We start from the raw sequence: 144,179 nt of genomic DNA on the forward strand, positions 1-144,179 counted from the left end.
AACCCTTTTAGCACCTTGTATAAATCTGTACCACTGTACCTGTTTAATCAATGAATGAATGAATCAATCAATCAATCAATCAATCAATGTCATTATAGTTTGTGTTTAGCAATATGTTACACATCGTCTCTGTCGAGTGGACCTCATATGTCCAAAACTGTTACTATTCAGGATTCAAATGAACAGATAGCAAAAGTAGCTGATCTATACAAGCTCAAAACGTGTCACTTTGCATCACGTTTCAAGCTTGTAGAGCTCATATATGGAGATAAGAGGTTTTTGCTCGACAGCAAGGAAATGCGAACTAACTGACAAAGTTTCATTATTATCCCCAAACAACCTGTGCTGAGAGAAAGTTTTACACGAACAAGCTAATGTCATTCCCCTTGGGGGATTGATGTGAAGTACTTTGCCAAGGAGACACACTGAAAGCAGATTTTGTTTTCAATGAGACAGAAATACACACGTGTGCAGGCACACCTTCTTGCGTTGAACAGCTTGTCTTAGTGTCTAACACGAGTCTTCACGGACCATTAACTTACTCCAATTAAAACATGAAGCAATGTGGTGTTTTCCTACCAGAAGGAGGAAGTCCTCACGTGCCTCTTCATCAGCCCTCTGGGACAACACCTCAAGACTTCTTCCATCCCCGTCCCTCTGGTTGTTCACATATGGCCAATTGAGATGTCCCATATACAATATGTTCAGGGAACGCTGGTTTTACTTGAAGTGTAAAATGTGCTCGTGGGACTTTGTGTATGATTTGTGTGGCAACTGTGGGAGGCATACTGTAGAAAATACAGCCCGCCAATCCTTTCCAGTTTCCAGGCCTTATTTTGTCATGCATTATACGTACATTAAAATGAAGCTGTATAATGGGTCATTATACTATACACAACATGAGATACAGTACAATGGTACATTAAAATGAAGCTGTATAATGGGTCATTATACTATACACAACATGAGATACAGTACAATGGTACATTAAAATGAAGCTGTATAATGGGTCACTAGAAAATAGGAAGAGGATTCTGCAGGCTACACTCATGCTAATGTTGTATTTCTAACCTCCCTTTGCATGATCTGACCAGGCTCTATCTACTGGAATCTCAAGTCAAGAATGGGTTATGTTGGAGGTACAGGTACAGGTACAGGTACAGGTACAGGTACAGGTACAGGTACGGGTACGGGTACAGGTACAGGTACAGTTTAAATGGGTTATGTTGGAGGTACAGGTACAGGTACAGGTACAGGTACAGGTACAGGTACAGGTACAGGTACAGTTTAAATGGGTTATGTTGGAGGTACAGGTACAGGTACGGGTACGGGTACGGGTACGGGTACGGGTACAGGTACAGGTACAGGTACGGGTACAGGTACAGGTACGGGTACAGGTACAGGTACAGGTACAGGTACAGGACAGTTTGAATGGGTTATGTTGGAGGTACAGGTACAGGTACAGGTACAGGTACAGGTACAGGTACAGGTACAGGACAGTTTGAATGGGTTATGTTGGAGGTACAGGTACAGGTACAGGTACAGGTACAGGTACAGGTACAGGTACAGGTACAGGTACAGGACAGTGGACAGTTTGAAGCTGGGTAGATTTGTCCCCCTTCATGCTTTAAAGGTTTGATGCTGGAAGAAGCCAAATTCACCTGCCTGGTGTAAACATTTTCATGTTTTCACTTTATTAAATACATTTATTTATTTATTGTTTGTAGCCTATCGTATATTGATGTAAATGTTCTTTTAACATGGAACCCTGAAATAAAGGTTTTAATCCATTTGTAACTAGCAAATTCACAAATTTAAAAAAAATTGATTGTAAAGCTCAGCTCAGTGTCAAGTGTCCCTTGCATTGTGACTAATCTACTCCCATTCCCTAGCCTCCCTAGGCATTCAAATGTGGTTATATTTCTTCAAATATGCAACATGCTTCATCATTCCAAGCGTAAGGATGACGTTTTGAAATGGTCTTTATAAATTAGATGAAAAATGCTTAGCACTTTTTAAAGTGCATAGCAGACGATAACAACCGGTAGATGACATGCTCATCTATGTTACTAATCTAGCGAACAGAAATTGACTGTTGAGTCAGTGGTTGTATATAGAGAAACTACTGTAGATTATTGCCTGGTTTTATGTTTTGTTTATGTCTTCCAATGTAGCTGACCAGAAAGAATATCTGTAATATTTGTAATCATACAGCAATTAGCTCACTCACTGTAGAGCACTCAGCAGACTCCCACATACTAGTCTGAAGACAAAAATCATATCTACAGTATCTATTCAACCATACAGGATTAATGCAGATATTAAGTCAAATGTAAATTGCTTTATCAAACTTTATGGAGGAGTCTTGGAGATTAAAATAATTTGAGACAGAGAACAGTATGGGGTCCAAAGCCAAGGGAAGATGCAGTGTTTATACTGTATGCCTTTCTGCGCGTGCGTGCGGTATAATCTATTTCAAAGAGACTAGCCTAGGGATTTACTCCACTCTGAGTTTGCTCCACAGGGGGTGTGTGGGGAATGCAGACAAACACCCCAGCAGCAGCAGCACTGTCGGCCATGATGGAAGACACAATCTCATTTGGCCATTTAGCTGACTAGTGAGGACTGGGCAGATATTCATCCATTTAGCTGACTAGTGAGGACTGGGCAGATATTCATCCATTTAGCTGACTAGTGAGGACTGGGCAGATATTAGTGCAAATATGGCTCAACAGTGGATGAGAGAATAAAATACAAAGAGAGAGAGAGAGAGAGAGAGAGAGAGAGAGAGAGGTGTGTGCTATGAGGAAAAAGCAAGCAAAGCGAGATGTTCAAAGATAAAGTAATGAAATGTATCATGATAAAATACAATTGTATCCTGATCATTGATTATGCTAATCATTTTATAAAATACTAATTGATCTATTTTCTTTTCCCTTCACACTTTTTCTTCTATCCTGCTTCTTTCCTCCCTTCACCCTTTTGTTTCTTTCTTGTCTCATTCCTTCCCTTAAAGACTCTCTTTTTCCACCTCCTCATACAAGGTAAACTTTAAAAATAAATCTCCAAATACATATTTCACACCCACCCCCTTTATCACGCTCAGCTTGTGTCAACACAATATGCACATTCAATGATGCAGCGTTGAATTGACAAAGGGCCCAATTTTGGGGCAGAAGGGTGATGAGTTTTTCCTCACCTGCATTTGCTTGGTGTTTTGAGGGTGATTTGGAAGGAAATATGTGTCATTTGCAAATCAGCTGTGCCTGTGCTCTGCAATTATGGTATCAACCAGGACCACGATTTGAACTGATAATTCCACCAGGATATAGAAACCTTGTCTGTGGTTGCTATTTTTGTCACTTTAATTAGCAGAGGTGCACCCTGATACTTATCCTCTTCGTCCCGGTTGGGGCATATAAGGCCGCAATCATACACTGCCACTGAATCCTGTCTCGTGTTTTGGCCTGCGCTTCGTCCCAGGTAAGACCCATCTCCTTCAGCTCCATCATCACTGTCCTTCGCCAGGTGTTCTTTGGTCTGCCTCTCTTTCTTTTTCCAATTGGGGTCCATCTCAAGGCAACCTTGGGTAACCTTTCGTTGGGCATCCTCAATACATGACATCTTAATCTGCGTCTCTTTATCTCAAGGGACATATGTAAGCTGCCCTTCTTCTTATAAAGTTTGTCATTTGAGATTTGATTTGTCCAGAAGACCCTGATAGACGTATTCAAAATCACACAAATGCATATGCTTAGTCTGGTCACTTTACCTAAAGCTGGAACAAATATTTTTTTCTATTACATTCTACACTGCTAACATGAGGCAATGGTTAAATGTTTTATCCAAAAATACTGTTTTTCATCATGACACAGAGAATATTGAAGGCATATTATCCAGTTATGGGTTCCTCTCTCATAAATACTCACTGACTGGTTAACTACAGTAGATCAATTTATTTCTGTTTGAATCAGCGCCAGACTGAGAAAATCTACTCACTGGACCAGTGCCAGATGTATTAAAACTGCATGTGTTACTTCCTCCAAAGATCATTTTACATCATCTGCTGTCTGTTTGAGGTGCTTTGAGGTGATTTTGTTTGTTGATGACTCTGCACCTCCCACACAAGGACACCAGTTTGCTGAAAATACAGTTCCAGAGGTGACTCCCAAGCCAGTTGAGCTTAAAATGCACCCCCGCACTGCTGTGATTGGCTGGGACGTGCTGAGCTCTCTGCTCACCATAACTATTACAGTAGCTGCATGTTGTATTGTTGTAATAATAAAAAACTAATATAAAATAACTGCAAGCAGTAGTGGACTGTGGGCTGTTTTGAAATTGCCAAATGTGCTGAGACAATTGCATTTAGCCACTTCGCTGTGCTCTGAGACATTGCTGTGACTCTGAGAAATCAATGTGTGATGGAGACATTGATGTGGCTTGGAGACATCATTGTGGTAGGAGACACCAATATGGCTCGGAGACATTGATGCGCTTGGAGACATTAACGTGCTATAGGAGACATATCGATGTGGTTTGGAGACATTAACGTGCTATAGGAGACATATCGATGTGGTTTGGAGACATTAACGTGCTATAGGAGACATTGCTGTGCTCGGAGACAGCCAGGTGGCGTGGGACGTTGATGTGCTCTGAGATGTCGATGTGCTTTCACTTTTACTTTCACCTTTGTGTTACAACAATGATTTGACCGTGAAATTCTAAATCGTCTTTGTGGGAATCGATCACGTTGATAGGTTGCCATGTAGATGTTGAACTTCATCCCCATGGTAACCCATTTAAAAAAAAACATTTTATGGAATATGTGTGGCTTCTACTTCTACTACTGCAGGCAGCACAAAGGGCTAGAATTAGAACAGACACCTGGTCAAGGTGCCAAAGGGCCACATCCCTGGTTAGATCATTAAGTTCCAAGTGCCAAAGAACACCTGGCAGGGGGTTGGTAAGGCCAGGTCCCAGATCAGTTATTATTATTGCCAGTGCTGTGATACAGCTGGCACGTGTAGGAAAGGGCAGATCCCACATCAGACCATTAGGGCCTCACACAGAGCTGATGAACAGCAAGAAAGACAAAAAAAGACAGACAAATGTAGAGAGAAAGCAAGTCAGTGAAAGACAGACAGGCCAGCAGAGTGGCAGAGAGATGCAGTACAGTAAAATCCTTAGTGTTCATTTAACTCAGAGAGGACAGACTTTTCTTCTGTGTAGAGAGATGCTTCTTCTTAAGAAATGAACTCTCCACTCCATCTGGGAATTGGCTGTTGTCCAGCACTATGCAGAGGACTACTGACCTAGGCCACATTTACTCATTTGGCACTAGAGTGTGGACATAAGGTTAGGGTTGACCTATTTGGCTAGGTTCCTACCAATACAACCAACCAGAGTTCGGGACAAAGACAAGAATACGAAAGTATTACAAAAAGCCAAAGGAGGCCTTGCACAGAATGTTTGTATAGCTTGAAGGTAAAGGACTGGAAGAACATGAACTTACTGTTGTGACCTGTTTATTTATGTTGATATATCTACTATATCAACAAATATAGCAATTGTTTTGCTCATGCTGTAGCAATCGTTTCTGGAATCTCTTATAATAATAATTATGGTATATTTTTTGTCATATCAATACAGGCTTCTGTATAATTCCGGAATGTACAATTATGGACGCCAATATTATGTTACATAATGCTGAAAATAATTGGGTTTTTATTTAAAGCCAAGTAATGTAAAAGTATATCTAATAATAGCTATATGGCCTTGCCATTTGGGTAATCCACAGAAATGCATTATTTACTTTGAATTAAAATCCAATTAAATTGGGAATCAAAATGAGATAATGTGTGATCTACAGTATAACAATTTGTTAAGAAACCTTCCCAAACTGGCTCTCTATCAATATCAGCTGACAATAATTTTCACAATGGCCTTGTTTTCACTTCATCTTTATACATTGATTTGATCATCAACATAGCCCAACACTTTCCATTTAAAATCGAATTAATACCGGCCTGGGCCGTGGCTCAGCGGTCCAGGCACCTTGGCTGGTAGTCCAAGTCTGGCAGTGTGCCGCAGGTTCGACTCCCGATCCTGACGGCCTTTACTGCATGTCACTCCCCCACTCTCTCCCCCATTTCCTGTCAGCCTACTGTCTGTCCCTCTATAAAACAAATATAAAATAAAGTCGAAAGCCGCAAAAAAAACATTACCAAAAAAAATCAAATTAATACCATTAGCAGCACAGTCCGTGTGCCTGCCCTCACTGCATGGAATACATCATCAGTATGAAGCGTTTTATTTTTATATATATAATTGTTTTATCGTAGAAAGAGTAGTTAGTGCTAGGAACACTCCGTTTATAGACAGAATATCAGAATGTTTGAAAACAAAAGCGTAGAGCAGTATTTCTGGGTAGAAAGCCTATATGGATACCTACACAATACAAAATAAAATGTCCAGAACATATGTCTAGTTTGTCAACCTGTTAATATTTAGAAAAAGAAAATGTATTTCTAATAGTCAATAATAATTTAAGTGTCCTGTTCGGCAACAATGGAGCACTAATACTGCTCCGATGCAACGCTGCTTGTATTATCTACAAGTAGAAAAATACCTTTAAACTTTATAATGTTCCCTTACCTGTATTTAAAAACTCATGTGTCTTGTCTATAGCGATATGTATGCTATTTAATATGCAGGCCTATGTACAGTATGGTAACAGTATTACATGTATTCTATAATACACACTGCTTTCAGAAAACATTAGACCTCTTATTGAAGCTATTCACAGTGGTCAATTAGGCCTATGTGTGGGTGTGCGTGTGCGTGCGTGCGTGCGTGCGTGCGTGCGTGCGTGCGCATGTGTGTTTTTGGGGGGTGGGGGTGAGAAAGAAAAGCGGGGAGAAAAAAAAAAGTGGGCAGAGAAAGAGATTGAGAGAGAGAGAGAGAGAGAGAGAGAGAGAGAGAGAATCAATCTTCCATGCGCCCCCTGTGGTCTGGGGTACCTGTCCTGTTCCTGACATCACACAGCCAAGCCTTCTGGGTAGTAATCAATCAGTCATATGCTGACAAGCTGGTGGAACTGAGTGGTGTGCGTGCGTGTGTGCGTGTGTGCGTGCGTGCGTGCGTGCGTGCGTGTGTGTTTTCATCTGTATGAAAGTGTAAGTGTATAGGTGTATGTGTTAGAGAGGGTATATTAGCTTGGGGAACCAAGAGTAGAAAGGCAGAATAATGGAGTGAAAAGGGTAGAAGAGAAATGGAGGGGAGAGGTGACAAAGGAATGTGAAGATTATAGCCTATACTGTTTGAATAGGAGAGATATAAATTATATACTGTAGATCAAAAACGTTATTCAAATGAAGCATTGAGAGGCAGGAGTGAAGAACCCTCATGTGAGCAGAAAGTGAGAGAAGTATCAGTATAAATGTAGATTTTTCCAAATTGAGAATGAACTATAGGTGTCTATAAGAGGTTTGGTCTGCTGTGTATGTGTGTCTGTCTTTGGCTGAGTGTCCGACCCGAGCTACAGTACTGTATCATTTCCTGTACACTGCAGTGTGCGAATGTAGCACATCCACTAACTCGTTTTGGAATATTTACCCTTAATTTCATAAAGTAATTATTATATTATTAGTCAATACACCTCTAGAATGGACCAAACAGCCAGTTGTAATTTCAAACTAATTCTACCAACATATCTTCTAATTTTTCTCTCAGTATTATTGTATTCACCTTTAGTCTACAATAGTATATACTGTATGAATGTTTTCTTTATTGCTTTCTGAACCATGCACAGTACTGTATTATTTCCACCCCCTTACATCCTCATCATTATTTGACCAACTCTCTCTCTCTCTCTCTCTCTCTCTCTCTCTCTCTCTCTCTCTCTCTCTCTCTCTCTCTCTCTCTCTCGCTCTCTCGCTCTCTCTCTCTCTCAATTCTCAATTCATTTCATAAACTCACAACCGACTGTTCATCATAAATTGTAAGGCCAACATATCAACGTAATAATAATGTACAATGCTATATCCTGTGTCAGTGAAGTTTACATTTGCGTTTTAAAGGTGTTCCTGACACTCACGTGACCAAAAGCAATACCACAGGTTACAATTGGATTGAAAGGTCGTTATAACCAATTATAACAAATAAATTAAATATTTTGAAATGTTGAGTAACTTCAATGTAATTTCAATGTACAGATTATATATTTTGGGGATATTCTTCATTTGATTATTACCTTGCGTTGTCCTTGCTTACTGTAGTACTGCTTACTAGCTAAAAATAAGGGTTTCAAAACTTTGTTTGTGCCAACTGCTGTCGACATTTTAAATAAGAAAATGTTTAAATAGTTCACCTAACACCCACTGTTCATGATCACTGTTGCTGTGTTTATGTGAATGCATTTTATATAGTATTTTAATGCATCTGTGTATTTTATGTAATGTTTTATTGTTGTAACTGACTGCCAGTGTGCCAAAGACAAATTTCCATTTTATGTAAATTGAATGGACAATAAAGTTTTCCTTATTCTTAAAACATTCTGGATTAAGAGTGATTGCTAAATGCCTAAATTGCAAATTGTGCATTAGTTTAGTGACATTATAATGCATCCTGTGACAATAAAAAGGGATCATGACTGGACTTCTCAATAAAAGACTCACAACACCCATTGTTGCATAATTATTAATTAAATAAGTGGTGGATTAATTTGTATAATATATGATTTAATGAGTGTCCTCCTCCCGGCCATAACTTATGCTTGACTTACTGTAGTTAAAATAGAGGTCTTTAAGTTCACAACACAATGCAGTAAGACACGTTGTGAGCATATAAATTGCCTAATTTTGGCGCACACGACAGCGTGCAACTAAGTATAAATCAGGTGTAACAGTGCCGAGCGGATCTGTACTGTAGCTTAGTTGGCAGCAGATGTAGAACAGTGTGGTGTTATTAATGCAAAGGGCATCCAGTGGAGATTGAGAGGAGTGCAGCATGTATCAGTCAAAGATCTGGTTGAGCAGAACACATTGACTGGGGCAGAGGTTGCAAGGTATATGCATGCACAGGGTCACTCAGAGTAATATACAGTTTGCCGTATTGGTTTGCTGAGTTATTGTCTCCACCAGGCCGAAGGCATGGGGAGAGAGTATGTTTTGCACTCCGTCCGTCCGTCCGTGTGTGTGTGTGTGTGTCCGTCCGTCTGTGAACAGCTAATCTCCGGCACCGTTAACCCGGTCGATGTCAAATTTTGCACACACACTCCCTGGATAGCAACGATGAACCTCTGCCCCAGAATTTCCAGAACGGCCTGTTATAGCGCCACCAGGAGGCCGCTTTGTACAAAACAAGTTTTTGGACAGTACACCTACAGATTTTGTCCAAACATCACGCAAATTGGTACACAGTCTCTCTAGAGCCATTCAACGAAAAGTGTCTTTCAGATTTCTCAAACTCCATCCTGATTGGCTAAGATTGGCTTCTAAAGTTAGCAGGAGTGCTCAGTTTCGAACAAAATGCTGCAAATCATGGACACATCGTGTGATTTCCGTGAAATTGTGCACGCACATTCCCACTAGGCCGAGGAAGAAATGCCACATGAACATTTTCAACTCAGCCTCATGGTGGCGCTATAACTTGCCGAAAAGTGTTTTACCTCTAACTGCACAGATCTGTGGATAACTTTGTATGCCAACTCCCTAGAGGCCAAGGAAAAACCTTTGCCTGGAATTTTTCACATCTGCTCTTTATAGCGCCACCAGGAGGCCGACATATGTAAAACACATTTTCTAATATTACTCCTTCAGATTTTATCCAAATTTCACGCAAATCGGTACACATGCTCTCCATAGTCATGTGATCAAGACACGTTTGTTTGATTTCTCATAATCCACCTTCATTGCCTACGATTGGCTTCTAAACCTTTCAGGAGTAGCCCGCTTTGTACCCGTTTTGTACAAATTGCCACATCCTCCTGAGACCTGTGCCCAGAAGGGCACTTTTTCTAGTTTTATTTATATTGCTAGTAATGTGATAGAAGGCAAGCTGAGTTTGTTTGGTAATTGATTTGTGGTATATTTAGGAGGAGGCTGGCTTGCTGTTGTAGTACTAAGTTGGTGGCATTGATGTATTGTTTAAGGGACTGCTGCTATAAACGGCCCAATTCTTAGAGCTGGGAATAATATTATCAAGGTAGCTAACAATCAAGATGCAAAGGAGTAGACAGCTGAGCAGGGCAGGGCATCCATTCCATGCAGTGTCTATCAAACCAACAAGGTCAGGTGCACACCTAGCCTATTATGGGCTAAATTTTGGATGATAAAGTATCGCTAGCTTTATAGCACCATTGAATCTGTGAGAGCAGGTATATAGGTAGGTGGTCCTGGGATATTGGAACATATAGCCTTCTCACAGTCATGGGCCCACACATCAGTTGGACGTCTTATTAAAACTGTGGGGCAGCCCCCCCTCCCTCCTCCAGTGGGACTTGGGAAGGAATTGTACGTGGGCATAAAGACCCACCTCACACATTTATAAGAGTTACCTTTCATTTAGAAGAATTCATAGTAGCCCGGAGACCGGTGTTTGAAACTGTTTGACACTTAACATATACAATTTGAGACGGGATGCACACGCAGATTAGACACACCAACGGACAGATTAGACACACCAACGGACATACAATTTGAGACGGGATGCACACGCAGATTAGACACACCAACGGACAGATTAGACACACCAACGGACAGATTAGACACACCAACGGACAGATTAGACACACCAACTGACAGATTAGACACACCAACGGACAGATTAGACACACCAACGGACAGATTAGACACACCAACGGACAGACATGCGGAAACAACGGTCGAACATGCGCTGCTCCTGTGCTTGCGGTTAGTGTTAGGTTAGGTTGTCGGACCAATAGGTTGTCGGACCAATAGGTTGTCGGACCAATAGGTTGTCGGACCAATAGCATGTCTAAACTAAAGCCTGTACTCTTTGAGACATGGAACAAGCCTATATATTCTTTCACTATAAACAGGAAGTGATGTTCTGCTGAATCCCACTGTTTAAAATACAATTCTGAAGCAAGTCTTATACAAATACATATACATATGAGTCATGATAAATGCACAATGTTGCCAGTGTGCAGTTCCGGCACTTTAAAAGTGTTGACCTCTTCCCAAGCGCGCTATATGAGTTAATCCGCAAGAGCGAAATTACATTGATACATGAGTGCAGAAAGGCAGGGTTCCTGGAGTACCCAGCTGCTTGGAACATACAGGTGGAAAAAGGGAATATCCGCAGTTCCGCACTCTCTTGTATAAAGTTTATGAGTTTCTTTATTTCATGAAATCACAGCAGCAGTCCGCCTAGAGAAACGAACGCGTTTCGGCACGCAGGCCTTGTTATATGTTATGTTATGTGTTATTATATACACAATTGTATGCCACATTCACAATTTGCCATGTCAAAATAAATCGTCAAATTTAATTAACACTCAAGGTTTTGTAGTGAAGAACACTCTTTGAATTAGGTCCATTCAAAAAGCCAAAATGGACTGTGTTGAATGGCCAAGTCATGTCCAGTTAGGCCTAATGTCTGTCAGGATGGATATTTCCTGAAGCCTCATTATTATGGCCCCAAGGCCGTATCCCATTGGGACCTCTTACCTCCCAACCCCACACAACAATAAACTGGCCCTCGTAAATCACCAGGGATCTCTATTGAATTAGCCCTGCAGCTAGATCAAATCTAACATAATTGGTTAAATGCATTATGTTGATTAATCGGTTGCACTAGCCATAATAAAGTGGCGAGCAGCAAAGGGACAGCAGATCTTTATTTTTTTCCTCTTGTTCTGTCTTTCTCATTTAGAAATCCTTATAACATGACAAATAGAAGGCAGCCTGCTGCTCCCTCTCTATCTCTGTCTAATTCTTCTGCTTCTCCTTCCCCCTGCTCTATCTCATTATCTTCCTCTTCATCTTCTGATGCAAAGGCTTTTAGTAGTGAAAAATGTAACATGGCAACAGAAAATGCCCATTCTAATGAGCAAAATCACATTCTCTATCTCCCTAATCACAGCCTCTCCATCAGCATATGCCATTCGCAAAGTATTTACAGCCCTGCCATTATGCACCAGATAATATCATAATTACCAAGCACTTTTGAGAGAAAGCGCAACTGAAATTTTTTATTTGAGTTGTACAGAGGGGGAAGTATTCATGTTTTCCGAGCACTTCTCATCTAAAAATAAACTTGCAGTAACTTGGCAAAGACATGGTATTGTGTGTATTGTTTGAGTGCCTGAGTGTGCTAGATTGCTTCTTTGTCATCAGGAAAATGTTGATTGATTCAAATGAACTCAGTGATATACTACAGTAGCATTGTACTTTTTCAACAGTGGTACATCTTTCTATAGGCTAGTATTAGTAATTGTTGTAAAGGTGGTAACAACAGAGCATCTGTGGGTGTACACTGAATAATTCTGTTCCAAACGCTTTCCAACCATGTCTGTAGAGGCTGGGCGGAGAATGATGGTTTGGTACGGTACAGTGTGGGAGAGTGACCTGATCCAATGGACACAGCTTGAAGGTGAAGGTTGACTCTGGATAATATCAGAAGAATTATAATAGATATATAATGTACTATAAGTGGCATTCACAATCAAATACACATTCTTCAATATCCATTGGCCTTCAAACCTCACTTTATAATAGTTGTCACTGCAGAAAGTACAAGTACAGTGGACTCATAGCTCAAAGCAAAGGCATTTCATGGAATATGCGAGTGGCAGTTTTGTCAAATTGATTCTGTATTGGGGTACTTGTAAAACACAAGGACAGAAAATAAGGCAGAGGCAGCAATTCAGATTTCAAAGTAGCCTATGAGATATCTAGTACTCGAATTTGGAGCCAGACTTTATTACATGTACAATTTAATGTAAATGGAACGTCTGACACAACGCATGTCATGTCTGACTACAGATTACTGTATATCCTGTAGCTACTGAGCTACACTCAATTCTTGACATCAAAGCTTCCTCACGTGTTCATAAAAGCTAACACAACTCGTTTAGCACCCATCTGTTATTGACAACAACACATGGTCACAAGCTTAAGCACACATAAAGTAAGAGTTCTCTAGATGAAATATAGGCTACGGTCGGTAACTAACTAAGCATTCAGCCTAGCCTAGCCTTTTTAAGAAGGTGGACCTGCCACTGTCCAGCAGTCAGTGAAGGGTTGTATTGGAAGAAAGACTAAGAGGGCCAACCTAGCCTGTTGTAAATAGTGTTGATGTAATTTCGTTGGGAAACCATTTTGCCACTTCTGGACACTTTGAGAGGTGAATAAATAAAACACTTGGATTTTGCTTAAGGACTCCGACTTGCTATTTTGAGTATTATTCAGTATTTTTCCTGTTTTTGGCTGTTTTGCAACCTGTTCCTTCCGGCCTAGCACTATCCACACTAGGCAGAGTGTGACAAATATCCAAAATACACAACTTATACATGCACATTGATTAATTGATTGAAGTATTTATTAACAGATTGGAGAATTAGCTACAGTACATTTCAAGCACAACCTTTGCCTATTTCCATGTCAGCATCACCATCATTGTTCTTTGAAAGCCATATGCACACAGAGGGAGACTGATATGTCAGGAGATATATTCTATTAAACCAATCTGTATGGCTGTATACTGTATGATACAAGCAGATGATAGTACAGTAAATGGCTTCCTCTTTGATAGAATAATTATTACATTATTGACTGAGTTTCATAATCAGAGTTTTATATTTCTCTGCTGACGTGAACTTGCTTATACTGTATTCTGTATGAGTTCCATGTCCTAATTGGATAAATTGGTGCTTATTAAATAACTGAAAGAGTCTGCCCCTGACAAAATGCAAAATAGTAATAAATACAGTTTATATAAAATTCGCAATTCTGGTAAATTGCAAGTGTGATTGCTGAGTACAGAATGATGATGATGTCTGATGGCTGACGTATTGACCCACATGACATCATAAGGGGCAGAGTAATACAACTAAAACTTTGGGGTTGCTCTATAAACAAAGTCTGGCAATTACAGTATTATATAGTCTGGTTGCCCTGTTAGGCAACCACACTAACAATGTGATGTTTTAAAAATGTTTGGATGCTAGGCCTAGCATTCCTTTTTCAACATTCCTTCTTCTGTAATGACAACGGGGTTTCGCTAAAACAGACTAATGTAATAAACACAGCATGTCTTTAACAAAAAGCCATATCACTTGATGCGTCCTTAAGCATAAAACATACCACTTGTCCTTGAGCATAAATGGCTGGCTGACTAGAATTCTTGCTGTTGGAAAAAGACAGATTTCTGCCAAGTCCAACACCTGGCTGTGAGAGCTGGTTCCCTCCTCACGCAGGCAGGTGAACTGCCAAACAACATCATGCTTTGGAGGAAACATCCAAAGTAACCCTGAAAGTCTTATACAAGTTTATAGGCCTAATCATTCATTGGATGAGAGATTTCTAGATGGTTACTGTTGATGAGGTGAAAAGGAAATACAAATCTTGGATGAGACCCCAATCATCACAGGAAATTAATTACAGGCTTGTTTACGATTGCTTGCACACTGCAATTAAAAATTGAAGTGACACTCAAGAAGCAAAGAGAAAAACCTCTGCCCAGATCTGCACAACAATGAGCACATTCTCTACACACGTTTTGAGAAATAAATTAGACAGAAATCTAAGGTAACATGTCACTTTATTAAAACTCCTTTCGCGCCATTGAGTGTGTTAGCATGCATGCTCACATTGCCGAAATCTCTCTTCTCTTCTCTTCTCCCATTCTACGGAGCTTGTTTCCCTTCCGGGTTAAACAGGAAGGTGGGGGCCTCCGGGAGGAGAACAACACCACTCGCATTAGCTCACAGCCTTTAGCTAGCAGTACAACCAGCTACATTTTCTCAGCAATGCGGTACAAACTCACAAATGATTTACGATCATCGGGTGCGCGGTGGCGCACCATGGACAGCTCTCAAACCTTTGGAGACCCTTTTGGCGCTTTGAAAATCCTGTTATAACAGAGCTGGATTTAAAAATCGCATCACTGGTAGGGAAGGAGGAGCTCCATACTATGCTAAAAGGTAAACAGACGGACGGCGCGTTCATATATGGAGTAAACGGTTGTCTACGAATATACGCGTAGAAGGCACCAGTAGGTACCATTAGCCTAGCTACATTTATAAGCATAGATGGCACTTAAAGAATTAAGTGGTTAATGTATGTCTTGTAATAATAATCAAAATCTAAAGTAACTATAAAGTTTTCAAATAATTAGTGCAGTAAAAGTATAATTAGCCTAATAGCCTCTGAGATGTAGTGGAGTAGATTGGAAATACTCAGATGAAGTTTTTTTTTTAAATACCGCAAAAATGTACTTAAGTGCAGTACTTGAGTACATGTACTTAGTTACTTTCCACCACTGGTACAGATACTGTACTTAATTGTAAACTCACCATTCTGGCATAAGCACTACAAATATACATTGCAGTAAGAGTGAGAGAAGAGTGAGGAAGAGAGAGGGAGCCCAGGGAAGATGAGGGGGAAGAGTTACAAAATATACCTGGAGAACGTGGACAAAAAGGTCTCAGATGAGATTCGAGCAACATTGGTTACCTCAGCAGATAATAATGTTGCAACAGTAAGTCTGACATTTTGACAAGAGCACCGGTTAAAAACAACTTTTCTCTGTGTACAGTAAAATGAGAACCAAGTGGACAAATACATACATATGTTTGCCATGCCATGCATGTGTGTGTACATTCACACAATGGTGTTTTTGTTTTTTTGTATATTTTTGTTTTATTTTGCTAAAGATCCAAGGTGTTTTGTGAATTATGTGTGGTGTTTTGACCAAAATGAACGTTTTCAAAATCATACTTAGTGCTTAGGCAGTCTTAAAACAAAGTTAGGCATTACAAAGATTACGTGCAACAACAACCACTGCCTAGGCTCTATAATAGTCACTTCATTGTTGGTTTCTTCATCACCATGAAGGCGACAATCAAGCATTGGCCAATCCTGATACTTGTACGGTGATGTCGCACACTAAAAATGGCAGATCTACAAGCTCGCAATGTGTCACATATCTGCGATGCGTTCTGCTATTTTCTAACTGCTATATTTTCGCGGCACAACACCATATACGACAGAGCATAGATTACACATTGCTGAAGAGACAGGCTGTTGGGCAAAGATAAGACTTTAAAAGTTTGTGTGTGTGTGTGTGTGTGTGTGTGTGTGTGTGTGTGTGTGTGTGTGTGTGTGTGTGTGTGTGTGTGTGTGGTGGTGGTGAATTAATATATTTACGTAGTGTGTGTGACTGTGTGTGTGTGTGTGTGTGTGTGTGTGTGTGTGTGTGTGTGTGTGTGTGTGTGTGTGTGTGTGTGTGTGTGTGTGTGTCGTGCGTGCGTGCGTGCGTGCGTGCGTGCGTGCGTGCGTGCGTGTGTGTGTGTGTTTGCTGACATTAGAAAGTTATTCTCCATATTATGGAAGGAAATGCAGCACCAGATGGGACTGCATTCTGGAAAACATCTAGAGGCAGCTCTCATTACATACACATGGATGAACACACACACACACTCCATGAATATAATGGTGCACACTGACTATTTCTCACTTTACTTACACAGACACACGTACGCATGCACGCACGTATATGCACGCACGCACGCACGCACGCACGCACGCACGCACGGACGCACGCACACACACACACACACACACACACACACACACACACACACACACACACACACACACAGCAAATGTATTCATACAGAAACCCTCTGACTTTGATACAAATACAGATATGTCGTGAGGGGGGCTAGTAGGATTGTGGGGGTACAATTCAGCTGTCTGAGTCATATATATGATAAGCCGGTGCTTAAGAAGGTGGGATCTATTATGAAGGATAGCTCCTATCCCCTGAACAATGAATACAGGCTCATGTCCTCCAGCCAATGGTTAAATGCTCCCGCAGCTAACAACAACAGGTACACATCTAACTAGAAAAAGTGCCCCTCGGGGCACAGGTCTCCACCAGGGCAGGTCAGGTTGTGGCCTCCTGGTGGCGCTATAATAAGCCAATGTGAAAAGGGTGCCATTACTTCTTACGCCTTTGATGGCAATTGGACGATTTGAGGCATTTTGTTCCAAAAATGTGTATAGCAAAAATTCACCTGTTGGTGGCGCTATAACAGGCCAATGTGAAAAGGGTGGGATATATCCCTCAGCCTAGTAGGAAGGTCTGTGAAAGATGGAATATGAAATATCAGACAGATGTGTGTTGAGCACATGACTATAGAGATAGTGTGTAACGATTTGCAGGATATTTGGACAAAACATGAAGGAGTAATATCAAAAAATGTGTTTTACAAAAGTCGGCCTCCTGGTGGCACCATAACAGGCCGTTCTGGAAAATTTGGGGCAATTTTGGGCAAAGGTTCATCATTGGCATCTAGGGTGTGTGTGTGAAAAGTTTGGCATCGACCAGGTTAACGGTGCTGGAGATTAGCTGTACACAGACGGACGGATGGACACACACACACACACACACACACACACACACACACACACACACACACACACACACACACACACACACACACACACACACACACACACACACACACACACACACACACACACACACACAGTGCAAAACTCTCTCCCCATGCCTTCGGCCTGGAGGAGACAACTACAGTACAAATGCACCAAGTCTCTGTGTGTGTGTGTGTGTATGTATGTCTGTACGTCTGTAATGCATGTAACTCGAGAACCGTTCGCCCCACTGACTTCAACACACGTATACACACCCCCACAGGGAGTGCAGTGCCTGTTGTCGAGTCGGTCGGACCAACGGTTGTCCAGAACCGCCACAAAAGGCCTCTGCCCGGGGCTCTGGAGAGGGCCCCTGCCCAGTGTCCATTTATGGAGCTGGCCTGTGGTCTGACATCATTCTGACGTCTGCATAGACTGCATATTTGGGCATGCCTGACAAAGATAATAATAATAATAATAATACTTGCCATCAATGATGGAAACAGGAGGAGGTGGCTGTTTCAGGGGCAGTTGACCGGCACGTCACCATCTTGGGTAGATGGTTAAGATGAGCTGATTGTGGTTCTTCTTTTATTTTTTTAATTTTGCGGTGCAATATGGTGGTCTGCTGTCTACAACTTGGGGCGGGGTACTAGTCTGTTACTGTTGTTTTGTTGCTGTGGACACGTTTGTGATCTTGATCTAATGGCTGTTTAATGCATTTGTTCTATGTTAATGTTTTTTAGTTCTTAATCTGTTGCAACAAATTTGTTGGATCGTAACACCATAACAGTAACACATACGCGTGCGGGCGCCGGGCGGATGGACGCACGTGCGTACGCACGCACGCACGCACGTGCGTACGCACGCACGCACGTGCGTACGCACGCACGCACGCACGCACGCACGCACGCACGCACGCACGCACGCACGCACACACACATTGCATCTGGGAGCCAACATCAATGTAATTAGGTGGTTGGACACTTTTTTATCTACGCCTAGTCTACAGGATGAAATATGAGCTGTCAATACAAAATCAATACTCACTGTTGCTTCTTCAATAAATGGTCCACTAGTTAAATGTCAGCTGACTCACGCTTTAAAAAAAGTGGGAGTGAATTTAGAGAAAGAAGTTTTAGCAGGTTCCTAATAAAAGTTTCATCACCATTTCACTGTCATCATTCAAGCTACACTGCCTTTCTATTTGCCCCGGAAGACACATCCCATTATAGCACATGCCAAAAGTTAACAGGCATCTGGTGTTTGTTTGTATTTTTCTTTTTCTGTATTCAATATGTATCCTTTATTTAATTTAGTTTAACATCTGTCATTCTGTTGAGAATGATCACAGCATACAAAACAAAACGAACACCAACTCTGCTTTCAAGATGCTGTTGTCTTTTGTCCATGGTGTTTTCTTATTCACTTAAACCTGATACTTAGTTGACCGCATTCCCAAGGGTCCTATAGCCTGTTACATTAAATGTCTTTGGCAAAAATAGCTAATCTACAAGCTCACATCACACCTCATTGCAATGTGTTGTGAGCTTGTAGATCGGCTATTTTTGAATAGGGATGCGTGGCTTCAAGTGGTTTGGCCTGGTTCCTTGGCACTGCTAATGTATTGTGATGTCCAGACTAAAACCTTTTAGTTTAGTTTAGTTTTAGTTTACCCTTGGGCAATTTCTGAACATGGAGATGGGCACATATAATATAACACAACTGTACAACCAAATATACTGTTACTTTGCTGTTATTTTTGTGGGGGTTGTCACCGTCCTCACAAAATATGTTTTAAAGAGTTTATTCAGCTAGTAGTCAGCTAATTAATATGATTGGCAAATTAATACTTTGCCCATAAACAGACAGGGATGACAGGGATGATACTCTGTATGCTAAGTGTCTGTCAAATGAATTGGAATAAATGTGTAGTGTGATTAACTAACGATTAGGTGTCTTGCCAAGATAGTATTGCACCTTATCATCATTATATTGCTTGTTGTTGATTAATGAAACGTTATTTTAATCAATTTGTATGATAAAGTATGTCATACAATATAAGTAGCTGCATCTGCAGTGGTGGGAGGTAGTCTCCCTACTCTTCTATTGATTTTTGTGTTGTCCTTCAAGCATAACTTTTGTCTGTACTACAGTACATGTACCATTAACATTCTTGTTAATTAATAATTCAATCAATCAATCAATCAATCAATTTGAGCTTAAAAGGTTCTGGACAACCGTGGGTCCGACTGACTCGACACCGGGCACTGCACTCCCTGTGGGGGTGTAGAACGTGTGTGTCGGATTTGAAGTCGGTGGGGTGAACGGTTCTCGAGTTACTGTACGTGGATTACAGACGTACAAGCATATATATGGAGGCGGCTCCATAAGTGGCTCAGGGGTACAGTGGCTGGATGGCAACCGCAAGGTTGCCAGTTCGAACCCGGGCTCCCCCAGAGTTAGCGTTCAGTGTCCTCGAGAAAGACTCTGAACCCCTAATTGCTCCTGATGTGCTGGTTGGTGCCTTGCATGGTTTCCGCCGCCATCGGTGTATGAATGTGTGCGTGAATGGTTGAATGTAATGCACAATCTATATAAAGTGCCTTGGATAAAGGTGCTATATAAATGCACCATTTATGGAGTGTTGTGATGTCAGAACAGGCCAGCTCCATATATGGAGATATAAGGGTGATCAGGTCCAGAGCCCGGGCTGAGGCCTCCTTGGGGAGGCCCTGGACAACCGTGGGTCCGACCGACTCGACACTGGGCACTGCACTCCACTCCCTGTGGTAGTGTGGAACGCCTGTGCCGATTTTGAGTACAGTACACACACAGACTTGGTGCATTAATAGTTAAATGGCATTTAATGTTTGTGTTCGGACAATGACGTAAAACTGGCCATTCATTATCAATGGCATTTAATGTTTGTGTTAGGACAATGTTTGTGTTTACACGCACCCTCACAGCTGGAGATAGGAGGGGCTAGCGCCCCTCAAAAATCATGGACTTGGCAAATTGCATAAAATGTGTCACATAACAATTAAGCACTGAGTAACAGCTGATCTTACATTTCCGTGAAGTACGTTCTAGCTCTGTTGGATGCAAGACTCGTTACATACAGTATCAATAGGATGATCAGTCAGGATGCAGAGCACAAAAAAGCCAGCGCTTGTGGAACACCCTGGACATTTAGTATTTGGTCTTAATAAACATTAGCCAAAAGCACAGTCCTGAAATATTACAGGCCTTATGTTGTACTGTGACAGACAAATTAATTGGCTCCACCTCTTCAGGCACATACGTAGTGCCTTTTGTTAATTGAAAGTCCAAACACATCTCTTTCGCTGTGCACAGGCATGTATCACACTTTGACTCTTTCTCATTGAATCCGTATAAATCTATTTCTATGGCATCTATTTCTGATTCCATTGTCTGATTCCATTGTGAGTCTATGATAGCTAATTTAACTGAAGGTGACAAATGTGCACCCAGTGGTCGGGTCGCTTGTGTTTGTAGGAATATAGGAAGCCATGTAATGGGACTAACTGTAGCCACCTCTTGATCCAGAACTGCAACACCGTCCGGCCATACAGTATAGTGAAATAATCCAGTGCCACCACTACAAAGAGTGCAGGGAAAGCTCCTACAACAGTATGTCAACAGCCACTCAGTCCTTTGGCGCTGCTGCAAATAATTCAAATGCTGTTGTAGCGGTGGCCCGTGGGGACCTTGCGAGCAACGCAGGGACCACATCTTTGCCTGTGATCACAGCCCTTCAAGGATGGACGGTGGACCAGCTGCAACAATCTCTGACCATTGAGGTTGCTCTATTCTCAATGCTGGGCAGTGGGTACTCCTGCTGCTCTTTGGCCCAGTCTGTAGTGCCATCCAGCCGCAGGGCCATACGCCATATGCATCACTGTTTGTTCCCCCACCGCCTCGGGGTCCTTGGCCTTAGTTGCAGTGTTCACAATCTGGCCCACATGGTCACCTGCATGTGTGTCTGTCTGTGTACCACAAAACTTAGATCCATCCTTCCTCTTCGATGTCTCCCTTTTGACTGATACATTACCTGTCCATTTAAACTCTAGACAGCCTGCCCCAAAGTTATTAGTGTAGTTCTCAATAGGCCCAAAAATTAAAGCCCGTGCCGCCCGGCCCTACAAACCCTCCCGCGCACTCAGATCAGCCAAAGCAGGGAAGCTGGAAGTACCTTCACTAAAAACGCCGGGACAACGCTCCACACGTCCCAAACTCTTCTCCCTTCTGGCTCCAGAACTATGGAATGCACTCCCCATCACAATCAGAACTGCAGCTTCACTCCCAATCTTCCGCCGTAGTCTGAAAACCCACCTCTTCAGACTCCACCATGGCCCGTAGCACTAGCCCCTTAGATAGCACTTTATGTAGACTTAGATAGTATTTTAAACAGACTTATAGCATGTTACGTAGACAGCACTAGAATTGCATTTTATGTAGTCATAGCACTTTATAGTACACATGTATAATATATAATATAGTATAGTTTATAGTATGTATAGTTTACATAGATACTCCACTGTTACGTTCTTATGCATGTTTCATGATAACTACTTTTTATATTATTATATATTATTTATATTATTATTATTATATTTATTATATTATGTGATGTATGCCATGCTTTTTGTTATTGCTTAATGTAAGTCGCTCTGGATTAAGAGCGTCTGCTAAATGCCTAAATTGTAATTGTAAATTGTACCTGGGCCCTCATCAAACCCTGTACACTCAATATACTGCACCCACTGCACACTGCACCCATTATTATAGAATGAGAATACAAGTGTGCATATGATATTTTATCTTGGCGTTCGGCTCTGTTGCATTTTCTCCCTGCTCGGCACGATTAAACACCATCATTAAACATTAAGAGCAGGGAGATAGATATACAATAAACCCCCCCCCCATGGGAAACAGAAATAACAGAGCCCACCTGTGGTGCTGGGGTGGTGGTGGGAGCAAACATCACAGAGTAAAAGCGTCTGGTTGGCTACCCGCGTAATTGCCACCCTGCCCTCCATACAATCCATCAAGATGAATTTGAGTTTGTCTTCATTAAAAGCTTGATGGCACGCTTCTTGCCCTCAGGCGTCTTACTGGTTGATTACAACTCAAGGCATAGGCTACATAACTGCTGACCATTTCACAAGGCATATTGTGGTTTGCTTAGGCTTTGAAGAAGCCAATGTTTAATATACAATAATGAAAATCAACGTGCAGAGATGTGAAACTTACTAGCAAAGATTTTTGCACAGTCAAAGTTGTTTGAGAGTGAACAGTTTTTTAAAGTCTACCTAAAATAGACAATGAGAAACAATTCATTTACAAATTAAATTCAAATGACTTATTTATTCATTATTAAGTTAACATTTGGATGCCGGTATACAAACATATGACAACCACAACCTTTGCAATTAACAGCAAAATGCTCAATGTTTATGTATGATATGATGGCTTTTTGTATAGTGACATGCTTAGACCAGTATGGTGGCTTACAGTACACATGTTGTGTTCCTATTACTTAGTCGTGTGCACTACATACTTTGGATATACATTTTCATAGTGACCTCGCTCCAAAACAAAACGTTACAATTTCCCACCAGCTCAATTGTTTCAAAAGGCATTTGTTCATCTTCATCTACAGCTTGACTCCAGATGACCTATCTTGGCAGATTATTTGATGTTTTATATTTGCTTTCTCTTTCTCTGCCTCTTCTTTCTTACATTTCTCGGCCCACAAATGTATCCATCCCGTGTTTCTCTCTGAAATCTCTTCACCTTTTGATCTTTAATCAAACCTCAGTATACCCACACACTGGCTCGGTGAGGAGAGCAGGCTGACACACACTAACCTCTCCACTATTATATCACTAATTAATTTCGTTTGTTTTTCAACCCGTTTTCATCATTTCCATTATTCAAGCTCTCTCCATGGTGTTCCTTTGAGAAAGACACTGTGTAATAACATGGTTGTTTTGACTCTTGTTGTGAACTAAAATGAACTTAGTGCTCTTTCTTTATTTGGAGTCTCTCTCTCTTCTGCTCTCAACTTTAAAAGGGCAACAAGTTTTTGTTTTCTTTTCTTTTTTGCACTCTCCACCCCCATGCTTTGTAATGAACTTGTACTTTCCGTTTCAAAACTGTTGTTTTGACAAAAGGGGAGTTGTGACTTTTACAAGCCCTTTTAAAATATCAACAACTTGTTTGTGTCACTGAGCGGTGCTGTGAGATCTGCTTTAACTTGTTTCTGTGAGGGATTAATTAAAAAGACACATGGGATGTTCAAGGCAGATGCTATTCAGGGTGTTGTTTTGTTGTTTTTGTTGCTGATTACACTCGCTGCACTTGATTTGAGAAGAAACCTTCATAATGACATTGAAATAATTTGGTAAAATGTGCAAATGAAATAAGACTTCTATTCTTGAACTACGGTCTCCTGTGGCAAGAAAGACGAAGATGGGGCTCATAATGGGAGAGAAGATAGGGGTTATAATGAACAGCAAGAATAGCAAAATGCACAGTTCAGCTTGCAGCATACTGTAGCTTAGCCAAAGTAAATAAATAAATAAATACAAATGTAAAGCTGCAATCCGTAAGCTTGTTGTCCTAACCAGGATTTGAACCCTATAGAGTTTAACTAAACACACACAAATGACATGGGGTAGAAGCAGCCTAGGTCTCCAGATAAATCGTTGTCACTGTACATTTTGCAAACAAAAAGAAAAAAATTGTGTGTCCACCTGCCAGGTGCGGACCATGTTGACTAGATGTTTACATTCAAAGTACAAAGTGATGCTATCCCTAAATGTCACCCTACACCTAACCATAATCATGAACCTAGTTCTGAACCGAACCCATATAGCCAACAGTCACCCTACACCTAACCATAATCATGAACCTAGTTCTGAACCGAACCCTATAGCCAACAGTCACCCAAGCGTTGAATGTGTTACCATTGACATCCAACATGTCATTGGTTATTATGCACAATGGTATAGGTTTCTTCTTATTGGTTTGGAAGAAGAATGGAGAACAGTGTAAAATGTTTTGACTGAACTATATTTGGGATGCAACTAAAGTTCAGAGGAATAGCTGGGACATTTTGGACTGATTGATAAAAAAATATATATGGATATTTCTGCGTTTAGATCAGAATTTTGCTGGTCTTTTGGTATTTAGACAGGCGTAAAAACAGACAACTGTGACGTTCGGAAGATAGTTCCTGCTAGTGCTGCTTTGTGCTGGGGGGAAGATAGGGCCCTGAGGATTTGACTATTTAACTTGTGTTACATTTTAAAGTAACATCCCACAGGTCAGACATGGAAATTGTGTGAAAGAGAGGATCCACTTGAACAAAACAACATGCAAATTAGCTTGTGTGTACTTACATCAGTCTTCATCCTAACCCCTCGCCCACAAAGAGAGCAGCAGCCCGCTTATGATTCCAACAGTGTGGCACGATGCCACCCACCTACTCTGTTCTAGAAGAAGCCTTGATAATGACATCAAGATAAACGCAGCAGAATGTGTAAACATCATCGGACCTCTGTTCTTGAACTATACATTACACAGTGACATATTCAGTGTTCATTTAAGTGTGTGTGAGTGTGCGTGCGTGCGTGCGTGCATGCGTGCGTCACGGTGCGTGCGTGCGTGTGTGCATGCGTGCGTCACGGTGCGTGCGTGTGTGCATGCGTGCGTGTGTGTGTCGGGGGTAAGTGACAAAGAGACTGAGAGCTGAGAGAGAAGGTAAGGGGACAGGAGAATGTGATTGAAAGTGCAGTACAGCCAATGCAAAGAGCAATAGAAAATAATCCCAAGTGTAAAGAAGAAACGACATAAAGAAATACAATATAAAATGGTAGGATGGTGAGAAAGAGAAAAGCAAGACAGAAATGGGTGGCGGTGCTTTGTGGGAAATCAGAAGCTTTCTAATGTGCTCTGATTACATCTCCTTTTAAATGTCAAGTACATTTCCATTTAAAGTGCCTCGCTCGCTGCTTAAACAGGCGTGGAGCAAGCGAGAGGCACGGACAGACATGCTCGAACACACACACACACACACACACACACACACACACACACACACACACACACACACACACACACACACACACACACACACACACACACACACACACACACACACACAGACACACGAATGGAGGCATAAGTGTGCGCACATAGAGTACACACACACATGTTGTGTGCATGTGTGTGCTCATGTGTGTGTGTGTGTGTGTGTGTGTGTGCTCATGTGTGTGCTCATGTGTGTGTGTGTGTGTGTGTGTGTGTGTGTGTGTGTGTGTGTGTGTGTGTGTGTGTGTGTGTGTGTGTGTGTGTGTGTGTGTGTGTGTGTGTGTGTGTGTGTGTGTGTGTGTGTGTGTGAAATAGGGCTAATGATAATGATAATTCATTTATTTATATAGCACATTTCTAGACATGCCCACAAAGTGCTTTACAGAGCAGGGTAAAATAAAGCCTATACAACAAAAGATCAATGAATAAAATACCAGACAAAAAAGTTGTCAGGACCAACTGTGCGTGCATGCATCCCTTTTTGTATGTCTATGAATCATAAATAAGTGAATCAATTGCTCTGACTCTACCTTTAGTCTCATCAATAAAAACACATGGACTTCCTCAGTCCAAACCACTCTTATAAATCTGCCCTGAACCAATGAGGCGTGACCTCCTACCGGGCCCCTGTAATGACTGCCAATCAGGATCACTGTAGCTGTGCCCAATGGCGAATCACAGCAGGTCAGGAAGATAGATGAGTGGCCCTGAGGCCTTGTCGCACTGGAGCGAACAGAGCTTAGGGGGACGGATTCAATATGGTACAATAACAGACCCCCCCCCCCACCACCACACACACACACACACACACATACGCACGCACGCACGCACGCACGCACGCACGCACGCACGCACGCACGCACGCACGCACGCACGCACGCACGCACGGACGGACAGCGCTATAGACACACACGCCAAAAGCTACACTCAGCCTAACACGGATACATAAAACATCTTATTCTCTTTCTCTGTCTCCCTCACTTTCTCCTAAACTCAGATAATGTTATACACAAAATACAGACACACATACACTGGAATGTGCACATACTGTAGTTGAAAACATAACAGAACATACAGCAACATGGCACAATACAAAAAACCACTTAGGTTGGACATATCACTGTCTAGCAGCAACCACACAGAATGTATTCATTTATTTATTTCATGGTTTATTATATCCAATCGTTTACAATACAAACATTTGATGTATGCAATGAGGTGAGATTACGCTCACACCACACAAGAAAATGACCCCCAAAAAAACTGAACGCACAATGACAGTACAATGATCAGTATCTGGTGTAAGCTTTCAAAACGTGTGATTCAAAATAGAGAGTCCCTTTGCCCACCTACTTACAAGGAGAGGTGCAAGAACAGTCAATGTGAAAATAGTCCTGTGTCTTCACTTACAAGCAAATTTATTTAATACAGAATGACGTTTCGGTCGAACTGACCATCATGTTTCTGAATCAAATACATACCACAGTAGACAGATCTAATGTATGTATATATGCTCCACTGGGAGCGAAGGGCCTAAGTAAGTAAGTGGTTTGGCAATTTCCCCACACTTTTTTTTTCTTTTACAAATTAAACCCTGGTTGTTGTAATAAATGGTGGTCCTGACCATGGTCTGTCACTTGTACTTTTGCTTGCACTGAATTAACTTATCAGCCAACACGTGTGCATCTGGGCAAGCTATAATCACTGTTAGAGTAATGTAATGGTTAAAGATTTTACCACATGAACGCTAGTGTCCGCTTCACGTCACAATGTGACACATTTGTGAGCTTGGAGATCAGGATTTTTTCTATTTGACATACAAATAAAGGGTTAATAAACGCTGAATGTGTAGATGTTAAGAATCTATGTTCCCTTTGTTCTGTGTCAAAAGCTCATTATCACTGATCATTTTGTTAGAGAGGAGAATCCAGAATATAGTCCTGGAACAACAGACTAAGCAGAAAAATGATTAGCATCACAATTTGTAACAACATATTTCTCATTCAATGCCCTTTACTTTGCATGTGACTTTCAAGGAGACCTAGACTCTCCCCATTCTTAATAACAGTCACAACTTTATCCATTCAAGTCCTCCGCCTTCTTAGTCAGTTGAGAGAATTTACAGAACATGCGTTTTAAATTTTAAAAGGAGGAAGCCAGTTTGTATCTGCCAAAAACTAAATAATTCAGCAGCAACTTATACAGCCACAGTGCACGGTAGAAGAATGAGTGTGAGTATGAGATAGAGACAGAGAGAGAGAGAGAGAGAGAGAGAGAGAGAAAGAGAGAGGGGTAGAGAGAGAGAGCTAGAGAGAGAGAATGAGGTAATGAGAAATGGAAAGGGACTAATGAAATTACTAAGAGATAAAGCACACAATGTGTCTTTTGGAGAGAAACAGTAAGATATAACCACCAGTATAATGTTAAACTGATACTCATTTTCACATACTTAATTACTTACAGTACTTACTCCTACTGTGTTGTACGACAGACTAGTGCTCCAAAAAGAACAGATCCAGAGCATTGCGATGTGTTATTGTGAGTTTGTAGATTGGCTATTTTCAGTGAGCGACACCATATAAATCAGGCTTTAACCACTTTGACCCCAGCATCTCTATTCCAGAGGGAATTTTAGGCAAAAAAGTACACTCTCAGGTCCATTTTGCTAGGAATAGAGAGTTTAAGGTTAAAGTGTCAAGAGGTGAAGTGGAGCACCCAGTAAAGGTATAGCTCTCCACAGCACCGAGGTCGTTGAATGGGTGGTGCACCGAGGTCGTTGAATGGGTGGTGCACTGACGTGGTTGAATGGGTGGTGCACCGAGGTCGTTGAATGGGTGGTGCACCGAGGTCGTTGAATGGGTGGTGCACCGACGTGGTTGAATGGGTGGTGCACCGACGTGGTTGAATGGGTGGTGCACTGACGTGGTTGAATGGGTGGTGCACCGACGTGGTTGAATGGGTGGTGCACTGACGTGGTTGAATGGGTGGTGCACCGACGTGGTTGAATGGGTGGTGCACTGACGTGGTTGAATGGGTGGTGCACCGACGTGGTTGAATGGGTGGTGTACTGAATGGGTGGTGCATCGACGTGGTTGAATGGGTGGTGCACCGACGTGGTTGAATGGGTGGTGCACCGACGTGGTTGAATCGGTGGTGCACCGAGGTGGTTGAATGGGCGGTGTACTGAATGGGTGGTGTACTGAATGGGTGGTGCATCGACGTGGTTGAATGGGTGGTGCACCGACGTGGTTGAATGGGTGGTGCACCGAGGTCGTTGAATGGGTGGTGCACCGACGTGGTTGAATGGGTGGTGCACCGACGTGGTTGAATGGGTGGTGCACCGACGTGGTTGAATGGGTGGTGTACCGACGTGGTTGAATGGGTGGTGTACTGAATGGGTGGTGCACTGATGTGGTTGAATGGGTGGTGCACTGACGTGGTTGAATGGGTGGTGCACCGACGTGGTTGAATGGGTGGTGCACCGACGTGGTTGAATGGGTGGTGCACCGACGTGGTTGAATGGGTGGTGTACTGAATGGGTGGTGCACTGACGTGGTTGAATGGGTGGTGCACTGACGTGGTTGAATGGGTGGTGCACCGACGTGGTTGAATGGGTGGTGCACTGACGTGGTTGAATGGGTGGTGCACCGACGTGGTTGAATGGGTGGTGCACTGACGTGGTTGAATGGGTGGTGCACTGACGTGGTTGAATGGGTGGTGCACCGACGTGGTTGAATGGGTGGTGCACTGACGTGGTTGAATGGGTGGTGCACTGACGTGGTTGAATGGGTGGTGCACTGACGTGGTTGAATGGGTGGTGCACTGACGTGGTTGAATGGGTGGTGCACCGAGGTGGTTGAATGGGTGGTGCACCGACGTGGTTGAATGGGTGGTGCACTGACGTGGTTGAATGGGTGGTGCACCGACGTGGTTGAATGGGTGGTGCACCGAGGTGGTTGAATGGGTGGTGCACCGACGTGGTTGAATGGGTGGTGCACTGACGTGGTTGAATGGGTGGTGCACTGACGTGGTTGAATGGGTGGTGCACTGACGTGGTTGAATGGGTGGTGCACTGACGTGGTTGAATGGGTGGTGCACTGAATGGGTGGTGCACCGACGTGGTTGAATGGGTGGTGCACCGACGTGGTTGAATGGGTGGTGCACTGAATGGGTGGTGCACCGACGTGGTTGAATGGGTGGTGCACCGACGTGGTTGAATGGGTGGTGCACTGACGTGGTTGAATGGGTGGTGCACTGACGTGGTTGAATGGGTGGTGCACTGACGTGGTTGAATGGGTGGTGCACCGAGGTGGTTGAATGGGTGGTGCACCGATGTGGTTGAATGGGTGGTGCACCGACGTGGTTGAATGGGTGGTGCACTGACGTGGTTGAATGGGTGGTGCACTGACGTGGTTGAATGGGTGGTGCACTGACGTGGTTGAATGGGTGGTGCACTGACGTGGTTGAATGGGTGGTGCACTGAATGGGTGGTGCACCGACGTGGTTGAATGGGTGGTGCACTGACGTGGTTGAATGGGTGGTGCACTGAATGGGTGGTGCACCGACGTGGTTGAATGGGTGGTGCATCGACGTGGTTGAATGGGTGGTGCATCGACGTGATTGAATGGGTGGTGCATCGACGTGGTTGAATGGGTGGTGCATCGACGTGATTGAATGGGTGGTGCATCGACGTGGTTGAATGGGTGGTGCATCGACGTGGTTGAATGGGTGGTGCACTGACGTGGTTGAATGGGTGGTGCACTGACGTGGTTGAATGGGTGGTGCACTGACGTGGTTGAATGGGTGGTGCACTGAATGGGTGGTGCACCGACGTGGTTGAATGGGTGGTGCACTGACGTGGTTGAATGGGTGGTGCACTGAATGGGTGGTGCACCGACGTGGTTGAATGGGTGGTGCACCGACGTGGTTGAATGGGTGGTGCACTGACGTGGTTGAATGGGTGGTGCACTGACGTGGTTGAATGGGTGGTGCACTGACGTGGTTGAATGGGTGGTGCACCGAGGTGGTTGAATGGGTGGTGCACCGATGTGGTTGAATGGGTGGTGCACTGACGTGGTTGAATGGGTGGTGCACCGACGTGGTTGAATGGGTGGTGCACCGACGTGGTTGAATGGGTGGTGCACTGACGTGGTTGAATGGGTGGTGCACTGACGTGGTTGAATGGGTGGTGCACTGACGTGGTTGAATGGGTGGTGCACTGACGTGGTTGAATGGGTGGTGCACTGAATGGGTGGTGCACCGACGTGGTTGAATGGGTGGTGCACTGACGTGGTTGAATGGGTGGTGCACTGAATGGGTGGTGCACCGACGTGGTTGAATGGGTGGTGCATCGACGTGGTTGAATGGGTGGTGCATCGACGTGATTGAATGGGTGGTGCATCGACGTGGTTGAATGGGTGGTGCATCGACGTGGTTGAATGGGTGGTGCACCGACGTGGTTGAATGGGTGGTGCACTGACGTGGTTGAATGGGTGGTGCACCGACGTGGTTGAATGGGTGGTGCACCGACGTGGTTGAATGGGTGGTGCACTGACGTGGTTGAATGGGTGGTGCACCGACGTGGTTGAATGGGTGGTGCACCGACGTGGTTGAATGGGTGGTGCACTGACGTGGTTGAATGGGTGGTGCACTGACGTGGTTGAATGGGTGGTGCACTGACGTGGTTGAATGGGTGGTGCACTGACGTGGTTGAATGGGTGGTGCACTGAATGGGTGGTGCACCGACGTGGTTGAATGGGTGGTGCACTGACGTGGTTGAATGGGTGGTGCACTGAATGGGTGGTGCACCGACGTGGTTGAATGGGTGGTGCATCGACGTGGTTGAATGGGTGGTGCATCGACGTGATTGAATGGGTGGTGCATCGACGTGGTTGAATGGGTGGTGCATCGACGTGATTGAATGGGTGGTGCATCGACGTGGTTGAATGGGTGGTGGGTATCACTACCGCATCAGATAGCAGCGGGCTTGTTGTTGAAAACAACGTCAAGATAGGCCACCACATCTGTCGGTGTCGACTCTCAGGTGCATTCAGCAACTTTTTTTCACACCTTCCTGATCTCACAACTTTGTTTGACTGCCAGTCTGTGGTAATCTGTAGCAGCCTGGTGGTGGAGAGATACCTTAAGTATATATGGATGCGTGTGTGCGTGGTAAATGGTACAGTATGGTAAGTACAGTACCTTTCCATCAAATTAGAATATCATGGAAAAGTTGGTTTATTTCAATAATTCCATTCAAAAACTTTCATAGATCATAGATTCAGTGCACACAGCGTAAATTATTTCAATTATTTATCTGTTTATCTTTACACAATTTTGGCTTCCAGCTCCACTAAAACTGAATTTCAAACAAATTGAATACTGTGAAGAAATCACCATTTACTCAGTTTGTGCAGAGCATGAACGTTTTAATCTGAATGCCACATTAAGAAATTAAGATCACATCAAATCAATATGGTACTTTCAAAACAGAAATGTCAATCTTCAATACATGGTTGGGAGTGTTGCCATGTCTGTAAGCGGCTTCTTTTTCTGTAAAGTTGCTTGTAAATATTGGTAGTTGTGGTTACTTTTCTTGTTTCTAAAGTGCTTATTTGGGCTTTTCTCCTAATGTTGTTTAAACCAGTGATCCTCACACAGCGACATTCCCATGTCAAGGACCCCCAGATGAATGCATTTTCCCAACTAAGCCAGTGACCCCCATGACAGATTTGTGTTTTTAAATGTTTCAATAACATTTTTCAAAAATATTCCACAATTGTCACTTTTTTCAAAGATTACTTTTGAAAATAGCAGATCTACCAGCTCACAATGCATCACATTCATTCATTAAAACTATGAACTCTGACTGCAGGGGGATATATATTTATAATGATCATTATAAATATAACAAGAAAATAATTGGGCACATTAGGGCACATTTGGGCAAGTGTCTATGACCGTTTTTAGCCCAAGGAGTGTTTTTCGTGCAAAACTAATGCTTGGAATGGATTCAGAATGATGAAAACCACCTAGTTTGACACGTCACATGCTATTTAAAGCATAATTAAATTTAGAACATTTTGCCATATATTGGCTGTTGATGGTTCCCCAACTTTCAGCAGCTGTCAAAAATTCCCCTAGGGTGGTTGAATATAAACCAATGTGGGATATGTTAGTATACACCTTTACAAACACATTGGTGAAGAAAATTCTTGGTAAGAAATGTATTCCCAGATTTTATCATTTATACTGATAATATTCCCTGACTAATTGACATTTCTGTTTTGATTGATTTGATGTGATCCTAATTTCTGAATGTGGTATTCATATTAAAACATTTATGCTCTGCAGTAAATGGTGATTTCTTCACAGAATTCTAATTTTCTGTTTTGGGTTTTATGAGCTGGAAGCCAGCATTGTGTAAAGATAAACAAATAAATACTTGAGATCATTTATGTTGTGTGCACTGAACCTATAATCTATGAAAGTTAAACTTTTTGAATGGAACTGTGGAAATAAACCAACTTTTCCATGATATTCAAATTTTTTGGAAAGGTGCTGTAGATCTGTGCAGTTTTCCTGAATGGAATGGTTAATAATCTAAAGTCACAAGTGTGTGTTTTGTTTTGATTGTTTTGATTACTGCAATGAGAGGTCCCAAGGTACTGGTACCCGGCCCGCCATATATAAAAGTGTGACATATTAAGTATGTCATACGTAAGTGGGCATACGCCTGTAAGGTCGCTGAGACCGTAGCACTTGTCGTATGCAAAGGCTAAACTTATGAAACTTCAGCATTTTATATAGACATAGCACTATAATGTAGAGCATCTGCCAAATGCCTGAATTGTAAAAACTTGTATTACACACAGTATTGCTGTTTTAATGTATGACATCTAAGATGGAATATTGTACTGTCACTGCTGCAGTACAGGTGAGGAATGCAAGATAGAAGTAATGGATGTATTCCACAATGAATACCACTGCAGAGTCACTTGCTTAAATTGTAACCATTTGTCTTGTCTCTTAACTGTATATAATATATACAGGCTTCACTTAGATATATACTATATATCTAAGTGAAGCCTGGCTGACTGTTCTGCCCTTGTCAGCAGCTGTTAACCTCCTCATCGATTCCTCTGCACTACTGTACTTTTAATTAAAGACAGCCACTAATCTCGCTTTGCTACTGTACTCCTTCCTGTGTGTGTGTGTGTGTGTGTGTGTGTGTGTGTGTGTGTGTGTGTGTGTGTGTGTGTGTGTGTGTGTGTGTGTGTGTGTGTGTGTCATCACTAGGTGATTATATCTAAGGAGAGGCGTTACCACATGATTTGCATTTATCGACAGTTGAATTTGCAAAGGAACAGTAAACTAAGTTTGACCTCTGGTGAGTTTTGTCATTGACTTTATATGAGCTTCCCCCTTGTAGCCTACCAAAGAAAGCTAATCAGTTGCAAAGCAAATCAAATCACAACATGGTCCCATGGTCCAAGTCCACTTCCATTTGCCTTACCACTGCTTCCATTAAAACAGGCAAAAATACCGTGGTGATCCTCATGTGAAAATGGAGGTTTCAGCAAATTGTTAGCTTGAGCATAGCTACTGTCTACGGCGGTGTCAGTTTGTATCGAAAATCTGTCCCTCGTAATGAAGCAATGGCGTAATGAAGTGAAACTAAATGAAAATGCAGGCTGTGTCAGGCTAGATGCCAGCCACATTCTGTATACCTGTTCTCCATTTGTGAAAAAAACTGGCTACTTTTATTATTTATTTACCAATAAAAAAAACACCAATCAAAACTACCCCTTTTCCCTCTTTCAATTATCAAACATCCTTTGGGACACCTTCAAGGCTTGCCAAAACTAATTAGCTTTAATTACGACACAGTCCAGGCCAGACTACAGAGTGCTCAAACACGTGAGGAGATTAAAATAGAAACCACATCTTAATGCCTGCCCACAGACAATGACAACGGCCATTAGGAGAGGACAACACGAGGACAATACAATATGTTCGTGGCCCATCTCTCAGTCAAGGTGCTTGGTGTTTAGGAGCACAAAAAGGAGGCCATTTGACCATCAATCACGTTTATACCACTCTTCTGTTTGCATATTTCAGGCCTATAAACAACATGAATGATGTACCATGTAATGCACCATAATCGAGATTTATTCAATACGAGCCTGGTGGGGCTGTATAGGTGTGTGCGTGTGTGTGTGTGTGTGTGTGTGTGTGTGTGTGTGTGTGTGTGTGTGTGTGTGTGTGTGTGTGTGTGTGTGTGTGTGTGTGTGTGTGTGTGTGTGTGCGTGCGCGTGCGTGCGTGTGTGTGTGTGTGTGTGTGTGTGTGTGATTTATTTGATTTAATTAGATCACTGATGTAAAACAGCTCACAGGGAAGAAAAGGTAAAGACGAGTGCCAAGGGAGATATAAATAACATCAAACCCACCCCCACCCCCATCCCCTGCGCCACCCCATCTCTCTCCCTCTCTCACACCCTCTCCCTCTCTCATCTCCTCTCCCGCTCACATATTGTTGGTATTTCTCTTTACTTGTAGATTTCTCACCCTCCCTTCACACTCCTCACTTCTTTTTGTTCCTCTCCTCTCTCCCTGCATTCGTCTGGCTCTATTTATCTTTTACTATCTACTTACTTTCTACTTTCTATCTATCTATCTATCTATCTATCTATCTATCTATCTATCTATGGATCGATGGATCGATCAATCGATGGATCGATCGATGGATCGATCAATGGATGGATTGCTGGATGGATCGATCGTTAAATACTGTATATCTACATCTCTTTCTCTCTCTCTCTACCTAGACACCCACGCTCTGCTATTGTGTATATCCACTCCCCTGTCTTGTCGATGGAATGATCATTAAATACTGTATATCTATCTACCGGTACATCTCTTTCTCTCTCTACCTAGACACCCACGCTCTGCTATTGTGTATATCCACTCCTCTGTCTTGTCTCAGAACCCCCCCACCTCTATTCTCCTCTTCCCAGTTGAATAATGATAGGGGGTAAACACCTCATTAGGCTAAAAGGCCTGCAGGAACAATCAGAGCCATTCTGGACCTGTTACTGTGGAGCGCTTTTAACACAGCGAGGTACAGTATGACTGTGAAGCGAGTGTACAGACAGTGCTCGGCTTATTTTGCTCTTTGTCTCCCTCCTCACCTTGTTTTTAAGGACTTCTAAGGACATACACGTGCACTGTACCCTTCACACAGGCAAGCGTCAAAGCAGTGGTTGAGTTATAGCACACCGTGGCTTTTGGGGGAACCCAACGTTTTGGGCGTAGGGTGTGGGATGGTACTGTATACTGTAGTAGCACGAATGTGCACGCCTGAACGCATTTTTTCTTTTCCTTTTTTACTATCAATACATTTCAATTAATTCAGTGAATATTTAGCCTGGGACAGGAAAACAACAACAAAACAGAAACAAAACAGAAAATTGCAAAACATTTTGGTTTCAAATGTGTATGCATTATTATTGCATTAGCACCATCTTTAAGTCATCTCGTTCAGAATCAGATTCAGACGACTTTATGTATCCTTAAGGACATTTTGCAGCATACCCAGTACACACACAGACAGAAAATACAGAAGGCTCTCAAATTGTTTTCCACAGGGCTTTGTGTCTACTTGTTTCTCCCCCTTCTTACACTCTCAGTTAAAGTAACACTCTGGATTTTACTGTGCTCTCTCTCTCTCTCTCTCTCTCTCTCTCTCTTTATATCTCTCTTTCCCCTCCTACATCTGTTGCAGGGCAGCAGAGCATTGTACAGTTAATATTTCATGCTGTAGTCAGACAGAACCCAGTCTGTAAAAATTGTTTATAACTTGCGATGCCTTCCATGCTCTGTTAGAGCCAGGTCTTACAGGCTAAATGACGCCCTACACATTGGGCATCGCACCTGGAATGAGACCAATTGCGTGTGTGCGTGCATGCGTGTGTTGTTTTAAACAGAGGGGGGAGCAAGTTTGATTAATGAGCAAAGCATATTAGCGTGAAACAGTCCGGGTACATAAGTTATGAGTCTTCTCTGTGACTTTCACTCCTGTTCGGCTGCTATTCGGCGCAAACATCCATAATGAATGGCTTTATGATTCATGCATGCTAATGTGTCCCCATGAATCTTTAGGAGCTCTAACATCACTTTATCGACCCATTCAATTCAAACTTTATTACGGACTCTGGTTACAGATAAAAGAGAGGGCATAACATACAGTAACAACACAAGGACACACTATAAAAAGACTACAATACATACCATTTGTTCCAAAGTTAAAATGAATAAGCAGAATACTTCGTTTAGGCTCAGTTATCCAACGTACTGTATACATGAAATTCTTCAACTCAGCATGAAATAGCTTTTTAGGTAAAAGCTATATTCAGATGGTAATCCTTCCTATGAATCCTTGCTATGAATTGTACTCTAATGTACCGGTATACAAGACAGGCAAGAACAATAAAGACCATTTGTAGCCTTGTGACCTTGTAGCAGGCTTTTAAAAGAGCCCAGGATTCTAACCCTGGTCTCCTGTGTGGAAAGGGAGCCTAAGGCCAACAATTCTATCCACTAGCCTGAAGGGGAACCCCCCTTGGCTAGGGGAGATATTAGGCTTTTGGTCTTCAGGCAGAGGCTCTGAGCTTCTCTGAGCATATACATGACAAGTGTAAAGTTCTCAAGATGGACAGGAAATGAAAAAAACAGAACCAGTGTTCCAATGGATCCAAAGCAGTTATTATTTAGTCACAAACTCTTTCAAATAACGTAAAGTTTAAAGAATGAAAATACAACTCCATGCCTCCTGCTTGTATACCATTTTGCGGTTTTGCAAGAAGAAATTTCTCTTCAAATTGCTGCCCTGCAATCACATGAGCCAGTGTCAGAATGCAACTCAAGGGATTTGAATTTCATAATTTTGTCCCTGGATGTTTTCTAAGATATTATATTAAGGCAATATTAGTGAGACAAATTGTGGCCCATGGTCCCCCATTTTATCCTCTCACATGAACTTATGTGCAGCTTGTTATTAATTTGCCAATTTAATTGAAAAACCCTTTGCATAGACATAAATGTACAGGTGAATACATTGCTAAATGTCATGACAGTTCATTGAAATTTCATATTTAGAAAAAATGTTTCAGTGGAATTTCCCGGTGCTCTGCTTGGTTAATTCTAAAGGCTAACAAGCTGACCACGGGTCAACTCAGTCAGTTAATAAGCTACACAGCTTCCAGCACAATTCAATAATATTCAATAATTGAAAATAGGGCCACTCTCTATCAATTATACATTCAACGGAAATGGATATAACCATAAATATTGATGAACACAAAGCTGCACCGTCTAAGAAATGAATTGGAAATGGAATGACTGTTAGTTTGCCCTTCAAACCTATTCACCTCTCACATCTGAACGCTGACCCCTGGGGGGTGGCTAGGAAGTGCCGACCGTGGTGAAGGGGTTGTGGGGGACACTGCTGCCTCCGGTGGTGACCTTGGGGTCTGGTGTGTGACCATGGGGGACAGAGGAGGAACAGCGGGAAACCAGAGGGTTGTTTAGAGTAACGTTGAAGGTGCCCTTCAGCACGGTATCCATGACGCCTGGACTCAGCTGGAGAAAGACAAACAGCCAGGATAAAAAATGACTAATTTGATGTCATGTACTGTATATATGTGAAGTGCACGCACGCACGCACGCACACACGCACACGCGCACACGCACACACGCACACACAACTTACTGGGAGAATATCTATAAATATGAAAGCACATGCATGCACATTGCGCACACACTCTAAAAGGCACTTACAGTACATATGTGCATAATGTGAACAAAAGGACACACAAGTGCACGTGCATTAACATAAACCCACACATGCATTCAACGCAATTCCTTCATTGGCCGCCCTAAAATATTGTCTATATACATACATTCATGAATCAACTTGCTGACCGGCTGTCGGTATTGAGCAATGTTTTTATAGGGGTTTATATATAACCCTACCATTAACATCCTACCGTATGTAAGGCAAAGATGTCAAAAATGGAAAACTTTCCTTATGCTTTAAGTAGCATGTGACATGTCAAACTAGGGGGTTTTCATGATTCTGAATCCATTCCAAGCATTAGTTTTGCACATAAAACACTCATTGGGCTATAAACAGCCATAGCCACTTGCCCAAGAAATGTGCCCAAAATGTGATGACCTCATCACATTTGTGATGACGGATATGGACGTTTTAGCCCAAGGAGTGTTTTTTGTGCAAAACTAATTAAAGCTTGGAATGGATTCAGAATCATGAAAACCCCCTAATTTTACATGTCACATGCTACTTAAAGCATAAGGAAAGTTCAAACGTAGTAGCATGCGTTATTTGTCGGGAAGCGACGCTGCCAAAATAAGTTGTTTTTGTTATGTTTGATCCGATCTAGGGGAACGGCATTAGCTTCGGATGGCTATGTTGTTAGCTTAGACACTGAACTGCGCCATCTTGATTGTGCACGCACGTATGTGCACGTGCACGCACGCTTTCAGTCGCTTTAGTCCCCCTCCCAGGCGGCATTTCTGGTGAAAACAATGCTTATTGGAGGGAGCCTAGTGGTCGCTGTAATGGCGCCGGCCGGTACTTCTCCTCGGCTTGTGAAACAATAACAATCAATCCGACAACACACACCATTAAGGGACACTTCACCCTTTTTGCAAAAAAATATATGTTAATGACGTTTAGAAGATTTAGAACACTTTCCTGGGGGTCTTTATTTGTGTAATATGTGGTTTCTGATGTCATGGACACTGGGCTCAAATACTTCCTAGACTACAATTCCCATAATGCTTTGGTGCACTGCTTCCCTTGTGGATAGGGGGAGAGCTGTCTTACTGAGACAACATGTAGTCCAGGAAGTAAGTGGGCCCAGTGTCCATGACATCAGAGACACTTCTCCATTACAAATCTTTTAATTGGATTATTTATCCAATTAACACCCTTAAATTGTTATGTTGCATCTTGTGTACAGTGAGATTGCAGGAGGATCTATTCACCGAGAAATGGACTGAGTATAGAAATCAACAGGACGACACAGATGATAATAATAATGGACATTCATGAATGGACTGGAATAGGTTGCTTGTTAAAGATGAATATGAACCCTTGCATTGTGACTGCAATTTTATGTTTATCTGCAAATAAATATTAAGTTAAAAAATAAATGTTTTTTCTCTGTAGGATTGATTTACTAATTGGGGAAGGGAGGTGCTGATGGTTTTAAATACTTGTACTGTTGACTAACAATGAAACCTTACACGAACTGTGTATTCACCACCATGTTCCATTTCAATATTCGTGAAAATTTGAAATTTCGGGGGAGGGGATTTCATCAACTAAAAATGATGAGAAGACATGCAACTACTTGGATTGTATTTGTTAGGTCAGCTGGAAATGACACAGAGAGAGAGAGAGAGAGAGAGAGAGAGAGAGAGAGAGAGAGATGGGAATTAAGTATAACCTGGGTGCTTATCAAAGAGCAGCACACGTACAGCATAAGAGATGGCATAAGGAAAGGTGATGTACAAATTCCTTTCATATGTCATTCTATTTTTCTTCTTTCACGAACGCACGCACGCACGCACGCACGCACGCACGCACGCACGCGCGGTACGCACACTATCTCACACATTTAATAAACAGGACAGTTGCTATACCAGAAACACACTCTGCTCTGTATTCAAGAGAAAGAAGGCACGGGTTAAGTGCAGTTGAGTCTACACGCACGCACGCACGCACGCACGCACGCACGCACGCACGCACGCACGCACTCTCTCTCACTGCATGTCCTAGGTCTTGAGAGGGGCAGCAAAATGCCAACAGCACAAAAATGAGGAAATCCTGCATGAGCTTCAAAGTCTGACCGCAAAATCACCTCCCTCACACAAACCCGCACTAGCACGTGTACACACACACACACACACACACACACACACACACACACACACACACACACACACACACACACACACACACACACACACACACACACACACACACACAAAGCAGTGACAGACGAACCCAGACACATTCAGCACACACACACACACACACACACACACACACACACACACACACACACACACACACACACACACACACACACACACACACACACACACACACACACACACACACACACACACACACACACACACAGTCACTGCCTGAGTAATCCTCACGTCGCAGCAAGGCAGAAACCTTGTATGTCCAAAACAGTTACTTTTCAGGAAATGGAAAAATTAACCAATTTAGTTATTATTTAGTCTGCACTAAAAAAGCTCTTGTTATTACTTTTCATTGGTAGTATTCATCAAACTAAAAGACAGACTAAAACAATTTAAATTTCTTGTTTTTCAACATTTAAAAAAGTGAAAATATCAAATCTACAAGCTCATAATGCAACATGTTTATGAACTTGTAGCTACCTTTCCATGACACTGTCACACGGTAAAAAATAGGGCATTCATTTATTTTAAAAAAAAAGGTAAAAAGATAAAATATGGAGATAGAAGGATTCTGACCAACAGCCATGATATGTTATCAACCCATCTCTCCGTGCCCCCCACCCCCCCACCCCCTCCATCGGTATGCAGAAGACGGCAGATCTAGGATTTAGACACACTGGCTAGGCGGCTCAGATCTCAGTATTGATCCTGCTGGGAAAGAGGTTGCAGGTTCATCTCCAGGTCGTCCTTGGGGTTGCCCAAGGGGCAGGGTAGATGGGGAGTCCCCATGGAAATAATGATGCCATCTGCATGGCGATGATGAAGGAGATTATGGGATGTTTCATAAGGTCAACGGGTTAAGACTGAGGAGTCAGGGCAAGCAGGGGGTCACCAGGTGTGCAACTGTGCATGTAAAATGCATGTGTGTGTAGGCCTACTATAGGGTGTGTAGGATGGGTGACAAATTCCAAATGTACTTTGTCAATGAATTTAGCTTTCTCTCCATTCTGTCATAAACTATAGTAAAACCAAACCAAAACAGGGCGGCGGTGGCTCAGGGGGTAGAGTGGCTGGATGGTAACTGCAAGGTTGCCAGTTCGAACCCGGACTCCCCCAGAGTTGGTGTCGAAGTGTCCTTGCACTATATATTTCTAAAACTATGAAACATTTCAAAGATTCCATTTCAGGCAAACATGTCCACCGTACGATGAATCTAAATAGGTTTGAATGGGGTTTCTATAGGTGTAATTATGTAGGACTAGTAGCATGCCAAAGTTTGTGCTATTGCCATTGAGAATGCATTGTGCGTTTAAGTTAAATAACTCAGAAACTACAAATCATTTCAAAGTAAAAAGTTCCAGCATGTGTCTCCACAGTAAGCTGAATTATAAAATGTGTGAATAGTTTCTAGGTGAAAGTAATGTTTTGACATGCCATAGAGCTGCCATTGAGCCCCATTATACATTTCTCAAATTTGAAAGCACTATATTTCTAAAACTATGAAACATTTCAAAGATTTATTTTCAGGCAAACATGTCCACCGTAAGATGAACCTAAATAGGTTTGAATGGGGTTTGTAGGTGTAAGTATGTAGGACTAGTAGCATGCCAAAGTTTGTGCTATTGCCATTGAGAATGCATTGGGCGTTTAAGTTAAATACGGGGGGGACATATTTTGACAGCAAAAACTGCCTGTCATAATTTCTCCCCCCTCCCTATTTCTTTTCAGTGGGTAGATCTTGTTCAGCTGGTCTTTTTGAAAGTAGATCTCACGTCATAAATGTGTGGGCACCCCTGGCCTACACTATATGCATGTGTGTGTGGCCGCACACAAAGCATGCAAACAATTCACGGCAATACACCTTCACATTACATACACAGGACAGCGATCTCCATTCAATATGTGGGTGCTCACAACTCATGCATGAGCGCATGCCCACACATACAAAGGAAAATGGTAAAGGCTGATTCAGGGGCCATGCCCACAGGAAGCATTGTCTGAGCTGCCAAGTGCCTTTTCGGTTATGCATTTCTAATGGTAACGGTGCTGGAAGGCTCTTCTTCCTAGTGCTGCAGAGCATCTCGTTTCAGCCTTCAGCATTTTTCGGCGGAATGCTGTGGGCACCTCAAGCTGAAAATAGTCTTATTTTTGGACAATCACTGAGCAGAGGCCTCTCACTCAGTGCATGTGCAGCACTCTGGAGCTCCGTCGCACAGAAAAGGCATCCACGCGTCATTTTTTGGCCCATAAAAACAAATGTTTAGAAAAACTCCGGCCACAGTGTAGATTTTTAAAAACTCTATGTCTATGTCTCTAGTCTATGTGTCCCTGTGTGGACTTTTTTGCTCGCTACGCCACTTTAGCTACGTTGTCATGTCGACGGAGAGATGTTTGTAAACGGGGGCGTGTAGACGCAGATATTTTCAAAAACTAAAACTAAAAAGCTCAGTTTATAAAAAATGTCTGTGCCCGTGTGGACGAAGCCTGACACTGTGGGAGCCAAGCCAGGGCACGGCCAGGAGGGGGAAATAAGAGAACTACCTACAATGTGGCATGACAGCGGAGCTAACAACATTTCAAGACTATGATGCTAGACAGGAGCGTATGGAGGGCAGCGATTCAGGAGTCCCGAGTTGATGTTGGCTAGTCCGCACTGTCGCATCACGCAGTGGGGGAACGTCCCAGTGCCCTGCATTGTTGAGGTGATAAAAGGGGGCAGGGACAGTATTTTTTATCTGCCAGCTTGAGATCATGCTGTAGCCTCTGTCATCAAGAAAATGGTTGTAAATGGTCTTGGTTTATCAGTAAATGTCACTGTAACTTTAAAGCCATCTAAACCTGGCTCGTCATTCTGCACCCAAACCTGCTATATTTTTATCTGTATTGAATGTTCATTAACGTGCACTGTCCTGTAAATAAACAAGTAACGTATGTAGTGAGCTCACGTGGGAGTCATTAAATGTCATAGGACAAAGAGGTCTGCGGTGTCCATCATTTTTGTTGTCACCTTTGAGTGACCCCCCTCCCCACATTTAACTGTTGGTCACCCATGCCCCCCTACCCCCTCCCCTCATGCACACCTAAATCTCCATTCAAGCGTTGCATTGGGTGTGCTACAGCATCTCTTCCCTTTGAGGACCGTTTCTCTGTTTCGTTTTATGTTCTCATTTCTCTGCCTCTGTGTTAAATTAAGCTCAACTAGTGAGAACAGGCTCTTGCATAAGATGGCTAATTTAGCTTCATTTGAGGCCTATCCAGAAGCAGGTAGCCGCTTTGTCATTCTCATAATGTAAATGGTAAATGAACCTCACTATGGCCTAATGCCATAGTGACGCACGCACGCACGCACGCACGCACGCACGCACGCACGCACGCACGCACGCACACGCACACGCACACACACACACACACACACACACACACACAAGAGCAGCAGAATGAAAAGGGATTGCCATGGCTCTCCACACTCTCGCACATGGATGACAAGAAACTGAGGGACAAATATGTACCAGCAAAGCTTGATTCAAAGCTCTGAGGCCTATCGAGCTACACCCACACACAAATAAAAAGATAGGGCTGGCCCCCTGATGCTCACCACTGGAGCACTCCAGGGATAGAACCCTCTCCTCTACTCCTTGTACATGCATGACTGCACAGCCACACATGACTCCAACACCGTCATCAAGTATGCGGACAACACGACAGCGATAGGCCGGATTGTCACCAATGACGAGTCTGCCTACAGAGATGAGATCAACTCACTGGCACAGAGAAACATCACCCTCAACGTTGACAAGACCAGGGAGCAAACAGAGTGTATCTGGGAGAGGAGCTTCCTACGCACTAGGAACTGTACAAGAAGGGTATAGTCAAAGCCAATATTACTAAAACCTTTAAGAAATGTAACCGTCCCAAGAAATACTTAACTCACACAACGCACAAGGACTTAATAATCGTGTTTTAAATTTCCACACGTTCTTTTGAATTTTTTATTTCAATTTTGGTTTGAAATGTAAATTTAGAGTTTACATAGGCCTATGTACATGCATACACTTTAGGCTAATGCCATAAATCCTAACGATTATATTTGGTTTCAGTATTTATTTATGATGTATTTTCTTTTTCTTTATTATTAAGGGTATTGTAGCCATCAATTTGTCAAGATATTATCTCGTCCAGACAAGATATTATCTCGTCCGTACAAGATATTATCTCGTCCAGACAAGATATTATCTCGTCCGGACAAGATATTATCTCGTCCGGACAAGATAATTATTATCTCGTCCGGACAAGATTATTATCTCGTCCGGACAAGATAATTATTATCTCGTTATTATCTCCCGAATGCATGGCCATTCAGGGGCTCCGTACTTTTAGCAATGGTATATAGAAGAATAATTCCCACAGCTACTTTCTCTTCATAACAGAGAGAAATGGAGCAGAGAGAGGGGAAAATGGTGTGAAACAGAGAAGAGAGAGATGAAAGAACATCCAGTAGCATGTATCCATGCAGATGAGGAGAAGGTTGTAAAATGTCCATTAAAAAAAGGAATGTGCAGAACTTTGCCTTTGCTGCAAGTGCACAAAGCCATATACAAAACACTGTTTATATACAGTAGATACTGAAACTCCAGTGGATACAATGTCAGACAGCAGACACACAGACAACAAAGAGAGAGAGAGAGAGAGAGAGAGAGAGAGAGAGAGAGAGAGACATGCCGACCACGTCACTTCGACACAAACATAGCTATAAACAAATGTCCGATGTCCCGTTACGATACCTGGACTGAAATGTGTCTGATACTTATTTGGTCATATTGGAATCGGCAATTATACCCGTCTGGTATGCACCGATCCGATAAAAGGGGTTGACACTAATGGTTGCACCGTGTGAGGGGCGAGTAGCGCCCCAACGTAGGTGTGAGGGGCGAGTAGCGCCCCAACGTAGGTGTGAGGGCCGTGTAGCGCCCCAACGTAGGTGTGAGGGCCGTGTAGCGCCCCAACGTAGGTGTGAGGGGCGAGTAGCGCCCCAACGTAGGTGTGAGGGCCGTGTAGCACCCCAACGTAGGTGTGAGGGCCGTGTAGCGCCCCAACGTAGGTGTGAGGGCCGTGTAGCGCCCCAACGTAGGTGTGAGGGCCGTGTAGCGCCCCAACATAGATGTGAGGGCCGTGTAGCGCCCCAACATAGATGTGAGGGCCGTGTAGCGCCCCAACGTAGGTGTGAGGGCCGTGTAGCGCCCCAACGTAGGTGTGAGGGCCGTGTAGCGCCCCAACGTAGGTGTGAGGGCCGTGTAGCGCCCCAACGTAGGTGTGAGGGCCGTGTAGCGCCCCAACGTAGGTGTGAGGGCCGTGTAGCGCCCCAACGTAGGTGTGAGGGCCGTGTAGCGCCCCAACGTAGGTGTGAGGGCCGTGTAGCGCCCCAACGTAGGTGTGAGGGCCGTGTAGCGCCCCAACGTAGGTGTGAGGGCCGTGTAGCGCCCCAACGTAGGTGTGAGGGCCGTGTAGCGCCCCAACGTAGGTGTGAGGGCCGTGTAGCGCCCCAACGTAGGTGTGAGGGCCGTGTAGCGCCCCAACATAGATGTGAGGGCCGTGTAGCGCCCCAACGTAGGTGTGAGGGCCGTGTAGCGCCCCAACGTAGGTGTGAGGGCCGTGTAGCGCCCCAACGTAGGTGTGAGGGCCGTGTAGCGCCCCAACGTAGGTGTGAGGGCCGTGTAGCGCCCCAACGTAGGTGTGAGGGCCGTGTAGCGCCCCAACATAGATGTGAGGGCCGTGTAGCGCCCCAACGTAGGTGTGAGGGCCGTGTAGCGCCCCAACGTAGGTGTGAGGGCCGAGTAGCGCCCCAACGTAGGTGTGAGGGCCGTGTAGCGCCCCAACGTAGGTGTGAGGGCCGAGTAGCGCCCCAACGTAGGTGTGAGGGCCGAGTAGCGCCCCAACGTAGGTGTGAGGGCCGTGTAGCGCCCCAAACTGTAGATGTGAGGGCCGAGTAGCGCCCCAACCTCTATAAGTATAATACACTGTATCAACCCCCGGCTCGTCTCGGGTTGGCCCCACATTTACCTACATGTAGACAAGGTTGTAAATCACGGTTTGGATTTTGTGGGTTAGCTATACAGTAGCTTCAGCTAAGTCACCAGAGATTGGAAGGAATAGATGTCCCTATCATTTCTCACATACATTTACCAGCGGCTGCAAAGCTCTAAATCCATATCCCACATATAAATTTAACTGAGAGAGAGAGAGAGAAAGAGACAGAGAGAGAGAGAGAGAGAGAGAGAGAGAGAGAGAGAGAGAGAGATACTTTACTTGCAAGGGAAATTAAGTTCAAACCTTGGAGTAAGGTCAAATTATACAGTACTGTATATGAAAAGGTATACTGCATTTACCAACGTGTTATTTGCAGCTTGCTATAAGGGCTATTTTTTTGTCTATGAAAAGAACCTTATATAGACAACAAAGTGCACTCTTCTGCTTGCTTATTTAATGCCAGGCCAAACGCCAGGCCGAGACTATGTTGTTTTCGCACCCGTCCGTCTGTGAGCAGCTAATCTCCGGCAGCGTTGGGCCGATCGGCCTGTGAGCGACCGATGAAACTGTGCATGCAACACTCCCCGGAGGCCAAAGACAAACCTCTGCTCCTCTGAAGGTTTTCACATCGGCCTGTTATAGTGCCACAAGGAGGCCGATGTTTGCAACATCACGCCAATCAGTACACACTATCTCTATAGTCATACGATCAAGACGGATCTGTCCGATTTTTCACATTGCATCCTGATGCTAATATTGACTTCTAAAGTTTGCAGGAGGGGCCCTCAAATCATGAACGCATGCAGCATCACATTGCTGGCCCACAATAAGCTACCCTGCCCTGGCGGAGACCGGTGCTCCAATGAGCATGCTTTTTTTGTACAGCCCAAGGTCAGTAAAGGACAAGGTACAGTAAAATACATTCATACATATAACTATATATACTGTATAGCTGTGCACTCAAACCACGCGCACGCACTCACGCACGCGCACACGCACACACACACACACACACACACACACACACACACACACACACACACACACACACACACACACACACACACACACACACACACACACACACGCCTCTGTCAAAGGCATGTATGTTAAGTTGATGGTCTGTACCTGATAAGCTCCAGGTCCAGGGGTGTTGTTCTTGGGGGCTTTGAATCTGTCTTCCTTGAATGAGATCAGAGCCATCTGAGAAGAGGGCTTCACGCTGGGGCTGTACTGGCCTGGGCCTAACAAACACATGCACATACAGTACACAACTACACACACATTGAAACATACGTACATACGTACGTGCGTGCGTGCGTGCGTGCGTGCGTGGGTTCTTTCATTGATTCAATTGATATGATCAGTCAAGCAGGGACACATTGACATGCTTAAGCATAAACACAAACAGAATCGCCCATCCATTCCATACAGATTACACACACACACTTCAAAAGGGTGAATGGTTAAATATATTTTCCATTAACAGGACATCACAAATGTGATCGCAGGTGAAGGAACACAATTAACACAATTTACCTACTGTATCTATGAATCTATCTTTGTGTGTGTAAGCAAGTGTGAGTGCAAGCTTGCACTTGCAGATGCACACCTCTGTGTGTGTGTGTCGGTATGTGCACATGATTACCTGCCTGTTCTTGTGTATAGTCGCGTGCGTGCGTGCGTGCGTGCGTGCGTGCGTGTGTGCGTGCATGCGTGTGCATGTGTGTGCGTGCATGCATGTGTTCACACTTGCCTGCCAGTACAAGAGTGTGTGTGTTGGTCGGACGGAAAGAAACACTTTTGCAAACAGTCCAAATCTATTTATATGCAAATTGGTTTTTGGTTAAATGGGTTGGGGAGCCTTGCGGGTTGAGTCCCTCGGTGAAACAGGGCTGCTCATAAATTATCCAAATAAGTCATGAATCTATCAATTTTGAAACAACATTTTTCAATGGGAGTGTAATTGAGGTAAATATCGGGTTAGGGACCCACAGAGATGACACTAATTGGAGTGGATCATGCTGAATGGGTGGGGTTGAATGGTTCAGTGCATGTTCAGTATTGTTGAGACATTCAGGGACAGACGTTATTAGGATTAAGAAACGTATGTTGACTCACTTTTTTGGTTTTGTTTGGATTTTTGTTGGTTTTGTTTTGCACATCGTCGCTTTCGGATCTTGTATCTCCACATTCCATATTTCTTAATATTTATTTCCTCATGCTTTATTTTACACGTCGCTATATGACAGCGGCGCACAAGAACAGCGAAAATATCTTAAAAGGCTAGTTTAGCTATTTTTTTTTTAATGTTTCACAAATATTTGCCTTTAATAATATGCCGTGGGTATTAAAAAGTCTGTCTGTGGGTATTATAAATAAATATTATCCCAGATGATTGCTCGACATTTAACCATTACCTAAATACAGCTTTGTTAACATTCTTCATGGGAATTACCATATTTCTTACTAGACCTGTGCCCGTCGGCCACCAGCCTACTTGGGAACGTTGCAAGTTGGGAACCTGGTATGCATTGCAATACCTGTTATCATATCCATTTTCACCACCTGTCTGTGTCCCTTTTGTGCCCATACTGTATATGGAGATCTCTGCATCTGTCTGTCTGCCTCATGTGTCTGGAGAGTGAAACTGACTGTGAAAAGTGGACTGGTTAAGTAATCAAATGGCAGGTGTGGGGTTGCCATGGGAATCAATTTGCTGAGACAGAGGCTGGGAATTCTACAGGTGAGGGGAATTAGGCTCATTAGGTCCACTGGCAGAGCCTGACCAGAGCCTTTTGTGGCGGTTCTGGACAACCATGTATGACTCAAGGCCGGGCACTGCACTCCTTGTGGTGGTGTGGAATGCCTGTGTCAAATTTGAGGTCGGTGGGGTTCTCGAGTTACATAGATTTCAGACGTACACACATACGTACACATGTACAGAGACGTGGTGCATTTATTGTAAGATGCAAAGTTCCACCCACTTCCCAAAATGATGGTATTAGTCTCTCTCTCTCTCTCTCTCTCTCTCTCTCTCTCTCTCTCTCTCTCTCTCTCTCTCTCTCTCTCTCTCTCTCTCTCTCTCTCTCTCTCTCTCTCTCTCTCTCTCTCTCTCTCTCTCTCTCTCTCTCTCTCTCTCTCTCTCTGTCTCGGCTGTCATACCTGGTACATTGGGGTCGTGTTGTAGGAAGGAAACCTCACGTGGGGCAGCAGAAAGGAAGCAGCTACGTCGTTTCTTGGCTCCCTCACTCCGAGGTTCTGAGAAGGATGCTCGTCCGTAAGCTTTCTCAAATGCCTCACTCACATTGTAGCTGCTTGGAGCTGGGGTAGCCTGCAGAGAGAGAAGAGAAGAGAAGAGAAGAGAAGAGAAGAGAAGAGAAGAGAAGAGAAGAGAAGAGAAGAGAAGAGAAGAGAAGAGTGTGATAGGCTTAGCTTACTTGTTTATGAATGGACACATTCTTTCCCCATTTTGTGTTCTTGGCATGGGACAATGTTTGTGTGTTAGTGGGAGGCTTAACGTTAGCTTAGAATGCTGACAGTTAAACATAAATGTCACCACAACTGCACACACATTGCACCTATTACTGTTTTGTTTCACCTCGTGAGGCATGTTCTTAATCTCATACACACAATATCTCCACATACTTTAATCACAAACACACACACACACACACACACACACACCAGCGGTGCAGGCGCTTATCCAACATACCAAAAATCTGACAGTCATTAGTCTGAGTGCACCATGTCGGGAGTGCACCGTCACTCCCGACATGCGTTGCCGGTTACAAATCACCCGTGGCCGGTTACAAATCACCCCTGGCTCCCGACATGCGTTGCCGGGTACAAATCACCCGTGCTGCGGGTTACAAATCACCCGTGCTGCGGGTTACAAATCACCCGTGCTGCGGGTTACAAATCACCCGTGGCGTCCGCATACAGTTAGGGTTAGATAGTGTTTGGGTATAGGGTGTGACTGGCGGACTCTTGGTATGTCAGAACACATGCCTGCACCCGTGGAGCTCAACCATGCTGGTACCCATGTGAGTGAACGGGTGAAGGTAACGTATTGTAACATATTGTAAAGGCAAGTGCTTTAAAGGTGCCATTAATGCAGAATATTTACTGTAATAAATGACCCTTTCCCCTGGCTATCACCAGCCACGTAGACCTGCTGTGTCGGGTGATACATATATATGTATTTAAGGGATATGGGAAGGCCAATTAGTCGCATATAAAATGCAGAAGGGACAATTAATGACTCACCAATGATAAAAAGGACTGTATATCTGAATTATTGAGCTGCACAGAGCTAAAACTATAAAAATACTTTTAAGAAAGTACTCAAAAGTACTGATAAATACTCCGCACCACAACACTAGGCAGAGAGCCTCTGACAATGGTAGATGGTTACCAAATCTTTTAGATGACCAAGTTAACAATTAGCTTTAACAGGATTACTTTAAGCAGAAAGATCAACATCCCAATGTTGATCTGAGCAGGAAATACTCTTTTAGGAAAAATACCTTAAGTACCCAATAAAAAGATGACACCACCAGGAAGAAGGATTGTCCAGTCAGCAGAATATGATTAATGTCGATTCATTTTCAGATCAGAGAGACAGAACAGATCCACATACAGCCAAATTACAAAATCTCTCACCCTGTGCAACAAAAGCACAGGGTTCTCTCTCTACCGGACACAACATGTGCCAGGCATTAATACTGTAGAATACGTCAATTGTTGATACACATTCATTGGCTGAATAGACAGTTAATTTCCACTATGCCACGCTGGCACTGGTTGTCCAGCGCTCATTGGACCAGCACATGGATGATGAGACTGGTATTGTGACAGCTCCCTTGGTTCCGTCATTGAGGGCCATAGACCGGGAAAGCACTGAGGCTGGCGTTGCTATGGCAACCTGAAGATAACATTCTTTCCCTGTTAGCTGTAAACTCGTAACAGAGAAAAGCCTGGCTATCTACTTTCTCACTAGGCATCAAGGTCAAACACATGCAGTCCCACATCAAAACAGACCTCTCAGTATGCGAGTTAACTTGACTGGGGACAGACAGTATGGAGACTGACTAAGATATTAAATCTGAAGGTGGCGTCAGGAAATCCATAATATATATATGATAAAATAATATAAAGGATAATATAGGTCTGAGATGATTAGGCCTGTGGATGGTGACATGACATAAATAGGATAAGGAGAACACGGTCTGGGCCAAAGGGAACATTGACACAAGTCCACACAAATACCAAACTAACAGATCTACCATAACTCAAAATGATCTATCATCGGGGGTCGAGTATGATATAGCCCCCACCCTGAGTATGATGCAAGAGCAAAATGGCCAACATATTAATATAGTAACTTGGGAAAAAGTCAAATACTTTGAAGATTTGGTTCCAAGTGGAACCAAATGGCTCCATTTGATATTTTGGTTCCATTTATACAATCTCAGAGGTCGGGGGTAGAGAATGACAATCACATCCCCCCAGTGGGGCACATTGGGCACCATTGCCAGAAATGACTCCACGAGAATTGGAGTTACTGGGGGATTTGTCTTGTCCCCGACTCTTTGAATAATTGATGGCCAAGGCTGAATATAGCTGCGAGATCCATTTATCCTGCAGATAGTAGAGCTGTCATTTACCGCCAACTGTCATTTCCCTGCTGCTGTCCACACCTCTCCTCTCAGGCACCTGAACAACTTGAATCATTGCTAACCCCGGCTTTTCATTATAGACACGATGGGAGGGGGGGAAAGTGCAAAAAAGAAAAGATGCATGCACACATGCACACGGACACGAATGTGCACTGTGCACCCCTAAATGCACACTCAAACATACAGTATTTGCGCACGGGCACTGCACACACACAAGCACATACATGCAGAATATGCATAATATTCACAGCAAGCGAGCAATTATGAATTATTAAAGGAACGATGGTGAGGAAGTTTGTCAGCCCGTATTGGTTTCTGAGGTTAGTCTGATGTGAATAGTATATTCTACACATGTACATATACATGCAGAGACATACTAACTGTTACTGTACATGAAAATATACAGAGCATAGCAGTTGCGGCCATGTTGTGGTTCGACGGATAGAATTCATTTCTCCCAAACACATTTCTGAAAATATTTATAGTAATTATTTTAAGCCTGCATGGAACTACCCCCAGGCTCCTGGTGAATGATCTCATGACCATAAAACATTTGATTCTGTGTCAAACAATATTTACAGATTTTACTGTGATATAAACGATATTGAGAATGAGTTCCATGTTGTTTTCTATTGCCCATTGAGCTACGTCAAAAGCTATTTAACAGGTGTAAAACATCGATCTGATGTGGTTAAAGTCCTAGTCTAATCATTATAAAGTATAATGATTATTTATCAGCGCTTAATTATACATGCATGTTTATGAGATGATTATAATATCTTATAAGTGTGTTCATAATGCGTTATAAACGTGGGATGCATAGCAAGTGTTACCGATTTCTTTACATTCACTCGTGTGAATGTAAAATGTTGAAAATGAGTGGCATTCCCCTTTAAGTGATGTAGAGTGACTTGCATGGATTTTTGAACATAAGATATCAGCACTTGCAGAATATTTAGAGAAAGCATGGGACAAAGAAAGCATATATGTGATTATTTCTGATTTGTTTTTGTTTTAACCAAATATTTTGTGTAGTTTCTGTGTGGGAAGTGAATGTGATATTGTGTGTGATATGTGTTTATTTAGGGACGGGTCTTTACGACAAGACCCGGAAAAAAAGATTAATTTGCGCGCACACGCACATGGCACATGCACACGCACACGCACACGCACACACACACACACACACACACACACACACACACACCTGTCATGAAGCCCTATGGCCGATAATTATAGCTGAATATGGAGCTAACAGCTCTCAGTAGCAGCCATCACCTAATGACAGCACTCAGGTTGGCTTTAATTATACAGCACAGTCTCATCCGCATCTTCACACAGATGTCTCACCCTACCCAAGTACATACAGGAATGTACATGCAGCAAGTGCCACACACACACACACACACACACACACACACACACACACACGCACACGCGCACACGCACACGCACACGCACACGCACACACACACACACACACACACACACACACACACACACACAGCCGACAGTGAGGAGTTTCAGCGGGAGGACAAAACACATGCAGAGGAACACGCAATTCTTCCCGGTTCCGCACCCTGCTTAACAGGTGCCCCAACCAGCCCATAGAGGTAGTGCAGCGACAGAGATAACCCTCCCCGACTGGCTTCCAAAATCCCACCCACAAACATGGCCAATTGTGTTTCTTGGAACGCCCGGCCAAGCCAGATGCTCTGTGAAGGATTCAAACCCCTATTCACTGGATCTTTACCCTGCACCACCTGGATGTGCTGTTTCCTCCTCACAGGTCTCGGGCTTGCATTCCCCATCAAAAACACAATGGAGCGAAAATGTACAATAATTTCCACAAGAAAGTAGTCCCCGACTGGCTGCACAAACAAGGCAAACAAGGATTAGATTTTAGAAGTTCGACTGACGAACCCTTGTGCAGCTCTGTCCGTCATCCTTTGCCGACACTGGCATATAATTCACACAAAATGTATACACCGGTCTATGATGCTGTTTAAAACTACATATTTTTTCTGACACCAGTCATCAAAACCACTCCTCCATAGTTACATTTTGTTGTTAACAAAAATTACATTTTGTTGTGGATTTCACCTTGATCTACAAAGTGCACATCAATGGTCATGTGATATGCATTTTAAAATGAAAAATCACACCCGTGTGAACTGAGTGGTGTAACTCTTGACTCCCAGGAATCTAGACTCCCAGGAACGCGCCAAGGGGGCCGGGCCGGTTCCGGCGAGCCCCCCCGCGTCCGAAACAGTCGAGAAATAACAGAGTTACCGGGTGGAGGTCCCCATGGGTCCCTCTACTGTACTGTACTGTACTGTACTGTACTGTACTGTACTGTACTGTACTGTCACTGTACTGTCACACCCGAAATCACTGCTAAAAGCTCAGCTTCCCATCATGCAGCTGTGCACAATGTGAAGCTCAACAGCGCCACTGGGACACACATTGCTGTTCCTTGGAGTGGCTGCACCACTCAAAAAGTATTAGTGTGGAGATGGCTGGATTGTGTGTGTGTGTGTGTGTGTGTGTGTGTGTGTGTGTGCGTGCGCGTGCGTGCGTGCGTGCATGCGTGCGATAGCTGTGTGCTTCCTTATCTTCAGCCATAATGCTTAGATGCTCCCACAAACCATCTCTCCTGTTTGAGCATCTGGCGTGCGCCCTGTGCTCTCCCAGAGAGCAGCTCTGAATTACCTAATGGTTCACATTGAATGCTCTGCATTACCGAGTACTCTGATGCCCTTGGAATGAATTTGTGAACGTGCATCTATACTCTCTTCAGTTTTTCACAACGGGGGTCAAGTGTATAACAGACTGACAAATGCACTGTAGAAGTGCCAACGGACTTGGTCAGCACTGTTAAATGGCCTGCTGCATTTCTACAGAGCCTTTATACAAGACGCTGTAATGTGCATTCTATTCGTGGCAGCGGTGGCCGAACGGATAGCGGCGCGGTCTTGATACCGGAAGGTTCCTAGTTCGAATCAGCCGCCCGACACGTTAAAAATTACCACCGCTGAAGTGCCCTTGAACAAGGCATTGAACCACTACGATGAAATGTGTTCTATGAGCAGGGCCTGGCTGGAAACAAGTTCTTGAGCTTAGCCCAGATACCCTGGGTAAATATAGATTTCATTTCATTTCATTTCATTTCATTCATCCAATCACACGGATGGCAGCTAATTTATCCTTCGGTGTATGGCGGTGTTCCGTGGCAAACACAGCTAATCGCATTTGCAAGCAACACCATAATAGATGCATACTTCATGCATCTCTTCATGCATCTCTCTGCAAGGCATGACGTATAAACTGCTGCACAGTATAAACCCAGACTTTTCTGCCCTCTGCCTGTGTCCCCTTTATGACTCCATATATGGAGTACCATGATGTCATCAATATGACGTCATAGTACTGACAACATACATATACTGGCCTGGGTATGGCTGACTTAGACCTCCATTGGCATAAAAGGGACACAGACAGACAGAGACTGGTGATCTCAGTCCTACACAAACATTAGATTCCCATTGACAATGAATGGACAATTTTACATCATAGTGTCTGAGCAAATATAGACATAGTGTCTATTCTACGTTATGATGATGTATAGATGATAAGAGCGCCCCTCACTTCACACGGGTGTAATTCTTATCTTCACTTTTTAAGCCCTCAGCCGATCAAATCATCGCTAGCGCCCCTCAAAAGGGTTTCACATCATCCAGGTTTGTTGTTATTAGGCCATGATTATGATTACTCACTATGTCTAACACCGGGGCTCCACCGGGCGCGTCAGCGTCGCGTCACCGTCACCGTCAGGGAATGTTCCCTTTTTAATCAATGAAGGGTGGCTCCACTGCCCGCGTTGTGTGACATTAACGCGTGCATTAAAATTGAACCGGTGCGTTTTTTGACGCACGCGACGGAGACGCAACGCGTCCGGTGGAGCCCTGGCGTTAGAGAGTAATAGGTTGTTACGTTACCACTGTTGAGTCATAATACTAAGTCTGGTATGATGGACTCTATATTTGGGTACGCCCCTAGAACCCCATATTTGGGCATGGTTGACTCATCGTGACGTCATTCTGATGACAGTATATAAGCAAATTAAGTATATAACAATATGTTTCAGTGTGACATTCACATTCATCAGATATCTGCAGACTACTATCCACTTTGAGACTCTCCAAGACTCTTCCCTTAAAGACCTCCTACTTCCACCATTTAGTGAGCTTTCAACCATAGGTTTTTCCACACAACCTGTCAACACGATACAGGAGTCAGGCTCACTACATACCCTGTTGACACAGTCAACACGATACAGGAGTCAGACTCATTACATACCCTGTTGACACAGTCAACACGATACAGGAGTCAGGCTCACTACATACCCTGTTGACACAGTCAACACGATACAGGAGTCAGACTCATTACATACCCTGTTGACACAGTCAACACGATACAGGAGTCAGACTCATTACATACCCTGTTGACACAGTCAACTCCAAGGAACCTTGGATCAACAGAGAAGAGAAGAGAGAAAATGGGAGATGAGACTCATACGGAGGACACATCTTCCTATCCAAGCAGAACTCCGTCCCCATCACGGAGAATTTATAGCAGCAACATTGCCGGCGAATCAACCGCCGCTCCTGGAACGAGTGCGTCTCAATCTTCTCCGTCCCCATCACGGAAAATGCATAGCAGCAACATTGCCGATGAATCAACTGCCGCTCCTGGAACGAGTGCGTCTCAATCTTCTCAGTCTGTGGTCTTCTCCTGTCCTGAGTGTCCAAACGCCTACTCATCTCAGGTCTTCCTCTATGAACATTTGAAGAGGAGCCACAACAAAGTCTACTGCCAAATGAAGAGTAATGGACAGATAACCTCAGTAGCACCCGGTCAGCAAATCACCAGCCAGAAACAAGGAGACGCAGAACCAAGATCATCTCACAATCATCAAAACGTTACCAAGACTTTACCTGAACCAGGAGAGGTACAGACACATCAGCTGACGTACACAGAAAAGAAAACCCACGTATGTAAACAGTGTGGTGATAGTTTCAATCATTCACGTCAGTTAAAGAAACACCAGCATATCCACACTGGAGAAAAACCTTTCCTCTGTGAACAGTGTAAAAAGAGTTTTTATCGGCTATACAGTCTGAAGCAACACCAGCACCGCATCCACACCGGAGAGACACCCTTCCACTGCAAACAGTGTGACAAGAGCTTCAGTTGGACAGGTGACCTGACCAGACACCAGCGTATCCACGGTCAAGATTCAAAACCTTTCCGCTGTGAAACGTGTGACAGGAGTTTCATTTTGTTATGCTACCTGAAGATACACAAGCGTATCCACACTGGTGAAAAGCCCTACCGCTGTAAAAAGTGTGATAAGGCTTTCAGTCAGCTAGGCAACCTCAAGAGACACCAGCGTCTGGCTCTCCATTCAAAGGAGGAGGGTGCCTAAAGCTAAGTCCGGTCTCGAGTCCACATTTTCATTTACTCTGTCTCGTCTCGGTCTCGCCCACAATTTGACTCGAGCTTGACTCAGTCTCGGACCAAAAAGGGAGTCACAAGTCACTACAAAGCAATGAAATCATTTTATTATACCAATATTATGAGGAGCCCATTCACATTAATATTATAAGAGAGCTTAACTCATAAATCACCAAAGTGGAAAAAGCGGCACTCCAAAATAAAAGATGCAAGACTGGCTCAGATGCAATTTCTCATATTTTATTGAGAACGTTGACGCGTTTCGGCAACAGCCTTCAGATTATAAGAGTGCTGTCTGGCGCTTATAGACAGCTATTTTGTTAATGTTAAGTAACAGAGTGCTGTCTGGCGCTTATAGACAGCTATTTTGTTAACGTTAAGTAACAGAGTGCAGCTGTCTGCCAGCTCTCGCAGTGTTTTGTGTAAAACAAACGGTCTTGACTCTGTCTTGTCTCCCACCGATCTTGGTCTCGACTCGGACTCGATCCCCTTCCATACTCAGCCTCGACTCAGACTCGGCCCCCTCAGACTTGGTTTTGACTTGGACTCGCTTTATAGGTGGACTCGACTACAACACTACGTCTACGTAAAGCATCAATATGGTGTGAAACACACTCCTGGACAGGCCAGATGAAAGACAAAATGGGCCAAGAGGCTCAACTATGGACAATAAGGCAACCTCTATAGGTATAGAGGTTGCCTTATTATCTCCACCAGGCCAGAACAACCGCGGTATTTCGCTCCCATGAGTCTTGAGCACTACTATAGACGGATCAGTGTGAAACCTTTGCACACACTCCCAGTAGGCCAACCCATGTTTTTAAAATCGGCTCATGGTTGCACTATAACAAGCCGCTTCACATCTTGCCCTATAGACCCCTTATCAGACGACGCCAGACTAATAAGAACCCGTATGCTCGAGCAGGCCGGCACCACATGAACCACACCGCTCATAAGATGCAATGGGAAAATGCACTTGTGTGTAAAATGCACAACATCAAACTTCCAGATGCTGTTTGTCTCCCAGTATATGGAGGAAGAAGGCGAAGAGGAAGTTGAATGAATTGAAACCAACACTCCCCAAAACAACGGGTTTGGGGATCTGTTGGGAATTTGTTACATGAAACAGTCACCTGTGCGTCCAGTCTGAATGTTTGTAAACAAATAATTGGTCTATAACTCCCTATATAAAAATATAATGTAAACAAAACCCTGGCTCCCTTGGAAAATTATGCAAATTTCCATATGTAGGCCCAGGCTATTATACAGTCGAACACAATTTCACTTACACCCATAGGGGGTGCCACAAATTCTACTGATGTTCCTTTTTTGTTGCAGAAACATGTTTTTTTTTTCATCTTCACCAAATTAGGCACAGACTTCCGTATGAGTCATGCAACAATAACCATCAAACAGAGGGTTTTGAATACCAAATTTATGGACAGGACCAATTTTTCACAATGTCACAAACACAACATGAATTGCATGCTGCTGTGTGGCCTCTATAGAGTGCACCTCCAAAAGCGCTTTCACGTCTGGCTATGGGCACACGGTCAATCTCTCCATGTTGTGATTGTTATCTGTATAACGGTATAATTGGAACCTTTTTGAAAGGCCAAAAGCAGCAAGGGAGGAAAGTATAAAAAATACATTTTATATCAACATGCAAAGGAGAAAAAACATACACAAAACAACGTATAGTGCTCATTAATGTGATCAGAATAAAAAGGCTGTTGCAGGAAAATAAGAGTTTAATGTGCTGGGAAAACAAAGAAAGTTACTGACTCTTATCTTGTCATAGCCACATGATTCTAGCCATGTTCTCACTAATGACCTGCTAAGTATGCACATCTGACAGTTCCCATGCTATGAACAAATGAACGCTGCATTTCCATGTAGGGACAGTTTTGACTAATGAACATGCATAAGACATGAACTGTGTGTGCGTGCGTGCGTGCGTGCGTGTGCGTATACATTGCCTGGAATTCCAAATCTGCTAATTTCTCTTGAATGTTCTCCCAGTCCCATTCACTACCACAGAATGCTATGTTCCAACTTATCTTCACTTTACACGCACACACAAAGCTGGGCATAGAAAAACAAAACAGCGGTTTGGGAGCAGGCTGTACCACTGTGAAGATCTGTGTAACACTATAGATGGCATTTTAAGCTGCCTAGACTACATTGGAACACAGAATTATTTGAAATGTGTTTACACCTGACAAGTGGTCTTCAAGGTCTTGTCTGCACAGGCCACTTGATATGCCACCCCCATCCCTGCCATCACCATGGTAGCTGGTGTATTAACAAAGAAATAAATAATTAGATAATATTTGTTTTTTATCTGCAGCATCTGAGTGTGCAAGTAAAATGCAACAGTACACAGTATAAAAGTACACAGTATACAGCACCATGCACACACCATTATATTTATTTTTATCTTGTTACTTTATTTTTAATTTGTCTAGCTACAACATCAAGGAGCCGTAAACAAATAATTTTACTCTTGTGTGCCTGTATGCGAAACACATAAAATCGTATATGTTGAAATGTCACCGGTGGGCTGCTACAGACAGTACTCCGTAAAGCTGTCATCTGCAGGATTTTGTCTGCAACAAATTGTTATAATCAGGAGGACAATCCTAGATCCCGGGAGATGATGATGACATTTGTTTGGTTTAGTTACTTGTGAGGATAAGATTAAAATCACCGCCGACCAATTTTTCAGCCATCTGTGATGTTAAGATCATATCAAAAAAAATGTTGGGTCTGGACTGGCTGAGTAAACAAACAGGGACTCGGACCCCATCATGTATTTCCAGGATAACAGAGATAACACTCGACACTCGCAGAAAGGTTGTTATTTTGAGAACAAAATGCCCCACAATATGAATACATTTCTATACTGTATATTCTATTTGGATGGTAACTGTTGTATTAGCAATATTACATTAATTGCCCAGTCAAACTTTGAAGAGAGGGGGCGAAAAAACAAGAAAAACAAGAAAAGATAGCCTACTTTGGCAGCCCTTGTACATGCAAGCCACCTATGTTTTTAAATGCCGTTCTCACCTATCGGCCGGAGATGCAATTATTGATAATGGACCCATCCGTGGACCTTTCTGGGGGTCCCATGGACGCACTACTGTACTCAGCACTGTACTGTAATTTAGTGCTATTTAATTTGTTTGCATATACTTTGCACGGTTGTTTGCATAACTCTTTGCAATTGTCAGATTTAGAATTTCTTTCAGATACAATTTATGCATGTATATAACCATTTTATAACCACTAGATGAAATGGGAGTGAGCTGCAAATACTGCAAAATATGACTCCTAACGTCATTGAAGCGGGACTCATAAAATGTCCATGGGACCCATCTAAAAGACCACCCCTGGGTCCCGGGACCCATTACATTGAAAAACTATTTACATCACTGCTCCATCCCTGCTAAGGGCGACATTGGACGAGATAAAAATATGCTCGTAGACCGCCTAGGACGACATTAGACGATATAAGGGTTTGTAATGTTTTTACCGGCTCTTGGCGTCATCGTCACCAGGCAACGCTTCGCTTCTGCATTGGCTATTGGATTATTTTCCATCATCGGGTCCCAAGCTAGCTGGGATCCAAAATACTTTTTGTATTGGAATGGAGTTCAGATTGAGGTGATCATACAAAACATCCATGTTTTTGGAGATCAATAAAAAATCATTGCGACCTCGCAACCTCGCTCTTGTCCGTTTCAGCGCTTATGATGAGAACGAAAGTATTTGCCGTGTGCCCCGGAAATGATTCTGTGTTCCCGGAAGTACATCAATTCCGGTGGTGTCGCTTCAAATAGGGGCCATGCGGCCTGAAAACCGTGGTGCTCTGAGCCAACAGCACCATCTAATGGCCGACGGGGGAAGTGTTAAGATGTTAAAGGTTTCATGACATTCATTTTCTTTCTTCTTTTTTTTTGGTTTTATTACCTCAATTACCTGAACTTTGAACATTCAGTAGATTTTCTGTGGTCTGGAGTTTTCTCTGGGGTTTGGAACAGGCAAAACAGTGAAAACAGTGACATCTGCTGGCAAATCCCATTGATATATACAGTATGGGATTTGCAAGCTGTGACATCACAAACAGCAGGAACAGCAGAGCACTTGTTTGAGCCATAAAACCCCAGACCCCGTAGATGTAGGTCAATCGAAGCCTATTTTTTGATACTGCGCTTACCACCATTGCCGTTGATTAATGGCAATTGCGCTTTTATAGTGCATTCGATCGATCAAGCCATAATGCTACTTACGTTAGCCGGTTAGCTAGCTATGTTATTGTCACAGCACTGGATCGTCCATCTTAGATCGTTGTCGCCATAATAATCCATACTATCTGTTTCTTTCAATCGCCTGTATCTCCTATTCCTTGTCCCAGATGGCATTTTTGGTCAAAACAACGTTTCTTTGACGGCACAGAGCCGACGATGTGGAGCTCTCCAGTGCCCCGGTTTGGATTCATATTGTAAACAAGGCCTGTCCAGGCTCCGTTCAGCTTCCTAGGATAATACTTCTGTCGTGTATTTTGGACACGAAACACCACGAATTACTTAACCAAAACGGGAGAGCATTGAGATAATTGTGAGACGGCAGCAGACAGAGTAAGATGTTCCTTGATGTTTATTTCGAAGTACACAGCATAGCATAGCATAGGCCTGGCTGGCCTTGACCAGCCACCAGGTAGTGACTGGCCAACTGACTGAACTGGTTACATTCAATTGCATGACATTAAGTACAGTTTACAAGAGGTGAGAATAGAGGCGTGTTCACTGTTCCCCTGAAGTCAACCCCAGCTTACGCATTGATCAGCCATTTGTTGAGTGGCCACTTTGAACCCATGTTTAGCATTTGGTGGCCCTAGGTGTGAACCAGGATCTCAGGACTCAAACAAAAGGCACAGTAAAAACAACCCCTGTCCCCAGGTGGTCCTTGAATATCAAAGACAGACCCCAATTAAGCCAGCCAGCTAGTCTGACCAACTAAACAGATCACCATATGCTATGAGCACAGTAGCACACATTATGGATAGAATTATGATTTCCAGATTCCACATAACCCCCCTTATGACATATATGTCATATAAAAAAATATGGAACCATAATTCTTACCAGTTACCACCCCCCTTGATCCTCAGCTTAACAATATATTCAAGACATCAGAATAACGGCATTACAGTACAGAATTTCCCCCAACATGGTTTTCAAACACAGACATTTAAGATTACACAACTCGTCATAAATGATTTCCATCACAGTGTTACAAATACCAGATCACATGAAACTCACCTAAACACTGTATTCGGCTGCCAATTTAATCACTATCCTGACAAGTAATCTTAAACAATGAATAATGGAAAATGATTAGTAAGTTACAATTAGCTGACGTTTAAACAAGACATTGCCGCTTTCAGGAAATTTAGGACGTGCCATAACATATCTATACGTTTATAATGCTTTAAATAAAACTCTGCTCCACTAAGGTATATAGAACATACACACCAAATCACATGAAACTCTCTCTTTGGAGTTTCACAGGACCAAAATCAAAATAAGTCTCCAGACCTATCCTGACCATAAACAAATACATTAACAGGCCAGAGTTTAAGCAATATTTAACTAATTAATACTCTCTTCACGTCTCTAGGAAAACACCTATTTGATTCACAATTAGGCTACTTATGAACCAACTTACCTAATTATACGACAAAACATACCAACATGAGGCCTATTTTTTCATGTTGAAACAAACATGACGCACAATTTTGTAATCAGAAAGAAGGAATGTCCGTCTCCCCTCCGTATGAACAAAGGAAAATCTTCTGTATTCTGCATTCCGTTACCTCAAAGTTCGCTCAGCTGCATGGACCAAGTTGAGAAAATGTTCACCGCTGTTTTCGCTGAAAGCTCTCGAAGCAAACTCTCATCATCTCATCATCTCTCCCCCCCTCCCAGCTCTGAAACAACAGAGATGGGAAAACGAGAAAGAAAAGGCAACATCTTCATCACAGACCCCTGCTCAGGTCCGCGAAGGCCCTCAGCTTGTGTCGTCAGTCGGCCATGGAAAGCCAAGCCACCGCCGCCACGGAGATGTGTCCTTCTTCGGCACGTGTCGTGCGTGCAATGTGTGATCAGTACACCGCATACTACACGGCCGCTGTTTGACACTGTCCTCCTGTCCATTCCGAAACGAATTCCCGAAAGTGGAAACCGCCGCGCCAAGCGTCGAGTGGTCGCCTCACCCCGTCGTGGACCTCCGCTGGCGTCCCCGTGCCGTGCCGCATCGCTCCCCTGCTCGCCGTCCCCCGCGTAGAGTTGACGATCGAAGGCCCCCGTGTGGCTGTTGCTTCCCCGTCGACTGCTCCTCTGTCCACCCCGTGCACTGGCTGGATAGTGACGCACGCCGCCGCTGCGCAACACTCCTCATCGCGGTGGTCCGTCGACATCCTCGTCCTCGTTCCGCTGGAACCCGCCGTCGTCGTTCACAAAAACCCGCTGATTAGACTGAATAAAAAAGCCAACTGGTTCTTCTCCTAACTGGCGTAAACACCATGAAGGTCGGGATCGCGCACCATCTGTCGTGTATTTTGGACACGAAACACCACGAATTACTTAACCAAAACGGGAGAGCATTGAGATAATTGTGAGACGGCAGCAGACAGAGTAAGATGTTCCTTGATGTTTATTTCGAAGTACACAGCATAGCATAGCATAGGCCTGGCTGGCCTTGACCAGCCACCAGGTAGTGACTGGCCAACTGACTGAACTGGTTACATTCAATTGCATGACATTAAGTACAGTTTACAAGAGGTGAGAATAGAGGCGTGTTCACTGTTCCCCTGAAGTCAACCCCAGCTTACGCATTGATCAGCCATTTGTTGAGTGGCCACTTTGAACCCATGTTTAGCATTTGGTGGCCCTAGGTGTGAACCAGGATCTCAGGACTCAAACAAAAGGCACAGTAAAAACAACCCCTGTCCCCAGGTGGTCCTTGAATATCAAAGACAGACCCCAATTAAGCCAGCCAGCTAGTCTGACCAACTAAACAGATCACCATATGCTATGAGCACAGTAGCACACATTATGGATAGAATTATGATTTCCAGATTCCACACTACTTCCGGTAGACTGGAAATGTGGCTTTTCGAAATAAGAGCTCAAATGGGAAAAATGCTGGCGTGAATTAGATCCTAATTTTTCAATAAATGCTAACGGACTAAGTGTTAAGATTTATGTATTCATCTTGTTTTTTCCGGTAGTCTGAGCCCAGCCTAAGTGAATGAGTCACTCCATTTTTAACTTTGACTTCTTCTATAACCAAACCATGAAATGTACCCTCACCCACAAAACGTCATCCTGGTGACATCTATTGATTATTGATGCACACATTGCAGATTAAGTGGGCAGGAAAACCTCTTTTGGGTAAATCAGAAGAACAAAATGTTTGAGCTCCAACGTGTAGATCCCCCCCACCCCACCCCCCTGTGGGCCATGACATCATATGTGTCATCTAAGTCAATGGCAAAATATACTTTATTCCGTATACTATAAACCGTTTAGGCCCCTATGACGTCATGTGGTTCAATACAGTATCATCAGACATGATCATCACGAGTGTGATTTTTCAGGGCTGATGAGATTATCCGCTTCAGCACCCCTGTTTTAATTAAGTAATTTTTCCTAAAAATTGAATCGTGACATAGAAACTAGAAACGGTAGGTCGTGCAGCACTTGATGACTCATTTTAGCAGGGTTTAATACAGTAAGAGAGGACGACTGTATGCTTGGTGTATCTTTTTAACGTTATCTGTACTCTGTCTCTGTCTCAGTCAGGGATCAATACAGATCTGTCTTAAGTAGAATTCATTTTCTGTTCTATTTCCTTCATTCCATGTACTGAAACAGATGACTAGCCTTTATTTTATATGAATTTGAGAGTTGGTTTTGTGTCACCGTCAAGCCTGGTGTCTTGTGAGTCGTGAAGGAGCTTACTGATGGAGAGTCTGTTTTTAGTCGGGAAGGTATGGCGAGAGTGTAATGAGGTTTTAGAGAGATTGTTAAAGTGGATGGAATGATAGCGACAAACCAGATGGCGTTTCATTCACACATTATAGGTAACGGTTAGTCCAAAACTTTTGCTGACAAGGAACCCTTTCTGCTTCTCAGATATTTATTTGTTTTTGATTATCTTTTTTCTTTCTTATTTTTTACGGTATTTACTTACCATTTTATTTTATTTATTTTTTCATCCCTTCTCATTCTCTCTCTCACTCCGTCTGCATCGCTCATGTGTGACAGTGAGTTTGTAGCCAGATCTTTTCTGCCTGTGTAACTCAAACCTGTGTCTCATCTGTCTTCCTGTGTATGCAGCGCTAAGTGAGCCGTCTGTGGAGTTTGGCATTGCCGGGCTTTCTGTATAAACACTGACACCCACAGCTGGGGCTCTGCTAAACCACCAGTGTTATTGTGGGAGTTGTGGGGGGGGGGGGGGGGGGGGGGTGATGGCTGTGCAAACGTCCAAGCTCCAGCACACCTTGCTGGGCATGTCTCTCCCTGGCATCCCCTGGCTGTCTGCCTGGCTGGTTGGATGTCTGGCTTCTGAGATCCTCACCTGCTACCTAACAGCTGTCCACATCTAAACACACACACACACAACGCACATCTGCTGCAATCAGACGATATGAGCAGCATATGTACGGTATATGCGCGCGCACACACCCATGTGTATACACACACGTCGCACACACGCACGCACGCACGCACGCACGCACGCACGCACGCACGCACGCACGCACGCACACACAGCTGTTGTCCAGCACAGACACAGCTGCAAGCCACATGGGGACATTAGGGAGTGGAGAAAAAGAGGGGGGTTCACCAAGATGGAAGAGATATACAGCAGATATACTGTACAAGGTACAACCAGACCAGAGAGGAAGGAAGAGAATGACATTAAAATTGACAGGAGAAAGGAAGACTCAACCTTGATACCCGAGTCACCCGACACACGCAACCTCAAAGTGAATGACCTGGCTTTGGTCATTTCCGACATCTCACTTTCCCTAACCCAATCTGAAACCGGAGCAGAACTTTTTAATCCGTTTAAAAACTGATCCAGATTCCGGCCAGTGTCACAGGTCCGCCTCTATCTGCTGACTGTTCCGTTATTCTGAGACAAATACATACAAATGGGATGCAGCCTCTCGCAGACAGACTCAACTTTTTCAAAAGTGGGTCGATACAAATTGAATTTGACGGATAGGTCGTGCGGCGGAAGATGCATGAATGTGACACCAGATGGAAAAAAGGTGTACCTGAAAGGCTTCATTTATCTAAACTATAATGTGATATTACTTCATGTATCAAAGGCAAAGCGCATTCCTGACTATATTTCTTCATTTGAAGACACTTGGAAGAGTCTTAAAAAACTCCATATTCATCAAGATGACAGCAGAATTTATATGGGAAGGCTGTGACAGAGACAGAGACAGTTATGGAGACATTTATAGACAGAAGTAAGAGATGGAAAACTATAGCGCCAGTGGAAGACAGCAAAAGAGGTTTACAGCAGTTCACAACAGTTCTGTGTAGGAAGGAGTGACAGGTGACAGTACAATGCTTTGCTTCTCACTCGATGGTACAGCTCCCATCTGTTGCCATCTTGTAGCTGCCATTCTGGGATCTTTCTAAGTAAAAGTTATGTACAACAACCCACTCAGCAGCTCAGTGTTTAGTTATATAAGCAAGTATTGTTTTACTCTCAGTCTTTACTGTCTGTATTGTATACGTAAATCTTTGCTGCTGCCATGTTCGCTGCACCCCCATATTGGAAATGTCTTGTTTTCATCTTCTCACCAACAACCAGATAAAAGTGTAGTGATTATTTTATTTGCTTCAGTTTTTTAGCTGGGCAACATTAGCTCAGCTTGTGAACATGGCACTTAATTAGCACTTAGAAGAGAAACTTACTGTACAAAGAACAAGATCAGAGTAAATTCTAATCAGCAAAATAGTCAGCAATTACCGTAATAATTTTCGCACGTAGAATGCAAAGAAAACTATAAAGGTAAGGTCCTCAGAGCGCAGGTCTCTGCCAGGCCGGGTGGCCGACCCAGGCTTACCCTGTGTCAGTGATCAGTGCAGCCGTCAAGACACAAGGAATCCTTAATGTCTTCATGAGTAACCTTGTTTGTCATTCAGCTGAGTATATTGAGCACAAGCTTCAGTGGCATAATGGTGTGTTCAGCTGTGTTGCGCGAACGGACCTCATTTGCAGTTAAACTCAACCAACTTCATGCAAATTTCAGAAAAAGCATCTAATCGAAACCTTGGCAATGGCATATCTCCATCATGCACCGGCCGGCACAAGCTCTCCACATCTATCCATATGAAATTAATTGGATCCATTGATTTGCCATCCGACACATTTGGCATGACTGTAGGCCTATCAGCAATCTAAGGGGTGTCGAGGATGCGCCTGCAGAGGCCCAAGCAGATGATATGCTATCCACTCTTGACGTCAAAAAATCTCCAGTCTCCAATCAGTGAACGACACAAGCCCGGAACATGGACCCTGATTGGGTCCAACCTAATTTAGAAGAGTATGACGCACTGCATTCATTGTTTCTATAGCTCATTGCGCATATACCCTGACCCCATCTTATCGCTGTGCGTGCGTGCGTGCGTGCGTGCGTGCGTGCGTGCGTGCGTGCGTGCGTGCGTGCGTGCCACTGCGGGTGCGTGTGTAACATCTTTCTCGTTATTACCCACCCTGACACATTAAAAAGCCGTTCCCACTGAACGGTGACTTTCAGGGGCCGTTTTTGGCTTGTGTTGCACTTGAGTTGTTTTATAACAGCAAGACAGCAGGGAAGAAACAATAACCATGGCTTCACAGAGAGAGAGAGAGAGAGAGAGAGAGAGAGAGAGAGAGACTTTAACAGAGCGTATGTGAGCTTTTTCTCCAAGCGATAACTTAGAGAGCATCCACACATCATAAAATCTGAAAGTGCTACACAGACAAGTTACCCATCTGTGGTCCAACACATTGAAGTCTCCTTCCCCTCTCTTCCCGACTCTTGTCTTCACCTCACTAGTGTGTCATCACTTTCATCTCAGTCTGACTCCATGCTTTTCATTTATGTATTGTTCCTTTTTTTTGCTTATACTACTACTACTACTGCTAGATTATTTTGCTATATTACTATATACAGTATATATAGGCATGCAAGAGGGGCAGTATACTGTCTGTTACTTCTGTTAGTTATTAATAACCATACATGTATATGCACAAAAAACTAACAAAACAAAAAAGATCTGTGTTGTGACATAGAAGTGTAGCCACATTTCCTTCTTTAACCTTTATTTATTCAGGGAAGTCAGTTGAGAGCATGCTCTCATTTTCAATAACGCCCTGATTACAGTACACAACATACAATATAAACACAAAAACATTACAGGATAAGAAACAATTCAGAGTACAGCTAGATCTCAAATGGATCCTTACAAGTCTTTTAAAACATTGGTTGTAGACAGTTCCACTATGAGGTGCATAGTAATGAACGGCTGTTTTACTCAATTCGGAATTCACAATGGGGACTTCTAACATAAGGTAGTTTTGGGAGCGGGTGTGATGTTGGCTTTGTAGATAAAAACAGTGGCCAACCAACCTTTTCATACAACCTACAGTGATGGGTGAGGAACCCATCTAGTTATAAACCGGAGGGCTAAGTGGTAGATTGTGTCGAGTGGTGTTAGTGACGGAGCTGCATGCATATAGATAATATCACCATAGTCGATAACTGATAAAATTGTACTTTAAATCAGCTGCTTCCTATTGTTTAAATTAAAGCAAGCTTTGTTTCGATAGAGGAATGCTAGTTTTGGTTTCAGTTTAGTGATGAGTTGTGAAATGTGGGTTTTAAATGATAGTTTGTTGTCTATCCAAATGCCCAGATATTTATAGTTCGAGACTCTTTCAATAGGAGTCCCTTCTCTAGTTGTTATGTTAAAAATTGTTTGCGTGGCATTTGGTTTTCTAGAGAAGACAATGAATTTTGTTTTTCCAGGGTTTAAAAGCAGTTTGAGATTAGTGAGGGCCTGTTGAATTTTGTGAAGATCTGTTTGTAGGTTTTGAAAAGCTAAATCAACTGAGGGGGCGACTGAATAGATGACGGTGTCGTCCGCGTAAAGATGTACTGCACTATTTGTAACTCCACTGCTAAAATCATTTATAAAAAGTGTGAATAGAATCGGGGCTAGGATCGATCCTTGAGGGTCCCCCTTGCTGATATTTAAAAACTCAGATGTGTAGCCGTCAGCTATAAAACCCATGCTCACTTGGCTACTGTCTCTCTCTCTCTCTCTCTCTCTCTCTCTCTCTCTCTCTCTACATCTGAATAATAGATAGGAAAGTGTTGAGGGCAGGGATTCAGGAGTCCAGAGTTAGTGTAGACCACACTCTCGCATCACATCACAATTATCGGTACTTGTGAGTGAAGGGTTTATAGTATAGTTCACCAGGCCAGTTTCAGCCAGTGGTCCGTTTCCTTCTGTTACTTTGGTGCCTGTTGATCTCTGTAATGTTGAGTTGGACAGTGATTACATCAGGCACTACTGTAAAGAACACCCCATTATGGCATTTGTACAGCAGCTACAAATGTACTGTATGCACAGACTTTTATTGAAAGTATATATATATATATATATATATAAACTCAACTGCAACTGGTTACCCCAAGAGTTGCCATAGCAACAACTTTCATGGCAATTTAATAGTGCAGTTCATACACGATATGGCCAAAAGTCAGTGGACCCATTTATAATTAGTGTTTCTAATTAGAGCTCTTTGTTCCAGTGAATGGAAATCTTGCATACATACATACATACATACATACATACATACATACATACATACATACATACATACACGCACATACATACATACATACATACATACACATACATACATACATACAGTACATACATACAGTACATACATACATACATACATACATACATACATACATACATACATACATACATACATACACGCACATACATACATACATACATACATACAGTACATACATACATACATACATACATACATACATACATACATACATACATACATACATACATACATACATACATACATACATACATACATACATACATGTAATACTACATACAGTATACAGTATTTGTTTTGTGCTCCAGGGCTCCCTAATAAAATCATATTAACTATATTGACGCAGTTAGGGTGTCACTTTATCGCATCAAATAAGAATTGTGTTCTAAGATTAAACAAATGACCCCTGCAGTTTGACTTACTGTTTGACTACCGCTGCCGTAATAGTGTCATTTTCGCCAGAAACAAATATGAGTGACGATACAGAGCCATCTCCCCGACAATATCGCTGAGACAGTTTGTTTATTTTTGGAGCACAATGCTTGAGACTATTTTAACACATTCTCTGCCGAACCTGAGTTTCCTGAGTTTTGGCCAATTGGCCTAAATGTTTTCTTTGCCGAACCCGAGTAACCAGAGTTTTTTTTACTTCTATTAATCCAGAATAGCTGCGCTTCGATCCACCGAGTATAGCTTCCCCATCGCTATAGATAATGCTTGCTTCCACGGTGTGACGTCATTGAAATGTTTCCGCTCCATAGACTTCTGTGATAAGTGCGATCGTTGGAATTGAGGCTCAGATTGAGGTGATAATACAGAACTTCGATGTTAGTAGCTCAATTTGGAATTACGAGGAATGTATCCTTCTACCCTAATGGAAAGGGGGTACACAAGCACATGGCCGTTTATCCGTTCTCCTTCTCCTACCAAACCACTCTGTTAGCACACATCTCTCCATGCACAAAAAATCCTGCACGCCACACGAATATGGCATAGTTCAGTATGATACAGTACGGTACAGTATGCTACAATACGGTACAGTACGGTACATTATGGTACCGTACCGTACCATACAGTATGGAACAGTAAGTACAGCACAGTACAGTACAGAGGAGTACAGTACAGCAGAGGAGTACAGTACAGTACAGTACAGTGGAGAACAGTACAGTACAGTAAAAAACAGAGGTTACTTCAGTAATCCCAGTTAACACTCCGATTGCCTGGGGTTATTTAATCCATTAAATCATAGCGCCCAGCGATTTATAGCAGCGGAGCACTTTTACCGACATACCGGATGTTATCCCAGATGTGGCTGTAGCAGCCGATCGACAACAACGGAAGATATGATTAAATCTAACGCGACTAGCGACGGGACCGCGGTGGGCCGTCTAAGACATGATCTTTTCTTAGAATTGGACGGGATGATTTAGATTGCGAGTTATTAACGATTTTCGGTCTCGTCGGCTAAACAGGAGGGGAACATTTTCGATGACGTCCCACTGTTACGCAACATCGAGTATTGCGCAACAGGCGCTCCTAGGCTGTGGAGCGATACGATCGGCTTTGATATCAATAATCTTCGTCTTTTGGATAAAACTTCGTCCTGGGTGATCGGGGTGTTAAGTGAACCGAGCAAAGTGATTCGGAGAGCGCCATCCTCTGGTGTTCACGCCAGAGGATGGGACTCTCCCATAAGGCGAATCACTTCGCCTTAAATAACTGTGAGAACACACATTCAAGAATAATTTGTGGTTAAGACATGTGTGGATGAGGTTAACAAAAAAATATCTATCATCTCTGGCATGCTCCAGGGCCCCTGTTCAGCTATGTTCTGCTCCCTGTGTCTCACCACAGATTTGAACAAAATGACCAATGTGTCAATGCTTGCCTTGAATGAAAATAACTTTTCGTTCAAGCATTCAACAGTATGTGGTGAAATCCATAGTATATGTGTAGGAGTATTGGTCAATATTAGTTGATGGGTTCAGATTCAGATGAGTTAGCCTTATTATTTAACTGGCTAACATGGGCCACAGTTTGTATGCAATTCACCAAGAAAACAAACTTTTCCACCCAGAAAAGTATGAGGTATTAGTTTTAAAGGTTTTTATGAATGCAATGACAAATGCTGTTAAAGGAGATAACATACATGCTACTGTACATAAACCGGATACATAGCTGTCTCCTTTGAAATCTTATCTTGTGTATGTGATGTGTATACCAACTGTATCCACAGATCTGCTAAGACTGTATGAGTACATCAACAGCACGTTTGGATTGACCACAATTACTGAAATTTCCTTTTTTTAAGTTGCCATTTCCTTGAGTTTTAAAGTTAATGGAACAGGCAGGGGCCAGAGAGGCAACAAGGAAGACAGGTGATCAGACAGATGAACCTAATACATGCTATAAACTCACTCTCAAAGTAAACAAAATGGTCCGATGCGATTGATGGCAGGGAGACAGAATACCTCGGCCTCGCTGCAAGCAGTCATATTATTATTATTATTATTATTATTATTATTATTTCTTAAAGATTAAAAAGATTAAAAAGATTAAAAAAAAATAAAAAAAAAGTCAGAAGGAGAGATCGAGGGACAGACCACCTATCAGAATACATAGTCAATACAGCCGCTGGACATGGCCGTCACTCCCACTAAACTTCTTTATGAATATTCTCTCTCTCTCTCTCTCTCTCTCTCTCTCAGCACACAAACTCTCTCTCCCTCTTGTGTTCTACCCATGGTTCTTCTGAGTGTGCTGGATAGAATATTGAGTAGAGCATGATGTCTTTGGTGTCCGTGTTGAAATGTCACTAAGCATGGTCCTCACGGGGTTGTGCGTTTGTGTGTCTGTGTGCGTGTGTTTGCGTGCACCTGCATTCTTGCCTTCCTGGGTGTCTGGGTGCATTTCTCCATGCACATGCGTGTCAGTGTGTGTGTGTGTGTGTGTGTGTGTGTGTGTGTGTGTGTGTGTGTGTGTGTGTGTGTCCTTGTGTGAATGTGTGCTCGTATGGTGGACACACAAGTTTGCATGCGCATGCACTTGTGTTCTCACAGGGCCTGCATATCATCATCATTGCTGACAGTAAAATCCATATCCAAATCTATAACCCTATTTTCCCTGTTTTTGTTGTTCCCATGCCTTCATCATCCAGTTGCCTCTTGTCTCTCTGATGAACAGAAGGGGTGGGTTGATATGTCATAAGCTTTCCATGAATGGATCAAAACCGCGCAATGAAACACACAGGCAAGGAAATGTCAAGATGTGACAAAACCCTTGGATGGAATGTCTTTTGTGCACACACGTACCCGTGTGCGTGCGTACCCATGTGCGTGCGTGTGTACAAGCATGTATAGTATCTGTCTATCTATCCATCAGCCGTTGCCTCTCCGTCATTGGCCTGTATCTGTTCCTCTGTGTTTATCTGCTGCGCGGTTGATTCCGCCTCTCTGCAGCGCTTCAGTTCGATAAATGTATGTTTAGCAAACAACACTCTAATTAGCCCAACGAGAGCTAATCGTACAGATAATTGCACATTATACAAGTACATCATCCACCCACTTTGTCTTTTTCTTTCTTGCCTGTCCTGCTCTCTCTACCGGCCTCCACTTTTCTTTCAGTGTTTACTCCTGTGCCTTCTCTTTCCCGTCTCCCTGAGGAATGTGGCATTTTTCCAATCTCCTGTCATTGACAGTAATGAGGTTTTTACCCGGGCAGTGTCACTGCTTGTTAGTGGCAGCTACCTGTAGCCGTGTCTTAGGACTCTAGGCAGGCAGAGGCTGTTGTGCGAGACATCTGTGTAATGCACTGGTTATTACCGTGTTGTCCGGGGACCCCCAGGGGTCCTTGAGGGCATTCCAGGGGATTCCCAGCTAAATGATTTATAGTTAAGAACCAAATGGACACTTATGGGTCTGTAACGAGTCTACAAGTGGAATCAAATGTACCCACATGGTTCCATTTGTACACAGTCAGAGTTAAAGTGATACTGAGGATTTCACAGTGTAGGGGGGGGGGGGGGGGGGGTCCGTGACCTAATGTATACTACTGGGTGTCCTTGAAATGACAAATGTTGATAATCACTGGTGTAATGGTTAGGCTTGGCAAAGATGTGTTTAACACCCATTACATATTACTGCAGTAATTACCTACAGTGAATGTCTCTGAGAATATAACCACTGATCACAATTGGAGGATCATTTATGAGCAAGGAAGCACAATACAAGCTTTTAACTAAACCCTACAACAAAGAATCCTGGCATGACCCCGAAAACAAACTGATAACCTCCCTATTAACAGCCTCATCACTCTCCCCCTCATCCTTGAACACCAAGACATGCACTCAATACAACCATCTGTCTTTCATGCCTGTGTCAATGGTGACAGCCCAGATTGAAATTGATAGAGGCAACGGTGGATGGAAACTCATTACAGATCGTTGACACACAGACAGTCCACCTCTAGTCAAGCCTCAAACCTTCGGGGGAACGGACAATATTTCACTGATTAGAAGAGAGAGAGAAAGAGAAATTCTACTGCCTCGAAGCAACAAAAAAAAGAGAAGCATTGGTCTAAATTAGATTAGATCCAGTGCTCATTCACAACAAGTGGTGGCTCTGGATATCATCCCTGTCAGGCAGAGACCTTGTATGTCCATTACTTTTCAAGACATGGAGAAGCTTATCCCAATGGATCCAGTGTAGTTATTTAGTCAAGATTGTTAATACTTTTCGTATTAATAATTATAAAACCCACAGACACACAAACACTCTTGTATGAGAAAGAATATGGGCAAAATGGGTTTCTATTCTACAGCTTGTAAGGCAGAGAAGAGGTTATTAGAGGTGCTGGACCAGGAGACATGGGAAGAGCAGAGGTGAAGTAACCAAAGTATACTGTAGGATGCAATGAGAGGAAGACAACCGACGAGAGAGGATGCTTGGAGCAGAGAGGGCTATGGAGAATGATCTGGATTAGTGAGAGGAAGGGGAGGAGAATAGGATGAGATGTATAAACCGTGGTTTCACATGCAAATTAGTACTATGCAAGACAATCAAATTAAAATCATCTTATCATGATTCAAAATGTAATCCTGATGAGAGCAGATTGTCCCAGTATCAGTCACAGCACCAGCAGAGTAAAACATAATTTAAAATGCATGTGAAACAAAGGAAACTTTTATGCAACACATCGACCTCTACTATAAACCAAGATACTCAAAGGTACAGGTTCTCTGAAAGCAGTTATTAGAGAACACAAACAGATGAAAGTAATCACTGTCCTTGGGGAGAGAGATAACAAATTTCCCGAGGGTGCTTTATGTACCGGACGAGACAGCTCCTATCATTTCATTTGACATGGTGCTTCTTTCATATTACCACCTTCAAAAGCCACACAGTCTGAGTCATTCTCTCAACTAAAATATTAACCTCTGCAGTTGGAACAAGCTTTTAAGAACAAAGATAAAGTGCATAGCAAAGACATTGGCGTCTTTAAGCTGCAAGCCCCCCACCCCTTCTCTTCTTCTCCCCACGTCACCTCTGTCAGATGAAAAAAAAGAACTGATTGGTTCCCGATTAGACACTTTTAATATTAGTCTCTGTGGGAGGTCGTTGCCAGGGCTGCAGACGCGGCTGTAGCGTGGCATGTGGCTAAACGCTGAAGCTGGGACGTCTCAGGGAGATGTTTCATTAACTGGTCATAAAGGAAGCTCTGCGTGGAGCCAGTGGCTGTCCCTCAGATCCTCAACTACACAGGAGACTGCGAGACACCAGATACCACCCAGAGAGGGAAGGAGAGAGATAAAGAGACAGATAGAGATGGAAACAGGGAAAGGGAACTAGTATGACAGACACAGAGTGACAGAAATACAATAGGGGCAGAAGGGAGACGGGATTAAGTGAAAGAGAGGGAAGGTAAAAAAAAAAAGAGGAAAAAAAAGGGAGCAGTACAGGGATTAAAAGCAAGACATGTAAATGGGGCCTTTTTTGGGGGCATGTGGATTGGCGTGAGGCATGAAGCAAATGGGTGAACTGACAATTTCCGGAGGAGGAGTGGTGTGTTCTTCCCCACCTGCGATTGTTTGCTATTTTGGGGACTCAACGTGTGCCGATGTGGGAGGAGAGGTGCAATCCAGTGCTATTTTCAGCACACTTAGTGGGTGGAGGCACACAGAAAGATGTCTCCAAAATCATACAGACCTGGCTTTATTATACTTGTTTCACTTTGGTTTGAAGCCCTCAAGCTGGAAAACACATTTTAGTGTTTTATGCATGCTAACCTACACGACAGTGATTGAAGGCTTGAATAAAATTACACTGTTGTGCGTCATGATGGACAAAGAATATTGAAGGCATATCAATTTCACCTTCATAAAAGGCTTACTGATTTGTCACCATAGATAGATAAGATAGATAGATAGATAGATAGATAGATAGATAGATAGATAGATAGATAGATAGATAGATAGATAGATAGATAGATAGATAGATAGATAGCCCCAGAAATATACATTTTCAACAGAGCAAACGTATGTTCTTGTGCAGAGTAATCAACAATCAATTCTAAAGCATTTCAAATGTGCCAAGCACAGATGACGGAAAATGATCTTGGGAGGAAATAACAATCTAATACATCTGGCACTGGTTCTATGACAAACATTTCACAGTACAAAGCCCAGTTCATAAGCCCAATTCATAATCACCAAATTAAAATCACAGATGGATGTCTGCCTCCTAGGCGGATTGTCTGCTCAGAAACAGTTTGATGATGTCCAGTGATGGTGTGTAATAATCTATGTAGTTGACCCATCAGTAAGCCTTTTATGAAGGAGAAACCTACTGTATAGATATTATGCTAATATGCTTTCAATATTCTATGTGCGTGACAGTTTTGCTGGATACAATTAACCTTTTCATGTGTGGGATAATCGGAGCGGCAGGGGCGGTATTGCAGTCGCTGTATCGCACTGTTGTGACGAAAAGAGAGTTGAGCCAGAAGGCAAAGCTCTCTGTCTACCGAGGCAAACTTCGTTCCTACTCTCACCTATGGTCATGAAGTGTGGGTCATGACCGAAAGAATAAGGTCGCGAATACAAGCGGCCGAAATGAGTTTTCTTCGACGGGTGGCTGGCATCTCCCTTAGAGATAGGGTGAGAAGTTCAGTCACACGAGAGAGACTCGGAGTAGAACCGCTGCTCCTTCGCCTGGAAAGGAGTCAGCTGAGGTGGTTCGGGCATCTGGTTAGGATGCCTCGCGGGCGCCTCCCTAGGGAGGTCCTCGACGCACGTCCCACTGGGAGGAGACCCCGGGGCAGACCAAGGCGCAGTTGGAGGAAATACATCGACTCACTGGCCTTGGAACGTCTCGGAATCCCCCAGGAGGAAGTCACTAATGTTGCTGTGGAGAGGGAAGTCTGGAGCACTCTGGTGGAGCTGTTGCCCCCGCGACCCGACTACGGATAAGCGGTTGAAGATGGATGGATGGATGGATGTGTGGGATAAAATGCAAAATAAAACATGATAAAATACTGTATATTTTCCAGCTTTAAGGATTCATACCAAGGTGACACAGACAAGCATAACATGTGTAAAGTTGGTTAAAGTGATAGCAATAGCAATGAATAAGTATGTACCTTTCTGTCTGCCGTTTGTACAAGCAGGCAGGTGGCACGCAGTGCAAGTTATGGAACTTGCAGCCCTCATTGACTTCACCTGATTTGCTAATGACACAACAACAGCTTTCCCTCCACACTGATGCACGGCGAGTCCACAAAATACCAAACACAAACAGACGAGGGCAACACATCACTGCACATCAGGAAATTGTGAAATTTGCTGCACGCCTCACTCCAGTTCACTTAGCCCAAAATAGATCCCTCAGATTACCCAATACTGAGGTTCTTAATGTATCTGTCTTATATCTTTAAAAGCTATTCACAGTAGTAGTACTGTAGACTAATTCTAGCTAACTAATTGTAGAAGTGCAAATGTCAAATCAATGCTAGTTTGTTGCAAGTTTGTTATCTACTTATACTACTGTATATATGGAGAGATATACATATCTATATCGTATTTTACAATATATTTGTCCATATATATAGTCCATTTCATAAACTATTATATAAATAATGTACTATGTTTGCCAATTGATTGTGTTTCCATGGAATAAAAAAGGCTATAAGTCTCTCAAGTTTGCCATCAAGAGTTTCTTCTATCTGCATCAGAATGAAACAGAGCTAAGCATCCGAGTGAGGAATCGGAAAACTGTTTCATACAAAAAACAGCGTGGCGCCTTTGTCACGAAAGCAAAACAAAAACATTGAAATAATAAATGCATTAAGGAAATACTATTACAGAGACTATTAACACTATCGGTTCTTAACATAATATTGTAATTTCTCTAATGACTGTCATCACATGTTAATTTGTGATCTGCAGCTTTCATCCAAAGTGTTGTGCCATATGCACATGTCTAGTAGGGGTGGCCACGGTGCCATATGCACATGTCTAGTAGGGGTGGCCACGGTGCCATATGCACATGTCTAGTAGGGGTGGCCACGGTGGAAATCAAGTCCCTCAAACCTTTGGACTCCCACAGAGAATTTGACCGTAACCCTGACAGTGTTCATGTTACATGCACTTTCTTTTTAAGGCTACTGATTGCCGGTATAGTAATAATTTTTGAAAGAAAGAAAACCTAATGCAATTATTGCGACCGCAGGTTGCATTTGCTATGAAAACCTGCATCTCCCGCCCGTCAGTTAGTCACCCCACGCCTCCATATGTCATCACACCTCGTGACATCACGGCTTCATATATGGTCACGCCTTGTGACATCACGGCTTCATATATGGCCACGCCTTGGGACATCACGCCTCCATATATGGTCACGCCTTGGGACATCACGCCTCCATATATGGTCACGCCTTGGGACATCACGCCTCCATATATGGTCACGTCTTGGGACATCACGCCTCCATATATGGTCACGCCTTGGGACATCACGCCTCCATATATGGTCACGACTCATGATATCATGCCTCGTGACCAGTGGTGTCATGCTCGTAGAACACAGTACCACGCCGTGGTACCAGTCATTTTTTGACGTGCACGCGCAGGGACGGAACGGAGCGGTGCATGTGCGTGCACGCTAGAACGCGTCCCCCTACACGTTCCGTGGTACCAGTAAAAAAATCACCATGACACCACTGCTCGTGACATGTCACGCCACCATATATGGCCATCTCCATATACATTATGGAGATCACAACACTGACCTCATCTAACCCTGGATAACCATACATGGAGAAGACTGGATCATCACCTAGATCTGCATATATGGAGCCGGCCAGCAACTCTACATCTGACCTCAAACCTCAAACCCTTAGGTCTCCATATATGGAGCTGACCTGTTCTGACATTCCATATGTTGATCCCTCCCCACCCGTCCCTGTTCTTTTTTTTCAGAAAATGAAAAATATATATTTTTCAGGAAATGAAGAAAAACGTATATTTTGAAAACAAAGCAATACTGCCTCATCAAAGTTGGTGGTGTGTGTTACATGAAAGTCTTGATTCCTCTGAGAACATTTCTGATTCTGCTGAGAACAATCCTTGACTCCACGGCTTTAGTTAATATTCTGTGGACATTATAAAACAACCTAAAATGATCAAGAAAATGCACTCGGCCGACTGTATTCCATGGACATTCAACAAATGGCCGAGAAATCCATAAATTCTCAATCGCGGACTAATGATAGGGCGAGAGGTGGTGAAGTTAGCTGTTTTAGCAGACAGTTTGAGGGTCCAATGGAGTTCAGAGGTTTTGTCCAAAGCATTTTTTACTACTTTTCATTGGTTCAATATTGTTTTAACCAACACAAAGATGTAAAGGCTAAAGGGTGTTCAATAGCACTGATTAGGTTTCCTCCCGACAGCAATGATATATAATAACACATGCAAAGGAAGACACTGGGATGACAGACTAGCCTCTGCTAGCTAGTCCATTTACCTACTAAAACAAAAATACATGGATGCACCTGGGACGTATCCTCAGTGATGATCAGGGTTTCGGGTCTCGCAACATCATACCCCTCACTCAGGTGACCCAGCCGGGGGTGATCAAGTCACGGAACAATAAAGGCGACTGAGGCAGCAGTTGGTAGTTTTGATATGAAAATGATATGACGTTTAGTTTTTCCGCATTTTTGTATTGTCACCCGTTTCATTTATACTTCATTGTGCAATGCTGATAATAGCAGATCTTCAAGCTCACAAGTCACAACGTGGTTGTGATGCATTTCACATTGTTAAATAGTTTAATTTACCACACTTCGGTGTGGAAAAGTGAGACTGATGAGGGAGAGTGTGAAAGGACTGAAAGGTGGCATACAATAAGAGAGACAAACAGAAAGAGAGACTTACTTTGGCCTGCGATGGTAATGACAGACGATCAGTAGCTGATTTGAAAGGTGCTGTGTGCTGCTTTTTATAATGCTCCTCTATCTCCTTTTCCACCTGAATACGCGAGTGCACACACCCACACCCACACACACACACACACACACACACACACACACACACACACACACACACACACACACACACGGCAATATGAATTCTCTGGGAATGACATATGTATGAGCTCTGTAATAACTGGAGCTTATATTCCAGGTAAAATAACATTAAGACTTGGTCATATCTCTTACTTAGAGGTGTGTAAGCAGGCTAGGATGGCATGCATAAGATGGAGGAAGACAGAGAGAGATCAGAGATGATGATGAATCTTAAAAGGGAAAAAAGGACAGAGCAAGGGTGAATTAATTAGAAAGCTGGACTTAATTAGAAAGTAAGCCACCAGGTCAGGTGGCCTACTGTACCACCTGACCTGGCTGACTTATACAGCCTACTGGCTGTATAAGTCATGGACAAGAGCGGGAGAACTAGCGTTTCTGTGGTTCAACATTTTGTATTTGTGGCACTGAAATTAGAAAAAATCACACCCGTGTGAACTGAGTGGTGCAAATCCCCCCCTCTGTCTCTCTCTCTCTCATTAGCAGGCAACATGCAGCACTATCTCTCTCTCTCCGTTTCTGGCACAACAGCGCCACTTTTGGTACTCATTGGTACTGGTCACACACATAGTCACACACAAACGGACATTGCTGTTCGTTGGAGTGGTTGCACCACTCAAAAAGAAGGGTTATACAAGACTTTGTTTGTGACTGCTGTGGACATTTTAAATAAGAAAATGTTTAAATAGTTCCACCACCTAATCCCCACAGCCATAGTATTTTAATACTGTGAGTTTATTCACGAGACATGGCCAAAGCATTTCCGGGGGTCCCCAGCCAAAAACGTTGAGAATTGACAATTTTTATGGATCACGACTCGAGTAAAAATCCCATTTTCTTTTTCTACATTTAAATAAATAAACAAACAAATATAAGAAATAATAATTAAGAAGTAGTGAAAATAGCTGATCTATAAGCTCGCAACGCGGCGCGAAGCAACTTTGTACGCTTGTAGATTTGCTATTTTCACTAGTTTGGGTCCCGGGGCAAACATTAATGTCTCTTTGGGGACTTCCCCGAATCCCCGTGGTCCGACCTCCCGTTAGTTCGACCATGCATTAAGGTTGGCGAACATGCGCTGCTCCTGTGCTTGCGGTTATGTCTAGGGTTAGAGATAGGGTTAGTAAGGTTGCACACACACACACACACACACACACACACACACACACACACACACACACACACACACACACACACACACACACACACACACACACACACACACACACACACACACACACACACACACACACACACACACACACACACACACACACACACACACACACACACACACACACACACACACACACTCTACCATCCCGACCTTCGGCCAGACGAAGATAATGAATGAAGGATGAATGTTCCTACCTCGTATTGTCCAGGACCTGGGGCCTGAAGCTCCTGCTTCTTGTGGAAGATAGTGGTGCGTTGAGCTGTCGAACCAAAGCCTCCTTTCCTAGTGCTCTCGGCATAGGCCTTCTTTAAACTCTCCTGAGCTAAACCGCAGTTAAACACATTGTATGATCCAGGACCTCAACACAGAGAGAGAGAGAGAAAAGAGACACTCTTTGTGTGTACCGGCGTACATGTGGCAGTTCACCCTGCCACTGACACATAACAGCTTCTAGTATGTTTCCTGTGTTTTCCCATAAATTATGTATAAATAAGGAAAGTCACACGTTTATTATTTAAGTTGTAGATCATGTTATTTGGAACAAAAAATGTTTCTTTTGTTACCACAGTGCTTCCTGGTTCTGGGCAAGGACTGTCTAAAGAGGACGAGACGCGAAGACCGTACGGGCGACGCCATGTTGCTCCATGGTGCTCCATGGAAGGAAAGAAACATGCGCAATGAGCTATATGCAGCCAACACTTCCGCGTCCAGCTTCCTTGGTCTCGAATGCGCATGTTTCTTTCCATATGCATATATATGCATATAGGAAACACCCCTCAAAAACACTTTGCATCACTTTGCTGTTTTGCTATTTTTTCAAACGGTGCCTTTCAGCAAACCCTACCCACACTAGGTCAGAGTGTGACACAGTATGGTAAATGGTAAAATGGTGCATTTATATAGCACTTTTATCCAAATCGCTTCACATAGATTGTGCATTACATTCACCCATTCACACACATTCATGTGTGCGATGGCAGAGGAAACCTTGCAAGGCATCAACCTGCACATCAGGAGCAATTAGGGGTTCAGCATCTTGCGACAAGGACACTAACTCTGAGGGAGCCCGGGATCGAACTACCGGCCGCTCTGCCGGCCACTATACCCCTGAGCCACTGCCCCCAATGCTCTGTGTGCGCGCATGTGTGTGTACATGAAGGAAGCAATAACATTTGTCATTGAGGGATGCAAAGCACAGAGACAAATTAACTTGCTTAGAATGCAGATGTACTCAAATATACTGTAGTGTACACATACTGTACACACACGTGCGAGCGCAAGCCTAAGAGCCTATTAGAACATTAGAAAAAATGAACCTATCATGAATCAAAGCAGCTAGATTTTTAATAGGTTGTGAAGAGCTCTCTGATGGAGGAGAGTTGTATCTGTGATATAACTTTAAATTTAAGAATATCAGTCACAAGTGAAATATCAAGCATGAGAAATGAAAGACTGAACTCTCTCGCACGCACGTCGCACGCGCACACGCGCGCACGCACACACACGCACACGCGCGCGCGCGCGCACGCACACACACACACACACACACACACACACACACACACACACACACACACACACACACACACACACACACACACACACACACACACACACACACACACACACACACACACACACACACACACACACACACACACACACACACACACACACACACACACACACACACACACACACACACACACACACACACACACCCACCTGGTGTGGCATGGTTCTTGTGTTTTGTGGTGAAGCGGACTGCGGTGAGTCCGAAGGGACTTCTCTTCACTCCTACAGGTCTCCTCAGCAGCTCCAGGGCACAGCGTGGGTCATTGTACGTGCCAACAGGGGGCGACAACTCTTTCACCAGGCTGAACCTCTGAGACAAAGTGAGAAAGGAAGAATTTAGGGCAGCCTACTAGGTTTTGACATAATCTTTTGTTTATGTGTTTACTGTTTATAATATATACTGTATGTTTACAATACCTGCTTAGTGTTGAAGGTAGCATAGCACACAGTCACAGTAATGTCAAAATGCTATAAATATCAGCTTTAACTCAAAATCGTTGTACACACTCAGCAGTATGATGTGGGTTGTTCTAGATCTCTTTGTTAAGTTGCTGATGTCAGTGCTGATTCAGCGTTTCAATAATTGAAGAGTCTCAGTCGGTGCATAAATGTGGATATTTCTTCTATGTATATCCACTTAATTAGCCAATTGTGCCTACTTTTCAGACTCAAAATGACTCAAGGTGAACTATCTTTGATAATTATTTTCAACCTCTTCCTGTGCTGCTGCTCTCAAATTAGGTTTTCAGCTTGTTGTTATCAACAAATGGACCATCTTCTTCAGAGAGCGGTATTTCCAAATTAAACACAAGAACACACATGCGCCCAAAAATAAGCATGCTCATATGCACAAAACTACACATGCACTCACATGCTCACACTTGCACACCAAAGACACCTACAAATACACAGACACACACACATATGTACTATAAAATGTAAACATCCAAAGAACCGCCTTAAGCATTCTACACACGTACATTTCTATTCCCTCATATCCACCCTGAAAGTCAAGGTCACAAGCACTGAGGCACATTCCTATTGACGACCTAATTTGGTTGAAACATGCCAGCCATTTAAACAACAACACAAATGGCAAGTAAAAACATAGGAGTGAGTAAGTTTACTAGTAATGCACAGTTTAATTATTGAGCTGAGAGTGAAAGAAATTTAGATAAAAGAGGAAAGGTAGGTATAGGAGGAATGGAGTGAGAGAGAGAAGGTAATTAAGCTCAAGGAGGGCAGGGCAGAGATTCAGGATTAATGCCAAAATACATTCTTAGAAACTTATTTCTAATTATTTCTTATTTCTAATCAGCTAATTAACTGAAGTTTGACAATGCCTGGCTGGCAAAATCCTGTTGCCCAAATACTGGCTTTGTTATACTTTTGAACACTTGAACTTGATTTGTACAAATTTCAGAGGTTAATATGATGGTTGTCCAACCACGCAACCCCATCTCACAGAAATGCGTAAATAAATTCTGTACATACACGCCTAGAAAACCCAAAACTCTGTACACGGAGGCGTGGCTTTCACTAGTACGGAAGTGCTATTTCACTGTCACCGTGGCTGAGTCGGGCTGGGTGAGTTTGACATTATTTACTATTCTGTGCATATCGGGTTACAACTCGGACGGGACTGAATCGGGTGTACCAAACTTCGCAATGCTCGACACGGCAACTCGCAGACCTTTCGGGGTGCTCAGAGAAATAACCTGAGTGTTTCAAGTTATGAAGAGATTATTTTTCCATCATCAGATTCAGATTCTTGCAGCACACACCTCCTCCTGCCTTATTTAATGGCCTCCCAGTGACAAATAATTGAGTGCTGTCACTTTACTTTGTCACAATGTTGACGTTTCTTTCTGGACCTAAGCTTTTCTAAATGCCTGGGCACAGAGAATCAGACAGAGATATGATAAAATTCAAAAAAAATTGCTAAACTGAAAGTGGCTTTATGTTGACAATTGGAGTAAAGTATTACAGATGACAAGCAGCAGATGTACAGTTGTTTATATACCGTTTTCTAAATGATTGACAGGGATGTTGTTGTTTTTCTCACCTAAACTGCTATGAGGGGGAAAATAGTCCCCAGGGGAACAGCAGGATAGAACAACATGGAGGAGGGGGGGGGGGGGGTGAGAGGAGAAATATGATCAAAGGTGAGGGGAGAGGAGCAGGAAATGGAAATAGATGACTACTAGTGGTAGTGGAGCAACAAAAAAAGGAAATATACTGGCAAAGGAAACAGAGGAAAAGTGACTTGTCTTATAGATTGTCAGCCAGAGGACACAGGGAAAAAAAGTATGAAAAGAGGAGATAGGGGGAATAGGGGGGAAGGAACAAAGTAATATTGAGGTAAGAGGGGATGAGAAAGGGCAAGGGGAATAGAGTGTCAGACTGTCGCTTTGATACTGGGAAATTGGGAATCAGTCTGAGGAAAGAGAGGAGAGAAATGGGGGGACTCCAGCTGGTCCTGTTATCATCCCAGCCTCCCACCCCCCATTCCCCTGGATGCAGGCATCAGATGATGCTGGCCTTGCTGGGGGACCAACATCTAAGAAAACTGTCTCCTTTTGCTGTGTGCTGCAGATATGATGTGTGTGCGTGCGCACGCGCACATGATCACACGCATGCTCACCAGGCGGCGGTGATGACTTCACAAGGTCGAGCGACGTACTTGCACAGCGTGTGGTCGGAAGAACCGGGTCAGAGCCACACACATGACACATATATGCATGTCACACAAACAAACACACACGCATACATAATTACATCAAAAAGCGTGCATCACTCACACGCGCGCGCGTGCGTGCGTGCGTGCGTGCGTGCGTGCGTGCGTGCGTGCGTGCGTGTGTGGGCTACTCTGCTTCTGTCAGTCCGTGTGCTACTTCAAATGCTTCCTTGAATGTATTAGCTCTCTATCGCAGCTAGATGCCTTTGTGTTTCTCTATATGTATGTGTATATTCATGCACTTGTCAGACTGATACTTAAAACATCTGTCAAACTTCCCAATGATCGAGTACTATGGCAACTGAGTGATTTCTCCCCGAATTAAAAATACACATCAATCTCAAACTCAATAAATCCATCTTCACCTCCAGGCCAGCTGAAGAGAATATCCACTCCCAGTGCATCAATTAAACAAGGAGAGTCTATCACACTTTTTCTCTGTGAGAAATCAGATCATTTATAGGAGTATAGGATGTATAACTAAATCTTGATGCCATGTCTCCTGAGTGATTGTACATGGAATATGTTTTTCTCTAGTGGATCGTTATTCAAATGAATGTTTCACTACTACTGGTCAACTGGATTAATAGAGGAATAAGTATATTACAGTAAGCCTAACATAAATGAGGAATATTGCATGTATTGCATTTGTTGGCCTATATGTAAAAGCAGGATCAGTCTGTAGTTTCATGGGGACCAATCCAAAAGCTGGTATATTGTGTCAAGTCCTACCGTTTGTACAACCTAGAAATGCAACATGCAATTCGACTCTCAAAGAAAAAAAGGAAATAAAAAAGAATCGCCAATCGCCTTAATTTAATGAACATGAACATACTTCACAATGTTTACTATTTGTGATGCCAATTTGTAGGAGCTGATTCTTCTGCACTTTTACGTATAATTTATTTCCAAGACAGCATTGGAATAATGAACTCCATTCTTCCTACCTACTTTTCAAAATAAAAAGTTTGCCTGTTCCAAAAGCACAAAATTTGATGTATGTCTCCTATCTCTATTTTTCATCGTTCTATCTGCACAATAAAAGTTCTAATTTAAGTTTAAAAATGGACCTGTAATTAAAAGAAACCATAGAAAGGTGCATGCAAGGCCACACACCAAGCACACACAGACTTACAGTATATGAAAGGAGCCTGAAGCCGGATTTATACATAGTTGGCCACCGGTGTCAAGCAACCAAAAATAGCTGATCTACAAGCTCACAACACGTCGCAGCACAAAGCGATTACTATTTTCGTGTGAGAGACCACATTCAACAAAGTATATCAAGTTCATAACAGACTGAATGCCTTGTACCTCAGTGTGAGAGAGGAATGGGGGAGTGCAGACGGACTGGTTGCTATAGGGATTAGCCGACTTCTCAAACTGGCTTTTGATATGGTACTGGCCTGGTCCTGGGACCCCCTGGAGACACAGAGAATGAACAAGGTAAATGGAATGTGGCATTTGTTTTGTCATGTCCTGAAAGGCTTTGGCAATATTGGTCCTCTTCCATTCGTGTTAGTAAGGCAGCAAGGCATATGTGAAATTGAAAAAGGGAGAGGCAGCGTGAGATGCAGAGGAGAGACTGTATTATAAAGACGAACAGTTGTATTACAAAACATATGCAAATACATACAGTAAATACATATACTGTATATTAAAATTCATTGACAGCCAATTATTTCAAATCCAACGCACAGACCACCATTGACGTCTATAGACGTCATTTGTCTTATCAGTGTTTTTATGATAGGGAAGAGAATTCTTCCTCCTTTGTTAGCTTCCTGCCCCGTAAAATATTTGTGCAGTCACAGCGAGCATAAATTCTTTACACCAAGCAGGAAATTCCTGCATAGCTCCAAAAAAACACAAGAAACTGCAGGACACTTAGTTAGGGCTCTATTTTCGGCACTGCCGTTACCCGCAACGCTGCCCGCAAGTCAGCCGCTGCCTGAACATTACAGAGTATAGGAGCTTGCTCTGTCCATTTTGGTCCAGCGCCACCCGCTATCCATTATGCCGACACTATACGCGCCTAGAGGTGTGGTCATGGGCGTGTTGGCACACTTTCCCCTAAATTGCTACACACATTTGGGAAGGTGCATGGTGGAGTTTAAAAGCACCCGTAAGCCATAATGCCAAATTAGTTTGGTATAGAGTCGCACGCCTGCAATGGAGGTTTGCAGTCAGGCTGCTTCATCTCTCTTTATTCTCCTATGCATCGTTTTGTAATTTTCCTATAATCAGCAGAAGTGAGTGCCTGCCACTTCCTTGTGTCGATTGTGTTTATATAATTGTCTAGTAAAAGAAGTTATTTGACATTTTTCAATTTGCTCAGTTTCATCACCCCATAGCGCAGCAAATGGGGTTTCATCCTAATTCCAGAACTTTCGCTTTCGCTTGATACCGTTTCATATAGAGACGGCTTACACGCACGATCTATGTACCAAATGAAAGCTCGAATTGCGTAGATTACATAGAAATCTTAAAAATGAGCGAGATCTGAGCGAGTTGTGACTCAATGAAAAGATAATTGTTCTTGGCTCTGTGCGGATGTGTTTTAGGGATTTAGACAGGTGACCAGAATAGCCACTTTAGTAGAGGAACGCCCCTTCCACAACGCTAAATCCCCAAATAGTGGCTTTAGAAAGCTTGAACAAAAATAGAGCCCTTAATCAGCTGTCAGGTCACACAAGCCAATCCCCAGACTTAGTCAAAGTTGTTTCATAGCAAGACCGTACGTACATAGTTGGACAAGGATAATGGAACATATATTGTATAACCACGGTTGATTTGTTTTTGTTTTTTTTAAAGAAGAAGAAAAAAAAAAAAAAATCAAGGAGGCATTTTCTTAACCACTTAAGAATTTGTCATAGGTTACCCAAAACAGCAAATGCAGCCGTTTAACCAAAACAAGAGACAATTCCACAATTAAATGTTGTTGGATCAGAGCCCTCATGTTATTAGGGATGTGACTGTTTAGCTGATCTCTAGGAAGTAAGGGTGTTTGTCCTGCTCAGTGCATGTGTGGTGTTCGGGTGGGCTGAGGTGTCAGGTATCTCGCTAATGATGACGGATAGAAGAGCAGTCTCCACGGTAAGGGCTCTGACCACAGCATGATCAGACACGCATGCACACGCATATGTGTGTGCATCACACAGACACATAGATATACACCTAGTAGGCATATATATGAAAAATATGAATGTTACTATCTCTCTATTAATCAATACAAGAAACAACACAGCCCAGAACATCTACATATGTCTGAAGTCAAAGTATAGAATTAATGGCTTGAATTCATTGTAGAATTCAGCGAATAAATGAAAACTATGCAAGTTCATGAATGTCTATCATTCTGTCAATACAAATCTGGTCATGATTTTCTCAAACTTTCCTCTACATGTATTTGTGCGTGTGCGTGCGTGCGTGCGTGCGTGCGCGCACGCTCGCTCGCTCGTGCGTGTGTGTGTGTGTGTGTGTGTGTGTGCATGCACACATCCAAGAGTGCGTGGCAGTCTCTGTGTGTGTGTGTGTGTGTATGCATGTGTTTGTGCAACCATTGAGTAAATCTTGTGTTTTACTGCACTCTAGAGGCAGAAAATAACTTCTGAATAACATGTGAGAAAGGCTCCCCAGCTGATATTTGGGATCATATGATAGTTGAACCCTTTACAGGTCTGTTACTCAGAGAGGAGGATTTTACTGTGATTGGCCCAGAAATAAAGAATCGTGTGAAATGGCGGGCGCCTAATGTGTGCATATCAAACTGGGGGTCCTTTAAATTAAAAAGGTTGAAAATCACTGCTCAAGAGGACCTTGTTTACTGGGATGAGTACAACAGAGTAGCCATCAGTTTACACTCTACAACATACGACGAATTAGACCGTTCCTCACCCAGGAGTCAGCCCAGCTCCTAATCCAGACAACAGTCTTGTCAAAACTTGACTATTGCAACTCCCTCCTTACTGGCCTACCGGCATGTGCACTTAAGCCCCTCCAACTGATCCAAAATGCCGCAGCACGCTTGGTCTTCAACCAACCTAAATTCTCACACGTCTCCCCCCTTCTCCGCTCGCTCCATTGGCTCCCGGTCGCTGCCCGCACAGAATACAAAACTCTGATGCTGGCATTCAAAGCAACCAAAGGCATGGCCCCCCCATATCTCACAAGTATGATCGTACCCTACAAACCCTCCCGCTCACTCAGATCAGCCAACGCAGGGAAGCTGGAGGTACCTTCACTAAAAACGCCGGGACAACGCTCCACACGTCCCAAACTCTTCTCCCTTCTGGCTCCAAAACTATGGAATGCACTTCCCATTGCAGTCAGAACTGCAGCCTCACTCCCAATCTTCCGCCGTAGTCTGAAAACCCACCTCTTCAGACTCCACCATGGCCCGTAGCACTTGCCCTAGCCTAGCCCCTTAGATAGCACATTATGTAGACTTAGATAGCATTTTAAACAGACTTATAGCTTGTTATGTAGACAGCTCTAGAATTGCACTTTATGTAGTCATAGCACTTTATAGTACACATGTATAATATATTATATAGTATAGTATGTATAGTTTACATAGATACTCCACTGTTACGTTCTTAGTTTACGCATGATTCATGATAACTACTTTTTATACATGTGATGTATGCCATGCTTTTTGTTATTGCTTAATGTAAGTCGCTCTGGATTAAGAGCGTCTGCTAAATGCCTAAATTGTAATTGTAAATTGTAGTAGCACAGAAACCATGATCACAGTCATGGGATTTATTCAATGGATATCCATGCCTGCACAGTACTTACAGAAACATTAGCAGAAAAGAACTACACCCCTGGTCACCACACAATACTTTGGAGCTGTGTAAGTCATGTGTTGCAGCCATCAAGGAGGAAGCAGGGGATAGCATGTCTATGACATATACCTGTACGTTGGTACTCACATTTGTGGCGCTCCATATGGACAGTGAGTGTTTTTTTACGTGACATGACTCACGGGACCTGGCAGACAAAATACTGGTTCAATACCTCTGTGTTTTATAGGAATCATTAGCACAATTTAGAGTTGTGCATGCAGTCAACAATTGAACACACCCACACACAGACAGACAGACACGCACATGCGCACGCACGCACGCACACTTTTACCTTCTTCTCCTCCTGCATGGGCACCAGTTCATGGTAACGGGGAATGATAAGCTCCACCCTGCTCTTCTGCTCCTTACAAAGATTCACATTCTCATAGTGAGTTACTGGGACTCTGAGAGAGAGAGCGAGAGCGAGAGCGAGAGCGAGAGAGCGAGAGAGAGAGAGCGAGAGAGAGAGAGAGAGAGAGAGAGAGAGAGAGAGAGAGAGAGAGAGGGTAAGGTATTTAAGATACTTAAAGGGACAGTGCCCTCATACCTGTCTAACTACTTCTCCAAAGTGAGTGACACCCACAGACACAACACCAGAGGGAGCACCCACGAACTGGTACCCCCCTGCAATTTACAACAGAAGGGGAGTTAGATTGTAACTCTATTATTTACCCGGCGAAAAGTGTGCGTTTCTTAAAAATGTGGGCATTTCGCAGGACTTTTGTATTAGTTCGCTATCGCTTCTCAAGTTCCCATGGTCTGGAGGGACAGTCACAGATTTCGATACATTTCACTGAACAGTTCACTGAAGTTGTTTCCTTTGTATTTATGTATTCATATTTTATGCCGTGTTGATGAATTGAATATATAGGACCACAATGGAAACAAGTCCCCGGGACTTTTGTTCTTCGGTCATCCTTATAGCCTGATTTGTTCTACTGTACCCTTTACATTTCCTAACTAATAAAATATTCAATCAATCAATGAGATGAGATGGGAAGAGAGAAATATAGATAGAATTGTATATTCTGCTCCTCTACCATATCAGACCTCTGACCTTTAGCTGTCAGTAGAAATTAACAAGAGTAGACGGTCAAGGGAATCATAGGTGATGAAGAAAAAGGTGAAGACATACTGTATGAGCATAAAGGTGAAGACATACTGTATGAGCATAAAGGTGAAGACATACTGTATGGGCATAAAGGTGAAGACATACTGTATAAGCATAAAGGTGAAGACATACTGTATGAGCATACAGGTGAAGACATACTGTATGAGCATAAAGGTGAAGACATACTGTATGAGCATAAAGGTGAAGACATACTGTATGAGCATAAAGGAGACATACTGTATGAGCATAAAGGTGAAGACATACTGTATGAGCATAAAGGTGAAGACATACTGTATGAGCATAAAGGAGACATACTGTATGAGCATAAAGGTGAAGACATACTGTATGAGCATAAAGGAGACATACTGTATGGGCATAAAGGTGAAGACATACTGTATGAGCATAAAGACATACTGTATGAGCATAAAGGTGAAGACATACTGTATGAGCATAAAGGAGACATACTGTATGGGCATAAAGGTGAAGACATACTGTATGAGCATAAAGGTGAAGACATACTGTATGAGCATAAAGGAGACATACTGTATGAGCATAAAGGTGAAGACATACTGTATGAGCATAAAGGAGACATACTGTATGAGCATAAAGGAGACATACTGTATGAGCATAAAGGAGACATACTGTATGAGCATAAAGGTGAAGACATACTGTATGAGCATAAAGGTGAAGACATACTGTATGAGCATAAAGGTGAAGACATACTGTATGAGCATAAAGGAGACATACTGTATGAGCATAAAGGAGACATACTGTATGAGCATAAAGGAGACATACTGTATGAGCATAAAGGTGAAGACATACTGTATGAGCATAAAGGTGAAGACATACCGTATGAGCATAAAGGTGAAGACATACTGTATGAGCATAAAGGTGAAGACATACTGTATGAGCATAAAGGTGAAGACATACTGTATGAGCATAAAGGTGAAGACATACTGTATGAGCATAAAGGTGAAGACATACTGTATGAGCATAAAGGTGAAGACATACTGTATGAGCATAAAGGAGACATACTGTATGAACATAAAGGTGAAGACATACTGTATGAGCATAAAGGAGACATACTGTATGAGCATAAAGGTGAAGACATACTGTATGAGCATAAAGGTGAAGACATACCGTATGAGCATAAAGGTGAAGACATACTGTATGAGCATAAAGGTGAAGACATACTGTATGAGCATAAAGGTGAAGACATACTGTATGAGCATAAAGGTGAAGACATACTGTATGAGCATAAAGGAGACATACTGTATGAGCATAAAGGTGAAGACATACTGTATGAGCATAAAGGAGACATACTGTATGAGCATAAAGGTGAAGACATACTGTATGAGCATAAAGGTGAAGACATACTGTATGAGCATAAAGGTGAAGACATACTGTATGAGCATAAAGGTGAAGACATACTGTATGAGCATAAAGGTGAAGACATACTGTATATGAGCATAAAGGTGAAGACATACTGTATGAGCATAAAGGTGAAGACATACTGTATGGGCATAAAGGTGAAGACATACTGTATGAGCATAAAAAAGCGTGAGGTAAGAAAGAGGCAAAGAGGAATGAAAGAGGAGGAGACTGGAAGATGGCAACTCTCAGCAACTGTGAGGGCAGAGGTATTATACTTTGTAAAGCATTTTTAATGATTCCAATAATCCTGTGTGTGTGTGTGTGTGTGTGTGTGTGTGTGTGTGTGTGTGTGTGTGTGTGTGTGTGTGTGTGTGTGTGTGTGTGTGTGTGTGTGTGTGTGTGTGTGTGTGTGTGTGTGTGTGCTCTAATGCACGCGCGTGCATGTGTATCTTTCTGTGTGCAGCCATGTGCATCTACAGATGCTTTTCTGACTATTGAGCTGTTGATGCGTGAAGAATAACAGTGTTTGGTGCCCAGAAGCGCTTAGTAAGGTGCAAACCTCATCAATAGAAAGCCTCTGTAGGTGATGTCAAACAGAATGATTCATATGGTAGAAGCATTAAAGCAAAGTAAAGTTTAACTTTGGGAGAACTTCTTTTCTCAACAAGTCAACCTCCAGAATTAGCTGTCCTGCCGTTCTGCTGTCATGGCCAGTGTCTGTTTATCTCTGCTGTCAATATGGAGAAGAGCAATATGGTAGAAAAGAAAGAAAGAAAAGGTTTGTAAAAGGTTTGATTCCGGTCACAAAATCGAATAAAACTGTGACTCTGCTTTGTCATGTTTGCATGTTTATTTAGATTAGGTTTCCAAAACAAAAGTGAGCGAGACCAGTACAACCAGTTAAACCAGTAAGACGGCCTGAGGGCGAGGGCGCATCCACCTGGGTGACGGCAGACTGCTGGGCGAGCGCTGGCGCTTTGGCATGGGGGGTCAGATCAACATATGGAATGAATTATGTACTGGACACGAGCGTGTCTTGAGTGTACAGGGTTTGATGAGGTCAGATCAACATATGGAATGTCATAACAGATCAGCTCCATATATGGAGATCTAAGGGGGGCAGCGGGTGCAGTGTCTTGAGTGTACAGGGTTTGATGAGGTCTGGCCATATATGGAGCGTGTCTTGAGTGTACAGGGTTTGATGAGGTCAGATCAACATATGGAATGTCAGAACAGGTCAGCTCCATATATGGAGATCTAAGGGTGCCAGCGGGGGTAGTGTCTTGAGTGTACAGGGTTTGATGAGGGCCCGGGCCTTAATTTTTGTGTTGAGAACTCTAGTTTTCGTCGGTTTTGGTGTTGTCCGTGGTAAAGTTTAGATTTTCTGTTTTACACACCATTATAATTATTATTTTGACACTTATTTACTACAACTCTATGGCACATTAGGAGTCCAACTAGTACTATAGTGGTTCTCAAATGTTTTAATTGCAAAGACCTCCTTGACCAAATGGACCCTTACGGGTTCGATTTGAACACACTCAGAGTTACAGACCTGTTATGGTCATTCAGGGCTATATATTTATGTGTTTCTGGTAATAATATTGTCCACTCATTTTGTATGTCCGTGGCAAAAATGGAATGTTGACAAAAATGTCCACCACAAGCCAACATGGCGATGACCCCTGGGTGTGACCGACGAACCAACTGACGGGTTTTTCAGGTTTTCATAGTAAAATGTTATTACTACTGTGTAGTAATACTGCAGTAATAACATACTATACTATGCTGCCTTATAAGATGGTTCCTGGGAAAACAATGGTTGAGTCTTTAAGAATGCTTGAACATGGGAGAGGCAATCACATTGCATCAAGCAGATGATGGGAGATACTCACTCTTCAGGCTGATACTGGCCCGGACCTGGGCCCTCCAACAGCTTCACCTGCAGTCTCTTTTCTGTCATGTTGCCAAAGTGGACCCCTTTATACTTCTGGGTAATACTCTGCTCTGACTGGGGGGAGGGAGAGAGAGAGAGAGAGAGAAAGAGAGAGAGAGAGAGAGAGAGAGAGAGAGAGAGAGAGAGAGAGAGAGAGAGAATGAGAAATAGAGATAGAGATAGAATCGTACATTCATCTCGTCGACTATCAGACCTCTGACCTTTAGCTGTCAGTAAGAATGAACAAGAGGAGACAGTCAATGGAATCATAGGTGATGAAGAAAAAAAGTGTGTGTGGGGGGGAGAGAGAGAGACAGACAGACAGACAGACAGACAGACAGACAGACAGACAGACAGACAGACAGACAGACAGACAGACAGACAGACAGACAGACAGACAGACAGACAGACAGACAGACAGACAGACAGACAGACAGACACACAAGGAAAACAAAGGTATAAATAGTTGAACAAAGCTGACAATAGCATTGACAAAATTATCTAGTTTCCCACAGCCAGCCCGGAATAAACTGAAGGCTGAATAGAATGTGAAGATTAATCAAATGTCAGAGATTCTTATCTCTTAGTGTTTTACAGCCTGCTGCCTTGTGTTCCACTGGCTCTGGTCTTTCAGTTGGATGTCAAGCCGACCTGTAGCTTAATAACTGAGAAAGGTCACATCTGGAAATAAGCAGGCCATTTGCAGCCATCGGTGTGTTAAAGATGATACACACAGGAGGTAGAAATTAAATTCATAAAATTGAACATGCTCGTATAGATAGTGTCGTGCAAAAGCTAGACTCCTTCAAACTTGGCAGTTTTTTGTAGTTTTCTTTTTACTTTGTTATCCAGGGAAGGTTCACCTAGCATGAATGCAATTTCTATTCTATGAGCTACAGTAAGCCAAGGGGACAACTGGAGGTGATTATTTATTATTATTTTATACACAATCCAATGGATGCAGTGTCGTAAATTTTCTCCTTCACTCCACTCCTTCCCTTATCTCCTCTTCCACAGACAAGGCAGGACAAAATCTGAGCTTCTGCCCCCTGTGATCTTTTCATCCAATCTGTTTTGAAGAACAAACACAGTAAGGATGTGAGATTTCCTAAAGAAGAGGTTCGACATCAATGTTCATGATAGTAACTTTTTGACCTCCTTTCACACATTAAAATGTATTAGTGATGCACGATATAATCGGTAGCATATCGGAATCGGCCAAGTTGATTGGAAGAATGGTTCTCGAGATATGCACAGACATACAGATTCCTCGAATTTAAAGATAGATGCAAAGAAATTACATCCATCTGTGTGTGACAAAGACAGAAGACCCAGTGGATTTGCTTTGATTTCTGAAGCATCACACATATACAGTTGTGCTTGGTATCATAATTGGACAATTTCTAATGATAATATTGTGTTCCATCCAGGAACCAGCATTGTTATTGGTGCTTTCCGAGGTCGGGCCGTCCACCTATTAATCAGCGAGAGAGCAAGAGAAAGACGTACAGACTGGGAGTTAAAAGCAAAACAAAGAGTGAGAAAAACAGAAGAACAAAGACCGAAAGAAGCAGTGTTTGAACTTTGAGAATAACAGAAGTCGAGGCAGATGAAAGCAGTGGATTGATGCTCCATTGATGGCCCTAAATCACAGCGGTCCTCTGTGCCTGTGCTGTTGTGTTGACACAACCTCGGCCAATGCTCAAGGACGCTGTTGACTTCGCCTGGTCATTAACAGATGAAAAATGGCTTAATTGAGAGCCAGACCAGCAGGCGTGTGCATTATTTTAAGTGAATATTGTAATATAGCTTGAAGAATAATTACTAATGGCTCTCTTTGTTGACATGTAAAATGGATGAGCATTGGTGCACTGTGACTTTTTAAAGTGGAGCTGCATTCATTAGCTATGGAAATGGGTTTTGGGCCAAATGAAGGCGAAGGGGGAGAGGGGGTGTATAGTGGTGCATTAGATCTGTCTAATGTTAATGGAGCTTGCCTTGCGGGCAGAGTTAAGTGCACTCAGACACACACAGACACACTAATGAATACACGTATGCACGGACGCACGTAGATGAACACTTCTCCTTTCACTGATGGATGGACATCATACTGTGAGTGAGTCCTTGTGTGTGCATGCCTCTGTATGTGTGCATGTTTGTGTGCACATGCATGCGTGCGTGCGTGCGTGCGTGCGTGCGTGCGTGTGTGTTTGTGTATTAAACCTCACCAGCAGTGGATTGTAGTAGGCCGGTCCTAAGGTTGAGTCCCTGGGAGGGGGCTGCTGTTTGCGGAGTTCCCCTTGGATGTTCTCCTCATAGCCATAGGCCTGACCTGGGGAGGGAATGGATGGAACCTCGGACTGAGGAACCACCCAGAGCCGGTAAGGCACTGCCTGCAGCCACGGAAGAACATGAACAAATCATATGATTATGAATTAGTCAAATTTAATGACGACTTTGGCTCCTAGTCCTGATTGGCTGCCACACACGCTGCTGTCATGTATTGGTTACTCAGGTCACATGACCAGGAAACAGGTAACAGGAAGCCGGTAACAGAAATCTTTAGAGACAACACCCAATGTTTATGTAACGTAATGTTATGATTGACACCAGCCGGTTGAGAGGAGCGTCCGTTACTAAATAAAGAAAACAGTGCTTCTTTCACCTGACAAATATAACTATTTCTTGTTTTTATAGGGGTTTATATGTGACCTTACCATTAACATCCTATATAAGGCAAAAATGTCAAACTTTCCTTAGCATGTGACATGTCAAACTAGGGGATTTTCTTTTCTTTTTTATAATTTTTATCCCACGATTTTGTAACCCATTTTTCACCCCTGTGTCAATTATCTAATGTGATCCTGGGCTCTACACACCCTCTGCCAACCTAGTCCCCATATATGGGGGACATGGGGAGAGCAACGGACTTGAACTCATGCTTCCTTCATGCCTGAGTGTCCAAGTTGCTCCTTTACACCTGACAAGGGGGGAGTTCCTTTCCCCTCCATCAGGCGCCCCGGCTGGCCAGGGGGAGGCAGTTTAGAGACCAGGATTACTGCATGTTTTTTGTGAGGGTACCTACCCTAGGGGACACGGGGAGAACATGCAAACTCCACACAGAAAGGCCCTTTCGCCAACCCCGCCTCGGGTATGGGCACTGATGACGCGGAGGAGGAAACACGCCGTCAGCACCCACAGCGTCCCGAGCGGGAATCGAACCGAGGACCGCACTGTGCCACCGTGCCACTAGGGGATTTTCATGATTCTGAATCTATTCCAAGCATTAGTTTTGCACGAAAAACACTCCTTGGGCTAAAGACGGCCATAGCCGTCATCACAAATGTGATGAGGTCAGCACAAAATGAGGTCAACACATTTTGGGCACATTTAGGCAAGTGGCTATGGCTGTTTTTAGCCCAAGGAGTGTTTTTTGTGCAAAACAAATGTTTGGAATGGATTCAGAATCATGAAAACCCCCTAGTTTGACATGTCACATGCTACTTAAAGCACAATGTCATTTTTGCCTTATATAGGATGTTAATGGTAGGGTCACAAGAAACCCCTATAAAAAGAATTGCTCAATACTGACAGCCGGTCATCAAGTGGATTCAATATTTTAGGCCAATAAAAAAGACTATATACCAAATTACCAAATACCACAACCCCGACTGCCGGACTATTAAAGGAGAATTCCGGACCAGCCGTTTTCTTAACGTAACCTGTTCTTATTATATCCAACAACCAGTGGTAGAGGCAAAATAAATGAATAATACAGAATCCATCCAGAACGCATCAGAGCTCAGAGCATGCGCGCTGGGTCATATAGGCTCGTTCGCCTTTTTACAGTAGCCCCTTTGGGACAAAACACTGTACAATGTCTTCTTTGGTCATTATAAAAGACGGATTCAAGCGATCAAAATAAGCGATTTAGCGTATGACCCAGCACGCACGGTCAGAGCTGCAGTGGAAGGAGTTATGGAAGGAGTTATGTAATTTTTCACTTGCACCACTCGCTAATAAAAGGGTTAGTCCGGAATTGTCCTTTAAAGGAGAGACACATTGAGGTATAAAACCTTCTTTTGCAGTACTCTGACGATGGGTACAAAACAATGCACTGAGTCTGACAACGGGTACAACAGGTATTGCATAACTGGAAGGACATGCATTCCCAATGGACATCATTCCCAACCGGAATTGTTCTATTGGCAGACATTAGTGTGTTCCATAAAATAATTGTGTCCCTGAAGTACTGCTGTTTCCGCGAGTAATATCTCTCTCTCTCTCTCACCTGGGACGTATCCTCAGTGATGTATCCCAAGGTCATCAGGGTTTCGGGTCTCGCGAACATCATACTCAGGTGACCCAGCCGTACAAAGTCCCGACTTGCGTCCCAGTAGCTACCCTCGATCAGACCCACTAGAGAAAGACCAGGGCCGCACAATCCGTTGGAACCACTCCGGAACTACTCTGCCGGGACTGGGAGGCACAATTCTGGCATGTGGAGGGACTAGGCTCTGTGGGTTGATTCCTGTCCGGGCCCCTCCTACGTCTCACCAGGTCCACTCCTGCTCTCACCAGGAGTACCGCCAAGACCTGTGCGTTGCACCAGACTCCCAGGACCAGACACTTCATTCAGGAGTGGTGGTTTCTTGAGTCGCCTGGTTGTCACATAGTCTATATATATATATATATATATATATATGTCCCGTTCACACTGCTGGTCAAATGTGAGTGAAATGCTCTCCCTTCCCAACGCCTCCCGATTACAGCTCCCGACATAGATTGAACATACTTCAATCAGGTGTATAAATACCAATGATTACCAACCAGCTAACAATGATGGCACAATACACACACTATGCGCCACATTATGTGTGGAAGAAACTGCAGTCACAATTTGAAAAATAATGAAGTATGTGTGTTTGACTATAGGGTTTGACTGTATTGTTGAATTCCTACAATGCCCATAATGCTTTAGTGTACTTCCCATCCTTGTGGGGAGGGGGGAGGCTGCATGGAGGTGTGACCACACATGTGTAGTCCAGGAAGGAAGTGAGACCAAATTTTCATGACAGAGTTTTGGTCATGAACATGGCGTCATGACTACAATATCTAAAAAAACATATTACACACCAGGAAAGTTAATTGTTAATTGTGTCCTAAAAACATAATTAAAATATTAAATAAGCTCTGGTTGCAAAAGGGGTGAAGTGGCCCTTTAATCAACTGCCCAATTGCCCAATAATGTCTGGATTTGTACCAGCATTTAGGTTGGCTGCCAATATCACAACTTTACCTTGCTTCGCAAGGTCATCCCCTACCAGTTCTTCCCATCAATGATGATTACCATTTTGCTTCCACGCCTCCCAGCCTGTCCTACATTAGCTGGCGTGGTCTTCAGTGTGTTCCCCGAAGCAGGTAGGACATTGTAGGCCCCGGGGCCAGGAACCTCACACACCACTTCCTCAAAACGCTTCGATCGGTTCTTAAGACTCTGACCACCTTGGATGTTAGACTGGTGAGTGTCGGAAAGAGACAAAAGAAGGGATTGGGGGAGTGTCCAGGTGTATACAAATAATAATCTTCCTCATTACATGCCCTAACCTGAATTTGCAAGAAAACATTTTGTTTGATTATGTTCATAAGCAATGAACTTAATCAGAATTAAGGCTCAGCTCAGTTGTGCTGAACAATTCCTTTTCACTGAGCTCATAGTCATATGGCACAGAGCTAGGCTAACAGCTGTGTAATTGGCAAAATGTTATGTGACTATATCAGCCAATAGAATGAATGCTTAGCAATATGTAGAAGTACCGCAACTGCAAACAACAACTAGAAAGGTACAAATAAAGACAGAACATAATAAGTTCAATTGAACATAATGTTAAATACTTGAAAAAGTATGGTTGAACATGTTTTAGTTATGCTGATTTGACACAACCTGAGTATTACCAGGTTTTTTAATTGTACCTTGACTTGTGAGCAGTCATACTGTCCAGGTCCCGGCAACAGCATGCTCTGACCGGACTGGTTGAGCATTGACTCTCTGTTGGTGAGGGACAGGAAGGGGGCATAGCAACCTAACAAATGAAAAATGCATGTTATTCAGGATGTCTGACAAATTTGACAATATAGAACTCTATGTGACCAGATGAAGACACCAGAAGTGAACGCGCACCGAATTGACACTAAAGATGTCCTGATCGGCTCTACATCTGATGTCACCCGAATCTGTGTACAAATAACCAGATCAAAGGACGGGTGGGGATGGATCAACATATGGAATATGTCAGATCAGGTCAGCTCCATATATGGAGATCTAAGGGTTTGAGGTCAGATGTAGAGTTGCTGGCCGGCTCCATATGTATATCTAGGTGATGTTTCAGTCTTCTCCATGTATGGTTATCTAGGGTTAGTTGAGGTCAGTGTCATGGGTTTGAGGTTTGAAATCAGATGTAGAGTTGCTGGCTATAGATATTGATGACATCAGGGATCTCCATATGGGCTTAATATGGATGATATCGGGGATCTCCCTGATGATGTCACATGATGTCACAAGGGGTGAACTGGGGTGACCAACCAACCAAACAACTGACTGACGGGAAATGCACGATTTCATAGTTAATGTGACCTGCGGTTGCAATAATCCACCCGCCACCTGCCAGAATTAATTATTTCTCGAAGATATTGATCTTCCACCCACACGGACATCATTCATTACTATGAGAAGCTAAAAGTAAATGTAAACTTTTTCTTTTTTGTTTGCAGTGCTTTCCTGAATGCAACTCTGAGTGTACAAATGGATCCAAATTAGACCTTTAAGGGGAAGCTTGGCTCCCAGTCTATGGTGGATGCACTGGACACACCTTGCAAACGTAATACAATCTCTGCAGGAAGTGGAACAACTAGAAAAAGTGCCCTTCTCCACCAGGAGGATAGGAGTGTGTGTGATGTTTGCCAAACGTTTAGGAGTAATATGTTGTTGTTTTTTGTGACGCGACTTGGCCTGTTGTAGCGCCACCATGAGGCTGATTTGAAAACTGTCACGTGGCATTCCTTCCTCAGCCTAGTGGGAATATGCATGGATAAAATCGGAAGGAGTAATATTAGAAAATGTGTTTTACATATGTCAGCCTCCTGGTGTGGATGAAAGAGGGGGAACTGATAATAAAGCAGATTGATTGATTGATTGATTGAAGAATTTATTAACAGTTTGCAGAATTACAGTACATTTCAAGCACAAACTCAATACAAAGGCTGTTAACTGTGAGTGGACGACCCAATTAAGCATTACACTTGTTTCCAATAGGGTCCACCATGTTCAAATCATCAAAACATTTAGAGACGTACAAATAGACACTTCTATAGACAGAACAGGAATTCATCATAAAGGAGGTAAAAAGGGAAAAGAAACATATACAGTGAGGGGAAAAAAGGGGTGGGCGTTGGGGGGGATTCACGTTCAGCTCCGTTAATTTGTTTGTTTTCCTTGGAGGAGCTGCGTTGGGTCCCCAAGTCGGCTCCGTGGCCGTACCTTGAGTTGGCTGTGTGGCCGTGACCGTCTCTTTTGTTGTCCTTGCGTTGGGTCCCCAAGTTGGCTCAGTGGCCATACCTTGAGTTGGCTGTGTGGCCGTGACCGTCTCTAGTGTTGTCCTTGCGTTCGTGTTTGAGGGATTCCGATTTTACAGGGGCCAGTTTCGAATTGCAGCCGTCCGTAGGTGCCCTTTGAGAGCGGTTTTGAAAGAGTCAAGGGATTCGCATGTCTTAATGACAGTTGGTAGGGCGTTCCACATTTTGGTGGCATAGGAGCGAAAAGAATTTAGTCCCTTGTTTGTGCCGAATCTGGGTTGTACATGGTTCGTTGCACTCCCTCTGGTGTTGTGGGTGTGGACTTCGTTAACATTAAGGAAGTATCTAGACAGGTACATGGGTATCTTGGTGGTGTATCGAATCTTGTGGACCAGACCCATTGCAAGATGCTGTACTCTGTCGTCGACCCTAAGCCATTCCAGCCTGTCGAAGTGGGCAGGGGTGAGGGGGGTTCGGGGGGCTAGGTCAAGTAGGAGCCTGACCAGTTTGTTTTGGGAAGTCTGGAGCCTGGTTTTAAGGGCCTTTGAGGTGCTGTGGTACCAGGAGGTGCATGCATAGTCAAAGAAACCCTGTACAAGGGCTCCTGTTAAGGTCTTCAAGGTGTTTTTGTTGACCAGTGAGGAGATCCTGTAAAGGAATCTTGTTCTATGGTTGACCTTTTTGATTACGTTGGTGGCCATGTAAATGTTAGTATTTATTTAGCGATCATCTGTTATGCATGGCGGCTGTTCTTCACTGCAAACAGTTTCACTGTATGAACCTGTGTGATAGCTGAACTTTTGTATGTGCAGAACATTAATTAACAGTAGATCATGGCCGATATTGTCATGGGGACTGGGGACTATGAGGGAGATTGAAAGAATCGATTAACTAAGTTACGTTGTTGCGCCTGTATTTGCGCTTTTATGCACTGTGTTCTCTATAGGAGATGGACTGTTTGATGAGCCTCTACTATGTAGCCTATATATAATGTTATGACGGCGGAATCGGCAGATTAAAGCATATAAAAACCTTGTGGACTTGGAATTCACAGAATGGGAAGAAGAGTACACAATTTAATATTTTCCTCATTTTGTATTATTTCACTTGAGGGACGCTAGCCCCTCCTATGTCCAGCTTTGAGGGTATGTGCAAACACAAACATTGAATCCCATTGATAATGAATGGCCAGTTTTGAGTGTCTGTCCCAACACAAACATTAAATGCCATTGAAAATAGCCAATTCTTTGTGTTTGTGTAAACACAAACATTACGTGTCGTAAACACAAACATTGAAGACAAAAGTGAGGACGCAAATTGTGATTGGCCGGAATGAGATGATGTATGATGATGTATGATGATAAGAGCGCCCCTCACTTTTTTGAGGCCCTCCTATATACAGCTTTTGTCCCCACACGTCCCAATATTTGCCATTGACAATGAAAGGAGATATTAGGTCAAATGTCCGCTAAATCTGGTCTCTAAAACTACCTCCCCCTGGCCTGATGGAGGGGAAAGGAACTGGTCGGAGTAACGTGTTCCTTCCACGCGCTACGTCAGGTGAAAGAAGCAGCTTGGACTCCTCATGCATAGGCATGAGGTCAGTCCGCTGCCCCCCTAGGTTGGCAGAGGAAGTGTAGCGCCCAGGATTAAATCTTGCCCCCACACGTCTCATATTTGCCATTGACAATGAAAGGAGAAATCAGGTAAATGTCTGCCAAATATGACGTCAATTTATCCAACCAATCACATCAATTCAGTTGTTCATGAGATGATGTATGATGATGTATTAATGATACGCCCAGCCCTCACTTCACACGGGTGTGATTTTTGTAACACAAATCTGCCCTGCCCACCACCGAATACGAATTAATGGACCATTGTAAAGCGCTTTGAGTAACTACTCGAAACTATAGAAAAGCGCTATAAAAATGCAATCCATTATTATTAGTAGTAATATAGCCGCCCTCTTTATCTGCCAGTGCTGCATCTATAGCTGTGTTGTGCGCATCTCTAATATCTTCACATGCTACCTATTCCAGCATAGGCCCTATAAATATGTGGCACTTCCATCCATCCTATATTACAATTGAAAACATGTGCCCAAAAGCACGCACAGGAACAAAAGGCACCAGCTACTACGTCACTGACACGCTGCAACACGCTGCAACACACACTGCAACAACACACTAACACGTCACACACTTACCCTCCGCGTCGATCCACGGCGTTCGTTCCCTATCTCCTCATGTCGCGCCGCACGGCCACAATCGCCACCAGCCGCGTAAAAATTGTCATCGCACTGCCACTAAAGCCGGCTCCCGTCCACACTCGCAAACAATATCAATATCAATAATAAACACAAACACGCCACAAGCACCGACACCCCCGCCTAATTTGTTGCCACGTCTATGAAAACAAGCACAGAAAAAATGCCATTCAACACGCTACTTACACACACTACCACTCGCTTACAATACGCGGACCTGGCAACACTACATTCTCTCTCCCATTTGCTCAGAGCCCACCACGTGACCCACACAGGGAGGGAGACGATTGCGTGATGCTTCTATGTACAGGATTCTATAGGTCACCACTTTTGGTGTGACACACATACGGCTTCTGTTTACTAATATGCGTTGTCAACACGTGCTGAGTTGACAAACATTGACCGACTTCGGAGAAGACTGATAGTTTCTCCTTTACTACTTAGGCTGTGGAAGTATTCACACTAGGCAACTTTTGCATTTATTGGCATTGCCAATTTGGGGAGAACAGGAGGACGAGGAGGTGATCAAGCTCCACAACACCACATTGGTAGGTAGCCTCAAGGCTGCATTTATTTGCCTTCTTTTTCCTCTCGAGGCTGCATGGGATGATGTGAACCCCTCCAGCAGGCTAGGGAGCACCGCTCCGGTTAGCGGAAAATGACCGCGGGGTGCGGGTTGCCAGGTTTTTTTATAAGTAAAGTATTTACATTCAATTAAAAAAACATATATATATAATACATTTTAATTTACGTCATATTTAGCGGCATTTCGACCTAATTTCTCTGTTCTTTGTCAATGGCAAATATTGAGACGTGTGGGGACTAAAGCTGTATATAGGAGGGCCCTCAAACACATTAGTTCATAACTTTTCATCGTGCTCCTAAAAAAAAAAGTGGCATTGACAATTTGGGGAGAAAAGGAGGACGAGGAGGTGATCAAGCTCCACAACACCACATTGGGAGGTAGCCTCAAGGCTGCATTTATTTGCCTTCTTTTTCCTCTAGAGGCTGCATGGGATGATGTGAACCCCTCCAGCAGGCTAGGGAGCACCGCTCCGGTTAGCGGAAAATGACCGCGGGGTGCGGGTTGCCAGGTTTTTTTATAAGTAAAGTATTTACATTCAATTAAAAAAACATATATATATAATACATTTTAATTTACGTCATATTTAGCGGCATTTCGACCTAATTTCTCTGTTCTTTGTCAATGGCAAATATTTAGACGTGTGGGGACTAAAGCTGTATATAGGAGGGCCCTCAAACACATTATTTCATAACTTTTCATCGTGCTCCTACAAAAACATGTGTGCTACTAGCCGCAATTACATACACAGTTAAAATAATAAGAAATTTGCGCCAACGACTGCGTCGACACCTGGCGTGGAACAAACGGGACGAACCGAGGCGCATATATGGATAACAACACTACACGCGCGCTGCAACACAAAACAGCTGCATACAACGCGTGTCACTGTGCACTTCTGTATCTGTGGACTTCTGTATCGCAACGCGGGCCAACGCAACTCTGGGATGAGCGGGCCGAAGGCCCGCGAAATTCTAGTTGTAAAACAATTCAAAACGTATGTTGCCCTCACACCTATAGCTGGAGGACACAGGCACAGCACATCCCTGGCCTGAGGTCTTGCTAGGCAACCCAGTCTGGCGAAGATATAAGTCTACGCACTGAGGAGCACCCACACAGTAGCCTATCACTTTTGAGACATTATCGACAATGGGTGTTATGGTGTTTACATTTAATTGTGACTTGGCTGTGTAGCATATTCATTATTATTCAACTGGTGAATATTTAACTTTGGACTATTCTTTATAGCATTAGGCTACAGGAAGTTAAATTTCCTCCTTAATTCGTGGCAAATGGCAACCATAAAACTTGCCTGATATTTTATCCTTGTCTGTTACGTCGTACGACCCCGGTCCAACGTCGGGAGATGTGCTGCCTACGGTCATATAGGTAACTCTTGGAGCGCGTCCATACATGTTTCTTAGATGATTGCTTAAAATGTAAGGTTTACAAATACCGGTATCTACTATCTATATTGTTAGTCATTTCTAAGACTTGAGTTGAAAATTCTTTACTCTAGTCTAGGCCTACTGCCAGCGAAGACAATGCTGTTGTTTGTGCGCTGTTGCTTGGACACTGCGTGATGGATTCACGTTTCACCCAAAAAGGACAGCAACTGCAAGCCACTAGAATCAGAAATGAGATGTAGGCCTATTCAGTATTCACCAAAATGGTATTCTCCCTTATTTCTATTATACTGCTGCTGTAGTAGGCTATACATCCGTATTACCATGTGAAACAACAAAATGTAGTCATTGTTTAAACTAAAATGCCATTTCATACACTTTAACACTAGGCTACACAATGCTACCATCTAGTGGTTGCGTTCGGAAATACCGCACCGTGCGCTCAGTGCGCTGAGCGAGCAAGCAGGTGCATTTCTGTCATATTTTCATTTTCCACTAGATGGTATTGGGTAGCCTATCACTAGTGGATGAAGTGAAGTGGCAAGAAGAAGCTGTCTCGCGTTGCCAGACTACAGAAGAAGTGGCCTTATGTGTTATTCATGAAAGATTCATGGCATGGCCTTTATTGCACTGATCTTGCACTTTTTTTAATAGACACTAGTGCAGTGGTATGATTTGGGGCCCTAAAGGTGAATAAAAAATCAATATCAACATCGAATTCATACTGTCCAATAAGATAGGGAGGGGGGTGAAATTATGACAGGTGTCTGAAATAGACACTCATGCTTTCTAAGGTGGGATTTGGAGCCCTAAGGATGAATACAAAATGAATATCAACATCCTAATACTGTCCAATAATTAGATAGAGAGGGGGTGCAAATTATGACACAAGACCAAGGCAAGATACCCATACCTGTCAAAATACTTTCTTAATGTCAACAAAGTCCACAACCACAACACCAGAGGTAGTTCAACTAACCACGTGCAACCCAGATTCGGCTCAAACAATTAATTTCTGTCCTTTACCACTAAAATGTGGAACACCCTACCAACAGCCATTAAGAAATGTGAATCCCTAGACTCCTTCAAAACCACTCTCAAAGAGCACCTAAGTGCGGCTGCAATTCGAAACTGGCCGTCGAAAAAAAGGAAAAGCATGTCTTCCCTTTTTTGAGGGGCCCTATATATAGTGTAGATTTCCAGGCGTGTTGACAATGAATGGAGAATTTGTCATATGTGGACGAGCAAATCGGCTGTTTTTGTCCTACACAAACATTAAATTCCCATTGACAATGAATAGAGAATTAACGTCATATGTAGATGAGCAAATCGGCTATTTTTGTCCTATACAAATTCCCATTGACAAATATACCACTGAGGTGAGACTGATCAAGCATTCTTCAGGGATTCTGTGCATTCTGGCAGACAGGGATCTGCTATGTGTCATCATTTAATGCTAACTATATAGGACTCAAGGGACGATGTCTAAAGAAATAAAGGCATGGTGGCATCTATCCAAGATGCTGAAGGCTATATACACACAGTACACTAAGGAGCCAATTATCCTTTCTGTAGGATTCCACAACTGAGACTACAATCACAGAGAAACGGCATATAGAACTTGCCTAAAATGTTACTATAGAACTTTAGCAGATTGAATAATCATCTCAACCTGAAGACGTTTCGGTAGCTTCAAGTTCATGACAGTGACATTGGAAACTTTTGAATCTTAATCCCAGGGCAAAACACAAATGTATTTTTACTTTATCTCTTCAGGTGGTTCGGTACAATTGTACTATATTTTTAATCTATGCAAAAATGGAGCATACAGAGTACATGGACATGGTGGATATAAGTTATTTATATTTCTCACTTATCACATAAAACCAATGTCACTTTATAATAGTTAACTTTGAGGGTCAGTTATGAAGTTATTACATGAATATACACATCATGATATCAATGTATCATTTGTAATTCAGACAAATCTTTTGTTGGCCTTTCTAGATGGCCCACTAACTAGATGCCATACCATGAAAACCCTTTGCAGAAAAAAAAGACGCTTTATTCCACTGCCAAATGGTCTCCGCAGCGGCTGATCTGTGGATGTGGCTAAAATCCCGGGAAGGGGATGAATCCAATACAAGTTTGGATTCAATGGTACCGGGATTTGTTGGATGATTACATAATTTTAATTATGGTTTATTGTACTGGTTAAAAATAGTTTACAATGACCAAAATACACTACCATAATGTAGGCTACTTATGTCATTAATATCCATGGGTGGAAATGGAGAATATACAGCTATAGATGAAGATTCTCCCCAACCTATATGATTTTGTGACAATTACAATATAATTAATAATCTCAATGCTTGATTGGTCTTTTTTGTTGGCATTTTAAAATAAATTAACAGAAGAATCAAGTAAAATGCTGATGTGAAATGTATAACTGAACAATCAGGGATCCAAGTATTGAACCTTATGCTTTTGTCTGTGTTTTGTTTTGTTGTTTTGTTTGTTCTTTTTTCTTGTGGTTGTTATTCTTTGTTTTTTATGTTTTGTCCAAATGTTTTGTAGACCCAGTACATGTTCTACGTTCTACTATTGTTTCTGAACTACGTTCTTAAGGAGGATAGGCATACATAAGCTTTAAGCTTCTGCCTATTCCTTTTCGATCGTGTTTTAAAAAAATTAAACCATAAACCATTCATTCATTCACTGTAATGAATTGACATATACAAGAGTGCTGCTTAACAGATACATTTAATGAACAAAGAGGATTGCACTCAGAAAGGATAGGTTTACTTTCTGCCATTCCAAACTACAGAACATTTTCCACTATCTGTATAAATGTTAGCACTTGTTCCCCTTTTAACCACTTAACCACAGCATCCCTATTCTGGGAGGAACGTTTGCAAAATAGACTGCAGATCTACAAAGATCAGTTGCTAATCATATAGTGACACCCAGACCCGAGAAGACAATTATGAATTATACATAAGAAAAACAAGTATAAACCACAATAAACAACAATAATCATTAATCAATGAAAATGTTTTTTGCTCATCAGCTCCAACCACTGGTTGACAAATGGACATGAAAATGCATATTCAATATTGATGTTATGAATGTCACCATTGAGGTAATAAATAGCCCAACTCTGTTTCCCATTTTTCATAGATTACTTAATGTAAAAACCTTTTTCAATATGTGTTCACTAGATACAACTTCTGAAATAAACTGAACAACCAGTTTAACACAAATCCTAATTTTACAGTAAATGTATTTCCCCCCAATTCCGTTTGTGTTGTGATATGCGCCTGTATATACTGTACAATGTCTATGAGGTAAAGGGTGAAAATGATTTCGCTAAACTATAAAGCTCTACTGACACCTACGGGACAACAATTTGACAACCACCAAAGATATTCAGACAGAAGTCACATACCCATCAAACCAACACATTCTCACACATGTCATAATTTTACCTCGCCTTGATCAAACATGGATGAATTCAGTTTCAGGCTAGGGGTGCAAGATTATGAAATTATGACCGATATCCGATCTCGGATTATTTGCAGGGCCATATCTGCCGATACAGATTCCGATATTATACAGAGGACCACAATGGAAACAAGCCTAGCACATTGTTTACATCAGGGTATTGAGTCTCCATTTTCAATTAATCAAAAAGTGAAGTGAAAGTTTCCAAAAACAAATACTCAAGTACAAATACAAATTCTATTCTATTGCTAGGTGCGTAAAACGAAACGCCAAATATCGTGATTCGTGACAAACGCAAAACAATGTCAAGCGACGTTAACATGTAATGCGGCCCTTTCACTATAACCAATGTTTTGCTAACAACAAGTCCTTATGTCGTTTTGATCTCTGTTTTGCAGAACCATCTATTGTATGAATGAGAAAGAGCTAGTGGAAGCAGCTGTTTCATACCTCATCCACGACAAATGTGAAGATGGTGATTTCCCGATCGACCTTCAGGTTTCTCCATATCTGCGCACACGCACCCACCCACCCACACATTGTATTTTGTGTGCCATAATGAAATGTTGATCACGTTATAAACTGTTGATGGTTATGTACCCATGCAGTAGCTGCAATTTGCAACACTAGATTTTTTTTTTAAATCTAGTGTTGCAACACTAGCCATTCACATACATCTAAACAGAAAAGTCCTATCTGATTGTATTAAATGACAATAAACCAACATTGCTTGCAGCTGTATGGAAAGCTTGAATTATCTCTTTGTTTCATAAAAATCCACCGTAGAGTCGTAGATATATTATGAGCTACTTTCGTGTTCGACTTTGGAAGCGCTCATTTTCAATAATGCAACCTCCTGCATTATGTGCAGTTTCAAAACAGTTGAGTGATTTCCAACTAGCGCTTCCAAACTCAAACAGCCAAACTCAAAACCCTTTATATCTATTGCAGATAGAAAGGGGATAATTCAAGCTTTAAAGTAAGTAAGTAAGCCTTGCCGAGCCCATAGAGCGTGAGGCAGCTTGATGTACTTGTAAGACATGCCGCTAGACATGCCGCTAGTATGTCGCAGGGACTTGTTACAGCTGTGGCATCATCGTAATAATGAGTAATTCTGTACATAGGTTAAAGGCAAGGCGAGTGACAACAAGGTGAGGAAAGGCTTCAGGAAGACACCCACTACAAAACGGACAGTGAGAGACTCAACATTGGCTGGTTGTTCCTCTAAGGTCCCAGAGCCGGCATATGTTTCAGAGACCAACACTGACATTACTGAAGCAGAAACAGTGCCATACACCACCACCACCAGTAGCCCAGAATGTCAGCGGCCTGCAGGGCACAGTTCAAGCGCCTTGCAGGATCAAATTGGTCCAGTGAACAACACTGGGCTGGGGCCCGACAGAGCAGCGGAACATACGTCACCTACAGCAGAAGATGATGATGCCCTTCAGCTTGTGCGGGAGATTTTCTTTACCTGAGGAAGAGCTATATTGAACTATATGCACTGTAAATCCTGAGCATTCGTGTGTGTGTGTGTGTGTGTGTGTGTGTGTGTGTGTGTGTGTGTGTGTGTGTGTGTGTGTGTGTGTGTGTGTGTGTGTGTGTGTGTATAAACACAAAAATGGACTGAGAGGGTCCATTTTTTCACACTCAGATTTAAATAAACACTCAAGTTTACTCTGTGTGTCAATCAAGTGCTGTGGTCCCTAACCCTGGACCTTGGAGACCCCGTCCTGGTTTTCTGTCCTACATGTGGAAGTTGCATTTATCTTGCATTCTTGTCAGTTGATCTGTCTATTCAATCACTAGTTCGTTCGATTGCCAGGTGAATGCAGTTAACTTCACCACTTTTAAACCTATCTTCATATACTGTAATTGGTCCTCACTGATGTTCATGATAAAATACCATAGGAGGGCTATGTGGGCAGTTCAGAAACGCGTCCAGTAGTGACATCATCTTTAGGCAGATTTCTTTTTTTATATATTTAGATTTTTATTATTGTGAGAACTAGGGTTGTCCCGATCGGATCGGGTGATCGGAAATCGGGGCCGATCACGTCATTTTCAAATGATCGGAATCAGATTGGGACCCAAAAAACCTGATCGGGACATCCCTAGTATCAATATATCCATATCATGATATTAGACTGGAAATTGTCTGTGATTTGGGATATTGTACTATTGTGATATGGCATAAACGTGTTCTATAAAATATAAATATCGGATCAGGAAAAATCGGTATCGGCAGATGCTCAAAATCAAATGATCGTTCAAATGATCGTTCTCAGGATCGTTCTCACATCCCTAGTGAGAACGAACGATGGTTTCCATTGTCACATTGTGACTTCAGGAATAGAAAGCTTGCAATTTCTATTAGCTTGGATTACCCATCGATGATGTCTCTGGTGGACGGTTTTCTGAACTTCCCACAGCCCGAGACAGACTGAGTAGAAAGAAATTGTGCTATATTTTTTTTAATGTTCTGTTTATTCACTTTTTGTTTTTTACAAATATAGAAGTAAATTGAGAGATACAAACAGAGTAACAAATACAAAAAACTTAAACACATACAACAACACACAAATTCCAAATCAAGACAACCAAAGAACATTCAAAACAAAACAAAATAAAAAAAATATATATATAAAAACAAAACAAAAAAAACACTCCAATATAGTCAATATACAAAGCAGTTCAAGGTCACAAACATCATACAGACAAGACAGGTTGGCTAGTCAGGCGACAGCTATTCAGGTTCAATCGGGGGCACAAGTGTAAGGCGGTCAACATGAGAGAAAAGGCTGCCATGCTTTACTGAATTTGGAGATTGAGCCACGCAATGTGTATTTAATTTTTTCCAATTTAAAAAAATATAGTATGTCAGATATCTAACAGGAATGTGAAGGGGGGTATGTTTTTTTCCAATGCATAAGAATAAGACGTCTTGTCAGAAGCGTCACAAAAGCGACAAGGTCAGATTGATATTTAGGCAGGGGGATAGTTTCAGGAAGGACGCCAAATAGGGAAATAATAGGGGATGGCTCTATGGGCAACTGTAACACATCCGAAATAGTATCAAATATAGCTGACCAAAAAGACTGTAAGGCTGGACAGGTCCAAAACATATGAAGAAGATTAGCTGGAGCCTGGTGGCATCTATCGCACGTTGGATCGACACTATCATAAATCCTGGCTAACCGAACCTTGGTCCAGTATACCCGGTGGAGAAATTTACATTGCAACACCCCATGTTTACACGACCCATAATGGCCTCCCAGGTTTCATCAGAAATGTCTTCCTCCAGGTCCTGGGCCCAAAGATTTTTATAGGCAGTGGTTGAGGGTAAATGAAGGTCAAATAATGAGGTATAGAGTGACGATATCTTGAAATTGTGCTATTTTATCATGAACATTAGTGAGGACCAATTTATTGTAACAGGCCCTGCACGTCTACAATTGATAATGGTAACCGATGGTCTGGTGTACTATCTATACATTGACCACATGAACTAGCGTCCCTATTATGGGCATCATCATGTCATAAGGAAACATTCTGTGAAAATAGCAGATACAATGAAGAATATAGGGTAAGGTTAAACATTAAATCTACGATTAAATCTACCCTAAAACAGATTGTTGTATATCATGTTCATGTTATCTTGTATTATCATGAACGCGAATGACGACAAGACAAGAGCTGCATTTATACAGTTAAGATTGATTTTATTGTTAAGATTCATAACTTCTACTTGAGAGTTGAGCAGCTCTAGGTTTTGTTTACTTTGTTACTTTTAGTGAGAATTATTAAGAAGACTACGGAGTAAGGCATGGAAAGTACACTATTTGTAAAGCACATTTACAAACACAGGGCATAAAAAGGCATTCCATAACATTAAAGGGATAGTTCAGATTTTTTTAACTTAAGTTGTATGAAATACTTGCCATTAATATAGTGGTTGCAATTGTATTAATTGATTGCCCGAGTCCTGTGGTGGGAGTTCTGCTCTGGTTTTGGTGAAATATCAAGTAGTTCCGGTCATTTTGTGGGGGGCACTGGGGGCCACGCAGTAAAAGTAAATGAATCCACAAAACTAACGTAATTTGTATTGTTGACCTATTTCTAAAATATTAGTGCAACTTCCGTTCTTTTTTTACCCCTCTATCTCACAGGACTATGTTTTTTGTGTCCATATCACTACGCCCAAAAAATAGTTCCATGTGATAGATCGGTCAAAGTTGAACGGAAGTCGCGCTAATATTTTAGAAATAGGTCAACAATACAAATTACGTTCGTTTTGTGGATTCATTTACTTTTACTGCGTGGCCCCAGTGCCCCCCACAAAATGACCGGAACTACTTAATATTGACCAAAACCAGAGCAGAACTCCCACCACAGGACTCGGGCAATCAATTAATACAGTTGCAACCACTATATTAATGGCAAGTATTTCATACAACTTAAGTTAAAAAAATCTGAACTATCCCTTTAAGTAAAAAAGAAGAAACTGAAATTTGTAAGCTAAAATGTTTTCATCATAAAAGCCTGGAATTAAAGGACTAGTTGGTGCAATCCTTCTTCTTTCGTGTATCATCCTCAAATGTCCAACTCAGTATCGAGTAGCCACGCCCTTGTCTCTGGTCCCACGTGGAAGAGGCCGGCCTCCGAAGGAGGTCTGTACAGGGGGCAGGTGTTAATGATGTGCTCGGCAGATTGCTCAGGCTCGCCGCAGTCGCATCCTGCACTGTCCGCCAAGCCCCACCTCTTCATTGCTGATTTGAAGCAGCCGACTCCAGTGCGCAGGCGGTTCAGTAGGGTCCACTGCCGGCGTGGTAGGTCCTCTCCTTCAACACCATCACCCGGGTCAAGGATGTAGTGGTGCATACGGGAGGGCCCAGCAGACTCCCACTCCTGCTTCCAAGATGCCGCCAGCCATGCACTGGTGGATGAGTCCTCCGGGATAGAACGCAACATGTCTTGTGCCGCCTTGTTGTAAGGGTGGCGGGACTTGAGTCTGTTTGGAGGCTCCATTTCCACTGTGGTGTTGTGTAGGATGTGCCAGTCGTGTTTTTTGGCTTTCCTTGCTAGGTTGATGGTAGCAGCCTCTCGTCGGAGGCCGGACGGGGCAATTCCTGCAAGAACTGGCAGGTAGGACACAGGAGTGGGCAGTGTGCAATCCTCAAATACTCTTTTGCATAAAAACTTCACCAGTAGCAGATCTACTAACTTTTCCCAGATTTTCTTTCTTTTCTTTTTATTTCTTTTTTCATTTTATTTTAAAACGGTTAGTAAATCTGTCACTTCTGGATTCATTATGTAAATGCAAGAATATGTATTTGGCCCTAAAGCATCAATGTCAGTTACTGTGATGTCAGAAGTCAAGAACTTACAGTACAGGAAAAGGAGTTGTACCGGATTGTTCATGATTTCGTTTTAAAACGGTATTTGATCTGTCACTTCTGGCCTGGATTCATTATGTAAATGCAAGAATATGTATTTGGCCCTAAAGCGTCAATGTCGGTTACTGTGAAGTTCGACGTCAAGAACTTACACATAATAGGGAGTTATACCGGATTGCCTGGTTGAGTCAGCATTATTAGGAAATGTGCCCATAATCAATCGCATGCATCAGCTCGCTCATACAGAAGTTGCAATGAATCACTTAACATGAGTGTAATATGGAAGGTTAAGAGAACAGCCAAAGTTAACATGGGATATGAATGGATATGAATGGGTCAGTGGTTCTCAATCTCTTTTGAGCTCTGGACCACTAGATCATATCTCTGATTAATTTGTTGCACATAGTACCGTGCAGCAAATTAAATAACCCCTTAACAGTCATTTAATTTCAAGCTTGTTCCCCTACATCACATCACACTCATATTGATTCTTAGTCCGGGTGGTGGTCCCTGGTTCACAATCAGTTCTAAACCCCTGCCCTAAAGCATAGAGTGATTCAAAGACAATCACCAATATTTTTTAAATCAATTCTGTGACTCACTGTAAGTAACATGTGCAGCTTTCTTCGTTTTAGTTAACTCTAGCAGCTGCATTCTGAATGAGCTGTAACTGTCTGTCTTTTTGGGGGAGACCTGAGAGGAGGCCATCCCATCAGTGCTGGAATTAGTACTCAAATTCTGCACTTAAATAAAGGTAGCAATACTATACCGCTATAGAAATAATGAAATAAAGGCCTGTATTAAAAGTCTTACTTGGGTGAAATCAACATATACTACAGTACCAAAGTAAAACTACTCATTATGAATGGCCAATTATAAATAAAATAAAAGCTTTTCAAAATGTGCAGATCTATAAGTTCAGCTTAGTATGGCTATTACAAAATGGGACTTAATTGGTTAATGTTACATATTATTTTGTATCTACAAAGTAAATTTGAACTAAAGCTTTCTAATAATTGTGGGTAAAAAGTACAACATTTGCCTCTGATATATATTAGAGTAGAGGTATTAATCAAGTATTGAAAAATGGACGTACAAAGGTTAAGTATAGAAGTGCCTCAAAATCAAGTACAGTAAATTAAGTATTTAGTTACTTTCCAAGACTATAGAGACCATAATAGTAGTCTAACCTGCTGGAGATTAAGTAATGGATACGCTTGTTTGGACATGAATCCTCCAATTGTAATCCTGTAAAATTTGCATTATGAAGCAGGGGCGGCAGGTTCCTATAACGGCAGTGGGTGCCCCCCGCCCCGCCTCCCTGCCCCCCCCCCCCCCCCCCCCCAGCGGGGGAAAAAAACATTTTTTTGGTACTTTATAATTTACAGTTTGCTAATAAATACAGTGGTGCGCGCTTTCAGTTCACAACAATTAACGAACACATTAAATTGTTTCAGCATCTTGTTTCAACATTTCAGCATGATCAACAGTAAATAATTAAATTGTTTCAGCCATAAGCGGCGGGTGGATTTTACCTTTAGCTAGGTGGGACGACGACGACGCAGATTTATTTATTTATTTCCCCCAGATGGTCTAACAATGTCATGATTTGACCAATGTATTACCAATCTCGTACACCATTGCTCACGAATTTCAATACCTGTTCTGTGAACACCGTAAAGGTGTGTGCCTACGTGACAAAATGACCAGGGGGAGGGGATCTTCAGCCTTAATCTCAGTGGGTGCTATTTGTCTTATTATTTTTTCAGTGAGTGCCCAAGCCCTCAGGCACTCCCAAAGTTGACGCCGCTGTTAATATGAAGTAACCTAGTTGTGTCATTCCTGTTTCTCAGGTTACTTAGTTACTACCATGAATACAAACCTCAGCAAAATGTCACTTTAAAGCTACAAGCTATCACTATCATATTGTCTCTGTCGGGTGGAAACCTCATATGTACCAAAACTGTCACTTTTCCGGATTCCAAATTAAAAATAGCAAAAGTAGTAGAAGCTCAAAATGTGTTGCTTCGCACTGTGTGTTGAGCTTGCAGATCTGCTGCTTTTTAATCTTTGGTGTGACACTGTAGTAGAGCATGCATTTACGGAAAACAAACCCACAAAAAGTTAAAATATGGAGATACAAAGTTTCTGCCCGACAGCAACGGCTTCCGACAGTTCTACTTGTCAATAAGTATAGTACCTTAAAGACACCAGAGTCTACATTTCTAAATGGAGTAGGAAGATCAGCTCCAGCCATTACAGATGTGCTTGTTATATTGTGTTGGTAAATGGACTGCATTTATATAGCACCTTTCTCCAAAGCACTTTACCATGTATTTCATATTCACCCATTCACAGTTCACACCGATGGCAGAGAAAACCATGCAAGGTACCAACATGCTCATCGGGGGCAGTTAGACTTTCTGTCTTGCTCAAGGACACCTAGACACGCAGCCAGGAGGAGCTGGGTATCGAACCAGGAACCTTCTACCTCCTGAGCCACTTCCCCCCAATTCTAATAGGAAAATATCACTAACTAGATAACAATTTAAGATTAAAAAATCACAACCGTGTGATCTGAGTGGTGGAACTCCGTGTGGGGTTCCCTTGGGGGTCCCCGGAACTTCCAGACCCACAGGAACGTGCCCAGGGTGCCGGCCCGGGTCCGGCGAGCCGCCCCGCGTCCGAAACGGTAGAGAAATGACAGTTACCGTGTGGGGGTCCCCAGGGGGTCCCTCTACTGTACTGTCACTGTACTGTCACACCCAAAATCATCATATATACAGTTAATCTCTCTCTCTCTCTCTCTCTCTCTCTCTCTGTGCACTGTGTTTCAGTTCCGCTATAAGAGGCGTGTGTACACCCAGAACTACCTGGACGACAAGCAGCTATCTAAACTTCACACCAAGGTAAGACACTTGCTGGTTTATGGTCAAAATATGTATGAATTATGAATGTATTATTACATAGTGACACAAACCTGGCTTGGAACTTTTGTCTTGTTGAAACCAAGGAGATACTCTGTGCACGATGTAACTTTAGCTGCCACACTTGCGGTCTCACGTACACAGTATGTAAGTGTGTATAGCAGTATATTTTGTGTGTGTGTGTGTGTGTGTGTGTGTGTGTGTGTGTGTGTGTGTGTGTGTGCAATTGCTGTGGATTATGTGCTTGATCGCGACGATCAAGCGTGGGTACAAGGAGGCTCTACTCACCGGTAGAATCTACCAACAGCCACGGCCCCCCGACGGCCCCTCCCGCGAACATTTACCGGGGAGTGAGGCATTGGACCCGGCTACGTTCCAGCAGTATGTCCGTCCGCTGTCGGAACAGCAATGGGTGAATTTCCAGGCCCAAGAGAAGACTTACAGGGACCGCTTAAACACTAAGCGACCGCCGCACGAGAAGTTTGTTTCCTCTGGCGATCCAGGAAAGTGGATAAAACTCGCTACAATTCTTAATGGAATATTCTTCAAGAACGGAGTATTTACAGCTCAGAGCCACAGTGGAACAGCTTTCGGAATACAACTTCTGAAATACGTGGCAAGAGTTCTGAAGAAGTTCCCGCGGCTACATCCATATCCTGATGTTGTGACAGCTACAACAACAGCTGACTGGATCCGCCTCCAGCTGTGTTCCCTGCGTGACACTGTCCTGCCGTCACTACAAACAGCAGCACGCCCTGGTTCCACCAGGGGGCGTAAAGTCAGCAGGAACAAGCTAGCAGACCTCTGGCAGAAGAGGAGATCTAAGGCAATCCAGGTGATCCTGAACAACAGTGAGTACCTCGACCCCCCCTCCTGCCCCAGTGACATTACTGTCATACAGTCTTTTTATGACAATAAATGTAAAGACCATGGGCATAATAATGATCTTCCACCCCCACCTTGGCACAGAGATGTGCCACCACCTGAACCTACATTCCTTCCTAACACTGAGCACTTTACTGCTGAAGAGGTACAGGATGTTCTACATGGCCTCCCTAACTGTAAAGCCAGCGGCATCGATGGGGTGACATACGAGACTCTAAAAACCACACAGTCGTGTCAGATTCTAACGCCAATCTTTAATGTCTGTCTGGAAAACAGAAGAGTACCAGATTCATGGAAGGGAGCATTAATCCACCGTATCCCAAAAAAGGGCAATATTCCTGAGGATCTAACAACATGGAGAGATATATCTCTCCTACCTACCATCTACAAGGTGTTCATGAAGTGCGTACTAGCCAGAGTCCTTCCATGGCTCGTGGATGCTAACATCTTGTCCACCAAGCAGAAGGCTTACATCAACAGGCAGGGCATGAATGAGCATGTTTTTAGCCTCAAAACAGGAATAGATGACTTTAAGCATGAGTCTTGTAAACTGTACTGTGTTTTCCTTGACTTCAGAGACGCCTTTGGAACATTAAGCCACAAAGTCATGATTCAATCACTGGAGGAAATACAGCTGCCCCAGATGTTTATTGACATTGTGAAAAATGTTTACAGGGGCTCCTTTATTCAGGTAATATGTGGGAAAGATCTAACCCAGCCAACACCACTACAGATAGGCATTAAAACTGGCTGTCCATGGAGCGCAGTCAATTTTATTATTGCCACCAACCAATGGATAAAGTGGATGTGTCAGTGTGCCCCCCACGGTGTGATCTCCCCCAACCCTGTACAGGGATACGCGGATGACATTTCCTTGGCCTCTAGGGAAGAGAGCACAGTCAAAAACATGCTCTCCAGGACGGACCGCTTTTTAGAATGGTCAGGCCTAGAGGTCAAAAACACGAAATGTGCTGTCTTGTACGAAAGGAGGAGTGGAGGGAACCGGTGGTACCACTCCAAAACAGACACACCCCCAGTTTTCACCATAGCCTCGAAACCTCTACGTGTATACGCTCTCCATGAGACATACAACTACCTTGGACATAAAATCAACATCGCAGGAGAATGGAAGGAGCAGGTCAACAACATCTTGTCTGATTTTACATCTCGGCTGGACCTGATTGACAGGTGTCCACTGCCCCTATTATGAAGTTGGAAGCAATCAGACAGGTGGCGCTCTCCAAAGTTCAACACCTGTTCTCTAATGTCCACATTCAACAGAAAGGTCTGCGTGAGATGAATGACAAAACAGTGAGCCTAGTGCGAAAATGGTTTGGACTCAACTCACACAGCACCCGCGACATCATTTTTCATCCACAGTGGGAGGGAGGACTGGGGGTCCCAAACGTGGAATGGATCTATACCAGCATGAGGATTTCTCACCTCTTAAAAATGTTAAACAATGACGACAAGGATGTTAGGGAGCTGGCTCGATCCTCCCTGTTCCTGGACCTAAGGAGGCGTAAGGTCCCACTGGCCAGGGAGTTAGAGCCACACTTCCTTGGCTTCCGGAGGAAACCCAACGGGAAACTGGACACCCGTTCCACTGGCTTTGGGGTTTGGTCGGACTGGCCAGACCTAAATGACCTCTGTGTCCGTACTGGAGTGTCCCTGGAGTGGGTGCGGTCTGACTCAGAGACTGTGAGTGTCTCCGAGGATATCATAACTGACCCCCTCACCCAGGTCAGGGCAACGGTCACCTATGCTGGACACAGTCACCTGCTAACATCTACAGGTGCCAGACGAGTCCTCATGGATGTACACCATCACCAACAACAACAACACTGGACTGGACTAAAACTCCAAGGGAAGCTTGCATGTCTTCCCCATGCTGATCACTCCGTTTCACACGCATTCATCAAGAACACTGCACTCAATGAGGACATTATCACATTCACAGTTAAGGCCAGACTACAAGTCCTTCCCACCAGACTCAATCTATCCATCTGGTTCCCCACCACTCAGGTCCCTCATTGCTTGCACCACACCACAGAACAGATCACTGAAACACTGTCACACATCTTGAATGGATGTTATGCATACAAAGGAATGTACATAGCACGCCATGATAGAATAGTGGAACTCATAGCAAAGGATATATCAAAATACCATGCATCTTCAGTGAGAATGTACAAACATTCCAAGGTCATTCCATCCATGTTTCAACTCAGTGATAACTCAGATACCTTTACATCTCTAGCAGCTAATACACCAGATATTGTTGTGGTTGATGAAGAGTCCAGAGAAGTGTCTGTATTAGAGATAGCCTGTACCTTTGACCACAGCCTAGAGGAAGCCTTTATGACCAAGGTCATAAAATACCAACCACTTCTACATAACATCTCAGAGCTGGGCTATAGGTGCAGACTATTTGTCTTTATATTTGGCAGCCTAGGGCATATGCACAGACTGGTTGTTAGAGGGTTCCAACAACTTGGGATGCCCAAAAAGGAGGCAAAAAGGCTAGCAAAGTATTGTGGTGTCTCTGCTATAATTGGCAGCCGTCATATATGGCGGAGACGCTGTTACTTATACCCATAGAGTACTGAGTGACATGCCTGTTGTATCACGAAAACACATGCCATGACTTTGCAGATGTAACTCTAATGCACCTATAATATTTGTGTCCTTGTATGCATATCCTTTGTGTGGACATAAATAAATGGTTCAAATGTGTGTGTGTGTGTGTGTGTGTGTGTGTGTGTTAGGCTGCGCAACAATGACACTTGTTTGTAAAAACCAACCAAACGCTATTTTCGTGCTCGGACACAGCCAGCCAGGGACATACAAAGCTCTGTAATGGAGTGGATGCAGTTTGGAATTCTATTCCAGGAATAGAATTCCAAACCTTTCAACCTTTCAGTCTATTCTGACAATGAATGGATGATGTACGATGATAAGAGCGACCCTCACTTCATGTGACATGTGATTTCAACTGTACATATAATAATAATAAAACTTTATTTGTACAGCACCTTTCATGACATGAAATGCAGCTCAACGTGTTTTACAGAGCAAAGCACGATGATTTCATGCTTTATGATGATTTCCTTTTTTTCATAGAATTGTATATTTGTATGTCATGTTCTGATGAATTGAAAATGGAGGACCCTTATGTAAACAAGTCCGTGCTTTTTCTGGATCTATCGGATCCTCACTAGTCGAAGAAGCATGGCTTGGCTTTAAAACCAAATTTACATCAGTACTAAACAACATGGCTCCTTTGAGAACCATCAGGGTCAAAACCCGCTCGGAGCCATGGATGAATTCGGACATACTGACTGCAATCAAAGCCAGAGACAAAAAATGCTCTGAACTTCTTAAATGCAAGTCCAAGCTAGCCAAGCGCTTCGACAGTGATCTCCAAACCCAACTGGGCATCCTAAAAACCCAACGTAACAAGCTAAGAAACAGTGTAACTGCCATGACCAAATCAGCCAAAAGTAACTTTATCAATGATAAAGCCAAGGAAAACAAAAACAATCCTCGGGAGCTCTGGAAGTTACTAAACAACCAACCATGTTTGTTTATGTTTGTAAACCAGGTTTACAAACATAAACATCAAATCGAATGACACCCTCATCACTGACAAGCTTGATGTAGCCAACTACTTAACAAAGTACGCTGGTTAACAAACTGCCCTCCCACTCTGGGCGTTTTGGTGTAGAGCACATCAAAGCCTTCTACAAAAACCTAGGTGTAAAGATGATTTTAAAATGGCAATGGTAACAACTGAGGAAGTACTTAAAAAACTGAGTGCCCTCCAACCCCACAAGGCCACTGGCCATGACAATATTCCCTCCAAATTTCTCAGAGACTCAGCCATTTCCATAGCTCCAATCATCACCCACATAGTAAACCTCTCCATCAAACAGGGACAGGTCCCCCAAGATTTTAAACTGGCCAAAGTAACCCCCTGCACAAGAAAGGGAGTAAATTAGAACCCGGCAACTACCGCCCTATTTCTATAGAGCGTCGCAGTCCCGCCTCCTACCCGGGACCAGGAAATGAAATCCAATGCATTATTCTCATAGACATTTCGTAAAGTATTTATTTAAAGACGGTTACGCCGCGGACAAAGCCAACTCGAGTCGTGACAACTCATGACAACACAAACAATATTTTGGACCAAACAAATAATTAGAAAGAAGAAAAACAACAAAAAAAGTGTTGTAACCTGCCGTTTTTTTCTTCTTTCTAATTATTTGTTTGGTCCAAAATATTGTTTGTGTTGTCATGAGTTGTCACGACTCGAGTTGGCTTTGTCCGCGGCGTAACCGTCTTTAAATAAATACTTTACGAAATGTCTAGAGAATAATGCAATGGATTTCATTTCCTGGTCCCGGGTAGGAGGCGGGACTGCGATGCTCTATTCTAAGCTCCATCTCGAAAGTGATGGAAAAAATAGTCTATGAACAGGTTGAAAAGTATCTTGCCACTAATAAATTAATGTACGAGTTCCAATCTGGTTTCAGAACATCCCACTCCACTGACACATGCCTCCTCTATTTGAGCGACCACATCAAACACGAGGTGGATGCTGGCAAATACTGCGGCATGGTCAAGCTGGACCTCCAAAAGGCTTTTGACACCGTGAACCACTCCATACTGGTTAACAAGCTAAAAGCTATTGGTTTTGATAGCACATCAGTGAGCTGGATGCAATCCTACCTGGAGGGGAGAGAACAGATGGTGGAGGTGAACGGAACACTGTCTGTCTGTCCGTCCGTCCGTCCGTCCGTCCCCCCCTCCCAGTGAGCTGTGGCGTTCCACAAGTAGAACCCGGCAAGTGATGAGGGTGTCATTCGATTTGATGTTTATGTTTGTAAACCTGGTTTACAAACATAAACAAACATGGTTGGTTGTTTAGTAACTTCCAGAGCTCCCGAGGATTGTTTTTGTTTTCCTTGGCTTTATCATTGATAAAGTTACTTTTGGCTGATTTGGTCATGGCAGTTACACTGTTTCTTAGCTTGTTACGTTGGGTTTTTAGGATGCCCAGTTGGGTTTGGAGATCACTGTCGAAGCGCTTGGCTAGCTTGGACTTGCATTTAAGAAGTTCAGAGCATTTTTTGTCTCTGGCTTTGATTGCAGTCAGTATGTCCGAATTCATCCATGGCTCCGAGCGGGTTTTGAGCTGGATGCAATCCTACCTGGAGGGGAGAGAACAGATGGTGGAGGTGAACGGAACACTGTCCGTCCGTCCGTCCGTCCGTCCCCCCCTCCCAGTGAGCTGTGGCGTTCCACAAGGAAGCATACTAGGGCCTTTACTGTTCCTAATTATGTAAACGACATGACATCAGCTTGTGACTGCAACCTGTTCCTGTTCGCAGATGACTCAGCACTGCTGGTCTCGGACAAAAACAAACTGCAGGTTGAAAAGACCCTCAGCTCTGAACTCGGTAGAATCTGCACCTGGCTCGCTGATAACAAACTATCTTTACACCTGGGAAAAACTGAATCCATTCTCTCCGGATCAAATCGTAATCTCAGCAAGGCAGATGGCTTCTTGGTTAGAGTGGGTGACAATATTATCACACGAAAAGATGAAATTAGGTTCCATCCTGGAGGCTAATCTTTCCGGTGATAAAATGGCCACCAACGTAATCAAAAAAGTCAATCAAAGAACAAGATTCCTTTACAGGATCTCCTCACTGGTCAACAAAAACACCTTGAAGACCTTAACAGGAGCCCTCGTACAAGGTTTCTTTGACTATGCATGCACCTAATTTAGGCAGCTAACTAACCGTTTAAGTCTGCACTAACTTGACTTAGCCATTTTTATACACAATCCAGCTTCAAAACTCCGGGCCGTTGGTGCTATGAAGGGAAATAAGCGCGTCGTCATTGTATTGGTGCTTTTCGCGTCAATGCTGTGTGCAGCCGAAGCGGCCTGGAGGAAAGCCTCGCGCAACCAGAACAACAGCTTCCGACGGGCGGCGAACGGCATCTACCAGACACTGAGCAATGTGTTTGGAGAGGACAACATTAGAGGACTGTACAAGGTTAGTGACTCCAGTCTCCGACACCTGCTCTGCCTCAGCTGTCCGTGGCAAGCCAACCCGAGCATCACATTTGACTAGAGCAGCATGGCGAACAGAAGAGCGCGCCCGCCGCCATATACTCTATGGGTCTGATTTACCACAAATGCATGGTTGCCATTTTGGATAAGAAGAGCGTATAATTGTGCTACTTAAGTGGATATAAAGATGCAATGCATTGCAGAATGACAATACTGTCACATGATATAGCCTACTAGGCTACTTACTATCTGCACAGATGGTAGGCCCAGGCCATGCAGGTCATGACAGCTGTCTCTTAATTTCGGTGTAATCCAAGATTGTCCCTGGGTTTGGGACCTCGAGAACACATTGGTGTGCATTTCCTTCTTCTAAGAATGCACTCGGGCACAATATGTAGATATTGTTTTCGGCAGTGATTGTTGTTTTCAGTGACATTGAAAGGATCAGGAACATTTGGCCAGTCAATCGCATAAAACACTAAAAGGTGGTTGCACACTGAACGCGTTTATCGGAAAAACCGACGGAGCGTGCAGGCTGAGGGACCTTCCTCCTTATTAGAAAACGCACTATGATGACTGAGCATTTTCATGATTAATCTGGGAGTCCATCTGATAGATCACATTCATAATTTCTTGGTAATTTAGCTGGTTTTGTGCGTTCACAGCAATTTCACTCAAGTTGAGCCGACCAGAGTATTTCACATTTTCAAATGGAAATATTGATGTTTAGATATATGCGGATCTCGATATCACTGTCTGAAAGCTCAAATATTGCAATGTAAAAAGTGTCAAGCCAAAACTTCCTGTATTTAAACCTAACATTACTTCCTTCCTGCATTGAGCAGCCTACGTGTTGTACACTTATAGATGAGCATAACTTGAATGTTGGACTCACTCCATATTATTTTTTACAAAAAGAAAATACACAATCATTTAAACAGTTATTAGTTAAAGAAACATATTCCAGAATGCTGTATGAATGCAAACAACATATTTATTGCTTCCCAATCTGCAGTTCTTCTCTAAGACAACAGAGCGGTTTGTTCATGGGGTGGATGGATTCATTGATGCCATATGGAAGATCTGGACTGATCTACTGGATGTCATGGGCATTGACTGTAAGCATGTGGTGTTATTTTTTTAAGGTTATATTTATGGCATTTATTTGACAACAAAGCGATTGATCTTGCGATTAGCCACAAAACATTCAATGTGTTTTTCTACATTACATTTTTCTTGTCTTATGGCAAGGTGACATTTAAAGATAATAATCAATAATCTTGCCTTCTCTTCTTCCATCTACTTTCTCTTGTTTGTAATCCCCACGTTCTCTTCCACTAGCCTCCAACCTCAGCCACTACTTCAGTCCCACCTCCCTCACTAACTCCCCGGCACGTGCCCTGCTCCTCGTAGCCGCCGACGTGCTCCTGGCCTACTGGTTCCTGTTCTTGTTCGTTGGGGGTTTCTTTTACCTACTGCATGCCGTCTTCGGACGGTTCTTCTGGCTCGCCCGTGTCACCGTCTTTGCCCTGTCCTGCCTCTACATCCTGCAAAAGTTCGAGGGTGACCCGGAGCGCGCGGTCCTGTCACTCTGCTTCATCATGGCCGTGTACTTTATGACAGGACCTGTGGGCGCGTACTGGCACAGGCGCGGGGCGTCAGCCGCGCTGGAAGAGAAAATGAACCTAGTTACCCTAGGGATAACAGCGCAATCCTCTCCGACAGCCCTTATCGACGAGGACCACCTGGACACTCAGGTCAGGCTGCTCAACATAAGGCTGTAATTATGTAAACGACATGACATCAGCTTGTGACTGCAACCTGTTCCTGTTCGCAGATGACTCAGCACTGCTGGTCTCGGACAAAAACAAACTGCAGGTTGAAAAGACCCTCAGCTCTGAACTCGGTAGAATCTGCACCTGGCTCGCTGATAACAAACTATCTTTACACCTGGGAAAAACTGAATCCATTCTCTCCGGATCAAATCGTAATCTCAGCAAGGCAGATGGCTTCTTGGTTAGAGTGGGTGACAATATTATCACACGAAAAGATGAAATTAGGTTCCATCCTGGAGGCTAATCTTTCCGGTGATAAAATGGCCACCAACGTAATCAAAAAAGTCAATCAAAGAACAAGATTCCTTTACAGGATCTCCTCACTGGTCAACAAAAACACCTTGAAGACCTTAACAGGAGCCCTCGTACAAGGTTTCTTTGACTATGCATGCACCTCTTGGTACCACAGCACCTCAAAGGCCCTTAAAACAAGGCTCCAGACCTCCCAAAACTAACTGGTCAGGCTCCTACTTGGCCTCACCCCCTGAACCCACCTCACCCCTGCCCACTTTGACAGGCTGGAATGGCTTAGGGTCGACGACAGAGTACAGCATCTTGCAATGGGTCTGGTCCACAAGATTCGATACACCACCAAGATACCCATGTACCTGTCTAAATACTTCCTTAATGTTAACGAAGTACACACCCACAACACCAGAGGGAGTGCAACAAACCATGTACAACCCAGATTCGGCACAAACAAGGGACTAAATTATTTTCGCTCCTATGCCACCAAAATGTGGAACGCCCTACCAACAGTCATTAAGACATGTGAATCCCTTGACTCCTTCAAAACCGCTCTCAAAGGGCACCTACGGACGGCTGCAATTCGAAACTGGCCCCCGTAAAATCTGAATGCCCCCCTTTTTCCCCTCACTGTATGTTTCTTTTCCCTTTGTACCTCCTTTATGATGAATTCCTGTTCTATTCTTTGACTATATAGTAGTGTCTATCTGTACGTCTCTAAATGTTTTGATGAATTGAACATGGTGGACCCTCTTGTAAACAAGTGTAATGCTTAATTGGGTCGTCCACTCACAGTTAACAGTCTTTGTATTGAGTTTGTGCTTGAAATGTACTGTAATTCTGCAAACTGTTAATAAATATTTCAATCAATCAATCCTCAAGTAACAGTTTTTGTATTGACCAGGCTACTTTCGTTTGAAATGTACCCATTCTGCATACTGAAGTAAACATTTCAATCAATCAGAATCAATATTTTCAAAATATCTGAAAACTTGTGAAATGGGACATTCTGCAATGAGTACTTTCTACTTTCGGTACTTTAACTACATGTTGATATCAATAGGTCTACCTTTGTAGGCTACTTTTGAATTCCAATCCTGACCTTTATTTGTATACGGACACGGTAGTATTTCTACAATCAATTGCAGGAGGCCTGTTCGTATTGATAGTGATACTGTCTTGAAACATTTGAGTACCTTTTCCACTACTGCTTGTTTTTAAATAGTCTAGTATCGTATCGGTAGGCATTCTAGTAGCAGGGTAAGTTGTACACACCTGCTACTAGAATGAGTTGTTGTACGCACTCCCTACCCGGTGAGGGCAACCGCGCGCCTGGAAGACCCATCAGTGCACACGAAAAATCACCATCACAGAGCTGGGCTTGGGCTAGTATCCTGTCGTCTTGACATCAATCCCCCAAGGTTTTAATTTAGGCAGCTAACTAACCGTTTAAGTCTGCACTTGATTTAGCCATTTTTATACACAATCCAGATTCAAAACTCCGGGCCGTTGGTGCTATGAAGGGAAATAAGCGCGTCGTCATTGTATTGGTGCTTTTCGCGTCAATGCTGTGTGCAGCCGAAGCGGCCAGGAGGAAAGACTCGAGCAACCAGAACAGCTTCCGACGGGCGGCGAACGGCATCTACCAGACACTGAGCAATGTGTTTGGAGAGGACAACATTAGAGGACTGTACAAGGTTAGTGACTCCGGTCTCCGACACCTGCTCTGCCTCAGCTGTCCGTGGCAAGCCAACCCGAGCATCACATTTGACTAGAGCAGCATGGCGAACAGAAGAGCGCGCCCGCCGCCATATACTCTATGGGTCTGATTTACCACAAATGCATGGTTGCCATTTTGGATAAGAAGAGCGTATAATTGTGCTACTTAAGTGGATATAAAGATGCAATGCATTGCAGAATGACAATACTGTCACATGATATAGCCTACTAGGCTACTTACTATCTGCACAGATGGTAGGCCCAGGCCATGCAGGTCATGACAGCTGTCTCTTAATTTCGGTGTAATCCAAGATTGTCCCTGGGTTTGGGACCTCGAGAACACATTGGTGTGCATTTCCTTCTTCTAAGAATGCACTCGGGCACAATATGTAGATATTGTTTTCGGCAGTGATTGTTGTTTTCAGTGACATTGAAAGGATCAGGAACATTTGGCCAGTCAATCGCATAAAACACTAAAAGGTGGTTGCACACTGAACGCGTTTATCGGAAAAACCGACGGAGCGTGCAGGCTGAGGGACCTTCCTCCTTATTAGAAAACGCACTATGATGACTGAGCATTTTCATGATTAATCTGGGAGTCCATCTGATAGATCACATTCGTAATTTAGCTGGTTTTGTGCGTTCACAGCAATTTCACTCAAGTTGAGCCGACCAGAGTATTTCACATTTTCAAATGGAAATATTGATGTTTAGATATATGCGGATCTCGATATCACTGTCTGAAAGCTCAAATATTGCAATGTAAAAAGTGTCAAGCCAAAACTTCCTGTATTTAAACCTAACATTACTTCCTTCCTGCATTGAGCAGCCTACGTGTTGTACACTTATAGATGAGCATAACTTGAATGTTGGACTCACTCCATATTATTTTTTACAAAAAGAAAATACACAATCATTTAAACAGTTATTAGTTAAAGAAACATATTCCAGAATGCTGTATGAATGCAAACAACATATTTATTGCTTCCCAATCTGCAGTTCTTCTCTAAGACAACAGAGCGGTTTGTTCATGGGGTGGATGGATTCATTGATGCCATATGGAAGATCTGGACTGATCTACTGGATGTCATGGGCATTGACTGTAAGCATGTGGTGTTATTTTTTTAAGGTTATATTTATGGCATTTATTTGACAACAAAGCGATTGATCTTGCGATTAGCCACAAAACATTCAATGTGTTTTTCTACATTACATTTTTCTTGTCTTATGGCAAGGTGACATTTAAAGATAATAATCAATAATCTTGCCTTCTCTTCTTCCATCTACTTTCTCTTGTTTGTAATCCCCACGTTCTCTTCCACTAGCCTCCAACCTCAGCCACTACTTCAGTCCCACCTCCCTCACTAACTCCCCGGCACGTGCCCTGCTCCTCGTAGCCGCCGTGCTCCTGGCCTACTGGTTCCTCTCCTTGTTCCTTGGGGGTTTCTTTTACCTACTGCATGCCGTCTTCGGACGGTTCTTCTGGCTCGCCCGTGTCACCCTCTTTGCCCTGTCCTGCCTCTACATCCTGCAAAAGTTCGAGGGCGACCCGGAGCGCGCAGTCCTGCCACTCTGCTTCATCATGGCCGTGTACTTTATGACAGGACCTGTGGGCGCGTACTGGCGCAGGGGCGGTGCGTCAGCCTCGCTGGAAGAGAAAATCGACCACCTGGACACTCAGGTCAGGCTGCTCAACATAAGGCTGAGCCGCGTCATAGACAGCCTGGAGCGTACCGGGGACCAGTAGAGAAAGGTGGATGGTGGGATTGTGGGTGGGGAGATACTTGGGAGGGAGGGGAGGTTACTCTGAAGGGGAAATATTAATATTTGATATCTGAAAATCTACTTGAACGTGTATGGTTCATTAAGTCATGATTTTTAAAGCATTTACATCTGTCAATACGTACTAAGAAGAAATTCAGCCCTAATCCTACATCTTCAGAGGAACTCTCAAAATGGGGTTACAAGTTTTGGGAGTTGCGATTCATGAATGAGCATATAAAATGTATGTTTTCGTTTTACCTTTTTGAATATTCTGAGCGGTAACTTATGGGTCTATTATTGTCTTTCCCTTTATACAGTACATATGGGCTATGGGATGTACTCTGGACACTTAAAGAGCCAGATCCACAGCCCAGGCAGTTTTAAAACCAGACTGGACATTCCATGTTTAAATATGAATATCCCTGTATATAGATTGACATCGATACGCACGCTTTTTTCTCGTCTGAAAAATACCAGCGCTACACTGTTCTTGACATACACAGGACGTTAAATGAAACGAAACAAGCACTCCATTGGTCTGCTGGCTCATACATCAGCAGGGCTAGGAAACTGCCTGGGTAGTAGATCTGCCTATGCGCCCTTTCTGCATACACCCCCTTCTCCTTTCTGAGGATATCAAAAGTGGGACAGGGGTAGGGTTTGTGATCCAAACACTGTATTTGTGTATTTAGAAGGCAGCGAATGCAGTAGATGTTAGATGACTGATAGGGAAGAACTATAACCTATTTCCGTCCAACAGTTTGAAGTGGCATAGTCCAGTCAGTGTCATTTAGTCTCCATTCCATAGAAGCAGCAGATATCAGGACCTCTTTTTCTTGTGCTTGAAATAATTAGTGAGAGTGTCATGCACAAGTAAGCGTTTTTGTGTTTCTTGCTTGGGAAATGTTAAAAGCACTGGATATTGAAGTGAAGTAGCCAGATCAGACTGGTAGAAAATGGACAGACAGGCAGTAATATCTCAGGGACATAGACAGAAATCCATAAAACACTGCATACATTTGCAGCAATTAAGGATGAATGCTGTATGTATGCATTCTGTTTTAAGATCATGTCAGAATAGTGAATTCTGAACTAATGTTTGACTTGTATGGTACTGTATTTGCTGCCCTCACACAGGGACAAACGGGGCTAACTGGGGCTTTACGCATCACTAATCATTCCCCTAAATATCATTTGCAATTCTGTCTTTTTGCTACATTAAAATACTGTTAGACGTATGTGTTTAGGGATGTGCGCAGCGACTAATTTAATTGACTATTAAATCATGTTTTTTGTAAATGTTTAATTGACTAATCCAAAATTAATTAACAATTATTCATTATCTGTGCAATAATGCATGGCCGCAAATTGAATTACAGCGCATTATTTATTTTACATACTCTCAAATGCTCTTAGCTATCGTACAAATGAATTAATTTCAGACAAATGTCATGTCGTTGAAGTTGTTTAATGACTTTGTCATGATTAGTTAAAAGTGGGTCTGGTATTACCTTTTCTCTGGAAAATGAGGCTTACAAGTCTCAAATAGTATTACTGTTTGTACCTTAGTGAATGATCAAGACTTTGACAGATTTGCCACTACCCTAGCTAATTTTGACCTATTTCATAGTGCTTCTGATGCATGCTTAGTCAATGTGCATGACTGTAACCAATCTTTATGACTTTTTTACGTTTTGATCATTTGATCTTGCCTTTTATTTATTTTTTTACATTTATCAAGTACTGTATTTTTCCTCCAACCATAGTTATATTCACAGTTATCCATTCCTATTATCCATTGCACTAAAGGACAAGTGACCCGAGCACTGTGGTGATTAAAATCCAAGTAGACATTGTCATTGTCACTTGTTAATTTGATTTAATTTATGAGCTTGCGACACAGACATCGTTAGAAGGGTGTCTGTGATGTTAGGTCTGAATTATTCATGTCTACACTGCAGCGCAGTACCATTGTGTAATACCAGAATAGGGTTTGGACAGTTTGATCTCTCAATATGTTGTTTATTTTCTTGAACTAAAAAGTATTCACATATATAATGTGTGGTTACTTAGCAACAGCACACTGTAGTTGCAGCATAGATTCTACTAATAATGCAATTTCCAATCTTGTTTGTTTTGGTATGTCAATGGCATTTCATAGCATGTTGTCCACTGGAGGGCAGTCCACTGTTAGATGACATGCCATGACACTTGCAAAAACGGGACCTTTTTGAGAAACAATTCTTCTTGATAAACTATCATAGAATTTAATGGAGCATTTTTTAAAGCACTATAAAAGCAGCTTTTTTTCATTCAAATGCAGACTGTCTTGATTTAGACACACTTTGGTGGTTATAGGCAACGTTTTAATATGGCCAATTTGTGCCCTACAAAAACTCCCTCAATTACCAAGATTTGTGGTCACAGTTCCAAACAAGCTTGCAATTTTCTTGCATTCTGTTTCAATTTTTTATGCTTAAAATCTTACATTCTAAAAAAAGAATCATTTGAATGTTCCAAAGTGTAAATTATTTGCTTTTTTATCTTATTGTGAGCACTTACTGTAACCGGTAGTGCTAGATTTAGACAGTTTTCCAGTATAGTGTGGATTTTCTAAATATTTCAATAAGTCTGTATAGTTTGGGTCAACTTTTGCACTGATTACTACTATATTGACCAAACCATACACCTCACTTAGTGCAGGGCTGGGTAATATATTTAAATATTATGTCCATATCATCTAGACTAGAAATTGTCTTGGATATCGTAATATTGTAATCTGGCATAAGTGTTGTCTCTTCTTTGTTTTAAAGGCTGCATGACAGTCAATGTTACATGACTTTTAGTTGTTCATGATTTACCTTTAATCACTTATGTTTTAGGTATGTTGATTATTTAGCAAAAATGTCAATATTAAGTGAAAAACTCATCCGCACAATATCAATATCGAGGTATTTGTTCAAAAGATATATTAAATTTTGGCCATATCTCCCAGCCCTTTCTCACTATGATTCAGCCCAGATCCAGCCCCAGTTGTACACAAATGTAGCCTAAGTATTTAAAATACCTTGCCAAGACCCTAGAGTTTTCCATCAATACTTAATTAATTGTCACAGCATCATGTAAAAGTATTTAGGCAGTGGCCTGTGTATATGTATTATGGAATGTGTGATTTGGTGGATAATATTCATGTACACTGTAATTTAAGTAAGATTTGACCTGGCCTCCCAATGCATCTCTGCAATTATCTTGATGCTATTCTAGGTCACTGGGGTAATCTTGCTCAGCTGCGTTTGAGAGGTCCAGCTCTATATTGTATAAAAGTTAATCATATTTTCATGTTCAATAGTAAATCAAGACCAGTTTCTCTGATTATATACAACCATTCCATCCACTTTACTGCATTTTTGCATTTTATACTTGGTTTGCGCACAGGAGTCACACTGAAATGGCAGATCTATCACGGTGCATTGTGAGCTTGTAGATAGCTATTTTTGGTGCATGACAAGATGCACAAAGCAGCACAATACAAGATATATTGTACGCTTTAAGTTGCTACTAGATATAAACCCTTACTTGTAACTAGGCGTTATGCACTGTAATTCATATCTGTGATCATGACGAGCTGAGATTCTACAGTGAAAATATGACATGCATTCTCTGTTGAGATTGGATGTCTTCTGAATGACCATCGTTGAAAGGGACAACTCCATCTTTTTATATTTATGTAGATTATTTTAGATGTGCTGTGCCAAGAAGCTTTCCTTTTTGTCTGTACAATACTTCTTCAGTTGAAGCACTTAACTCTACTCAAGACTTGAGTAGAGGACAAGAGGTCATTTTCTTTTGCATTTCCCTCCTATTTTTAACTTTATTTAAAAATGTTCTGTACTAAAGTGATGTGGGGTGTGCTGACCCCTTCTGCCTGCTGTCAATTGTGTATCATGTGTTGGAATGTGTTTGTGGAGAAATCATCCTTTTCAAAGAGATGTTTTACAGTGAAAATGAGGTCCAGATTTGAATAAAATGAACTTAAATCAGTAACAAGTATCTTGTTTGTTATTGGTCTCTGCTCTGCCAGGTTGTGAGTGACACATATAGTATGTGTGTGTGTGTGTGTGTTGGATATTTCTTCTTTCAATACTAGCCCTTACCCTTTGTGAGATATCCCCCCCCCTTGTGGCCGCTGGGGGTACTGCACCCTGGGTGCGTTTTCGCATTTTGAATTCACTAATAAATTCATTATTAATTTATAATTTGTTAAAGCTGCTATAAGCAATAATGTCAAAATTTGAATGACTTTATTTTGTTGGTATTCAGACAGCCAGCAATGGGTAGGATGCTCCCAAAAATAATTTAGTCTGACACATCTAGGGGCCACAATCTGCATTCAAAGATGTTCCTAGAAGCTTTGTCAATGGTCGAAAAACACCCGGTAGCAATGACTAAAATCGACCAATGACAAAGCTTCTAGGAAAATCTTTGAATGTAGATTGTGGCCTTAGATGTGTCACAGAGACAAAAAAATGTTTGGGAGCGTTCTACCCATTGATGGCTGTCTGAATACCAAAAAAATAAAAGTCATAACAATTTTGACATTGCTTATAGCAGCTTTAAATTAAAAAAGGGCTTCGTTAAGACCTCCATATTATTATGGCCAATGCCTGTGTGAAAAGTGGGAGTGATTGGTGCAGGCATTGAGGAGATACAGCAGTGTTTCTGACAGACAGACAGACATTGACTGAATTATAGTATGATGATGATGATGATGATTGAAAAAGGGCTTCGTTAAGACCTCCATATTATTATGGTCAATGCCTGTGTGAAAAGTGGGAGTGAGTACAGCGGTGTTTCTGACAGACAGACAGACATTGACTGAATTATAGTATGATGATAATCGTGTCAAAGGTCATGTGACTCATGTCCCACCTAGGCAGGATCTGACACAAATTTTGACCTGATGGTTAAGACTGGCAAATGTTTTTGTCTATTATTACATGCCATGAATGCTTAGACTAAGGTTCGTGTTAGGTCAAAGTTATTTTCAAAATTAATTTGAAAGTAAGAATATCCTACAAGTTACCTACTGGGGGGCACGGTGGCGCAGTCGGTAGCGCTGTCAGCTAAAAGGTCTTGGGTTCGATTTCCGCTGTGGGTGTGTTCTCTCCTCTGCGTCATCAATCCATACCCTAGGTGGTGGTGGCAAAAGGGCCTTTCTATGTGGAAGGTACCCTCACAAAAAAAACATTTGTCTATAATGCATGGGTCACGGAGAAGAGTTCTCTATGTTTCTTTTTTTGTTTCCCTTTATTTCCCCTATGCTGGATAAATGTAATAATGATGATAATTCTGACACCAATGTATTCTGTATGTAAATGTGATTATGATAATGCCCGCCTTCTCTCTGTTGAGTAACAAGCGGCGGATGCACGCGCCACTCAGGGGCGGGCCTAGGTGCCTTGAAATAGACACCCTCGGTCTGCAGGAAGGGAGCGAGGAGGAAGGTGTGTGTGACCAACACATTCTCACACATGTCATAATTTTACCTCGCCTTCTGACGTTTGGCAAAATACTTCAATTACCTCAATTCTTGACGTATTTCGGAAAAATAATACGTCATGGCGTGACTTAAGTGTAAAAAGGTCACGCTCTGGCGTTTTTTATTTTTCTGTCTAAAATAATCTGAAGCTATATTATTATTCATGTCATGTTAGAGCAGGTCTGAAATAAATGTCAGAGCTGATATCGACATATAAATATGAAATAAATGCTTAAACATGTCACTATGTCTAATGTTATAACCATTGGGTTAACCAATGCTAACAGCTTCCCTGCTAAAGTATGCAAATTCCGCTAAAATCCGCCTTTTTGTACACAATCGTTTTGGAAGATAATACTAGTCTTTTACTAACTGGCTAACAGAAATAGCAGATAAAGAAGTATTAACACTGATAGTTTGTAAAAAGTGTGTTTATTTTGGTCCGCCTAAAGCTAATTCATGCTAATGTTCCAGCTGGGGGCACTGGTGGAAAATGTGACAGAGAACTGAGACGGGCAGAGAGGACTAGAAGCCAAGGTGACACGCCATATATCGAGTCGGACAGTGACAGCTCGAGCGTGGCCGTGTGGAGTGAGTGAAACCAAGTATAGATAATAAAGAGTATAATAGCGAGTCACCCTGGGATCGACATCGCTGGAGGAGATCCGGAGAACGAGACGAGAGAGACGAGCCTAGACAGCGGCACCGACCAGAGAGGGACGGAGCCCAGTGGTACTGCACGCCAGACACAGATGGACGGGTTGCCTGTAAGTACCGAACCAGCGCAGTACACACTGTACCATACCTGTCTGCAGCTCTTGTGCTTAGTATAGGAAACCTATCTGTGAACAGTTGAATTGGCGCCCAGTCTCCTGTGTGTTACAGGCCAAGAAGTCAAGCAGTCACCTGAGAGACACCGGACTGGTGGTCCTCTGCAGCACTCCGCACTTTATCGCACCTTCCTCTCCTCTGATACATGGACGAACAGTTTTAAGAAGTGAATGTCTGCCATTTGTATTTCTTTTTTGGTTAAGTGTTTATTTTAGGGTTTTAGTTCGTTTTGTATATTTTTATGATTAGGGTTTTAGCATTTCTAATAAAAATTGTGTTTTATCCGGCCATATATATATATAAAAACACGAACCTTGTGTGTACCTTAGTGATTAATATACAGAAAGGAGTTCTTGATCTCCATATCAAATCAAGTGGCGTAGCAATATCCAGCATTGTTTTATTGAGTTACACAGTAGTATGCACCTTGCACTTTTAAACAGTGCGTCTGAATATATATATATGAATATTTCTCAAGAGTCAAACAAACCAATTGATACGTTTCTATGTGTAAATCGCTCTGGATTAAGAGCGTCTGCTAAATGCCTAAATTGTAAATTGACTCATTTTGGCCACTGGTCACATATATACAGTACTGCCTCCCCCTGGCCAGCAGGGGCACCTGATGGAGGGGAAAGGAACTGGTTGGAATAACGTTCTTTCCACGTGGGAGAAACTCCCCGTCAGGTGAAAAGAAGCGGCTTGGACTCTTCATGCATTGAAGGAAGCATGAGGTCAGTCCGTTGCTCTCCCCATGTTGGGAGAGGGTGTGTACGATTAGACAATTGACACTGGGTGAAAAAAATGGTTTACAAAAAAACGTGGGATGAAATTTTTGAAGAACAGTTACCTACTGCAAGGCTTCCTATTTCGGGGAAAATAGATCTACAAGCTTGTAGACCGTCTGTTTTCACAATATTTGCCTCTTTTTTACGAGATATTTGACCAATTTGGTATTAAAAGGGTCTTAGAAGTCCTTAAATTGTCACTTTATAAATGTGCAGATACCCTGTATACACTGTTTACTGTTGAGTGAGAAAACAACGTCAAGCTAATCATCTGGTGACCCCGCAAAATAATTTGGGGACCCCCAGTTTGTGAACCACTGACTAATTAGAAAGGTTAGAAAGGTTAAGGAAGGATCCGAAGACTAGTGATGTGCGAAGAATGCCTTTAAAAAAGGTCCTTTATTTGTATTACTGTATATGCACACACGTGTATATACAGTACTACATACACACACTTTTTGTATGACAAAGTATAATCCAGTTTAAAAAAAAATACATCCATGTCATCATTGATCACAGAGCTGAAGCAGACTTGACGAGTTGAACTTTAAAAATAATTTATCATTGTGCATCAAACAGGTGGAGGCCTAATCAACTGGTGACCTTGATTCTATTACACAATTGCCTACATTCTAAGCAACTAGATGCTTTATTTGGTTCCATAAAAGGTATTAGAAGCCTGCTATGGTTTCACTGGCATGAAACAAATCCTGATTTTACTGAACGGAGAAGTACACACTCATTACCGACACTGACAAAACCACTCATTACATTTGACAAAGTTTGCTTTCTGGAAAAAATTCTAGACTTGTTAATCCCATTACGATTCTTGTCTGTTTAGAGTTATTAGCGCGTGGGAGTTTTTGGGCGGGAACCCCTATTGGTGTTTTACCCCCTCAGGCCGGGATCCCATTTTAGGGTTCTGTACAGTATGTACAGTATTAAAAAATGTAAAAAAAAATTGATGCTCCTATATAAATATTTGAAGTTGTTCAGAAAACTTAGGTCAGGATATAGAGGCGTTTTTAGAATCAACCTCAGGCCTAAATGGGTTAAAGCCCCATGTCTCATAAATTTAATTCATTAATATATTAAAGAAACTGATGATTTTCCAACTTTAAAGTATATTTAGACCTGAGAGAACAATTTATCTACCTGTCGTCTTTAACTCAGAATATACAAAAAGGCTGAACTTGCACACTAGTAACATTTGAATACCATACATCACTACTGTACCTAAAACCTTGTCTACTTGTAGCTTTCACTCAACTTGCTAGTGTAACCTAGCTAGGGTTTATGATGTGTCTAACCCATAACCTTTCACATTCATATTTATGAGGAACTCAAACTCTGTCTAAATGTGGAATTATATATGTCTGACATAATTAGAAGATGTGCCGTGGTTTCCCCTAAACACTTCCTGAAACTTACAAGATAAACAAGTGAAATTGAAAGTGACCAGACATAATTGGACCTGGAAATAAATACCCACCTGAAAATACATTTTCTGTTAATTAAAGAGCTGGAGGACAGCGAGAGACCCCTGTAATTGAACAAACACTATAGACAACATTACTATCAGAAGTTTGTTTTAACAAAACACTTTTTGTTTTAACCAAAGAATCACTAAAAAAAGCAAAGTCTACTTTCATACGTTTAAAGAGACAGAGGATGCCTGTTGAAAGGACAGAAGACGGTGGGGCCGAGGAGCTGTTCAAATACTATGAGGTCTACGACACTATTGGCTCAGGAGGCTTTGCTAAAGTGAAGCTTGGACGGCACATCCTGACAGGAGAGAAGGTTGCCATCAAAATCATGGATAAGAAAGATCTAGGGGACGATCTGCCTCGTGTGAAGGTAGAGATCGAAGCCATGAAGCACGTAAGCCATCAACATGTCTGTCGTCTGTACCACGTCATTGAAATTGAAACCACCAAGAAATTCTACATGGTGCTGGAGTACTGTCCAGGGGGAGAGTTATTTGACTACATAATCGCAAAAGACCGTCTGTCGGAGGAGGAAACCAGGGTGTTCTTCCGACAGATTGTCTCTGCGTTGGCCTAAATTCACAGTCAGGGCTACGCACACAGGGACCTCAAACCGGAGAACCTGCTGATAGATGAGAACCACAACCTCAAACTTATAGATTTTGGGCTGTGTGCTAAACCTAAGGGAGGTATGGGTTATGAGTTGATGACGTGTTGTGGGAGCCCTGCCTACGCTGCTCCTGAGCTCATCCAGGGAAAAGCATACATTGGCTCAGAGGCTGACGTGTGGAGTATGGGAGTGCTGCTGTATGCGCTACTCTGTGGATTCCTACCCTTTGATGACGACAACTGTATGCTTCTCTACAGAAAGATTACGAGAGGTAAATACGACAACCCCCACTGGCTTTCTCCAGGTAGCGTGCTGCTCCTCAACCAGATGCTGCAGGTGGAGCCCAAGCGTCGTCTAACTGTCAGACATCCCTGGGTTGTGCTGGACTACAACTCCCCTGTGGAATGGCACAGCAACAAGCCGATGGGCCATATAGATGAGGACTGCATCACTGAGATGGGCCATATAGATGAGGACTGCATCACTGAGATGGGCCATATAGATGAGGACTGCATCACTGAGATGGGCCATATAGATGAGGACTGCATCACTGAGATGGGCCATATAGATGAGGACTGCATCACTGAGATGGGCCATATAGATGAGGACTGCATCACTGAGATGGCGGTCAACATGAAACGCTCCAGACAGAGCACCACCCAGCTGGTCAATGAGTGGCGTTACGACCAGACGACGGCCACCTACCTACTGCTGCTGTCTAAGAAGCAGAGAGGCAAGCCCTTAACCACTCCGTCACTGCAGAAAGTAGCTACATAGAATCAGTGGTAGAGCTGAAGTTTATTTGTCAGAAGAACTGTTAAGGATATACCCCCCACCCCGTTATTTTTGTGACTTCACAAGTGGACAACTTCTTGCCTCATCTCCTAATCTGAGCAGCATCATCAACTTAATTGACCATCTAGTCCACTATCATTTTAGTGTCTAGTTCTTCTAATGTTGATAAGAATGGGCATAATGGGCATCCAGGTGGCTGAGAATGAGAAAGTGCTGAGAATTTTGGCTAGGGTGTGTTCCACTGCATATGACATGACAACGTATAATTTAGGCTTGGGGTTTCTATCCAGTGCTACCTTTGTGTGTCAACCCCCTTTTGCCACTCCTTTCTTTCCTGTCACTCCTCTGTATACTGTTCAATAGAATTGTCATGATCAACTAATCCATGAGATCTGAGGAAAATAAAAGAATAGAGATGGCGTCCACATCCATCGATGCTGATGCTTTGGTTGTGCTCAGGCCAGGCTGGGTCAGAGTCGGCATGTGTTTTTAAAAGCGTGACACCACTTTAATTTCTAGTCCAGAGGTGCCACCCAAACCTGTCCCAGATCCCTGAACCTGACCTGATCCCTGGGCCAAATGGATATGGTGGAGACCCGTGTTGAAACTGGCACATATCAGGTTAGTGGAGTCGCTGGGGGCCAAAGAAACCAATGGACCAGCACCATCCAGAGTCAACGTTCCTAAGCAGACTGGAGATACAATAGGTGAACGAGAGGTCAGGACAAGTACATTATATTTACATAATGTACATTCATTTCAAAATATATTCTAAAATATGTTTTATATAGGTGTGTGTGTGTGTGTGTTAGGGCATTAAGCAACTAGTCGACTAGTTTACTAGTCGACTAGTAAATCCACTAGTCGACCTTGTTGGTACTAGTTGACTAGTTGATAAGAAAAATATTTTTTTCCCGATTTTGTAGGCCTCACGATCAGGTAGATTATAGTTATAGTCACCAATGTACAGTTTTTAAATGTACAAATATTTATTTCAACAAAAACAAAAAAAAACGTTTTTTAAAAAACATAATAGGTGGTTAAACAACTAGTCGACTAGTAAAACTAGGCAACTAGTAAAAATGACTAGAAGTGAATGCCCTAGTGTGTGTGTGTGTGTGTGTGTGTGTGTATATACTATACGTATGAATCTATTGGTTCTTGTCTATGGTTATTCCTTCTCTGTTACCTGCAGTATTCTGGTCCCAGATTTTAATGGAGCTGTCGTGGGAGGAGGTGGCCACCATGGGAGAGGCACCAGGAAGGGGGGGGATAAACATACAACAGGCTGTGGTCTGGAGGTGCCCTCTGTACTCCACAACCTTACAGCCAGGCTGACGCAGATCCCATAGCTACACATGCACACACGCAGTCACACACACACACACACACACACATTTTAATTATTTGATTTGGATCTGCACAAGAGGTGCAATACAATAGACCCAAACACTGATCAGAATTAGGTTACATTATATGGTCCAACCAGATATAACTGCTATACACATGCTTAACACACAGAGGAAAAAAAGATGGCACATTGATGACATACTATTACTTGACACTTACTAGACAGGATGTTTTTTTTCTTTTTCTTTTTTTAAGCCACCTAGGGATAAATGAAACAACGCCTTCTCCAGATAGACAGACTGCCCATAATAGCTGAG

The 144,179-nt window shown here is 42.9% G+C and overlaps 4 protein-coding genes across 5 annotated transcripts in view; 2 read left to right on the plus strand and 2 right to left on the minus strand.

Annotated features, from left to right (window-relative positions):
• Positions 1–38,207: 38,207 nt before the first annotated feature.
• Positions 38,208–108,110, minus strand: stpg2 (sperm-tail PG-rich repeat containing 2; the record flags this gene model as incomplete). The annotated part of the gene is made up of 14 exons (XM_079516942.1): positions 38,208–38,384; positions 47,916–48,031; positions 49,953–50,121; positions 81,363–81,455; positions 82,883–83,046; positions 84,414–84,573; positions 85,135–85,161; positions 88,315–88,422; positions 92,143–92,254; positions 96,231–96,343; positions 98,500–98,664; positions 101,622–101,789; positions 102,245–102,354; positions 108,008–108,110. 14 exons carry the CDS (start codon positions 108,108–108,110, stop codon positions 38,208–38,210), a joined length of 1,785 nt encoding a protein of 594 aa, XP_079373068.1.
• Positions 108,111–126,690: 18,580 nt separating this feature from the next.
• Positions 126,691–128,682, plus strand: LOC306934375 (BRI3-binding protein-like; the record flags this gene model as incomplete). Its single annotated transcript, XM_079516944.1, has 3 exons — positions 126,691–126,881; positions 127,914–128,016; positions 128,240–128,682. Exons 1-3 carry the CDS (start codon positions 126,699–126,701, stop codon positions 128,680–128,682), a joined length of 729 nt encoding a protein of 242 aa, XP_079373070.1. The 5' UTR covers positions 126,691–126,698.
• Positions 128,683–130,257: 1,575 nt separating this feature from the next.
• LOC306934250 (BRI3-binding protein-like) lies at positions 130,258–136,499 on the plus strand. 2 transcript variants are annotated; one of them, XR_013791307.1, is made up of 4 exons: positions 130,258–130,676; positions 131,698–131,800; positions 132,024–133,918; positions 133,952–136,499. XR_013791307.1 is itself a non-coding variant. In XM_079516821.1 (3 exons), exons 1-3 carry the CDS (start codon positions 130,497–130,499, stop codon positions 132,443–132,445), a joined length of 705 nt encoding a protein of 234 aa, XP_079372947.1. In that variant the 5' UTR covers positions 130,258–130,496; the 3' UTR covers positions 132,446–136,499. The 2 variants fall into 2 exon arrangements, 1 of the variants encoding a protein (XP_079372947.1); XM_079516821.1 differs by having other exon boundaries at positions 132,024–136,499.
• A 6,502-nt stretch (positions 136,500–143,001) lies between these two features.
• wdr31 (WD repeat domain 31) overlaps positions 143,002–144,179 on the minus strand; it is a gene marked incomplete at its 3' end in the record, with an annotated part of 14,001 nt that continues 12,823 nt past the window's right edge. Inside the window, exons 9-10 of the mRNA XM_079516386.1 lie at positions 143,702–143,864; positions 143,002–143,204 (exon numbers count right to left, since the gene is read on the minus strand). Of these exons, the coding sequence (XP_079372512.1) occupies positions 143,002–143,204; positions 143,702–143,864 (366 nt within the window). The remainder of the gene's footprint in view (positions 143,205–143,701; positions 143,865–144,179) is intronic.

The sequence above is a fragment of the Electrona antarctica genome, assembly GCF_951216825.1.
Source record: "Electrona antarctica genome assembly, chromosome: 12".
NCBI classification, from domain to species: Eukaryota; Metazoa; Chordata; class Actinopteri; order Myctophiformes; family Myctophidae; genus Electrona; species Electrona antarctica.

What these genes read in the sequence shown, in the direction of transcription:
- LOC306934250 (XM_079516821.1), top strand. Translation starts at nt 130,497, where the DNA reads ATGAAGGGAAATAAGCGCGTCGTCATTGTATTGGTGCTTTTCGCGTCA. An exon ending in ACATTAGAGGACTGTACAAG is followed by an intron (nt 130,677 to 131,697) that starts GTTAGTGACTCC and finishes CCCAATCTGCAG; the next exon opens with TTCTTCTCTAAGACAACAGA. An exon ending in GGATGTCATGGGCATTGACT is followed by an intron (nt 131,801 to 132,023) that starts GTAAGCATGTGG and finishes CTCTTCCACTAG; the next exon opens with CCTCCAACCTCAGCCACTAC.